Source organism: Mytilus galloprovincialis, chromosome 6 (assembly GCF_965363235.1).
Source record: "Mytilus galloprovincialis chromosome 6, xbMytGall1.hap1.1, whole genome shotgun sequence".
NCBI lineage: Eukaryota > Metazoa > Mollusca > Bivalvia > Mytilida > Mytilidae > Mytilus > Mytilus galloprovincialis.
Genome location: NC_134843.1, coordinates 81,694,091 through 81,800,276, shown reverse-complemented (window position 1 = coordinate 81,800,276; position 106,186 = coordinate 81,694,091). Strand labels below are relative to the sequence as shown.

Here is a 106,186-nt window from a genome sequence, read left to right as displayed (position 1 = left end):
CATCTAATTTCTATCGTTTGGTATTATGTTGTGCTGTAACATAACTGTCTTAAAAGGGGTTGAAAGCTCTAAAATATATTTACCCCACAAATCTGTTGAATTTTAATTTTGCTTTATTTTATATTATGTTCTGTCGGGACATTTTAAAGCTTAAACACGGTATCGCCTTTGTTCATTTCTGAAGGTTGTGTGATAATCTATAGTTGCTGTCGTTCTCAACCTTTGATGTTAGTAGGAAAGAGTTATACTGGTCTCATTGGCAATCATCACACAACACATCACAATTGTTTTATATCGCACATAAAAAAACATGAACAAGTGTCAACGTATCTATTCAACTCCTGAAACACAGAAAATATGTAACAAAATAACAAAATACGAGCTGAAAATATTAAAAAAAACATTTAAAACTAAAAAAATTGAAATAATTAATGAGATATATGTAAATGAAACAGCAATCTGTCGATATAAATCAGCAAATTGACGATTATCTATTAACATAAAGTTGACCAAACGCATTTGTTAAATTAAAAAAAAAACGTAAGAATGATAACATTTATCAACAAATCTAACAAACCGAAACGAAAAATTTGAAGGAATATTATTAAACGTGTAAGCTTAACAAGTAATATAACTGATAAAAGCTAGATGCCAAATACTGCATTTATCAAAACCCTCCAATGTAATCATACTTCCATAATAAATCTTTACATTTCTGATCAAATTTAGTTTTAACCAATTCATATCAATATGTTGAAAGGTATATTTGCTGGTAAATGCTATTTTCTATAATAAACTGAGAATCAATAGAGAGTAAAACAAATGACTCATTTTCCTCTCAGACCTAATTAAAGGTATGTAAAAATAAGGAGGTATGATTGCCAATATAATTATGTTCTACATAACGCAGACTCTTTCAAAGGCATAAAACAGAACGGTTTGCTTTAATTTGCAGTTTATTGCATAAAGCACCGGATGTTTAGAGCTTTGGGGTGAATACTTGTCCATTTTATTACATACATCTGTATATCTTGTATGCATAGAAAGGATATTCAAATTTAGTAATACTTTCTTATTCATTTTAGAAGGAATTCTAATGCTGGGAAAATGTAATACTACCGTTTTCCCTATACTGTGACATAAAGATATAAAGAGTTCTTATGACACCATTAATGCAATACTGGGCTATTGTGAAAACCTTGGCTATAATAAAGACTTGTATATTTGTCGCGACTTGAATTCTGGTGTTTCAATTTGACAAAATCATTGCGAAAGGTGAAATCAAATACAATAGAACTATAATATGGTGTATTTTATACAATATAGTTAATATTGACATCCTAGAATAAATATTTATATCATTACCAATCAATTTGACTTATCATGATGACTCAGCACTTTTCTCGACACAGTATTGTTCTCAGTGAAACATTTCTATTCTTTGTGACAAAAATCAAATGTACTAATCAAAAGCTTCAAAATAGTATAAAAGAATTGAAGTCTAATTGACTTTGATTTCACTTGCTATCTTCAGTATAGGAAAAACGGTACTATTTATTCTGCCATAGCCGACAATATTAACATTTTCTAAATTTACCACTTTTTATGATAAAAACCTGGATAAAACAGTTATATGTGGTCTTAGCACTTTATTATTCTGTTTTAAAAATTAAAGTCAAATAGTATCATGACCACCTTCCAACGGAGCTTGTTTATGTTATCCATGCCACCCGTCATTTTGCACCAAATTTATGAAATTTTGGAAGTCTTTTCGAATAATTCTCTAGAAAATATTGCAATAGGTTTCAAAATTTATATTGTAAATAAACACACTACAGCTATTCATAGATATATATAAAAAAATATATTGTACCATTACATCCAATCACAGCGCTCCTAATTTGACTTCCTTCACCTGCCTTGGTGTGTGTTTTAAACGAAATAAACAATGGAAATCCACCAATAATGTTATTTTCATTTTGGTGTTCGAACAATGAAAATTAATTACTAATAATCCTATAGATTCTAAGATGGCGAATTGCAAACGATTTTTATAATTCTGTTAATTTACTTCCTATGTTTTCATTTTCTAAATTGCTTTTTAATATTTCTCTTATACATGTAATACAAATCTGATTAAAATTATGTAATTATAAATTTGGTTTTTGCTATTCAATTCAATGTTTTATTAAAGTCTCATCTCTCAACAAGTACAATCAATCTTTATACATTGTAAAATAACACTAAATAAAATGAGAGCCATTCTATACACAATTATTAAAAGAAACTATTAAAATGCATACTAGATATAATACATAATATGAAATAAAATACTATTTACAATGTATAAAATTTCTACGCCTTTTTCAAACTAAATGACAGGTTTTGGCACACACACGTATCATATTTACATCTGAGAATAAAAACACTAACTTTTGGTTATCATCTTAAGTATTAAAATTACCATTAAAAGTTTCAGCAACATAATACAAATGGTTTCTAAAATCGTCATAAAGAGGACATCTTAATAAAACATGCGCTTCATCTTCAATAAAAACGACGCATATATGGCACACTCTGTTTTCTAAAGCAATATTTTCATATCTCCCTGTTTCAATCCTTAGGGGAGCAACACCACATCTAAATTTGGCGAAAGCACTTCTGTGACTGAAGGGTAAAGCTATTTTGTAGTATTCGTCCGGTTCAAAATTTTCTTTAAACAGTCTGTACGTTCGTAGCTTATTGCCACCTCTACTCAATATAGATTTATCAAAATGTAAAACAGCATGCAAATTATCGACATGTTTTTCGTGTAATTTTGACATAAACATTTTTAAAACATAGTTAGTGTCCCTATTTTCAGGACACGATAAATGTCTTAAATTTAGTTCACAGAAGGTTTTCTTTAATAAAAATAAATCCAGTTTTTAACACACTTACATGTATGCTTAATACTCATACTATCAGCCCACTTGCGAACTTTTGCATTTAACCGATTTGAGCTCATGTTATTTAATCTACACCACAAACGAATAATACTTTTCCACTGCTTATGAAAAATAGGTGTTATACCCAAGTCTCCAGTAACTGCAACATTTGGTGCAGATTTTCCTACTCCGAGAAAAAATCTACAAGCCCTAATATGTATGGAGTTAATACAAGAATATGTTTTTATACCCCATATACCTGCTCCATATTCTATTATAGGACAAACCAAACTTTCATATAATTTTACAAATACATCGAAACAAACACCAGCTAAAAGTTTACACTTGGCTATTACCAATCCTAAAGCTCTATTTGCTGAAGATGCAACGGCTTTTGCAGTAATATTATAGTCTAAATGCTCGTTTAAAACGAGACCAAGATAGGTATAATTACTTGAAAACTTAATAGTATGACCATTACAATTAAAAATTACATCAGATCTAGGTATAGATGGCGGTCTTAAATAAACAACGTTACTCTTGTTTGCATTATTAAAGTATCATACTATTGTCTTCACACCATGTAGATAAAGCATTTAACAGAAGTTGTAGCTCTTTTTCATCGTTTGCTATAATAACAACGTCATCAGCATATAATAAAATACACAGTTTTTCATCTGATTATCATAAGAAGCTTTTCGGGAGCCGGTGGTAGTATTGCTCTAATTGGAAGCAATTTATTGTCCTCAACATGCCAACCCCAGTCCTTTGGCTATAATGTATCACCTTTCCCAATCCAAACTTGGGTTTGATGTTTTAAAGTCTCATGTAATGTAGCTTAGCAGCGTCAGATGTTGGTGGGATAGTGTGCCCTTGTATATATATATTTCCGACGCAAACTTTGGAGGCGTATATTCTGTAGCGCAGCATATCTAATGTTTCAACATCTTGTAACCATCCATATAATGCAACAAAGATTTGTTCCCCTGCTTTATGAATGCTTTCGACATTAGACTCCTGCCAAAAGAAAGCTGTATGATCTTGTAATCTAATCTTAGTACTAATTTTCTTGAAAACCGTACCCTTGATTTGACCAAAAATTCGAGATGTTGTGTCGCATCCGCTAAAGGCGTGAATAAATGGCAAAATATTGCAAACAAGTGGTCCAATTTTTCTCCTTGTCTCAGTTATGTCCCAAATCTTTATTGTGTGAGTGTTTTGCTTGGCTTCTACTGTAGTTGCTCATTTACGACAAATTCTCAGATTTTATTGTTGTGGATAGTTGCCTTCGTCAATCAAACCATAGTATTCTTATTTTTCAAACAATAGAAAAAATTACTACAAATGATATTATCATGAACTATAATACATTCTGTACATTGCAAGAAAAAATAATGAATAAAACTATCGATCATTTCATTCATGTAATGACAAATGGAAGAAACAATCAAATAATCAATTGTTGTTGTTTATTTTGACCTACAACTGCTGAGATTATGAACAGGAATGAAAAAAAAAGAGGATAAAGTTGTTAACATGTCAAGCGTTAAATCGATGGAAAAAGAGATTACTAACATAATGACAATTTAAAACGCTCCAAAGATAATGAATGGACTGCGCAGCATGTCGTTGATTTGTTTTAAGAGCATTGTCTCTTATAAAGTTCGATACAGATTAATAACAGTCGAATGGAAGTATCCTGAAATGACTTTATAAGTCAACAATTACACATCTCATTGTTGAAGGCCGTACTGATGCCTGTAATTGATTACGTCCACTTTATTTGAACTTTGATGGATAATTGTATCATTATCAATCATACTAAAACTCCTTATTTTTATATACACACATGAAAGCAAATGCTGAAGAGTATTTTTACTTATTTTATAAATTGCTTATACCTATAATAGAGTTAAAGAATAGTCTGTACATATACGATAATTTCATTACAAAACGGGTATAGTTATAATACTTAAGTTTTGTCCTTTAGGTGTTGAACTAAATTTTGTTCGATTAATCCAGGAATTGTCTATCATAATATAGACTAGAATGGTGCTTCAAACAGTGGCGGATCCAGAGGGGGGCGTAGGCGTACGCCCCCCCCCCCCCCCCCCACCTTTTTGCTCGGACTTTTTTTTTTTTTTTTTGTAAAATGATTAATCAGACTAGACTTCGTGAACTTTGCCATTTCCCGTGTCTTTAATTTTTATGCGACAATTCTTTACTTATTAAGATATTTTTCGCTGGTATTTACTTATCATGTCAAAGTCATGTGATTCGATATGGTGGAGTTGACGAGTGCGTCGAAAAAACGTCACTCAGTCATTTTGAAATTCAAAATACAGTAACACATTGCTTACACTAAGACTGACAATCATGACACCTTCAAAGCGTCACAGGATTGAGCATGTTTAACCCCAAACACCCCATCATATTCTAAAGAACATAAGTTAATTAACTATCGTTGTATCTTACTCGGTTGACTCGAAATTTCGGATGAGTCGAAGTTTTCACGTGGTGTCTAATAACATACCGGTAGCTGAATAGTGATCCCCAGTCAGTATAAGCTCTAGATATATTTTAAGTCTAAGGTACGAACCATTTGATTTGAGGGGGAAGTCTGAGATATACGAGTGAACAAAATCTGACTCTGATTATGCCTTGAACAAAATTTCTGGCCGTATCTTGATTGAAAACAATACTCCTATCCACTTGTTTTGCTATAAGAAACGAAAACTTCCAACAGAATCATTTAGCATTAAATGAACATGATGAATAAAAAACGGGCGTATTTTTTTTTTGGGGGGGGGGGCGGAGTCTTGTAGTTCTGTTATAAATATTGTTTTTTTCCTCAAGACCAGACTGCAACCTGGCTGCTGGGTGTGGCCTTTATGTCTCCATTTATCGACTGTCGTTCATAAATTCGTTTACTATCACTTCCCTTCATTTTGTTTGGTGAAACATAACAACCAAACATTTGAATAAAATTGCGTGTTCGTCGGTTTTAACTCGTGTCGGTCGTATTGTAAATTTCTTTGAATAGCCCGGCGTATATCTTGTTTATAACAAGAAATCTAACGAGGTTATGCTCAGTTAACATACAACAAACGAGATTTTTCCCGGTCTATTTTTCACTGACAAGTCTCACATCAAATATATCAGTACATAGCTTTGAATCCATATTATCATTTTATGATAGACAGTTAAAAGGGAGAATAAAGCATCAAAAATGTCCTACCCTTACACTTTACAGCAACTATAAAAAAAAAATGCATGCCCCACGTCAGTAACCGTTTAAAAAGTGCATTTTACACTTATTTTATGTTTTTTTTTAGGCTAAAAGAAGGTCCCAAAAATTGTTCGCCTCGCTACGCTCGGCTAAAATTTAAAAACTTCGCCCCCCTTTCAAAAATCCTGGATCCGCCCCTGTCAAACCTCTAAATATTTAAGAATTGAATGCTTCTTTTTGTAACTTCATTGGGGTGTAAAAGCGTTGATCGAAGTACATTTTGTATGAAGCGCGTAAGCGCTTCATACTAAAAATGTGCGAACGGTCAACGCTTTTACACTCCTATGAAGTTACAAAAAGAAGCATTCAATACTTATTTACATTTTTAGCAATGATCATGAAAACACGAATTTTATTATTGTTTTTTAATTCACCTGTGCACTTTATTGTGGGACCACGTGTTATTATGAATGAAAAGTTTTATTGAGTAATGCAATTGCTTACGGAATAACACGTGATGTGCAGTTAGCCAATCAGAATAAAGTATCATAATGAAACATACATCTAATGTAATTTTCAGTATTTAGTGCAAAGATCTTACATAGCTGACGTGATTTCGAATATCTAAGCATTAAAACAATGGGAGACAGGGGCGGACTCCCTTATTGAGCTACATATTTTATTAATTCCTATACTGTTTAAATGTCCAACTCCTGACGTTGCGTAAGTTGCACTTCTCCCTTTTCAAAATCATTGATTCATGTATATGATTTGTAATATAATTTGGGAAGAAACAAAAGTAAGGTGACATTATTTGTGATTTTTCTTTTCATACGTATCCATTCATTCAATCATTGAACAAGAAAATATAAAAGCTTTTCTTTTTTACTTTTTATTTAGTACATTAAATATTGATGCAGTGCATTATTGACTAGTGTGTCTTACTTTTCTTTTGCAATTTTATAATTGAGTTGCCACACACGTATTCAGATCCATCAAAAATAGATTAAACAATTATTTTTTTTTAAATCCTATGACCTGTAAACTTGCACTATGAAATGAGACTTCGACGAACGTTTTACATAAATATGCCCCCAGTATTTTACCTTATGTTTAAGGGTTAATATTGTATACATATAAGTACAAAACCAATTGCTTTGTTGTGTCTCTGTACGCACATAAAGAACCAGTATTCTGTTACGCCCTGCTTGTTTTTGACGAGATAAAAATGTAATAAATTTAATATCAATTCTTATTGTTGTTGCAATTCATATGCACATGTAGATTACACAATGCAAGTATAGGATAAATAAACTGCATTGATGTCGTCTGGTGAGGTAAGGTATACATTTGTGCATCACGTAGTCCAAACGTATTTTAAAATTAATATCATCAGATTGTATAAGTTATGTTTTTAATATTTTTTTTTTCATCTTGATTCTCTCAATTGAAATCTAACATGGCACGAAACATGGAATTATACATCGAAAAATTGTCATTTGCGATCGTTCCAATGTGAAAGAGTAAACAAGTGGCCTTATAATATGATTCCATTGACAATCTTTCATGTATATATACGTTTTAATTTTAATGAATGCACTAGCAGGAGTGTTCTAAAAGTTTCCAATGGAGCAGACATTCTTGCGAATACTCGGGAGTGGTATAAGATCAACCAAAGGTTTGATATTAGCAGGCTGGCTTATATAGTAGTTTGTCACACACCAACCACCAAAAACCGATTCCCCCAATATATGGTTTAGAAGACTGCTATCGCAAAACCGCCCGGTATATCTGAACATGAATAAGACTGGTATAATTTTCCTATAAGAGTTGGCATGTTTTCTGTAAAGCTGTGATCTAAATACATGCAAGAAAATGTGACATAGCTATTTGGTCTGGTACAATCTTATTATAAATATCATTTTTTCGTTCTGAATATAATAATTAAAATGGTACCAATCAGTCTTTCAACTATTGCTTAGTAATATATTCCATGCAAATTCAATTCATTGTTAGAATCTTGCAGATTTTAATAGAAGTGGTACGATTTAAAATCTTGAATGCAATGAATCTTTTATTGGTATTAAGTATCTAAAACACAGAAATTTTATTACAAGGTTTTCGTTATTTCAAGAAATAATTTTTCGTATATATTTTTTTTAAAGTTCTATCTACAAATAGCTAAAGATTTCGACCTCAATATCATTTTAAACCTTAAACTATTAAATTATGAGTTGACATGTTGAATTGAGTAAAATAAGTTTACAAGAAAAAACAAACAGTATTTGCGCGGGACCTTGGTGGTTTAGTCGAGGGTTTAGTATAATGTACGCGTTTGTCCTTGAATCTTTCAACATGCAGTTATTTGCTAATCGGAAATTAAATACAACCATCAGAATAAAATACAGGTTCATGCAGAAGGAAAATAAATACTGAAATAAATATTCTTAGTTGCACCAAACAATCTACAATCAATATTGCTAACAGATGTGTCAGCCAGTTTATTTGATTGTTATTACATAATACAACAACGGATGAAGTATCATTCTTTTTTCTAGATTTAACTATCTTTACTTTGCCGATCATCGGTTTTAGTTGCTTAAGGTAAAATCCGCAGAACAATCAATTATAAATACATTCATTAAGGCTTAAACTGTTAAACTGCTTATACATTTAATGCATGTAACATTCGACTGTATGCAATAAGTATTTGTCACCTTTATTTTTGTTTGTTATATGTTTCATAAAACACACGTTCTTATAACATCTATATATAATCTGCAGAAAAAATCCTAGCTATGCTTCTGGTATACATTTTATAAAGCAGACAAACATAGACCTGAATCCGCTATGCCACATCTAGACAGCACCCCAACTCCCAACCCCCACCCCCACTTATAGAAATTGTTGTAGCGATATAATTAAAAGCAGTTATAATTGGAGGACTTGAAATAAGTCTATAAGAAGAATTATATTCAATAGGAAAAATGACAAGTTCCGGTTCCCTGATACATCATTCCGACCGAGTAACTATTAAATCTGATCTGAGAATTATGAATTATCAGCAGATGTTGTCCTGCAAGGTGACCAATTAATCTTGAAAAAGTGAGACAGAAGTTAACTTGAAATGCTGTATCTTTATAACAATAAAATTATAAATAGCTATTTTCATTTGCCATCATTAGGTTACCCTACCACTGCTGATGTACTGTTCAATGCAGTACCCAAGTATGATCAGCTCAGTAGTAAGAGGGGGCCTCGGTGGCCGAGTGGTCTAAGTAGTTACTACTGTAATCACTAGCCAGTCAACACTGAGGTTGTGAGTTCGAACCTCGCTCGTGCAGGTGCACTCGACTCCAATCTTAATTGACTAGGATTGTCAGTTTTTCTATCGAAGGTCGGTGGTTTTCTCCGGGCACTCCGGCTTCCTCCACAAATAAAAACTGGCCGCCATGAAATAGCCCAAAAGCGGTGCTTAAAAGTGGCGTTATAACACATAAAATCAAATCAAATCAGTGGTCAGAGCTTCGATACTGACATGATTTATAACTTACATGTACTTATTTTAAAGATTTCCATTTGAAAACTACTTCATGAGAAGTTGACCATAGATCAATTTGACTGTTCTGTTAACTAAACCTCTTGGTCATACAGCTCCAAACGTGTCAATGTATCTATACATCCCTCACCTCAAATGTATGGGTGTAAGCGTTCTTGATTGATGAATGTCAATTCAGAAAAGAGCTAACAGACGCACGAAATTTATACAGTGTTATTTCTGTCTTTTACTTTTCAGAGCGATGTAATGTCAGCCGGAATTAATAAAGACAAAGACTTTTTTTTATTTTTCAAACCTACATAAAATTATGTTTAATACTAAATAACTGTTGAAATATACCACTATGAATTATTATATTATTAAATGAAATAATTCAATATTAACTTAGGAATTCTAACTAACAGTTCATGCTATTGTATCAAAATTTAAAGTACATTAATTTAACTAACAACATTATCTACTATGACATTTCAATTTAATAGCTGTAGTAACTTCTTATTATTTAAAATATGTATCAGTTAAGCTTATCAAAGATCACCGAAAGCATAGTAGTAAAATTGCCCAGCCCTTATACAATGCATGATAGTTTAGCGAGCAAAATGTCAGAGTCCTAATAAAAACGCATGGTTGCAAACAAGAAAATAATTTATTCGTCCGGTATAACGTAAGACTAAAATATTGCATGCACAGTATTAGCTGCAGGTAAAGTTGGTCACCGTTTTATCAAAGGGTGGGATATTTATATGTTAAACGACAAAATAACCGGGAGATACAGATACTGCACGTTCCCTATATTTGACAAATGGCTTTTTTCACCAAATCTTTAAATCTGTATACGATAACCTGCCTACATTTCTGTATACAAGGACGGTTTATCACTTTGTTGAAGGAGATTTTACATGAATTTTAAATTGCTGAAGTTGGACGATACTTGCCTTGGATCTCCAGAAAGTAAGTGATCTTTACTAAATGTTATGCCATTAAATTGCATGTTTTACCATATCAAACGCAATGTTATCATAAGCCACATGTTCATTTTATTGATATGTTGTCAGGTATTTGCATGTATATATAGAAGAAAGAGAGACATGTGTACCACATTCATATAAATTTCCGCGGTGGCAAGTTTTTAAGATTTTTCATGCTATATTTTTTTAATTTGTTTATTTTAATTAATTTAAGGACTATTTTGTAAATTGGTGTATACCTTTAGAAAGGAAACATTTGCACTCGACAAAGGGTACGGTAGTAGTAAGAATCAATAAGCTCAAAACAGCAAAGGAAATAACATGTTGATTTCATGTCCGTATTCCATCTTAAGACCGAAAAGTTTTTAAAAAAAAAAATCAAACCATAAAAAAAAATGTAAAAAATCTTTAAAAAAATCTAAATTGACGGACACGCAAAAATGCTTCTTGTGGACAGTTTGATCTTACTTGTCGAATGTAGTCATCTGTGTCTCCAAACAAAAAGATGTAGATTCGGGAAAAGGGGGAATTTGTAATTTCCTATATTCTGTATTACAAGAGTCACCTTTTCAACACTTCTTTTAATTTTTCACTAGAGTATATAAATAACTGTTAATTTTACTGCACGGTAACTTGTTGCACAATAAATGTAAATCTTCTCGAAGTCATCAAAAATAAAACAGAAGCACTGGGATACATATTATTAGGTGTCCGTAAATATTCTATTGCAAGTCAAACGTTTCAAGTTAATCAAAGGCTATAACTCCTGAATTACCCATATGTCAGACAATTTATCTTGCTTAGTTACTTGATGTTTTTTTTTTTTTGTCCTATTAATTGGTAGTTACTTATAGGCCCAAGACCACTTCGATGGTTTTTGTTCTATTAATTGGTAGTTGCTTATAGGCCCAAGACCACAATTAATGATCCCGCTTTTCGAATATAGTTCCCTTTAATTATAGTGTATTTTTTTGTCGAGCCTGCAACTTTTGTTGCAGAAAGCTCGACATAGGGAAAGTGATCCGGCGGCGGCGGCGGTGGTGTTAGCTATTAAAAGCTTTATATTTTAGAAGGTGGAAGACCTGGATGCTTCATACTTTGTATATAGATGCCTCATGTTACGAAGTTTCCGTCAGTCACATGTCCAATGTCCTTGACCTCATTTTCATGGTTCAGTGACCTCTTGAAAAAAAAGTTCAAATTTTTTGTAATGTTGAATTCTCTCTTATTATAAGTAATAGGATAACTATATTTGATATGTGCGTACCTTGCAAGGTCCTCATGTCTGTCAGACAGTTTTCACTTGACCTCGACCTCATCTCATGGTTCAGTGAACAAGGTTAAGTTTTGGTGGTCAAGTCCATATCTCAGATACTATAAGCAATAGGGCTAGTGTATTCGGTGTATGGAAGGACTGTAAGGTGTACATGTCCAACTGGCAGGTGTCATCTGACCTTGACCTCATTTTCATGGTTCAGTGGTTATAGTTCAATTTTTGTGTTTTGGTCTGTTTTTTTCATACTATATGCAATAGGTCTACTATATTTGTTGTATGGAATGATTGTAAGGTGTACATGTCTAGCGGGCAGATGTCATGTGACCTTGACCTCATTTTCATGGTTCAGTGGTTATAGTTAAATTTTTGTGTTTTGGTCTGTTTTTTCATACTATATGCAATAGGTCTACTATATTTGTTGTATGGAATGATTGTAAGGTGTACATGTCTAGCGGGCAGATGTCATGTGACCTTGACCTCATTTTCATGGTTCAGTGGTCAAAGTTAAGTTTTTGAGTTTTGGTCTTTTTATCTAATACTATATGCTATAGGTCAACTATATTTGGTGTATGGAAATATTTTATGATCTTTATGTCAAAAGCGCAGGTTTCTTTTGACCCTGACCTCATTTTCACGGTTCATTGCACAGTGTTAAGTTTTTTTGTTTTGGTCTATTTTTCTTAAACTATAAGTAATAGGTCAACTATATATGTTGTATAGAAGCATTGTTAGCTGTACATGTCTGCCTGGCATGGTTCATCTGACCTTGACCTCATTTTCATGGTTCATTGGTCTTTTTTTAGTTATCTTGGTTAATGTTAAGTTTACGAGACAGTTGTAATAAAGCTTTATACTTAGGACTATCTACATAATATCAATGATTAGTATAGAAGGCGAGACATTTCAGCGTGTGCACTCTTGTCTTTATTTTTTTTCTTTCCCTTTCTCATATATTTCTTAGTTTTTCTTGGGTGAAAATGAAAGAAGAGAGCTGAAATAAACATTTGGATGTTTTATTTTAACTGATTTTGATATGGAAAGAGTGATTAGGCCAGGTGCAAAAAGGTGATATTTACAGTTTTCGGAACATCTCTTGACTTGTCCATAGGGGTATGGATGTGTATTGGCTAAATTTGTAAAATACAGAGGGGCAATCTTTCTAAATGTTGGATATATTTTTGGACTAGAACTGTACTTTACACACACACAAAATTTGACAAAAAGATTAGGTGAAATTTTTTTAATGAAACAAAACGTTAGAAAGAGCTAATAGAGAATTTAATTGTGGTCTGTGGCCTATAGACCTGGATTGATTTATATCTTGACGTATTGTATGATAACTTGCCAATTGTGGATGACTGTCCTATAGAGGTCTTTTCAGTTGTGTTCTTTTTTACGCTGACGTTTACCCGTTAGAGGTTTGTTCTTCGCATTGCACTATACCGTCCCCTAATAAAAAAAATAATTTGACCTAGTTAAATTTACTATAAAAGAGGGACGAAAGATAACAAAGGGACAGTCAAACTCATAAATCTAAAACAAACTGACAACGCCATGGCTAAAAATGAAAAGGACAAACAAACAACAGCACACACGACACAACATAGAAAACTAAAGAATAAACAACACGAACCCCACCAAAAAACTAGGGATGATCTCGGGTGCTCCGGATGGGTAAGCAGATCCTGCTCCACATGTGGCACCCGTCGTGTTGCTTATGTGATAACAAATCCGGTAAATAGTCTAATTCGGTAGGTCACATTCATGAAAGGGAAGGGGATAGTAGTTACGACGTAAGGAACATATCCGATACCATTTGTGAAACGGTTATTCCATAACGGTCAACCAACTCGTGATGGCGTCCGTAAAATTTACGAAGGGATGATTTCAACTTCACCATTTGGAACTCTTGGTTTAATAGCTTCCTTGTGAGCAGCAACCCTCTATCAAGAAAATCATGATAGGAAATGCAACCACGGGAATATCGTATCAATTGGGAGATATATACCCCGTATGAAGGTGCTGCTGGAATGTTGCTACTTAGAAATGGAAAGTTCACAATTGGAAAGCTGGAATCATCTCGTAAAGTTTTGTTTTCAACCGACCCTCATTGTCAGTTTCTAGATGTAAGTCAAGATATGAGGCCGACTTAACTGTATCTGTAGTATCCTTTATCTCTAGCTCGATTGGATAGATGCGTTCCACATAGTCACCAAATTTTGAATTATTTAGTGAAAGAACATCATCTATGTAGCGAAAAGTAGAGTTAAAGGATATTGCTAACTTCTTATCTTTCTTCCCAAGAAGTTCCTGTATGAAGTCAGCCTCATAATAATAAAGAAACTAGTCGGCAAGTAGAAGGGCACAGTTTGTTCCCATTGGAATGCCGACAGTCTGTTGAAAAACACGTCCTCCGAACGTAACAAATATGTTGTCAATCAAGATATCAAGCATCTTGATAATATTAGTCTCAGAGAATTTTTTGTTCGAATCAGAGGGATCCTTTACAATGTAGGATTTATCCCTCTCTAAGACAAGATACTTGTTATCTACGTCGGCCATTCTTTTTTAAGAAGCAAAGCAATACCAACTCTTTCAATTTGTCTTTTAGTTTGGAATGTGGAATACTAGTGTAAAGAGTAGAAAAGTCAAAAGTTTTAATACTGTTACACGATGAAAGAGAGTTAGATTGTATGTACTCTAAAAGATCTTTGGAATTTTTAAGTATCCACATCTGATTCACGCCCCCTCTAGAATAGGCAGTTTCACAATAACTTTGAAGCCCATCTTTGATAAAAATGCATTCTCCGGTGTTTCTTGCGTTTTTTTTATATATCTATTACAAAATTACATATACCGTTATATGTGAACCTTTTGTTAGTCCACTGTAGCGGTTTGTTGAACCTGTACGGTGGTCTATATTTACTTATTTCTTAGACTACGTCCTTTGGTCTCTAGTGAAGAGTAATATATCATTACAATTAAACCTAATCTTCTAATTTTTATATTGACAACAAGAACAAAACTTGCATAACACAGCCACTAGTTCTCGTGTTTGTCCCAATTCGTCAGTGGTTGTATTCTGTCTTGTATTTATGTGGTTTAATTCTTTTGTTCTGAAAGCATATCTGTTGTAATATCTGTTACTTTTTATAGACTATAAATATTTTAGAGCTTGGCGCATTGTTAAGATATATGCCAATCCAGTTGAAGACTGATCCTTGATCGAAGTCATGAATTTTGTTTGTTTTTTTTTGGAGGACGTTGGGTTACTATCTCTTTGACATTTCCATTCATTCATCTCAGTTCAGATTTTGTTTTGTTGTTCAGTCTAACAGAATAGTGATGAAACAATGTATACCTTGTTTCAAAACATGCATGTACATAGATATAAGAAGATGTGCTATGAGTGCCAATGAGACAACTCGCCATCCAAGTCACAATTTGTTTAAGATTGATTGTTGGTTGCTTTACGCCGCATGAGCACAAAAAGGCTATATCGCGGCGAGTAAAAACTAAACTTATTTGTTTAAGTAAACCATTAAAGGTCAAAGAACGGTCTTAAACACGGAGCCTTGACTCTCACCGAACAGCAAGCTATAATGGGTCATAACAATAACTTGTGTTGATTGGTAGCAGCCTTATCGAAGTAAACGCATTATCTTAAATGTTCATGTAAGAACTGGAAGATATGTGTGATGACATGTACTGCTCTGATACCGGTATTAACCGACTGTGTTTAAAAACGTTGCAACGACTTTATAAAAATATCCGCCATTAAAAGTAAATGGTGTACAAGTTATCTGGAGAATAATATTGTCGTTTGCAGTCTCATGGTCTAATTTTTACACAGAACATCAGTAGAACAAATGTTATATCCGAAAGCTTAAGGTTTAACTGGTCTGACATTCAGCATTGCAATCTTGACGTATCCTTGGTTATAGCGTAATTCTCAGAACAGACCAGACTAGTAATTTATCTGAAGTGACATTCGACAGTACAGTAGACATTACATTCAATATGTTACTTGCTGTTTTGATGCATGTCTGTCACAATCCTCATCACTTGGAGACAAAAACTTACTTATCGTTGTAATTACCTTCTTAGAATCGGCAATCTTTTCAATTATTTCTTGGAATTCTACTGATTGATCACGGCCGAGATTTTCTTATACTTTGTAATACATTTCTTATTATATATGAAACAAAACCATTTTTGATTTTAAACAAAACGTTGATATGTAGATAAAACTATGTCTTGATGTTTCAATTTCGAAACAAGACACAATTTATATAACCTCATAAAGGTCGTTTCCTTCCCCTGACAAGGACTAGTAGATAGAACCATAGTTCTTCCACTGACAAGGACTAGTAGATAGAACCATAATTCTCCGATTCGTTTCCTTCCACTGACAAGGACTAGTAGAAAGACCCATAATTCTCCGATTCGTTTCCTTCAACTGACAAGGACTAGTAGATAGAACCATAATTCTCCGATTCGTTTCCTTCAACTGACAAGGACTAGTAGATAGAACCATAGTTCTTCAACTGACAAGGACTAGTAGATAGAACCATAATTCTTCAACTGACAAGGACTAGTAGATAGAACCATAATTCTTCAACTGACAAGGACTAGTAGATAGAACCATAATTCTTCAACTGACAAGGACTAGTAGATAGAACCATAGTTCTTCGATTCGTTTCCTTCAACTGACAAGGACTAGTAGATAGAACCATAGTTCTCCGATTCGTTTCCTTCCACTGACAAGGACTAGTAGATAGAACCATAGTTCTCCGATTCGTTTCCTTCCACTGACAAGGACTAGTAGATAGAACCATAATTCTTCAACTGACAAGGACTAGTAGATAGAACCATAATTCTTCAACTGACAAGGACTAGTAGATAGAACCATAGTTCTTCGATTCGTTTCCTTCAACTGACAAGGACTAGTAGATAGAACCATAATTCTCCGATTCGTTTCCTTCAACTGACAAGGACTAGTAGATAGAACCATAATTCTCCGATTCGTTTCCTTCAACTGACAAGGACTAGTAGATAGAATCATAGTTCTTCAACTGACAAGGACTAGTAGATAGAACCATAATTCTTCAACTGACAAGGACTAGTAGATAGAACCATAATTCTTCAACTGACAAGGACTAGTAGATAGAACCATAGTTCTTCGATTCGTTTCCTTCAACTGACAAGGACTAGTAGATAGAACCATAGTTCTCCGATTCGTTTCCTTCCACTGACAAGGACTAGTAGATAGAACCATAGTTCTCCGATTCGTTTCCTTCCACTGACAAGGACTAGTAGATAGAACCATAGTTCTCCGATTCGTTTCCTTCCACTGACAAGGACTAGTAGATAGAACCATAGTTCTCCGATTCGTTTCCTTCCACTGACAAGGACTAGTAGATAGAACCATAGTTCTCCGATTCGTTTCCTTCAACTGACAAGGACTAGTAGATAGAACCATAATTCTTCAACTGACAAGGACTAGTAGATAGAACCATAGTTCTCCGATTCGTTTCCTTCCACTGACAAGGACTAGTAGATAGAACCATAGTTCTCCGATTCGTTTCCTTCAACTGACAAGGACTAGTAGATAGAACCATAATTCGTCAACTGACAAGGACTAGTAGATAGAACCATAATTCTTCAACTGACAAGGACTAGTAGATAGAACCATAGTTCTTCGATTCGTTTCCTTCAACTGACAAGGACTAGTAGATAGAACCATAATTCTCCGATTCGTTTCCTTCAACTGACAAGGACTAGTAGATAGAACCATAATTCTCCGATTCGTTTCCTTCAACTGACAAGGACTAGTAGATAGAACCATAATTCTCCGATTCGTTTCCTTCAACTGACAAGGACTAGTAGATAGAACCATAGTTCTTCAACTGACAAGGACTAGTAGATAGAACCATAATTCTTCAACTGACAAGGACTAGTAGATAGAACCATAATTCTTCAACTGACAAGGACTAGTAGATAGAACCATAGTTCTTCGATTCGTTTCCTTCAACTGACAAGGACTAGTAGATAGAACCATAGTTCTCCGATTCGTTTCCTTCCACTGACAAGGACTAGTAGATAGAACCATAGTTCTCCGATTCGTTTCCTTCCACTGACAAGGACTAGTAGATAGAACCATAGTTCTCCGATTCGTTTCCTTCCACTGACAAGGACTAGTAGATAGAACCATAGTTCTCCGATTCGTTTCCTTCCACTGACAAGGACTAGTAGATAGAACCATAGTTCTCCGATTCGTTTCCTTCCACTGACAAGGACTAGTAGATAGAACCATAGTTCTCCGATTCGTTTCCTTCAACTGACAAGGACTAGTAGATAGAACCATAATTCTTCAACTGACAAGGACTAGTAGATAGAACCATAATTCTTCAACTGACAAGGACTAGTAGATAGAACCATAGTTCTTCGATTCGTTTCCTTCAACTGACAAGGACTAGTAGATAGAACCATAATTCTCCGATTCGTTTCCTTCAACTGACAAGGACTAGTAGATAGAACCATAATTCTCCGATTCGTTTCCTTCAACTGACAAGGACTAGTAGATAGAACCATAGTTCTTCAACTGACAAGGACTAGTAGATAGAACCATAATTCTTCAACTGACAAGGACTAGTAGATAGAACCATAATTCTTCAACTGACAAGGACTAGTAGATAGAACCATAGTTCTTCGATTCGTTTCCTTCAACTGACAAGGACTAGTAGATAGAACCATAGTTCTCCGATTCGTTTCCTTCCACTGACAAGGACTAGTAGATAGAACCATAGTTCTCCGATTCGTTTCCTTCCACTGACAAGGACTAGTAGATAGAACCATAGTTCTCCGATTCGTTTCCTTCAACTGACAAGGACTAGTAGATAGAACCATAGTTCTCCGATTCGTTTCCTTCCACTGACAAGGACTAGTAGATAGAACCATAGTTCTCCGATTCGTTTCCTTCCACTGACAAGGACTAGTAGATAGAACCATAGTTCTCCGATTCGTTTCCTTCCACTGACAAGGACTAGTAGATAGAACCATAGTTCTTCCACTGACAAGGACTAGTAGATAGAACCATAGTTCTCCGATTCGTTTCCTTCCACTGACAAGGACTAGTAGATAGAACCATAGTTCTCCGATTCGTTTCCTTTCACTGACAAGGACTAGTAGATAGAACCATAGTTCTCCGATTCGTTTCCTTCCACTGACAAGGACTAGTAGATAGAACCATAGTTCTCCGATTCGTTTCCTTCCACTGACAAGGACTAGTAGATAGAACCATAGTTCTCCGATTCGTTTCCTTCCACTGACAAGGACTAGTAGATAGAACCATAGTTCTCCGATTTGTTTCCTTCCACTGACAAGGACTAGTAGATAGAACCATAGTTCTTCCACTGACAAGGACTAGTAGACAGAACCATAGTTCTCCGATTCGTTTCCTTCCACTGACAAGGACTAGTAGATAGAACCATAGTTCTCCGATTCGTTTCCTTCCACTGACAAGGACTAGTAGATAGAACCATAGTTCTCCGATTCGTTTCCTTCCACTGACAAGGACTAGTAGATAGAACCATAGTTCTTCCACTGACAAGGACTAGTAGACAGAACCATAGTTCTCCGATTCGTTTCCTTCCACTGACAAGGACTAGTAGATAGAACCATAGTTCTCCGATTCGTTTCCTTCCACTGACAAGGACTAGTAGATAGAACCATAGTTCTCCGATTCGTTTCCTTCCACTGACAAGGACTAGTAGATAGAACCATAGTTCTCCGATTCGTTTCCTTCCACTGACAAGGACTAGTAGATAGAACCATAGTTCTCCGATTCGTTTCCTTCCACTGACAAGGACTAGTAGATAGAACCATAGTTCTCCGATTCGTTTCCTTCCACTGACAAGGACTAGTAGATAGAACCATAGTTCTCCGATTCGTTTCCTTCCACTGACAAGGACTAGTAGATAGAACCATAGTTCTCCGATTCGTTTCCTTCCACTGACAAGGACTAGTAGATAGAACCATAGTTCTCCGATTCGTTTCCTTCCACTGACAAGGACTAGTAGATAGAACCATAGTTCTCCGATTCGTTTCCTTCCACTGACAAGGACTAGTAGATAGAACCATAGTTCTTCCACTGACAAGGACTAGTAGACAGAACCATAGTTCTCTGATTCGTTTCCTTCCACTGACAAGGACTAGTAGATAGAACCATAGTTCTCCGATTCGTTTCCTTCCACTGACAAGGACTAGTAGATAGAACCATAGTTCTCTGATTCGTTTCCTTCCACTGACAAGGACTAGTAGATAGAACCATAGTTCTCCGATTCGTTTCCTTCAACTGACAAGGACTAGTAGATAGAACCATAGTTCTTCCACTGACAAGGACTAGTAGATAGAACCATAGTTCTTCCACTGACAAGGACTAGTAGATAGAACCATAGTTCTTCCACTGACAAGGACTAGTAGATAGAACCATAGTTCTTCGATTCATCGTTCTTTAGTATGATTATCAAAATTATTAAACATATAGATCACCTCGAGAGTTGTTTTCAGAAAGACTTTAAAAGTCTTAATAAGAAAATATTTAAAAAAAATCTAAAAATGCTGAATCAGAAAAGTTGCACATAACGAAAATACAGCATACACATATGTGTGTGGGAGAAAAGCACCGACCTTAAACAGTAGAGCTGACAATCTTGGTTATCTTTGATTGGATTCTAATCCACATACTACTTAAGGGTTGAACAGGTTAATGATACAGTAGTTGGACTACTTGGATCACCGAACCCTATAAACCTTTTTATGCAATCAAATTCATGGTTCTTACTATATTTAACCAATGAAAAATGCTGCAGTATAGGGAATAATGAAAATGTTCTCATTATAAGGGTAAATTATCTTTACAAAGGGTTGGTTATGATTAGTTTGTTAAGTACAGAGGTTTAATATCGACTGTAGAGTCCTGATGAGAACAAACTTTTGTAAAACTTGTATGTTATCTTCTAGTATACAATCACCAGCTATATCACTAATCATTTTAAGAATCTTATTTTTATAAAGGAGTAGGTCCGGTAAGGGCCGATTTTGGCCTCAAATTTCAGGTTCATCTGACGAAAGATTTTGAACACTTTTTAAACACTTAAATGTCTATTTTATTTGAATCAATTACTTTATGTGAAAGATTTTAAATGATTTAGTCATAAAAACGCACCGATTCAAGCTGAAATATGAAAAATCTACCAAATATGCCGAAAAATGTCCCTTTTCAGCTGTTTTTGTCTGAAATGAAAGTGGCCGCATCCGTGTTCATCCTCAACCTTTATATATGTTATGTATTATCGTAAAATACAACTTACATTTCAATATTGAGGATGAACACGAATGCGGCCACTTTCGTTTTACACGAAAACCGTCTAAAATTTAACTAAAATGCTAGAATTGTGAAGTTTTCAGTAATTTAGCATGACTTAATGGTGCTAGTACCCGATATATGTGCATTGTATTGTCAAAAACAGCCCATATTTATGTAGCAGAAGTATTTTACTGTGCAATAAATAACTAAGAGTTTACATTTTAACAATTTTGTAAAACTGCTATATTTTGGGGCCAAAAAGGGGTCTTACTGGACCTACTCCTTTGAGTCAGAGAATGTTTTCGCTGACAGAGATGTGTTATATCGCCAATCATTTACAAGGAAATAACTTTAACTAGAGTCAAACCACGGGGGGTCAACTTCCTATTATTGGGTATACGGGGATGTGCCAAAAATATGGGTCATAATTTTGCGAGATTTTATATAAAAATGACCCTCCTTTTTAATGACATCTTATATTAAAATGCATTTACGTTTGATAACTATATATTGATTCGGGGTATGATCTACATATCATATATAAATATGCTATTGAGAATCATACATTATTAATGGTCAATTATTATATTAAATTAAATCAATTCATTTGAAAGTTCACCTTTCAAACAAAGTGCTTTTAAATAAGTTCCCAAATGAACCCCGGTGAGTTAGTGCTTATATAAGCATGGGTCATATTTTAAATATTGTATATAAGTATAGGTCATTCTTTCTTAAATATTTATATAACTATAGGTACTAAATTTCAGTGAATATTATATTAAAATGGGTACGTTTTTTGAGGCAAAAATGGCACACCCCTACCAAGAAAATATCGAAGTTACCCCCCCGTGAGTCAAACTATCGCCATATTTTTTTCGCAAACGGATATTAAGCGGATACATTGTACGTTACTATATAAAGATGAGATATGATTGTCAATGAGCCAACTATCAATCAGAGTTCAAATGAAGTGTATGTTAGCAGTAATAGGTTTTCGACAATAAGAAAAACTTTTACCGTATGTATACATTTATAGTTGTCAATAAAAGGCTCCGACATTAAAAATGTGAAACAATTCAAAAGTAAAAACAATGTACGCTATCAACTTTTTTTACTTTATATACACTGTGAGTAATCACAAATATACTTCCGAAAAAAATGTCGGAGGGAAAAGATTAATACAGTAGTTTAAAAAAAAATGTTTTATAAAATGAATTAAAATGAGAACCTATTTTCTCGTTCTAGATGTCTCGGTATCATCGTTTTCCTACAGACTCCATCCTAGATCGAGCCATAGACATACACACCAGATCAGTCTCTAATGGCATAAGTGAGTCAGGCTGGAATAACCCCACACGAACTGTTACTTTCTCCGGTAATTGTTATCGCTTATGTTAAGAGTCAATATATAGCATCTAAGGCAAAAAAAAAAACATTCCCCTGTTTCTAACCAGACTATTTAAGAGAAAAATTCTGAACTTGAACGGTGCTTAACCATAAACACATCTCAACTTTAAAACAGTGCTTAACCAAAAATGTCCATAAATATGTTATATTAGTCATGGAAATGTGGGGTAGGTGGAGAGGCAGTCAACAGAGCTAGTATTTTGTCTGCCTATACGGAGGTACATGTGTAAAAGTATAAACAAATTCTTTCAGACTTATTTTAAGTCTTTCCAAATATAGCTTATATGGTGATATTTCCATATTTATAAAAAAAAAAGGTATAGCATGTTACTATGCTAAGTGTAAAAATGCAGTGATAGAACAAAAATTTCAAAACAATTTTATTTTTTAATCAGAGAACTCTTTAATACTTAAAAAAGAGATGTGAAAAATGGCCAGCCGTTCGAATAAAATACTGAATGATCACTTGAATAATCTGAATAAAGCCAAGTTTATTTGACTCCAGAGGTTTTGATCATGCATGTTAAAACTTCCGTACATGTAGCATAACAAAACAAAGGACACGTTTGTGTTAATGAAAATTACATTCTTGCCGTCCTTGCCTAGTACATCACATCCCTCAAAACCGAACAGTTCTCTATTGACATCACTACTTCAAACGAAATAAAATTGGGGAATAAACACATTCAAAAACGATATTTTTACATGTAGATAATTGTGCCGATTGCAAGGAATTATATATAAATGAATTCAAGAATTCAATAGTTTATAAAAGTCTCACCACATACATACAAGTATAAACACAATATGATATCAAGTACACAATATAAAATTTAGAATGCATGTGCCATTCTTAAAAGAACTATGAGAGACTGTTATATACAATTATAAAACAACAGAATTCAAACATATTTTTATTTATACAAAACATAAAAGTGCAATATCACCATGCACATCCAAGGATAAAACCTGATACATGTACATATAAAAATAACTGATTTTAACAGTATAAAATACTTATTCGTCGTAATAAAATAGTATGGCAGGTTTTGGCAAAAGAACTACAAACATTTTCATTTTTGAACTAAAATATAAATTTTTCATCATCTGACAAAGTTAAAAACATATCATTTTGTTGAATTATATTAACAAATAAATACTGCCTTAAATCTTCTTATAATGGACATGTTAAAAATACATGTTTTTCATCTTCTATATCATCACAATTGAAAACTAGTGTGGATCTAGCCGGCGTTAATATTCATGAGGCTAGCCGTCAATAATATTCATGAGATCAAAACCGCGTTCGATGAAATGTTTTGGGTAGTTATTAGATTGTGACAATAAAATAAATTTTGCTGTCAATATCCATTATGGTTATGCTATTTATAGCAATATACAGTAATTAAGAAATATTAAGCCAATAGGTGTCTTCTGTAAGGTCCGCGTCATTTAAAATGAAAGTAAATGAAAAGTTTAATTGCATTGCCTCACACAACACAAAACAATTATGATCATTAAAATGTTGTTATTATTGAATCAATGTAAACTTTAGTAATTAAAACAAGATGAATAAATAGAGGGTAATTAAATGGAATTAATTGTCATATGGGCATTCCATAATCTGTTCGTTGTCTACAAATATAGTCCAATTCTAAAACTAAAATATACAATACATATGATAGTATCACACAATTAAAAAGATCAGAAAAACAAGAAACATAGTTAATTGAAGACATATAATAAACAGAAAAAGTGAAACTGTCAATTACTATTTCAATGACATAATTCTTCAAAATTACGGAGATCAATAAGAGTCTTTAATCTTCAATTCAGTCCATATTATTGCCTCTAAAATGGCCCATATCACTTATGCCCTAGACCCGTACGAGTTAGTCAGAAAAGAATAAAGGGGGGGGGGGGGGTACCCTGGTATATCACAAATTCGAAAATGAACTATTGCCGGCTGGCCAAACGAAGAGATTCTCCACGTGGGCAATGATACCAGAGGAAGAGGTACTTATTGCCTTTAAAATGGCCCGTAGCACTTATACCCTAGACCCGTACGAGTTTGTCAGTAGAGGGTTCAAAGGGGGGATATGGAATCCAAGATACAACGAATTCGAACTGCACTATTGCCGGCTGGCCAAACTAAGAGATTCTCCATACCGACCATTATACCAGAGGTAGAGGTTGGTATTGCCTCTAAAATGGCCCATAGCACTTATGCCCTAGACCCGTACGAGTTAGTCAGAAAAGGATGAGGGGGGTACCCTGGTATATCACAAATTCGAAAATGAACTATTGCCGGCTGGCCAAACGAAGAGATTCTCCACGTGGGCAATGATACCAGAGGAAGAGGTACTTATTGCCTTTAAAATGGCCCGTAGCACTTATACCCTAGACCCGTACGAGTTTGTCAGTAGAGGGTTCAAAGGGGGGATATGGAATCCAAGATACAACGAATTCGAACTGCACTATTGCCGGCTGGCCAAACTAAGAGATTCTCCATACCGACCATTATACCAGAGGTAGAGGTTGGTATTGCCTCTAAAATGGCCCATAGCACTTATGCCCTAGACCCGTACGAGTTAGTCAGAAAAGGATGAGGGGGGTACCCTGGTATATCACAAATTCGAAAATGAACTATTGCCGGCTGGCCAAACGAAGAGATTCTCCACGTGGGCAATGATACCAGAGGAAGAGGTACTTATTGCCTTTAAAATGGCCCGTAGCACTTATACCCTAGACCCGTACGAGTTTGTCAGTAGAGGGTTCAAAGGGGGGATATGGAATCCAAGATACAACGAATTCGAACTGCACTATTGCCGGCTGGCCAAACTAAGAGATTCTCCATACCGACCATTATACCAGAGGTAGAGGTTGGTATTGCCTCTAAAATGGCCCATAGCACTTATGCCCTAGACCCGTACGAGTTAGTCAGAAAAGGATGAGGGGGGTACCCTGGTATATCACAAATTCGAAAATGAACTATTGCCGGCTGGCCAAACGAAGAGATTCTCCACGTGGGCAATGATACCAGAGGAAGAGGTACTTATTGCCTTTAAAATGGCCCGTAGCACTTATACCCTAGACCCGTACGAGTTTGTCAGTAGAGGGTTCAAAGGGGGGATATGGAATCCAAGATACAACGAATTCGAACTGCACTATTGCCGGCTGGCCAAACTAAGAGATTCTCCATACCGACCATTATACCAGAGGTAGAGGTTGGTATTGCCTCTAAAATGGCCCATAGCACTTATGCCCTAGACCCGTACGAGTTAGTCAGAAAAGGATGAGGGGGGTACCCTGGTATATCACAAATTCGAAAATGAACTATTGCCGGCTGGCCAAACGAAGAGATTCTCCACGTGGGCAATGATACCAGAGGAAGAGGTACTTATTGCCTTTAAAATGGCCCGTAGCACTTATACCCTAGACCCGTACGAGTTTGTCAGTAGAGGGTTCAAAGGGGGGATATGGAATCCAAGATACAACGAATTCGAACTGCACTATTGCCGGCTGGCCAAACTAAGAGATTCTCCATACCGACCATTATACCAGAGGTAGAGGTTGGTATTGCCTCTAAAATGGCCCATAGCACTTATGCCCTAGACCCGTACGAGTTAGTCAGAAAAGGATGAGGGGGGTACCCTGGTATATCACAAATTCGAAAATGAACTATTGCCGGCTGGCCAAACGAAGAGATTCTCCACGTGGGCAATGATACCAGAGGAAGAGGTACTTATTGCCTTTAAAATGGCCCGTAGCACTTATACCCTAGACCCGTACGAGTTTGTCAGTAGAGGGTTCAAAGGGGGGATATGGAATCCAAGATACAACGAATTCGAACTGCACTATTGCCGGCTGGCCAAACTAAGAGATTTTCCATACCGACCATTATACCAGAGGTAGAGGTTGGTATTGCCTCTAAAATGGCCCATAGCACTTATGCCCTAGACCCGTACGAGTTAGTCAGAAAAGGATGAGGGGGGTACCCTGGTATATCACAAATTCGAAAATGAACTATTGCCGGCTGGCCAAACGAAGAGATTCTCCACGTGGGCAATGATACCAGAGGAAGAGGTACTTATTGCCTTTAAAATGGCCCGTAGCACTTATACCCTAGACCCGTACGAGTTTGTCAGTAGAGGGTTCAAAGGGGGGATATGGAATCCAAGATACAACGAATTCGAACTGCACTATTGCCGGCTGGCCAAACTAAGAGATTCTCCATACCGACCATTATACCAGAGGTAGAGGTTGGTATTGCCTCTAAAATGGCCCATAGCACTTATGCCCTAGACCCGTACGAGTTAGTCAGAAAAGGATGAGGGGGGTACCCTGGTATATCACAAATTCGAAAATGAACTATTGCCGGCTGGCCAAACGAAGAGATTCTCCACGTGGGCAATGATACCAGAGGAAGAGGTACTTATTGCCTTTAAAATGGCCCGTAGCACTTATACCCTAGACCCGTACGAGTTTGTCAGTAGAGGGTTCAAAGGGGGGATATGGAATCCAAGATACAACGAATTCGAACTGCACTATTGCCGGCTGGCCAAACTAAGAGATTCTCCATACCGACCATTATACCAGAGGTAGAGGTTGGTATTGCCTCTAAAATGGCCCATAGCACTTATGCCCTAGACCCGTACGAGTTAGTCAGAAAAGGATGAGGGGGGTACCCTGGTATATCACAAATTCGAAAATGAACTATTGCCGGCTGGCCAAACGAAGAGATTCTCCACGTGGGCAATGATACCAGAGGAAGAGGTACTTATTGCCTTTAAAATGGCCCGTAGCACTTATACCCTAGACCCGTACGAGTTTGTCAGTAGAGGGTTCAAAGGGGGGATATGGAATCCAAGATACAACGAATTCGAACTGCACTATTGCCGGCTGGCCAAACTAAGAGATTCTCCATACCGACCATTATACCAGAGGTAGAGGTTGGTATTGCCTCTAAAATGGCCCATAGCACTTATGCCCTAGACCCGTACGAGTTAGTCAGAAAAGGATGAGGGGGGTACCCTGGTATATCACAAATTCGAAAATGAACTATTGCCGGCTGGCCAAACGAAGAGATTCTCCACGTGGGCAATGATACCAGAGGAAGAGGTACTTATTGCCTTTAAAATGGCCCGTAGCACTTATACCCTAGACCCGTACGAGTTTGTCAGTAGAGGGTTCAAAGGGGGGATATGGAATCCAAGATACAACGAATTCGAACTGCACTATTGCCGGCTGGCCAAACTAAGAGATTCTCCATACCGACCATTATACCAGAGGTAGAGGTTGGTATTGCCTCTAAAATGGCCCATAGCACTTATGCCCTAGACCCGTACGAGTTAGTCAGAAAAGGATGAGGGGGGTACCCTGGTATATCACAAATTCGAAAATGAACTATTGCCGGCTGGCCAAACGAAGAGATTCTCCACGTGGGCAATGATACCAGAGGAAGAGGTACTTATTGCCTTTAAAATGGCCCGTAGCACTTATACCCTAGACCCGTACGAGTTTGTCAGTAGAGGGTTCAAAGGGGGGATATGGAATCCAAGATACAACGAATTCGAACTGCACTATTGCCGGCTGGCCAAACTAAGAGATTCTCCATACCGACCATTATACCAGAGGTAGAGGTTGGTATTGCCTCTAAAATGGCCCATAGCACTTATGCCCTAGACCCGTACGAGTTAGTCAGAAAAGGATGAGGGGGGTACCCTGGTATATCACAAATTCGAAAATGAACTATTGCCGGCTGGCCAAACGAAGAGATTCTCCACGTGGGCAATGATACCAGAGGAAGAGGTACTTATTGCCTTTAAAATGGCCCGTAGCACTTATACCCTAGACCCGTACGAGTTTGTCAGTAGAGGGTTCAAAGGGGGGATATGGAATCCAAGATACAACGAATTCGAACTGCACTATTGCCGGCTGGCCAAACTAAGAGATTCTCCATACCGACCATTATACCAGAGGTAGAGGTTGGTATTGCCTCTAAAATGGCCCATAGCACTTATGCCCTAGACCCGTACGAGTTAGTCAGAAAAGGATGAGGGGGGTACCCTGGTATATCACAAATTCGAAAATGAACTATTGCCGGCTGGCCAAACGAAGAGATTCTCCACGTGGGCAATGATACCAGAGGAAGAGGTACTTATTGCCTTTAATAATTGGAATATGGAATCCAAGATACAACGAATTCGAACTGCACTATTGCCGGCTGGCCAAACTAAGAGATTCTCCATACCGACCATTATACCAGAGGTAGAGGTTGGTATTGCCTCTAAAATGGCCCATAGCACTTATGCCCTAGACCCGTACGAGTTAGTCAGAAAAGGATGAGGGGGGTACCCTGGTATATCACAAATTCGAAAATGAACTATTGCCGGCTGGCCAAACGAAGAGATTCTCCACGTGGGCAATGATACCAGAGGAAGAGGTACTTATTGCCTTTAAAATGGCCCGTAGCACTTATACCCTAGACCCGTACGAGTTTGTCAGTAGAGGGTTCAAAGGGGGGATATGGAATCCAAGATACAACGAATTCGAACTGCACTATTGCCGGCTGGCCAAACTAAGAGATTCTCCATACCGACCATTATACCAGAGGTAGAGGTTGGTATTGCCTCTAAAATGGCCCATAGCACTTATGCCCTAGACCCGTACGAGTTAGTCAGAAAAGGATGAGGGGGGTACCCTGGTATATCACAAATTCGAAAATGAACTATTGCCGGCTGGCCAAACGAAGAGATTCTCCACGTGGGCAATGATACCAGAGGAAGAGGTACTTATTGCCTTTAAAATGGCCCGTAGCACTTATACCCTAGACCCGTACGAGTTTGTCAGTAGAGGGTTCAAAGGGGGGATATGGAATCCAAGATACAACGAATTCGAACTGCACTATTGCCGGCTGGCCAAACTAAGAGATTCTCCATACCGACCATTATACCAGAGGTAGAGGTTGGTATTGCCTCTAAAATGGCCCATAGCACTTATGCCCTAGACCCGTACGAGTTAGTCAGAAAAGGATGAGGGGGGTACCCTGGTATATCACAAATTCGAAAATGAACTATTGCCGGCTGGCCAAACGAAGAGATTCTCCACGTGGGCAATGATACCAGAGGAAGAGGTACTTATTGCCTTTAAAATGGCCCGTAGCACTTATACCCTAGACCCGTACGAGTTTGTCAGTAGAGGGTTCAAAGGGGGGATATGGAATCCAAGATACAACGAATTCGAACTGCACTATTGCCGGCTGGCCAAACTAAGAGATTCTCCATACCGACCATTATACCAGAGGTAGAGGTTGGTATTGCCTCTAAAATGGCCCATAGCACTTATGCCCTAGACCCGTACGAGTTAGTCAGAAAAGGATGAGGGGGGTACCCTGGTATATCACAAATTCGAAAATGAACTATTGCCGGCTGGCCAAACGAAGAGATTCTCCACGTGGGCAATGATACCAGAGGAAGAGGTACTTATTGCCTTTAAAATGGCCCGTAGCACTTATACCCTAGACCCGTACGAGTTTGTCAGTAGAGGGTTCAAAGGGGGGATATGGAATCCAAGATACAACGAATTCGAACTGCACTATTGCCGGCTGGCCAAACTAAGAGATTCTCCATACCGACCATTATACCAGAGGTAGAGGTTGGTATTGCCTCTAAAATGGCCCATAGCACTTATGCCCTAGACCCGTACGAGTTAGTCAGAAAAGGATGAGGGGGGTACCCTGGTATATCACAAATTCGAAAATGAACTATTGCCGGCTGGCCAAACGAAGAGATTCTCCACGTGGGCAATGATACCAGAGGAAGAGGTACTTATTGCCTTTAAAATGGCCCGTAGCACTTATACCCTAGACCCGTACGAGTTTGTCAGTAGAGGGTTCAAAGGGGGGATATGGAATCCAAGATACAACGAATTCGAACTGCACTATTGCCGGCTGGCCAAACTAAGAGATTCTCCATACCGACCATTATACCAGAGGTAGAGGTTGGTATTGCCTCTAAAATGGCCCATAGCACTTATGCCCTAGACCCGTACGAGTTAGTCAGAAAAGGATGAGGGGGGTACCCTGGTATATCACAAATTCGAAAATGAACTATTGCCGGCTGGCCAAACGAAGAGATTCTCCACGTGGGCAATGATACCAGAGGAAGAGGTACTTATTGCCTTTAAAATGGCCCGTAGCACTTATACCCTAGACCCGTACGAGTTTGTCAGTAGAGGGTTCAAAGGGGGGATATGGAATCCAAGATACAACGAATTCGAACTGCACTATTGCCGGCTGGCCAAACTAAGAGATTCTCCATACCGACCATTATACCAGAGGTAGAGGTTGGTATTGCCTCTAAAATGGCCCATAGCACTTATGCCCTAGACCCGTACGAGTTAGTCAGAAAAGGATGAGGGGGGTACCCTGGTATATCACAAATTCGAAAATGAACTATTGCCGGCTGGCCAAACGAAGAGATTCTCCACGTGGGCAATGATACCAGAGGAAGAGGTACTTATTGCCTTTAAAATGGCCCGTAGCACTTATACCCTAGACCCGTACGAGTTTGTCAGTAGAGGGTTCAAAGGGGGGATATGGAATCCAAGATACAACGAATTCGAACTGCACTATTGCCGGCTGGCCAAACTAAGAGATTCTCCATACCGACCATTATACCAGAGGTAGAGGTTGGTATTGCCTCTAAAATGGCCCATAGCACTTATGCCCTAGACCCGTACGAGTTAGTCAGAAAAGGATGAGGGGGGTACCCTGGTATATCACAAATTCGAAAATGAACTATTGCCGGCTGGCCAAACGAAGAGATTCTCCACGTGGGCAATGATACCAGAGGAAGAGGTACTTATTGCCTTTAAAATGGCCCGTAGCACTTATACCCTAGACCCGTACGAGTTTGTCAGTAGAGGGTTCAAAGGGGGGATATGGAATCCAAGATACAACGAATTCGAACTGCACTATTGCCGGCTGGCCAAACTAAGAGATTCTCCATACCGACCATTATACCAGAGGTAGAGGTTGGTATTGCCTCTAAAATGGCCCATAGCACTTATGCCCTAGACCCGTACGAGTTAGTCAGAAAAGGATGAGGGGGGTACCCTGGTATATCACAAATTCGAAAATGAACTATTGCCGGCTGGCCAAACGAAGAGATTCTCCACGTGGGCAATGATACCAGAGGAAGAGGTACTTATTGCCTTTAAAATGGCCCGTAGCACTTATACCCTAGACCCGTACGAGTTTGTCAGTAGAGGGTTCAAAGGGGGGATATGGAATCCAAGATACAACGAATTCGAACTGCACTATTGCCGGCTGGCCAAACTAAGAGATTCTCCATACCGACCATTATACCAGAGGTAGAGGTTGGTATTGCCTCTAAAATGGCCCATAGCACTTATGCCCTAGACCCGTACGAGTTAGTCAGAAAAGGATGAGGGGGGTACCCTGGTATATCACAAATTCGAAAATGAACTATTGCCGGCTGGCCAAACGAAGAGATTCTCCACGTGGGCAATGATACCAGAGGAAGAGGTACTTATTGCCTTTAAAATGGCCCGTAGCACTTATACCCTAGACCCGTACGAGTTTGTCAGTAGAGGGTTCAAAGGGGGGATATGGAATCCAAGATACAACGAATTCGAACTGCACTATTGCCGGCTGGCCAAACTAAGAGATTCTCCATACCGACCATTATACCAGAGGTAGAGGTTGGTATTGCCTCTAAAATGGCCCATAGCACTTATGCCCTAGACCCGTACGAGTTAGTCAGAAAAGGATGAGGGGGGTACCCTGGTATATCACAAATTCGAAAATGAACTATTGCCGGCTGGCCAAACGAAGAGATTCTCCACGTGGGCAATGATACCAGAGGAAGAGGTACTTATTGCCTTTAAAATGGCCCGTAGCACTTATACCCTAGACCCGTACGAGTTTGTCAGTAGAGGGTTCAAAGGGGGGATATGGAATCCAAGATACAACGAATTCGAACTGCACTATTGCCGGCTGGCCAAACTAAGAGATTCTCCATACCGACCATTATACCAGAGGTAGAGGTTGGTATTGCCTCTAAAATGGCCCATAGCACTTATGCCCTAGACCCGTACGAGTTAGTCAGAAAAGGATGAGGGGGGTACCCTGGTATATCACAAATTCGAAAATGAACTATTGCCGGCTGGCCAAACGAAGAGATTCTCCACGTGGGCAATGATACCAGAGGAAGAGGTACTTATTGCCTTTAAAATGGCCCGTAGCACTTATACCCTAGACCCGTACGAGTTTGTCAGTAGAGGGTTCAAAGGGGGGATATGGAATCCAAGATACAACGAATTCGAACTGCACTATTGCCGGCTGGCCAAACTAAGAGATTCTCCATACCGACCATTATACCAGAGGTAGAGGTTGGTATTGCCTCTAAAATGGCCCATAGCACTTATGCCCTAGACCCGTACGAGTTAGTCAGAAAAGGATGAGGGGGGTACCCTGGTATATCACAAATTCGAAAATGAACTATTGCCGGCTGGCCAAACGAAGAGATTCTCCACGTGGGCAATGATACCAGAGGAAGAGGTACTTATTGCCTTTAAAATGGCCCGTAGCACTTATACCCTAGACCCGTACGAGTTTGTCAGTAGAGGGTTCAAAGGGGGGATATGGAATCCAAGATACAACGAATTCGAACTGCACTATTGCCGGCTGGCCAAACTAAGAGATTCTCCATACCGACCATTATACCAGAGGTAGAGGTTGGTATTGCCTCTAAAATGGCCCATAGCACTTATGCCCTAGACCCGTACGAGTTAGTCAGAAAAGGATGAGGGGGGTACCCTGGTATATCACAAATTCGAAAATGAACTATTGCCGGCTGGCCAAACGAAGAGATTCTCCACGTGGGCAATGATACCAGAGGAAGAGGTACTTATTGCCTTTAAAATGGCCCGTAGCACTTATACCCTAGACCCGTACGAGTTTGTCAGTAGAGGGTTCAAAGGGGGGATATGGAATCCAAGATACAACGAATTCGAACTGCACTATTGCCGGCTGGCCAAACTAAGAGATTCTCCATACCGACCATTATACCAGAGGTAGAGGTTGGTATTGCCTCTAAAATGGCCCATAGCACTTATGCCCTAGACCCGTACGAGTTAGTCAGAAAAGGATGAGGGGGGTACCCTGGTATATCACAAATTCGAAAATGAACTATTGCCGGCTGGCCAAACGAAGAGATTCTCCACGTGGGCAATGATACCAGAGGAAGAGGTACTTATTGCCTTTAAAATGGCCCGTAGCACTTATACCCTAGACCCGTACGAGTTTGTCAGTAGAGGGTTCAAAGGGGGGATATGGAATCCAAGATACAACGAATTCGAACTGCACTATTGCCGGCTGGCCAAACTAAGAGATTCTCCATACCGACCATTATACCAGAGGTAGAGGTTGGTATTGCCTCTAAAATGGCCCATAGCACTTATGCCCTAGACCCGTACGAGTTAGTCAGAAAAGGATGAGGGGGGTACCCTGGTATATCACAAATTCGAAAATGAACTATTGCCGGCTGGCCAAACGAAGAGATTCTCCACGTGGGCAATGATACCAGAGGAAGAGGTACTTATTGCCTTTAAAATGGCCCGTAGCACTTATACCCTAGACCCGTACGAGTTTGTCAGTAGAGGGTTCAAAGGGGGGATATGGAATCCAAGATACAACGAATTCGAACTGCACTATTGCCGGCTGGCCAAACTAAGAGATTCTCCATACCGACCATTATACCAGAGGTAGAGGTTGGTATTGCCTCTAAAATGGCCCATAGCACTTATGCCCTAGACCCGTACGAGTTAGTCAGAAAAGGATGAGGGGGGTACCCTGGTATATCACAAATTCGAAAATGAACTATTGCCGGCTGGCCAAACGAAGAGATTCTCCACGTGGGCAATGATACCAGAGGAAGAGGTACTTATTGCCTTTAAAATGGCCCGTAGCACTTATACCCTAGACCCGTACGAGTTTGTCAGTAGAGGGTTCAAAGGGGGGATATGGAATCCAAGATACAACGAATTCGAACTGCACTATTGCCGGCTGGCCAAACTAAGAGATTCTCCATACCGACCATTATACCAGAGGTAGAGGTTGGTATTGCCTCTAAAATGGCCCATAGCACTTATGCCCTAGACCCGTACGAGTTAGTCAGAAAAGGATGAGGGGGGTACCCTGGTATATCACAAATTCGAAAATGAACTATTGCCGGCTGGCCAAACGAAGAGATTCTCCACGTGGGCAATGATACCAGAGGAAGAGGTACTTATTGCCTTTAAAATGGCCCGTAGCACTTATACCCTAGACCCGTACGAGTTTGTCAGTAGAGGGTTCAAAGGGGGGATATGGAATCCAAGATACAACGAATTCGAACTGCACTATTGCCGGCTGGCCAAACTAAGAGATTCTCCATACCGACCATTATACCAGAGGTAGAGGTTGGTATTGCCTCTAAAATGGCCCATAGCACTTATGCCCTAGACCCGTACGAGTTAGTCAGAAAAGGATGAGGGGGGTACCCTGGTATATCACAAATTCGAAAATGAACTATTGCCGGCTGGCCAAACGAAGAGATTCTCCACGTGGGCAATGATACCAGAGGAAGAGGTACTTATTGCCTTTAAAATGGCCCGTAGCACTTATACCCTAGACCCGTACGAGTTTGTCAGTAGAGGGTTCAAAGGGGGGATATGGAATCCAAGATACAACGAATTCGAACTGCACTATTGCCGGCTGGCCAAACTAAGAGATTCTCCATACCGACCATTATACCAGAGGTAGAGGTTGGTATTGCCTCTAAAATGGCCCATAGCACTTATGCCCTAGACCCGTACGAGTTAGTCAGAAAAGGATGAGGGGGGTACCCTGGTATATCACAAATTCGAAAATGAACTATTGCCGGCTGGCCAAACGAAGAGATTCTCCACGTGGGCAATGATACCAGAGGAAGAGGTACTTATTGCCTTTAAAATGGCCCGTAGCACTTATACCCTAGACCCGTACGAGTTTGTCAGTAGAGGGTTCAAAGGGGGGATATGGAATCCAAGATACAACGAATTCGAACTGCACTATTGCCGGCTGGCCAAACTAAGAGATTCTCCATACCGACCATTATACCAGAGGTAGAGGTTGGTATTGCCTCTAAAATGGCCCATAGCACTTATGCCCTAGACCCGTACGAGTTAGTCAGAAAAGGATGAGGGGGGTACCCTGGTATATCACAAATTCGAAAATGAACTATTGCCGGCTGGCCAAACGAAGAGATTCTCCACGTGGGCAATGATACCAGAGGAAGAGGTACTTATTGCCTTTAAAATGGCCCGTAGCACTTATACCCTAGACCCGTACGAGTTTGTCAGTAGAGGGTTCAAAGGGGGGATATGGAATCCAAGATACAACGAATTCGAACTGCACTATTGCCGGCTGGCCAAACTAAGAGATTCTCCATACCGACCATTATACCAGAGGTAGAGGTTGGTATTGCCTCTAAAATGGCCCATAGCACTTATGCCCTAGACCCGTACGAGTTAGTCAGAAAAGGATGAGGGGGGTACCCTGGTATATCACAAATTCGAAAATGAACTATTGCCGGCTGGCCAAACGAAGAGATTCTCCACGTGGGCAATGATACCAGAGGAAGAGGTACTTATTGCCTTTAAAATGGCCCGTAGCACTTATACCCTAGACCCGTACGAGTTTGTCAGTAGAGGGTTCAAAGGGGGGATATGGAATCCAAGATACAACGAATTCGAACTGCACTATTGCCGGCTGGCCAAACTAAGAGATTCTCCATACCGACCATTATACCAGAGGTAGAGGTTGGTATTGCCTCTAAAATGGCCCATAGCACTTATGCCCTAGACCCGTACGAGTTAGTCAGAAAAGGATGAGGGGGGTACCCTGGTATATCACAAATTCGAAAATGAACTATTGCCGGCTGGCCAAACGAAGAGATTCTCCACGTGGGCAATGATACCAGAGGAAGAGGTACTTATTGCCTTTAAAATGGCCCGTAGCACTTATACCCTAGACCCGTACGAGTTTGTCAGTAGAGGGTTCAAAGGGGGGATATGGAATCCAAGATACAACGAATTCGAACTGCACTATTGCCGGCTGGCCAAACTAAGAGATTCTCCATACCGACCATTATACCAGAGGTAGAGGTTGGTATTGCCTCTAAAATGGCCCATAGCACTTATGCCCTAGACCCGTACGAGTTAGTCAGAAAAGGATGAGGGGGGTACCCTGGTATATCACAAATTCGAAAATGAACTATTGCCGGCTGGCCAAACGAAGAGATTCTCCACGTGGGCAATGATACCAGAGGAAGAGGTACTTATTGCCTTTAAAATGGCCCGTAGCACTTATACCCTAGACCCGTACGAGTTTGTCAGTAGAGGGTTCAAAGGGGGGATATGGAATCCAAGATACAACGAATTCGAACTGCACTATTGCCGGCTGGCCAAACTAAGAGATTCTCCATACCGACCATTATACCAGAGGTAGAGGTTGGTATTGCCTCTAAAATGGCCCATAGCACTTATGCCCTAGACCCGTACGAGTTAGTCAGAAAAGGATGAGGGGGGTACCCTGGTATATCACAAATTCGAAAATGAACTATTGCCGGCTGGCCAAACGAAGAGATTCTCCACGTGGGCAATGATACCAGAGGAAGAGGTACTTATTGCCTTTAAAATGGCCCGTAGCACTTATACCCTAGACCCGTACGAGTTTGTCAGTAGAGGGTTCAAAGGGGGGATATGGAATCCAAGATACAACGAATTCGAACTGCACTATTGCCGGCTGGCCAAACTAAGAGATTCTCCATACCGACCATTATACCAGAGGTAGAGGTTGGTATTGCCTCTAAAATGGCCCATAGCACTTATGCCCTAGACCCGTACGAGTTAGTCAGAAAAGGATGAGGGGGGTACCCTGGTATATCACAAATTCGAAAATGAACTATTGCCGGCTGGCCAAACGAAGAGATTCTCCACGTGGGCAATGATACCAGAGGAAGAGGTACTTATTGCCTTTAAAATGGCCCGTAGCACTTATACCCTAGACCCGTACGAGTTTGTCAGTAGAGGGTTCAAAGGGGGGATATGGAATCCAAGATACAACGAATTCGAACTGCACTATTGCCGGCTGGCCAAACTAAGAGATTCTCCATACCGACCATTATACCAGAGGTAGAGGTTGGTATTGCCTCTAAAATGGCCCATAGCACTTATGCCCTAGACCCGTACGAGTTAGTCAGAAAAGGATGAGGGGGGTACCCTGGTATATCACAAATTCGAAAATGAACTATTGCCGGCTGGCCAAACGAAGAGATTCTCCACGTGGGCAATGATACCAGAGGAAGAGGTACTTATTGCCTTTAAAATGGCCCGTAGCACTTATACCCTAGACCCGTACGAGTTTGTCAGTAGAGGGTTCAAAGGGGGGATATGGAATCCAAGATACAACGAATTCGAACTGCACTATTGCCGGCTGGCCAAACTAAGAGATTCTCCATACCGACCATTATACCAGAGGTAGAGGTTGGTATTGCCTCTAAAATGGCCCATAGCACTTATGCCCTAGACCCGTACGAGTTAGTCAGAAAAGGATGAGGGGGGTACCCTGGTATATCACAAATTCGAAAATGAACTATTGCCGGCTGGCCAAACGAAGAGATTCTCCACGTGGGCAATGATACCAGAGGAAGAGGTACTTATTGCCTTTAAAATGGCCCGTAGCACTTATACCCTAGACCCGTACGAGTTTGTCAGTAGAGGGTTCAAAGGGGGGATATGGAATCCAAGATACAACGAATTCGAACTGCACTATTGCCGGCTGGCCAAACTAAGAGATTCTCCATACCGACCATTATACCAGAGGTAGAGGTTGGTATTGCCTCTAAAATGGCCCATAGCACTTATGCCCTAGACCCGTACGAGTTAGTCAGAAAAGGATGAGGGGGGTACCCTGGTATATCACAAATTCGAAAATGAACTATTGCCGGCTGGCCAAACGAAGAGATTCTCCACGTGGGCAATGATACCAGAGGAAGAGGTACTTATTGCCTTTAAAATGGCCCGTAGCACTTATACCCTAGACCCGTACGAGTTTGTCAGTAGAGGGTTCAAAGGGGGGATATGGAATCCAAGATACAACGAATTCGAACTGCACTATTGCCGGCTGGCCAAACTAAGAGATTCTCCATACCGACCATTATACCAGAGGTAGAGGTTGGTATTGCCTCTAAAATGGCCCATAGCACTTATGCCCTAGACCCGTACGAGTTAGTCAGAAAAGGATGAGGGGGGTACCCTGGTATATCACAAATTCGAAAATGAACTATTGCCGGCTGGCCAAACGAAGAGATTCTCCACGTGGGCAATGATACCAGAGGAAGAGGTACTTATTGCCTTTAAAATGGCCCGTAGCACTTATACCCTAGACCCGTACGAGTTTGTCAGTAGAGGGTTCAAAGGGGGGATATGGAATCCAAGATACAACGAATTCGAACTGCACTATTGCCGGCTGGCCAAACTAAGAGATTCTCCATACCGACCATTATACCAGAGGTAGAGGTTGGTATTGCCTCTAAAATGGCCCATAGCACTTATGCCCTAGACCCGTACGAGTTAGTCAGAAAAGGATGAGGGGGGTACCCTGGTATATCACAAATTCGAAAATGAACTATTGCCGGCTGGCCAAACGAAGAGATTCTCCACGTGGGCAATGATACCAGAGGAAGAGGTACTTATTGCCTTTAAAATGGCCCGTAGCACTTATACCCTAGACCCGTACGAGTTTGTCAGTAGAGGGTTCAAAGGGGGGATATGGAATCCAAGATACAACGAATTCGAACTGCACTATTGCCGGCTGGCCAAACTAAGAGATTCTCCATACCGACCATTATACCAGAGGTAGAGGTTGGTATTGCCTCTAAAATGGCCCATAGCACTTATGCCCTAGACCCGTACGAGTTAGTCAGAAAAGGATGAGGGGGGTACCCTGGTATATCACAAATTCGAAAATGAACTATTGCCGGCTGGCCAAACGAAGAGATTCTCCACGTGGGCAATGATACCAGAGGAAGAGGTACTTATTGCCTTTAAAATGGCCCGTAGCACTTATACCCTAGACCCGTACGAGTTTGTCAGTAGAGGGTTCAAAGGGGGGATATGGAATCCAAGATACAACGAATTCGAACTGAACTATTGCCGGCTGGCCAAACTAAGAGATTATCTACACCGACCATTATACCAGAGGTAGAGGTTGGTATTGCCTCGAAAATGGCCCATAGCACTTATGCCCTAGACCCGTACGAGTTAGTCAGAAAAGGATAAGGGTGGGGGTACCCTGGTATATCACAAATTCGAAAATGAACTATTGCCGGCTGGTCAAACGAAGAGATTCTCCACGTGGGCAATGATACCAGAGGAAGAGGTACTTATTGCCTTTAAAATGGCCCGTAGCACTTATACCCTAGACCCGTACGGGTTTGTCAGTAGAGGGTTCAAAGGGGGGATATGGAATCCAAGATACAACGAATTCGAACTGAACTATTGCCGGCTGGCCAAACTAAGAGATTCTCCACACCGACCATTATACCAGAGGTAGAGGTTGGTATTGCCTCGAAAATGGACCATAGCACTTATGCCTAGACCCGTACGAGTTAGTCAGAGAAGGATAAGGGGGGGGGGGGGGGTACCCTGGTATATCACAAATTCGAAAATGAACTATTGCCGGCTGGCCAAACAAAGAGATTCTCCACGTGGGCAATGATACCAGAGGAAGAGGTACTTATTGCCTTTAAAATGGCCAATAACACTTATTCCCTAGACCCGTACGAGTTTGTCAGTAGAGGGTTCAAAGGGGGGATATGGAATCCAAGATACAACGAATTCGAACTGAACTATTGCCGGCTGGCCAAACTAAGAGATTCTCCACACCGACCATTATACCAGAGGTAGAGGTTGGTATTGCCTCTAAAATGGCTCATAGCACTTATGCCCTAGACCCGTACGAGTTAGTCAGAAAATGATAAGGGTGGGGGTACCCTGGTATATCACAAATTAGAAAATGAACTATTGCCGGCTGGTCAAACGAAGAGATTCTCCACGTGGGCAATGATACCAGAGGAAGAGGTACTTATTGCCTTTAAAATGGCCAATAGCACTTATTCCCTAGACCCGTACGAGTTTGTCAGTAGAGGGTTCAAAGGGGGGATATGGAATCCAAGATACAACGAATTCGAACTGAACTATTGCCGGCTGGCCAAACTAAGAGATTCTCCACACCGACCATTATACCAGAGGTAGAAGTTGGTATTGCCTCTAAAATGGCCCATAGCACTTATGCCCTAGACCCGTACGAGTTAGTCAGAAAAGGATAAGGGGGGGGGGGTATCCTGGTATATCACAAATTCGAAAATGAACTATTGCCGGCTGGCCAAACGAAGAGATTCTCCACGTGGGCAATGATACCAGAGGAAGAGGTACTTATTGCCTTTAAAATGGCCCAGAGCACTTATACCCTAGACTTGTACGAGTTTGTCAGTAGAGGGTTAAAAGGGGGATATGGTATCCCGGAATACAACGAATTCGAACTGAACTATTGCCGGCTGGCCAAACTAAGAGTCTCTCCACATCGACCATTTTACCAGAGGTAGAGGTTGGTATTGCCTCTAAAATGGCCTAGAACACTTATGCCCTAGACCCGTACGAGTTAGTCAGGAAAGGATAAAGTGTGGTACCCTGGTATATCACAAATTCGAAAATGATCTATTGCCGGCTGGCCAAACGAAGAGATTCTCAACGTGGGCAATGATACCAGAGGAAGAAGTACTTATTGCCTTTAAAATGGCCCATAATACTTATACCCTACACCCGTACGAGTTTGTCAGTAGAGGGTTAAAAGGGAGAAAATGGTATCCCGGTATACAACAAATTCGAACTGAACTATTGCCGGCTGGCCAAACTAAGAGATGTTCAACATCGACCATTATACCAGAGGTACAGGTTGGTATTGCCTCTAAAATGGATTATAGCACTTATGCCTTAGACCCGTACGAGTTTGTCAGTAGAGGGTAAAAAGGGGAGATCTGGTATCCCGGTATACAACGAATTTGAAGTGAACTATTGCCGGCTGGTCAAATTAAGAGATTCTGCACATCGACCATTATACCAGAGCTAGAGGTTGGTATTGCCTCTAAAATGGTCTATAGGACAGATCTTTAGACCCGTACGAGTTAGTCAGGAAAGGGTAAGGTGGGTACCCTGGTATATCACAAATTCGAAATGAACTATTGCCGGCTGGACAAACTAAGAGATTCTCCACGTGGGCAATCATACCAGAGGTAGAGGTCTTTTTGCCTTTAAAATGGCCCATAGCACTTATACACTTGACCTGTACAATTTTGTCAGCAGAGGGTTTAAAGGGGGATATGGTATCCTTGTTTACAACGAAGTCGAACTGATCTATAGCCGGCTGGCCAAACTAAGACATTCTTCACATCGGCCATTATATCAGAGGTAGAGGTGGGTATTCCCTCTAAAATGGACCAGAGCTATTATCCTGTAGACCCGTACGAGTTAGTCAGGAAAGGATAAAGGGGGGGTACCCTGGTATATAACAAATTCGAAAATGAAGTATTGCCGGCTGGCCAAACGAAGAGATTCTTCACGTGAGCAATGATACCAGAGAAAGAGGTACTTATTGCCTTTAAAATGGCCCAGAGGACTTATACCCTAGACCCGTACGATTTTGTCAGCAGAGTGTTTAAAGGGGGATATGGTATCCTGGTTTAAAACGAAATCGAACTGAACTATTGCCGCCTGGCTTAACTAAGAGATTCTCAACATCGGCCATTAAACCAGAGGTAGAGGGGGGTATTGCCTCTAAAATGGCCTATAGCACATATCCCCTAGACCCGTACGAGTTAGTCAGGAAAGGGTAAGGTGGGTAACCTGGTATATCACCAATTCGAAATGAACTATTGCCGGCTGGACAAACTAAGAGATTCTCCAAGTGGGCAATTAATCATACCAGAGGTAGAGGTACTTATTGCCTTTAAAATGACTCACAGCACTTATACCTTAGACCCGTACGAGTTTGTCAGCAGAGGGTTAAAAGGGGGATATGGTATCCTGGTTTACAACGAAGTCGAACTGAACTATTGCCGGCTGGCCAAACTAAGAGATTCTCCACATTGGCCATTATACCAAAGGTAGAGGTACTTATTGCCTTTCAAATGGTCTATAGCACTTATACCCTTGACCCGTACGATTTTGTAAGCAGAAGGTTGAAAGGGGGATATGGTATCCTGGTATACAACACAGTCGAACTGAACTATTGCCGGCTGGCCAAACTAAGAGATTCTCTACATTGGCCATTTTACCAGAGGTAGAGGTGGGTATTGCCTCTAAAATGGCTCATAGCACTTATACTTAGACCCGTACGAGTTAGTCAGGAAAGGGTAAGGTGGGTACCTTGGTATATCACAAATTCGAAATGAACTATTGACGGCTTGACAAACTAAGAGATTCTCCACGTGGGCAATCATACAAGAGGTAGAGGTACTTATTGCCTTTAAAATGACCCATAGAACGTATACCCTAGACCCGTACGAGCTAGTCAGAAAAGGGTAAGTTGGGTACCCTGGTATTTCACAAATTCGAAATGAACTAATGCCGGCTGGACAAACTAAGAGATTCTCCACGTTGGCAATCATACAAGAGGTAGAGGTACTTATTGCCTTTAAAATGGCCCGTAGCAGTTATACCCTAGACCCGTACGAGTTAGTCAGGAAATGGTAAGTTGGGTACCCTGGTATTTCACAAATTCGAAATGAACTATTGCCGGCTGGTCAAACTAAGAGATTCTCCACGTGGGCAATCACACTATAGGTAGAAGTACTTATTGCCTTTAAAATGACCCATAGCACTTATATCCTAGACCCGAACGATTTTTTCAGCAGAGGGTTAAAAGGGGGATATGGTATCCTGGTTTACAACGAAGTCGAACTGAACTATTGCCGGCTGGCCAAACTAAGAGATTGTCCACATCGGCCATTATACCAGAGGTAGAGGTAGGTATTGCATCTAAAATTGGCCATAACACTTATCCCCTAGACCCGTACGAGTTAGTCAGGAAAGGACAAGGTGGGTACCCTGGTATATCACAAATTCGAAATGAACTATTGCCGGCTGGACAAACTAAGAGATTCTCCACATTGGCCATTATACCATAGGTAGAGGTGGGTATTTCCTCTAAAATGGTCCATATCACTTATCCCCTAGACCCGTACGAGTTAGTCAGGGATACCCTGGTATATCACAAATTCGAAATGAACTATTGCCGGCTGGACAAACTAAGAGATTCTCCACGTGGGCAATGATACTGGAGGTAGAGGTACTCATTGCCTTTAAAATGATCTATAGCACTTATACCCTAGACCCGTGCGAGTTTGTCAGCATAGTGTTAAAAGGGGGATATGGTTTCCTGGTTTACAACGATATCGAACTGAACTATTGCCGGTTTGCCAAACTAAGAGATTCTCCGCATCAACCATTATACCAGAGGTAGAGGTGGGTATTGCCTCTAAAATGGCCTATATCACTTATGCCCTAGACCCGCTAGAGTTTGTCTGCAAAGGGTTAAAAGGGGAGGTGGTAGCTCTGTTTACAACGAAGTCGACATAAACTATTGCCATCTGACTAAACTAAGAGATTCTCCATGTAGGCCATTATACCAGAAGTAGAGGTGGGAATTGACTCTAAAATGGCCTATAGCACTTATGATCCAGACCCGTACGAATTGTCTGCAAAGGGTAAAAAGGGGGAGGTGGTAGCTCTGTTTACAACGAAGTCGTCATAAACTTTTGCCGGCTGACTAAACTAAGAGATTCTCCACGTAGGTCATTATACCAGAGGTAGAGGTGGGCATTGACTCTAAAATGGCATATTGCACTTATGCCCTAGACCCGTACGAGTCAGTCATCAAAGAGAAAGGGGTGTACCCTGGTATATCACTAAGTCGAATTGAACTATTGCCGACTGGCAAAACTAAAAGATACAAACCTTTTTTATGTACTACTTTTGGATATATTATATAGATTAGATGTCTTTAAAAACCCTACTTCCGGTAGAATCCAATATGGCGGACATTGACTAAAATAAGCTTATTTTTTAGGGAGGGTGATTGAAATGTGTTTTAACGTATTGTTACTATCATTAAATTGTGCAGGAACCTTTCTTTGATGCTTCTGAGGGATACAATGTAGAAGACATATGTCTCAAAAACCTTTCTTCCGGTAATATTCAAAATGGCGGACATAAATATATAATTTTTTTTATTTTGATATTTAACTTCTTTTTAAAATGTGAAGAAAGTAGGGTTTTTTTTTTGTCATTAACTTTATGCTTTAATTCATCCTCTAAATTACTAATCATATTCTGTAGTTGATATTTGAATACAAAGTTAACACTTCCGGTAAAAAAAACAATATGGCGTAAGGTCAAAGATGAGTCCTCAATCTATATCTTCGATGTAGAGTTTTGGATAGATTGATTTAAACAAAATAAAATCACTTAAGTAATAAAACATTTTAAAAACTACCATTTGGCCAACAAAATATGTTTATTCCCAGTTACCACCACATGCACACGACGCAGGGCACGGGAGACTTGATTTTCCACATTAACAACAACCGCGACAACTTTTCTTACATCCACAATGTGCAAGCTTCTGACAACATGATGAGCCCTCGGAAGGAGTTTTTTTTTTAAAAGTGATCCTCTTTGTCCCGTCGTCATCCATTAGCGCCTGGACTTGGTAGCATAAGAGCCAATTTCAGGCTCGTCCCCTTAACACGTGTCTTAGTATATTGTACGTTTTGCATGCTGGAAAAGACTAGACTACGTTGATAGCCTCAATTAACCTACCCTTTTGCGTAAATAGATATTTCTTGCTTTGTTAACCATGCTAACCCCATATGATAAGTTTGTGCTATCTTACAGTAAACACCGGTGATTTAGGCGTATCAATTATCATTCTTTATGTTAAAGTCACATCTTCAAATGCAATGTCTCCCAAGCAGTCTTTTTTTTCCCCTTTTCAAGAAAACAGAGAACCGTATCACAACCGGAAAATATATGGATCACAATATTTGTGTGTGATTACTCATCGCTAGTGCATTTGGAAGGTCATTGATATATATGTATCCAAAGCTTTTCCTCCTCCTAAACACAATCCATAGTTTGTCTACCCCTATGTCACGGAATAGCGAAACAGTAATGACAGCATCATCAGAAACGACTGTTCGAATAATTGCCGCTTAAGTTTAAGTTCGTGTTTCACTGCATCAGACACATGCACCATGATTATAGTGTCAGCCTTTTAATATGAATATGGTGTTTAACTTGAAATGCATCACGTGGTGGTAAAGATCGAATATCCTGAACATGTGTTGCTACAACTGTCATATGCATTTAAGACTTCATCATAATAGTTTCATGTTTTTTTAAGGTAAGGGCATAATACCCTATCAGCATACTCGTTATGAAACAACTTGAAACTGTAAACAACAGTGGATGAATGCGTACATAGACAATACCGGTAGTTTGAAGGCTGCCACAAGAAAAAAGAGCTACATTTAGGGGTAAGGGAATACATAGACGAATCCAGAGTCAAAACAAATCTCAAAATTGGTAAAGTTTTCTGAGAGAAGACGACATTAAGAAAGAACGTTTTAGTCTTTATTTTTTATAAGGAGCTTGCTCAATAGATTTTGAGGGAGAGTAAGTTGTAGCAACAAATGCTCAGGATGTTCTGTGTTATTCACCACATGATGGTGTTTCAAGTTTAGCCCCATGTTAAAATGAAGAGGCTTATACTATAGAATCAATATACATGTGTCTGATGCAGTGATGCACAGACTTAACTGAGTCATGACTTGAACAGTCGATACTGATGCTGCTGTCATTGCTGTTTCGTTATTCCGTGACAAAGGGGCAGACGAACTTTGGCTTGCATTTGGAAGTGGGAAAAGCATTAGATATAATCTATCCATGACCTTTCCAATGCACGTTTACTTGAAAGGGAACTTCGTTGTTGACATGGATGGCGTTTGAAGATGTGACTTTATGATTTAGAATGATGATTGATCAGCCAACATCACCAGATATGGATTTGATAATGTCATTGATAAAACGATAAGTGGTTTTGTAGTAAGATCGAACAAACTTATCAGATGGGGTTTATGAAGCAAGAAAACATGTTTTTGGACGTGGAAAGACTTATTGATGCTATTTGAACGACTCGGTCTAGTGTTTTTCAGCATGTAAAACGTGCAATATACCATGGCGGGTTTGGATGAGTAACAAGCTTGTTTTTATTCCTATGCTAACTAGTCCAGACGCTTATGAGGCTATTTGAACGACTCGGTCCAGTTTTTTTCAGCATGTAAAACGTGCAATATACCATAGTGGGTGTGGATGAGTAACAAGCTTGGGATTGGTTTCTATGCTTACTATTCCAGACGCTTATGTATGGCGAAAGGAAAAATATGAACCATTGGAACCCTTTTGGACAACTCTTTGTGAGGCCTCTTCACCTTATCAGAAGCTTGTACATTATTGATGTAAGAAACAATACCGCTGTCTTTGTAAATGAGGAAAATCAGCTCTCCGATTGTGAGTATTTGCGGCCATTAATCCGTAATTTTAAAGATGTTTTAGTACTAAAGTGATTTTATTTTATTTTCATCAATCTATCCAAAACTCTACATGGAAGATATGGACTGAGGACTCATCTTTGAAATTTACGCAAAATTGGTTTTATTTACCGGAAGTGTTAACTTTGTATTTAATCATTATCTATAGAATAGAATAAGTGGTTTAGAGGATAACTTAAAGCCAAATCCATAACCGGAAGTAATGATTTTAAAGACATATCTCTTATTTATTGTATCCATTATCAGCATCAAATAAAGGTTCATGAACAATTTAATGATAGTAGCAATACATCAAAACACGTTTCAATCACCCTCCCTAAAAAATAAGCTTATTTTAGTACAATGTCCGCCATGTTGGATTTTACCGAAAGTAGGGTTTTTAAAGACATCTAATCTATATAATATATCCAAAAGTAGTACATAACATAGGTTTGTACCAAATATTATTATAGCCGCATGATAAAAACCGCTTTTCACACACTAGCCTCTGATATTTGAATGATTTAAGTATGATGTCGGCCATTTTGGGTTTTTACCGGAAGTGAGACATTTTTTTCAAATGCCTCCTTATCTGAAATAAAAGAGTAATAGCTGAGGAAGGTCTATGCCAAATTTTATTCTTGTAGCAAGATTTGCACAGTTTTTCACAAAGCGGCCGTATTAATTTCTGGTACATCAGATCATCGAATCAGCTATTCCATAACATACCAAGTACTTTTGTGTTTTGTCCGCATATAGTACTTTTTCTGTCTTAGCTAGCTTACGTATATCCACACTGTTTGACGTCCAGGATCGTAGATAGAATCCAGTTTCCTCCATCATTGTTCTCCCTTCCTTATAGTCAGCACACCCTCGTTCTGTAAACTTAACAGTTGTCCACATAAAAATCTCTTTCCATCAATGTAGCTGTTATAGTGTTATTACGTTGTAAATGTTAAGTATTGTGGCGTTTGGTATAAACGGCGAACAAGTCGCTCCAAACAGAACGGATTTGAACTTCTAAGTCTGTAAATAACTTGTTGGGTCGGATGGGTTACTTAGCCACCAGAAACGTGTAGCGTCTTGATCACCCTTTTTTTAATCCTACATGTAAAAAGGCTTTTTAAATATCCGTTGTTATGGCGACAGGATTGACTGTAAATCTCATCAGAATTTTTTTCAGGTCGTTTAGCTTCGGCGGTGTATCCAAAAGGCAGTCATTTAAACTTGGCGAATTATGCGACTGTCGACAACTGCAGTCGTAAACAATTCTGATAGGCATAGTGCTTGATTCCTTCTGTACAGGATGATTAGGAATGTAGTGATATTTTTCTTAAGTTCAGCTGTTTCATCTACCTTCTCTTTGAATCCTCTTCGTTCCTGTTCTTGTATAATGTTTACGTACTTCTTTAACATATCTGAGTTTTGAGTAAGTCTTTGAAGGACGTTTTCTGTCCTTCTGTTCGTGACTGCTTAATTTATAGGCAATTCATCATGTTTCCAAGGTAACCTAGCGAAATATTTAGTTTCTCAGAACTCAATTGATCTGTCCTGATAGACTTTAATATATGCATTGTCGTCTTCGTCTACCTCCCTGCTTTTTATTCCTTTTGAATCTAAATTCCAAAATCTCTCTAGATTGTATTCTTCAACTTTGTGTGATATTAGAACATTAAACATACTAGTCTTCGACGTGTTTGTTTTCGTACCGTATGTAAGTACCGAAAGCATATATCCGATCTTGGATTTCACGGCGGTCGGATCGTTTCCACGTACTATATAATCTTTAACAATGTCCCCGTAGTGATATGCGCCTACCAGCAACGATATCTCGAATGAATCGTGCTTTGTCACCGTGTGCGCTAACTTTAAACCACGCAAATAACCGTTCTGTGTATCAATGTTACGTATGTGATTCTGTAGAGGCATGCCGATCATCTGTACTTTGATTGACAAGACGTGTCCTGCAACGGTTTTCAGATAGATTGTTGACTTTTCTATGTGTCTCGCGTTTTTCTCTGCACCTCCAAATGCCGATAAATATATTATTTCTGTTCCCGCTATCTGTAAATTAAGTTAAGTTCTGCGTTAAAAAAGATGTTTGCGCTCCTTCGTCAAAATGAATATTCGTATCGATAAAGTACTGATTTGAGCCTACTTGAGCTACGGCAGTTTACAAAATTACATTTGATTGCAATTCTGTCGATTGAGAATACAAAATAGTAGCATCATGTTCCGTATTATGAATGTCATTCACGAGTTGAACGTTGGTCGAATTCGAAAATTGTGGGTTTAACGGGTTGCTGCTCTGATTTCCTTTTGCGCGAAAATTCGTATGCGCTGAGTTTCTACCCTTGTTTCTATGCTAACCTCATTCCCTTGTTTTATGTTGTTTCTTGGAAGTGCATTACATTAGCATGATTAGTTTGTATGGTGTTTCTCATTACAATGTGTACATGTGTGTTTAGATTTACATACGTTTAGTCTGTGTATAACAAGGCAGTTAAAGAATAACTAAGCTGTTCATACGGGATTTTGTGTCGGCTATTTTACTGCAATGAGTTGGTGCGTGTATTTCGTGACAGAAAAGGCTAGGTCTAGTCTCAATATTCTTGTAAGATTTAGATTTCATCAATTTCGGGTGTCGACTCTATTGTCCTGTGTCCAGTATAACGATCTCATCTTATATGCTTTTACGGAGATCCCGTAATACAAAGGTTTTTGTTCTATGTTCTCGCGCGAGATATTTTCTGACTTCCACTGGTAATTTGTTCACAATAATGGGAACAAGTAGTATGCCGTATGTTTCATGTGTCTGACCCAAAGTTTCTAGACCCTGACTACCTTCAATTTGATCGTAAAATCTTCGTAAGCTTGTTAACTGATTTATAGAAGGAATTTCTAAACTTAGTGCTTCGTGTTCTAGCTCATGAGCTTTCAAGCAGCTACACTTTTGTATATTTGTAAGTGACAGGTTCAGATGTACGGCCGACTCATATGAGTCCCAGAAGGTTTGCCATTTTAAAATGGTGCCTTAGAAAGTTGGAAGCGTAAGTTTTGGTAGGCCGTGACTCTGATTAATAGCTGCAGAAAATGTACTTTGTTGCGTGTTGATAGTGAGACTAGCTTGGGCAAACTGGTTTTCAAACGACTGTGCGTTGTGTGGGTTGGCTATGTTGTGCGTTGAAACAAACGGTATAGTTTCTGGATTTAAAGTGTGCGTTCTAGTACTTAAGTATTTGATTCAATATGACGGGACAGCAGGGTTTTGGACATTTTGTATGAACTTACGTACGTGTCGAATCTTCCTTACCATATTAATCGAAAATTCATCTGAATCAAATAATCTTATTTACCACATCTTCCGGATCCGTTAACTTTAGAATTTGTTCATTCAAGTCCTAAAACAATGTTTGTTTTTGCACAAGTTTTCCTAGTGTTGCAATGACTTCTACTTCATCGAAATTTGTATTCTCCTTTGCTTCATCTAATCTTCGGAATACCTTGAACTACACGTATTTTGCGACTGCATATCTGAACAACGGAACCGAAACTACGTTAGTGATTGCGAAAAGCAAATTAGCGCAAGTGAAAAACCTAACATAACCGCAACTAGAACATATGGCCGCAGTTATTGGAACTAGACTAGCTTTTCATGTAAAATCGACCTTTGAATGTAAAAACGTGGTTTTCTGGTCAGATAGCTATATAGTATTGCACTGGTTATTATCATCGAAACCGTTTAAACGATTTATTGTGAATCGAGTGCGAGAAATAATAAAATCTACAAAATCAACATTAATGGAGATATTGCCCAAAAGAATGCAACCCAACCGATCTCTTAACACGAGGACTTGACGTCGATCAATACATCGATAGTGTCATTAAAAAACGACCGAATTAGTTAAAGGTATTGACAATTACAGAAGAAAACGAAGACGAGGAATTTCTAAACAATGAAGTTCATACTGATCACTATGGTATCAGTAACGTTATAGACAATTCGAAATATGGAACTTTCAGGAAAGTGATTCGAGTAACTGCTTACGTTCAGTGGTTCATATCCAACTACCAATATACCGATATACCAAACATCTGAGATAAAAACACAAGGAAATATCCTAGCATTAAACAATTAGGACTCTTCATAGATGACGGTGGCTTTGTGCGATGCAATGGAAGGATTCACACCGCAACGATTTCAGAGAATACCAAATTTTCGTATTTATTACCTGCGAATCATTTACTTACCAAACTGATAGTGACAGACGCACACGAGCGTTCACTTCATTTTGGACTCAGTGCTACGCTTACTTACGTACTACAATCGTATTGGGTACCGATACTTTAACAATTTGTTAAGGAGTAATTGATCAAGTTTTCGCTGCTGTTAATCATTGTTATGTTACCTAAGTGTGACGTGTTGACATTAGAGTCCGAATAGATATACATACATTCTATTCGCTTTTGTTATTGTTAGCTATATAGTTGCCCGATGTATCCACTTAACGATATTGGTGTCAAGTGACCAGGATGAATTTGAAGCTGAAATCGATACTAGCAGGACATAGCGCCGTTTTCAGAATATTCCAGAAATTCGACGAAAATGGGGAGAGCGGAACAGAACTTGTTGATTCCGATGAACTTTCGAAACAGAAATCGTTGACTCTGATGAGTACTTATTTAATTTTAGAAACAAAAATACGTTTAATAGCAAAATTTATCTAAGTACAAACATCAACGCTAAACACAAATGCCACAAGTTCACAACATCACACAAAAGTACATGAATGCATTATTTTACATACCTTCATATAAGAGCTGACGTTATTTTTTACGAGAAAATTGAAACATATGTACGTGGTTTAGAATCCCTTGGTCAGACAGAGAATACATATGGCCCATTATTGGTCCCTATCATATTAAAAAAAGTTACCGGGGGACGTACGCATAAATCTAACAAGACACCATGAATCAAATAGTTGGCTATTAAATGAACTACTACAAATACTATCTCACGAACTCAACATTATGGAGGAAGGCAATTCCTCTGCATGATCATACGGAAACGTATACCGCTACAGCAGCATTTCACATCAATGCAAAGGTACGTACAAAATAAATCAACAGACAAATAAACGTAAAATCATGTGTACTTTTGTAACGAATCACATGTCCCCGTTAACTGCACTAAGATAATTGATCACACAGCAAATATTTCTATTGTTAAACGCGATCGTTTATGTTTTAACTGTCTTTGACCTCCCAATATAGATGATTGCAAATCACACCAAAGTTGCAGGAAATGTAAAATATGACACCATACTAGTTTATGCAAAGACGAGGTTGAAAAAGATGAAAAACAGAGTAACACTAATGTAAATATTAACACAATTCAGGAAACACAACACAACGCGAAGAAAACGGGCTCAGTTCTTCACTCACAGACACAGACTAAAAACTGCCGTAGCGCAAGTAAGTTCGGGCATTCAATGTACTAACACAAACACATTATTTTACAAGGGCGCACAGATGTCTTTCATCACAGAAAAATAAGCTACAGAGCTTGATTTGACAATTACCAGACAGGAGACCATAAACTTGTCAGGATTTGGTGACACAAGTGAGGGCAAAACAGTTCGACATCTAAATAATGGTACCATTTACTTACTTACAGACAACAGAAAATTACCTATCAACGTTTTGATTGTACCAGAAATAGCTGTACCAATGAAAACTTATGTACATAATATTACAAATTTAAAGTATTTGTTTGGCTTGAAATTAGCACAACCGGTCTCACATGACCCAATGGTTGAAGTTTCTCTATTGAATTCTATCTAATTCGATTATTACTGGTCAATTGTCGATGATAGAATAGTATGAGGAGCAGGACCTACTACCGTAAAGTCGGAAATCCGTAACCTTCTGTCCGGCACAATCAATTGAACACCTGCAAATCCAGATCACACACTTACGTCAATGATGAACATATTAGTAGGTCACAAAGTTGAAGAGCATATATTGGAGAAATTTTGGGAAGTTGAAGCTGCTAGTATAAATAATACTGACAACAAATCTGAAAACAGACAATTCCAGGATGTATATGAATTAAATAGTAGAGGTTACCATATGGAAACAGAAAGATATGTTGCTAAGTTACCTTATAAGGAGGAACACCACACCTTACTAGACAACAGAAGTATTGCACAACGGAGAACAGAAAATGTCATTAAGCGTCTTAGTCGTGAACTTACACTTTTATAGAAAAACGGAAAAATTATAAATGAACAAGAAAAACGTGGATTTATCGAGAGAGTTGATGAACGATCAACCAAAACAAATGTTCATTCCATACCGCATCATCATGCTGTAAAAAGTCGTCAACCACGCCCATCAGAATTGCAGCTGCAAACCTTCACCTGTTAGTCTAAGCTTAAATGATTGTTTGATGGATCTTTCGCCAAACTTTAATGATTTAACCGGAATTTTTCTCTGATTTAGAATGCACAAATACGCCGTGTAGTCAGATATAGAAAAAAAACCTTTCTTAATATGGGTTGGATGAAGAGGATCGTGATGTTACCAGATTCGTTTAACTTAGTAACCTGGATGACCCAAATAGTCAACTAACCGCAAACACATTCAAGTCAGTATAATTTGGAGCAACTTTCTCTCCGTTTATCCTAAATGCTGTTATACGTAAACATTTGACTGCAATTCCACAGACTGGACAACAATGTTAAAGAAAGACTTTTATGTCGACAATATTATTTCGAGCTTTGATCAACAAAGAGCTTTATTAGACTTCTTTCATGCATCACGTTGAGTATTTGTAAATGATTTGTATGAAGCGGGAGCATAAGAAATTGAACATTTATCAAAATCATCATATGGAACCGAGAAGCTTAATTCTTATGGAACAATTTTGTTCGGCGGATGGTGGGAGAGATTGAGATGAATAACGAAAAACTGCATTAAAAAAGTATAAGGACGAGCACTTATGGACAATAAAACACGATAATTACTGAAGTAGAAAGTTTACTCAGTGATCGCAAACTAACATACGTTTCATCGGATCAAACGGACGACGAACCCCTTAGTCCGTCACATTTATTATATTGAAAACGGACCAGGACGCTACCGTATAACGGACTTGAAGACTGTAGTTTACAACCAGGAACCAAAGACACTACGCATGAATCAGTAACTGGCTAGACAATCGAAGTTTCTTTCATTAAAACTCTTAAAAACTACATAAAAAGATGGAAGCAGGAATACATAAATTCGCTTAGGGAATATTACCGATACACAGATCGAAACACATAGAACATTAAAGTCGGAGATGTAGTTCAGATTCAGGACTATGTATCAAGAGTAAATTGGACTTCGGCAATAATTGACAAATTATTTTACGGCAAAGATGGACTTACACGATCAGCCATAATCGAACAAAAACTGGTTTGATATCTAGACCAATTATCAAATTTTATCCGTTAGAACTGAATTCTTTGGAACTTGAAAATAGAGCAGCTCAGAGTGAGGCAAAGACGAAAACAAAAACTTGGACTTACATGTGTTAAATGCAAATTGTGAAAAGTAAAATGATAATGTGTTATTAGCATATGGACATTAAAATGAATATAAAAAGTGGGCTGCTGAATATTTTACATATAAACTTTCAAGTTTTAATTTATTTTATTAGAACTTTAATAATTAAAGTTGTGATTACTTTCATTTATTGTAAAGTAATTCATGTGCGGCCCAAGCATGTTGGGAGCAAAATCACAAACGTAACGTTCTCGCTGCCGCTATTCTTTGTAACGTCACCTAAGTGTGACATGTTGACATTAGGGCTTGAATAGAGAGATTTGTTATTGTTAGCCATATAGTTGCCCGATTTATCCTCTAAACGATAGCCTAGACCCGTACGAGTTTGTCAGCAGTCGGTTAAAAAGGTAGTTACCCGTTTTACCACCAAGTCGAAATAAACTATTTCTGGTTGGCCAAACGAAGATAATTTTTACGCAAGCCATTATATCAGAGGGAGAGGTATTCATTGCCTCTAAAATGACCCAAATCTTTAATGCCCTAGACTCGTTCGACTTATCCAGGAAAGGATAAGGTTGGTACCTTTATGTATCTCAAAGTCGACATGAACTATTGCCAGCTGGCCAAACCAAGACATTTTCCACATGGGTCATGACACCAGAGGTAGATGTAGTAGTTGTGTAATGGCCCATATAGTACTTATGCCCTAGACCTGTACGAGTTTGTCAGTAGAGGGTAAAAAGGGGTATGTGGTACTCCGATTCATCACGAAGTCGAAACAAACTATTGCCGGATGGCCAAACTAAGAAATTCTCCACGTGGGTCATTATATCAGAGGAAGAAGTAGACATTGCCTCTAAAATGACCCATATTACTTATTCCCTAGACCCGTACGACTTAGTCAGCAAAGAGAAAGGTAGGTACCTTTATATATCTCAAAGTCGAATTGGACTATTGACGACTTGTCAAACTAAAAGATTCTCCTCATGGACCATGATACAGATGTTAAGGTAATAATTGCCTTTAAAATGGCCAGCAAGTAAAAATATGTTTGAATATTTTGATATACAAGAGTACTTCCCTTACCTTTTTCCTACCAATACGTACGGATCTATGATATACGATATATGGGCCTTTTTAGAGAAAACACCTACGTTAATGTTTTTAATAGCCAACAAGTAAGTATCTTATTTTGGTCTTTGTGATATACAAGAGTCCTACTTTCCCTTATCATTTCCTGACTAACTCGTACGGGTCTAGGGCATAAGTGTTATGGGTCATTTAGAGGCAATACCAACTTCTACCTCTGGTATTATGGTCGATGTAGAGAATCTCTTAGTTTGGCCAGCCGGCAATAGTTCAGTTCGAATTCGTTGTTTACCGGGATACCATATCTCCTTTTGGACCCTCTACTGACAAACTCGTACGGGTCTAGGGTATAAGTGCTATGAGCCATTTTAGAGGCAATACCAACCTGTACATCTGGTATAATGGTCGATGTGGAGAATCTCTTAGTTTGGCCAGCCGGCAATAGTTCATTTTCGAATTTGTGATATACCAAGGTACCCCCCCCCCCCTTATCCTTTCCTGACTAACTCGTACGGGTCTAGGGCATAAGTCCTATGGGCCATTTTAGAGGCAATACCAACCTATACCTCTGGTATAAATCTCTTAGTTTGGCCAGCGGCAATAGTTCAGTTCGAATTCGTTGTAAACCGGGATACCATATCCCCTTTTTGACCCTCTACTGACAAACTCGTACGGGTCTAGGGTATAAGTGCTATGAGCCATTTTAGAGGCAATACCAACCTCTACATCTGGTATAATAGTCGATATGGATAATCTCTTAGTTTGGCCAGCCAGCAATAGTTCAGTTTGAATTCGTTGTATACCGGGATACCATATCCCCCTTTTTAACCCTCTAATGACAAACTCGTACGGGTCTAGGGTATAAGTGCTCTGGGCAATTTCAAAGGCAATAAGAATCTCTTCCTCTGGTATCATTGCCCACGTTGAGAATCTCTTTGTTTGGCCAGCCGGCAATAGTTCATTTTCGAATTTGTGATATACCAGGGTACCCCCTTATCCTTTCCTGACAAACTCGTACGCGTCTAGGGCATAAGTGTTCTGTACCATTTTAGAGGCAATACCAACCTCTACCTCTGGTATAATGGTCGATGTGGAGAATCTCTTAGTTTGGCCGGCCGGCAATAGTTCAGTAAGAATTCGTTGTATACCGGGATACCATACCCCCCTTTTAACACTCTACTGACAAACACATACGGGTCAAGGGCATAAGTGCTAATAGCCATTTAAGAGGCAATACCAACCTCTACCTCTGATATAATGGTCGATGCGGAGAATCTCTTCGTTTGGCCAGCCGGCAATAGTTAAGTTCGAATTCGTTGTATACCGGGATACCATATACCCCTTTTCAACCTTCTACTGACAAACTCGTACGGGTCTAGGGTATAAGTGCCCTGGACCATTTTAAAGGCAATAAGTAGTTCTTCTTCTGGTATCATTGCCCAAGTGGAGAATCTCTTCGTTTGGCCAGCCGGCAATAGTTCATTTTCGAATTTGTGATATACCAGGGTACATCCCCCCCTTATCCTTTCCTGACTAACTCGTACGGGTCTAGGGCATAAGTGCTATGGGCCATTTTAGAGGCAATACCAACCTCCACCTCTGGTATAATGGTCGATGTGGAGAATCTCTTAGTTTGGCCACCCGGCAATAGTTCAGTTCGATTTCGTATGAAATCGGGATACCTTATCCCCCTTTGAACCCTCTACTCACAAACTCGTACGTGTCTAGGGTATAAGTGCTGTATGCCATTTCAAAGGCAATAAGTACCTCTTCGTCTGGTACCATTGCCCACGTGGAGAATCTCTTCGTTTGGCAAGCCGGAAATAGTTCATTTTCGAATTTGTGATATACCAGGGAAACCCCCCCCCCCCTATTCCTTTCCTGACAAACTCGTTCGGGTCTAGGGAATAAGTGCTATGGACTATTTTAGAGGCAATACCAACCTCTACCTCTGGTTTAATGGTAGATGTGGAGAATCTCTTAGTTTGGCCAGCCGGCAATAGTTCAGTTCGATTTCGTATGAAATCGGGATACCTTATCCCCCTTTGAACCCTCTACTGACAAAATCGTACGTGTCTAGGGTATAAGTGCTGTATGCCATTTCAAAGGCAATAAGTACCTCTTCATCTGGTATCATTGCCCACGTGGAGAATCTCTTCGTTTGGCCAGCCGGCAATAGTTCATTTTAGAATTTGTGATATACCAGGGTACCCCCCTAATCCTTTTCTGACTAACTTATACGGGTCTAGGGCATAAGTGCTATGGGCCATTTTAGAGGCATTACCATCCTCTACCTCTGGTATAATGGTCGATGTGGAGAATCTCTTAGTTTGGCCAGCCGGCAATAGTTCAGTTCGAATTCGTTGTATCCGGGATACCATATCCCCCCTTTGAACCCTCTACTGACAAACTCGTACGGGTCTAGGGTATAAGTGCTCTAGGCCATTTTAAAGGCAATAAGTACCTCTTCCTCTGGTATCATTGCCCACGTTGAGAATCTCTTCGTTTGGCCAGCCGGCAATAGTTCATTTTCGGATTTGTGATATACCAGGGTACCCACTTATCCTCTCCTGACTAACTCGTACGGGTCTAGGGCATAAGTGCTATGGGCCATTTTAGAGGCAATACCAACCTCTACCTCTGGTATGATGGTCGATGTGGAGAATCTCTTAGTTTGGCCAGCCGGCAATAGTTCATTTTCGGATTTGTGATATACCAGGGTACCCACTTATCCTCTCCTGACTAACTCGTACGGGTCTAGGTCATAAGTGCTATGGGCCATTTTAGAGGCAATACCAACCTCTACCTCTGGTATGATGGTCGATGTGGAGAATCTCTTAGTTTTGCCAGCCGGCAATAGTTCAGTAAGAATTCGTTGTAAACCGGATACCATATCCCCCCTTTGGACCCTCTACTGACAAACTCGTGCGGGTCTAGGGTACAAGTGCTATAGGCCATATTAAAGGTAATAAGTACCTCTTCCTCTGGTATCATTGTCCACGTGGAGAATCTCTTCGTTTGGCCAGCCGGCAATAGTTCATTTTAGAATTTGTGATATACCAGGGTACCCTCCTTATGCTTTTATTACTAACTCGTACGGGTCTAGGGCATAAGTGCTATGGGCCATTTTAGAGGCAATACCAACCTCTTCCTCTGGTATAATGGTCGATGTGGAGAATCTCTTAGTTTGGCCAGCCGGCAATAGTTCATTTTAGAATTTGTGATATACCAGGGTACCCCCCTAATCCTTTTCTGACTAACTCGTACGGGTCTAGGGCATAAGTGCTATGGGCCATTTTAGAGGCATTACCATCCTCTACCTCTGGTATAATGGTCGATGTGGAGAATCTCTTAGTTTGGCCAGCCGGCAATAGTTCAGTTCGAATTCGTTGTATCCGGGATACCATATCCCCCCTTTGAACCCTCTACTGACAAACTCGTACGGGTCTAGGGTATAAGTGCTATGGGCCATTTTAAAGGCAATAAGTACCTCTTCCTCTGGTATCATTGCCCACGTTGAGAATCTCTTCGTTTGGCCAGCCGGCAATAGTTCATTTTCGGATTTGTGATATACCAGGGTACCCACTTATCCTCTCCTGACTAACTCGTACGGGTCTAGGGCATAAGTGCTATGGGCCATTTTAGAGGCAATACCAACCTCTACCTCTGGTATGATGGTCGATGTGGAGAATCTCTTAGTTTGGCCAGCCGGCAATAGTTCAGTAAGAATTCGTTGTAAACCGGATACCATATCCCCCCTTTGGACCCTCTACTGACAAACTCGTGCGGGTCTAGGGTACAAGTGCTATAGGCCATATTAAAGGTAATAAGTACCTCTTCCTCTGGTATCATTGTCCACGTGGAGAATCTCTTCGTTTGGCCAGCCGGCAATAGTTCATTTTAGAATTTGTGATATACCAGGGTACCCTCCTTATGCTTTTATTACTAACTCGTACGGGTCTAGGGCATAAGTGCTATGGGCCATTTTAGAGGCAATACCAACCTCTTCCTCTGGTATAATGGTCGATGTGGAGAATCTCTTAGTTTGGCCAGCCGGCAATAGTTCATTTTAGAATTTGTGATATACCAGGGTACCCCCCTAATCCTTTTCTGACTAACTCGTACGGGTCTAGGGCATAAGTGTTATGGGCCACTTTAGAGGCAATACCATCCTCTACCTCTGATATAATGGTCGATGTGGAGAATCTCTTAATTTGGCCAGCCGGCAATAGTTCAGTTCGAATTCGTTGTATACGGGATACCATATCCCCCCTTTGAACCCTCTACTGACAAACTCGTACGGGTCTAGGGTATAAGTGCTATGGGCCATTTTAAAGGTAATAAGTACTTCTTCCTCTCTTCGTTTGGCCAGCCGGCAATAGTTCATTTTAGAATTTGTGATATACCAGGGTACCCCCTAATCCTTTTCTGACTAACTCTTGTGGGTCTAGGGCATAAGTGCTATTGGCCATTTTAGAGTCAATACCATCGTCTACCTCTGGTATAATGGTCGATGTGGAGAATCTCTTAGTTTGGCCAGCCGGCAATAGTTCAGTTCGAATTCGTTGTATCCGGGATACCATATACCCCCTTTCAACCCTCTACTGACAAACTCGTACGGGTCTAGGGTATAAGTGCTATGGGCCATTTTAAAGGCAATAAGTACCTCTTCCTCTGGTATCATTGCCCATGTGGAGAAGCTCTTCGTTTGGCCAGCCGGCAATAGTTCATTTCCGAATTTGTGATATACAAGGGTACCCCCTTATCCTCTTCTGACTAACTCGTACGGGACTAGGGCACAAGTGATCTGGGCCATTTTAGATGCAATACCAACCTCTACCTCTGGTATAATGGTCGATGTGGAGAATCTCTTAGTTTGGCCAGCCGGCAATAGTTCAGTTCGAATTCGTTGTATCCGGGATACCATATCCCCCCTTTGAACCCTCTACTGACAAATTCGTACGGGTCTAGGGTACAAGTGCTCTGGGCCATTTTAAAGGCAATAAGTACCTCTTCGTCTGGTACCATTGCCCATGTGGAGAATCTCTTCGTTTGGCCAGCCGGCAATAGTTCAATTTCGAATTTGTGATATACCAGGGTACCCCCTTATCCTCTCCTAACTAACTCGTACGGGACTAAGGCACAGGTGCTGTGGGCCATTTTAGAGGCAATACCAACTTCTACCTCTGGTATGATGGTCGATGTGGAGAATCTCTTAGTTTGGCCGGCCGGCAATAGTTCAGTAAGAATTCGTTGTAAACCGGATACAATATCCCCCTTTTTAACCCTCTACTGACAAACTCGTACGGGTCTAGGGTACAGGTGCTCTGGGGCATTTTAAAGGCAAAAAGTACCTCTTCGTCTGGTACCATTGCCCAAGTGGAGAATCTCTTCGTTTGGCCAGCCGGCAATAGTTCATTTTCGAATTTGTGATATACCAGGGTACCCCCTTATCCTTTTCTTACTTACTCGTACGGGTCTAGGGCATAAGTGCTATGGGCCATTTTAGAGGCAATACCAACCTCTACCTCTGGTGTAATGGTCGATGTGGAGAATCTCTTAGTTTGGCCAGCCGGCAATAGTTCAGTTCGAATTCGTTGTATCCGGGATACCATATACCCCCTTTCAACCCTCTACTGACAAACTCGTACGGGTCTAGGGTATAAGTGCTATGAGCCATTTTAAAGGCAATAAGTACCTCTTCCTCTGGTATCATTGCCCATGTGGAGAAGCTCTTCATTTGGCCAGCCGGCAATAGTTCATTTTCGAATTTGTGATATACCAGGGTACCCCCTTATCCTCTCCTGACTAACTCGTACGGGACTAGGGCACAGGTGCTATTTTCCATTTTAGAGGCAATATTAACCTCTACCTGTGGTATAATGGTCGATGTGGAGAATCTCTTAGTTTGGCCAGCCGGCAATAGTTCAGTTCGAATTCGTTGTATCTGGGATACCATATCCCCCCTTTGAACACTCTTCTGACAAATTCGTACGGGTCTAGGGTATAAGTGCTATGGGCCATTTTAAAGGCAATAAGTACCTCTTCGTCTCGTACCATTGCCCATGTGGATAATCTCTTCGTTTGGCCAGCCGGCAATAGTTCATTTTCGGATTTGTGATATACCAGGGTACCCACTTATCCTTTTCTGACTATTTCGTACGGGTCTAGGGCATAAGTGCTATGTGCCATTTTAGAGGCAATACCAACTTCTACCTCTGGTATGATGGTCGATGTGGAGAATCTCTTAGTTTGGCCAGCCGGCAATAGTTCAGTAAGAATTCGTGTAAACCGGATACAATATCCCCCCTTTTAACCCTCTACTGACAAACTCGTACGGGTCTAGGGTACAGGTGCTATGGGCCATTTTAAAGGCAAAAAGTACCTCTTCGTCTGGTAGCATTACCCACGTGGAGAATCTCTTCGTTTGGCCAGCCGGCAATAGTTCATTTTCGAATTTGTGATATACCAGGGTACCCCCTTATCCTTTTCATACTATCTCGTACGGGTCTAGGGCATAAGTGCTATGGGCCATTTTAGAGGCAATACCACCCTCTACCTCTGGTATGATGGTCGATGTGGAGAATCTCTTAGTTTGGCCAGCCGGCAATAGTTCAGTAAGAATTCGTTGTAAACCGGATACCATATCCCCCCTTTTAACCCTCTACTGACAAACTCGTACGGGTCTAGGGTACAAGTGCTATAGGCCATTTTAAAGGCAATAAGTACCTTTTCGTCTGGTACCATTGCCCACGTGGAGAATCTCTTCGTTTGGCCAGCCGGCAATAGTTCATTTTAGAATTTGTGATATACCAGGGTACCCCTTATCCTCTCCTGACTAACTCGTACGGGTCTAGGGCATAAGTGCTATGGGCCATGTTAGAGGCAATACTAACCTCTACCTCTGGTATGATGGTCAATGTGGAGAATCTCTTAGTTTTGCCAGCCGGCAATAGTTCAGTAAGAATTCGTTGTAAACCGGATACGATATCCCCCCTTTGAACCCTCTACTGACAAACTCGTACGGGTCTAGGGTACAAGTGCTATAGGCCATTTTAAAGGCAATAAGTACCTCTTCGTCTGGTATCATTGCCCGTGTGGAGAATCTCTTCGTTTGGCCAGCCGGCAATAGTTCATTTTCGAATTTGTGATATACCAGGGTACCCCCCTTATCCTTTCCTGACAAACTCGTACGAGTCTAGGGCATAAGTGTTCTGTACCATTTTAGAGGCAATACCAACCTCTACCTCTGGTATAATGGTCGATGTGGAGAATCTCTTAGTTTGGCCGGCCGGCAATAGTTCAGTAAGAATTCGTTGTATACCGGGATACCATACCCCCCTTTTAACACTCTACTGACAAACACATACGGGTCTAGGGCATAAGTGCTAATGGCCATTTAAGAGGCAATACCAACCTCTACCTCTGGTATAATGGTCGATGCGGAGAATCTCTTCGTTTGGCCAGCCGGCAATAGTTAAGTTCGAATTCGTTGTATACCGGGATACCATATACCCCCTTTGAACCCTCTACTGACAAACTCGTACGGGTCTAGGGTATAAGTGCTATGGGCCATTTTAAAGGCAATAAGTACCTCTTCGTCTGATACCATTGCCCACGTGGAGAATCTCTTCGTTTGGCCAGCCGGCAATAGTTCATTTTCGAATTTGTGATATACCAGGGTACCCCCTTATTCTCTCCTGACTAACTCGTACGGGTCTAGGGCATAAGTGCTATGGGCCATTTTAGAGGCAATAATATGAATTGTTAATAATTACTCAGATTGGTCTCCATAATTTTGAAGAATCATATGTCATTGAAATAGTAATTGACAGTTGTTATTTTTCTGTTATTTTTATTTCTGCAATTAACTATGTTTCTATTTTTCTGATATGTTTAAATAGAAAATATTGTCGTAATATTGTATGTTTTAGTTTCATGATTGGACTATATTTGTAGACAACGAACAAATGACCATCAATTCTCTGTCATTCCTAAATTTCTATATTTAATCAATTTTTTAAATTTATTGTAGCTTACATTGATTTAATTATCACAAAATTTTAATAAGAACTGTTCTTTACTTTATTTGTTTGTTGTGATGTCCCGTTTAATTTCTATATTTAATTATATTTTTTTAAAACTTGTTATTGCTTTAGTTTACATTATTTCTCTAATCACAGAATGTTAAAAGACCATTTCTTTGTTGTATATTTATGGAGGCATTTACATTGTTTTTATTACATTTACAATGTTGTTTAAAGACGCAGACCTTGAAGAAGACCCAAAGTTGATTCAATAAACGCCGACCTCGAAGAAGACACCCATTGACATGCCTATTTGAAGTAATATCAAATATAAATAGGAACGTTATTTAATTATAATGATCGTTCATAGTTTCTAACAACACTTCTTCGAACGCAAGTAATCTCATGAATATTATTGACGGCTCATGAATATTATTGAAGGCTGGCCTCATGAATATTAACGCCGGCTGCTATCGACGGCTAGATCCACACTAGTCAATTGAAACCTAATCTTTTATTTAAATTTAATCTTTCGTAACGACCAGTTTCAATTTTTAAAGGTACTACTCCACATCTAAATTTCGCATATGCACTGAGATATCGAATAGGTATATTTTGCAACAAATATTGTTCAGTAGAATATAAAAATTTAAACAGTTTATAAGTTCTTAACTTATTTCCTTGACCATAAGAATCAAGCCTTGTATTCCATTCAGTTTTATAATTATCAAAAATATTAACTTCTAACTGATGAATTATATTTTTATCCAGTATATGATCATCTACCGTGATTACAAAATCTGTCCATATTGTAAAATTTCAACATTTCTATCATTTTATAACTCCAATTTTTAATTTTATAACTACTTTTTTCTAATTGACCATATGAATACTTTATAATTTATACTGTCTTTATCCATTTTTGTACATCTTGCCCAGTGTCTAAAAATGTTAGACCACTGTATATAACATATGGAGGCTTCCAACCCATGTCACCTGAAACAGCATCATTGGGGGTATACTTAAATGAAACTGAAGAAAAAACTCAAACAAACGATATACTCAGAATAACAAAATTGTTAATCAGCTCTAACATTTAAAATGGCGTATTCATTACGTAACTACAAAAACGCAGCGAACAGAGAAGCACTTCCAACAAAAACAAAAGTAAAATCAACTTTTTATAACGTATTATAAACACTCCACAATAAACAAAAATATTAGGACTACATAAAAGATTGACATCAAAACGAATAAAATTTCGCAATGACAGGTCAGGTCAATATAAAACACAAACCGTGAATACATAAAAAAAAATCGCTCGTCCAGTGTATCAGTTTGCTGAATATATATCATCTGTCTGCATTTGACAAATGAAATCAACAAAACATCATCCCTCTAGTCAATTGTAAATGAAATAAACAAAAAGTAATAATCTTCACACAAGTCCATTGTCCCCGGGGACGTGTCTGTATTATGTTATCTTTGTTCATTTGGACCATTTTTTTAAAAATATACTGAGGGATAGGAAATATCCATGTTATATCTTCGCTCCAATGGGGGTCTGATTTATCTATATTTTAAATACAGTAAGTGTAATATCGGTAATACAGTATTTTTTGTGGCGGAAAAAAACCCTTAAACCTCGAGAAACATCTGCACTATCTCCCAACATATTAAAAAAAAACAATAATTGAAATGAAATTCATTTATTTATTCAATATCTGATTAGTATTTTGAATTAATATTTTTTTAATCAAACAATGCCATTGTATGAAAACATGAAACGTTTTTAATTTCACAAGGAATTATTTGTCTGTTATTTGTATTAACGTGCCAATCAATGATTTTATTGTAACTAATGTACAATATTGAATGACCGTATTCTAATTAAAATGTACGTACTAAAAGAACTTTGAGAAAGGGTCCGTGTGCACCAGCATTCATTCGATTTTCATTTTGGAAAACCGAAAAACGAAAACTGCAAGTTCTATAATGACATCAAGATTAAGAGTAGTAGCATTAATAAATACTTTGTATGCACCTGTCCTAAGTCAGGATCCTGTTGTTCAGGAGTTGTCGTTCGATGGTATGGTTAATAAGTGTTTCTTCCTGTTGTTATAGATAAAACCGTAGGTTTTCATGTCATTTAGGGGTCTTTAATAACTCGCTGTTCGATGTAAGCCAATGTTCCGTGGTGAAGGCATATAATTGTTTACTTTTTTTTACTGTGACTTTTAGATTCAATTTCTATTTCCGAATCAAAATAATGAGACCAATGTTGTCATTTCTGCTTTTATCAACTAAGATGAAGGGGAATATTTTAAGGGAATGTTTTGTCGCATATTTTTCCAAGTACCATCGTGACTATCACATGAAATGTATAAGTAAAACAACAAATACGTAACTTTTGTAGAATAGAACCCGTTTAAACGTATGAAACACAAAAAAGGCATTCATAATTGGCAACAAAAAGTGAAAGTGACATCTCAATCCGCCATTCTGCATTATCAATGAGAAAATGCGGAACAACGAAACAAGTTTTTCACCATAAAGAATTTGATATTGAGCAGAGATGTAAATTTTTAGTAGGATGTTTACGAAAATTACCAGTCAATTGCAATAGACGCATACTTTCCCGACCTTATCATATCATTTAAATCCTATAGTTAATAAGAACAGAACTTATCGTTTGTCTGATGATCTTTGATTCTCTTCCCTTAATAGCCAAAGTTAAAGTTTAACACATTTATGTAAATCAATAAAGAAATTTTTTTTTACACGCCAGTGGCTAGTATTATAGTCATATTCACATTTGTGATTTACTCGTATGATCTCAAGCATTCGATCAATGTAAATAAACTTGATTATTCTAGATGAGGAAAAAGATGAGGAAAGGGCCAGATCTAATAGCCATGGACATAAGAGGGATATTGAAGATACACCAACAAGACCAGACAGACGTGGACATTACCGGAGTAACAAACATGTCACGGTTGACTTTGTGGACACTCTGAGTAAACAAAATTCAAAAGAGCACAACACCCACAAGTTTGACCGAGTGTACACAGGTGGACTGGTTATTAGAAGAGGACAACATTTTGATGTCATACTCCGATTCAATAAAAAGTTTGATCCAGCTGCTACCACTGTACGATTTGTTTTTACAACAAGTAAGTTTATTTTAACACAATCTTGACTGTTTTACCCCTTTTTTTTAACATTTTTACCTGTTACACGTATGTTTGTTTTTTGTTTTTTTTTGTTAACACATCGTTGTCAATATAATGAAATTTTTATTCGACTGTCATACAACTGAGAGGTTAAGCTAGCTATAAAACCAGGTTTAATCCAACATTTTCTACATCAGAACGTCTGTACCAAGTCAGGAACATGGCAGTTGTTATCAATTCATCTGGGGTGGTGTTCTCGAAGCTATCTTAGGATTAGGACGTGTCCTAAGTCTATCTTATGACAATTCTTTGTCCTAAGTCGTGTTCTCCAAGCTCTCTTAAATTATGATATATCTCATTTTTCGTCCTAACTTTAGGACACCCAATAAGGTGTCTTAAGATCATCATATCTTCGTCCTAGCATAATAAAGTTTAAATTTCGCTTTTTGCTCATTATTTTACGTAAAAAAATGAACATGAAATGAAACGCACCATCGGTTATTAACTAATATATAAAGAAATTGTGCATGATTTTAAACTTTGAACTTCGTGTTTCACGATACGATTACACTACAAATTTAATTCTCATTTTAAAACAAATTGTTTTCCAGTTTAAATTACAATCCTTTTTGATATAATTACATTGGTAATTATGCATTTAATTCTATACATGTTATAATAAAATTCGTAAACAATGTTATTAAATAATTTCGGCATAAAAAAAAATTTTATCAAAAAATTACTTTATGATTTAATATTTCGACTTAGGATATGTTTAGGACGTCCTAACATACATGCAAGATTCGTCTGAGATAGCTTCGAGACACAACTTAAGAGTGTCCTAAACTGATCCTAAGTCCATCCTAAAATTGGTCTAAGATGTGTCTTAGGACGAATCTTAGGATACTTTCGAGAACACTACCCCTGATGTGTTCAGCTTTCGATTTTGTCATTAGCTTAGGAACTTTCCGTTTAGAATTTTACTCGGAATTCGGTATTGTTGATATTTTACATTTTATATGTGATAAAATCCGGTTTCATTCAGAGCTATACAGTTTATATAGCATTGAAATTCATGTTAAGTTCATACGTATACTACATAAAGAAATATTACATGTATCATATGCATAAATCATGTCATACGAAACTGATTTAGGAAAACTGGTGAAAAAATACAGAAATTGTTCTTTCCAATTTTGTGTCTTTAAACAAAGTTTTATGCTGTATTAAGATCACTATTATTAATGTTTGGCAGGTGAAAACCCAAGGCCAGGAAATGGTACACACGTCGATTTTATATTGGGTAAAGAGCTGAAGCGAAACGATTGGTCTGCAGTGATAGCAGAGAAGCAATCAAAAACAGAATATATGATAACCATATCAACCCCAGCAAACTGTATTGTGTCAAACTGGCAACTTGTTGTAGAAACTATATCAGCAACTGAAGGTCAACCAGTGACCTCTGTTTACGTTCACCCGACCTTGACATTTATACTGTTTAACCCTTGGTGTAAAGGTAAGTGCAGTGTACAAGTTTTAAATTTATGACAAGATATAACAATCATTATATGTACTGTTTTAGCTTTGGGTCACGGGAATGTGATCACCGTCCAATGGATGTTACACCCTAATTCTATTGGAGGTATTATCTCAATTATATTTTAAGAGAGAAATTAAAGGAAACGGTTTTTTTTTTCTAATTCTAAATGGAGAGTTTCTCAGGTCAGTGTGATTCTTCTTTCCCTCTCGGATTATAATGATAGCATCGTTTCTTCCATCATAAGAAATAATTTCCTGAAAAAAATATATAAATTTTCGGTTACATTCAATTGTATGTTGGTTTTTAAACGTTCAGTGGCAAATATTTCATAAGTTAAGATTCAATACATGGGGCTAAAGGGATGGAGCAATGTTCAGGGTTCTCAACGCAATATAAATATATTCTATTTCGTTTGAAATTGGTGTTTTCCCGTTTGCTATTAGTGGTAATTATTTATAGATGGGAACTAGTATAACTAGTTCTGCAACAGTATGTACTATTTATAGAGTTTGATTTCGGGTGTATAATGCACGAGGAAAGTTTTGGCGGTTTCTACGGGTGGGATTTAATGGTACTATATAAAGTTTGGCATTTAAATCTAATATTATCGAAGGTGCTCGCAGTTGCGTCGAATTGAAGTTGGTCACATTGGTATATTGACAGTTGCTGCTATGTTTATTACATACGTACAGGCGTTGGAGGTATTAACCCAGGAAAAAGAAAAGATGCGAATGAGAAACAATGTTATATGTCATGGATTTATATGTCAGTGGTTTGAATCGAAGAAATATGTACAAGAAAGTAAAATAAAATATTGTATCGCAAGAGAAAATGATATGTTACTGCGAGCAACTAATCCTATATCTGTGTTTGTTTTGTTTATAGCCTATTGAATTTAGATATTAAATACTTTAAATTCGGACGAGCAGGGCGAGGGAGAATTTAAAAAGTTATATGTATCAACCCTATCGTTATTTCTTTCAAGTATGACAACTGATATATTTAATATTAACACCAAATTATCAGTACTATGGTACACATGAAGACATTCGTGATTTGATACAGATATATACATATTAGTTTAATTGATGATAAAATTGGGAGTGCATTAATTTAATTTTCATATTATTTACTTGTATTTATCAGATGACGATGTGTACTTTGACAACACCTCTCTCCTAAAAGAATATGTCCTCAATGACAGTGGTGCAATATTTCATGGAAACTATAAACAAATTGGCGCTAAACCTTGGTTTTTTGGACAGGTTGGAATTTATTTTATTTACTTAGGAACAGTTGCATAAAAAAAACAGAAAAACAAATAATACAGAACATTAAGATTGCTTTTATATTGACATTCACCAATACATTGTGAAAGAAAGAAATCATAATTATGAGTTTTTACTGCCATTTACTTGATTTATTGCTAATAATTCTTTCAATTTTCTTCTCATTGGAAAAAAGCGACAATCTTGTAGTGAATGACGTTATTTCTAATATTTGTGCATGTTATTTCAATTCTCATTTCTATTTGACTTGGTGACTGTTTATCAATCACGGGTTTCATTGTGAAGATGGCATTCTAAAAGTATGCCCTTGGTGTGTCCAAAACGGTTTTAACAAAAATTATATTTAAGCACATATTTTTTAGTTTGAGGATGGCATTTTAGAAATATGCCTGTGGTGTGTCCAGAAAGGTTTTAACAATAACATATCGAAGTCTATGGCAGATCCTGTAAGAGTGTCCAGAGCTATCTCTCAAATAGTATGTACATATATTTAATGGATTTAAATGTTTACTATGGTGAAAAGTATGCTCTTGAACTAATTCATTTTTTTATTTAAATATAAGGCCGTTAGTTTTCTTGTTTGAATTGTTTTACATTGTCATATCGGGGCCTTATATAGCCGACTATACGGTATGGGCTTTGCTCATTGTTGATGGCCGTACGGTGACCTATAGTTGTTGATGTCTGTGTCATTTTGGTCTCTTGTGGACAGTTGTCTCATTGGCAATCATACCACATCTTCTTTTTTATAAGAAATATCATTGGATAAATATCAACATGACCATTGAAGCAACATACCAAAACAACATGATAGATTTAAAAATCCAACGTATAGTATTCAACTGTAAACGAGTGTTAATACCTTTTCATATATACCAAGATCTTAATCTCCAAGTGTCTAGACAAATTGTGATTGATAAAGCTCTGACATTATCATCAAATACTTTAAAGGACACAAACACTAGGGAATGGTTAAAAGACTATCACTGATGAGTTTCCTGACGTTGAATACAGTATTATAAGGCGCCTTATCTGCATTTCGTTAATTTATTTTGCATCAATAATGCTAGAAACTAATTATGAAACATGCTATAGGATAAATGATTTAATATGAAACATGCTATAGGATAAATGATTCAATATGAAACATGCTATAGGATAAATGATTCAATATGAAACAATAAAGAATAAAGTATAGAAGAACTTTAATTAAAACCAATTTACAGTTAGCATATAACTTACTAAGCGTCCGAAAATACACATATATATACATGAGACAATAATACATTGATATTACAGTTCACATTATATATTCAGTTATTTAAAACAAAAGCGGCAACGTAGTTTTCACCTTCAAAAATAATTAAAATCATACTTTCTTAATATCCCACATATGTTTTATTCAGAAACGTCATGATAAATGCTGAAAAAAATGTTATGATATGTCAAAAGCTAATTTTGTACAGAATTTCAATACATATATTAAAAAAAAAAATGATCGTCTTTTTTTTAAAAACTGTCATTCAGTGAAACCCAAAATTTACAAGTCAAAAGTATTTAACAAGAATAGTTAAAAAAAGAACTTAAGCCAAATGTCTACTCTGCCAAAATATTTGATACACAATTCAATAAATACAATCTTTTATTTAGGTAAACTCGAATGATGACAACGGAATTTTAACTGGTAAATGGGACTCCGATTATGTAGACGGGATAGCACCACTCAAGTGGAACGGCAGTGTCCGGATTCTTAAACAGCATGTCAATACCAAAAAGGCAGTCAAATACGGACAATGTTTCACATTTTCTGGAGTAGTCACTACAAGTATATATATCACTTGTTCTTTAATTCCATAGTAATATGATGTTTTCACTACTTTCATGATTCTTGCATTTACTTAGATATAGGAAGATGTGGTGTGAGTACCAATGAGACAACTCTCCATGATATCCAAATAATAACAATTTAAAAACAAAGTAAACCATTATAGGTCAATGTACGGCCTTCAACACGGAGCCTTGGCTCACATTGAACAAAAAGCTTTAAAGGACCCCAAAATTACAAGTGTAAAACCATTTAAACGGTAAAAACCAACGGTCTAATCTATATAAAATTTTTAAAAAAAACGAGAAACGAGAAACACGTATAAATTACATAAACAAACGACAACTGCTGTACATCAGATTCCTGATTTAGGACAGGTGCAAACATTTGCAGCGGGATTAAACGTTTTAATGGATCCAAACCTTCTCTTTTTTCTGAAACAATAGCATAACATCACAACATAGAAAAACACACGATAAAATATCAATTGGCAGGCTTAACTCAATCAAAAAACGTACATTAATACACTATAAACGAATAAATTTGATCTGCGATATCTGAATGCAAATGCACAGTCAATAAAATATTAGGGACAAACATTCAAGGCCAGAAAGCAAATAAACAAGTCCAAACAAAGCCATGGCAAGTCACCACTGCGAAATATTTAACCCTTCGAAAATATTCACTTGTTTACTAACGATAAGAAGATTCTAACGAGAGAAAATGGTGATTCGAAAAAGGTTGACTAGTAGAGTTGAAAATATTCGCATCTTTTAATAAATGTTCTAATTTAAATTGTTTTATTGTAAAGGTTGAAATTTCCAACTCCATCAGTTATAACTCTTTCCTATTTGAATTGAAAATTTGCCGGGCCTTTTTCTAATCGAATTCCTGTGCCATTTAAAAAAGAAATTCCTTTAAATTCTTTTGATTTCCCAGATATGTGAAATCGTTTTCCACATGCAACACCTTCAGAATATTTCTTAAATATTATGTCAGTTCTACTTAAAGTATCAATACGGGCTCCTTGTATCATACCATTAATGTAGGAAAAATCTGTGCTTTTTTCTAGAACTTTATGTACAGTAAATAATTTTTAATCAAATAATTTATTCAAATCAAAATCTACTAAAAAACCCAGTGTGTATGCCTTTATCCAATAGGAATTCGTGTCGCTACTAACATTTTGCTTCAGTTTGATTAATTTAGGATAGCGTATATGTTGAATGTTCGTGTCAATTTTGAAATATTTTAATTCCAAAAGCAAATAACAAAACTGATTTTCCATAACCAATTAATGCAATTGTTCGCGAGAGGTAAACATCACTGTGTTATCTTATAACAAATATACCACATCAATTTGTACATTGTACATCGAAAAAAATGCTTAATTAGCTTTTTATAATTTGTAAATATTGAGCTATTATTTTTATATTTTTTTAGAAAATTGAAATTGCCTCAAACCACAAAAATAGTTACTACAGATATTTTCCCCAATTAGATAGATTAAATTAGCTGGAAGTATATGTGCATGTCAATTGTGATAGATTCCGATTCTAAAAATCAACTTTTTTCTGAAAACCAATTTAAGCAATGGTCCGAGAGAAAGTCAATATTTGTTTTGTTTAAAAGTCCATATTTGCCACAGTAAGGTATATCTGTACTCATCATATGTTAAATGGAAGTAAGACTCAGATGATAATTATAATCTTAAAGCAACTATGCAATTAATGTGTGATATAGGTCTATATTTTTTCTTAGTTTGAGACATGAGATCTTTTTCATACTATTATTATATTTCAAAAGCGATTCTTAAAGTTTTTCATCTTCAAGTGAGTTTTCGCTTTCAAACCATTATTAAACTGCACTCAACACATTATAGTTATTTTTATAGTGAAAGTAGATCGGGTAGGTGTATATATAGTAATTGTTTTTACTTCTTCATATTTATTTCACGACCTATTGCCTGGGATTGTTTTCTTGATCAAGCCCTTAGTGCATAGTTGGCTGTACACTTTTGTAAATTTTATGTTTCGCAAGTGCATTCAGAATTTTGAAATTTTGATAATTAAAAATTTTTAAACCAACAAAAGATTATTGAATAATGTTTGAAATCATATCCTATCAGTTTGTAGAGCCCTTGGAATTCCATGTAGGAACGTGACCAAATGTTTAAACCAACAAAAGATTATTGAATAATGTTTGAAATCATATCCTATCAGTTTGTAGAGCCCTTGGAATTCCATGTAGGAACGTGACCAACTTTGCTTCGGCTCACGACTCGGATGGAACTGTAACAATCGATGTATACTGGGATTTAGAAAGAAAGGAAAATGTTGAAGGGATAGGTAAAAGTGATTCTGTATGGTAAGTGCAAAATGTTTTATACTATATATAGTCTAATGAGGTAATGAGATTCGGATTGGACCGTCAGAAACTATAGCGTACAAGACCAAATAAACAGTGTGGAAACTTTTGACTCAAACGCAGGACACCATAGATTTAATTTGCATTGAAAGAATGATTTTTTATGGAATATTGTTGTGGTTAGCAAAACACTACGAGAAATATGTTACAAATCTGTGACACATACGCTTGTTGCTTGTTGTTAAGAAAGTTTATAATTTATTTTGATTAAAGGAATTTCCATTGTTGGAATGATGTATGGATGAGACGAAATGACCTTCCATTCGGAAACAATGGCTGGCAGGTGATAGATGCTACTCCCCAGGAACGCAGTACTGGTATGTTTACATGAAACTACTGATGATAAATAAAAAATAATCCTTGTTATTGCAACAAAAGGGTGTATTACAAGTCTTTAGTGCTACTTGTTGGTTTTCTTATCCACTGTAGGTGGTTAAGATCTCAAGTCTTAAAAAAAGTAGTTGTCTTATGTCAAATATTTGCTATGTAGAGAACTTGTGTTGACACTCGGGAGTATTTGAGGCCTATGTTATATAGTTTCTGATTAAATAATTCAGAAAACCTTGGGACGATTTGGTAAAGGCATCGTTCTTATGGTAAAGGATGCATGTTACTTTTCAGATGAATAATTAAATATACCTATTAACATCATTCATAAAGCTGAATACTTAACATATACGTGGCGGTTGATACTTTATCAAAATGTTATCGATAACTTATTATCTCGTTCGTACCAGTAAAGTTCACAGTGGCTTCTTATGTCACAGATTGCAACAATGGTACGTCTATGTCACATGTTGCAACAATGGTATGTCTTAGTACCAACGGCTAACAAGTGATATATGATAACTATCAAGAAAGCAGATGTTGTGTTCACAATTACAAGTAAACTTATTTATACTTATGTCTGGGTCAATGTTTTTATGAGATAAAATAGTCCAAACAAAGAAGCATTATTATATCCCATTGATATCTTCACCAAAGATTACTGATTCACATGATGAATGTATTTTGTCATTATTCTTTTGTTTGATAAAAATCTTTCTCTGTTGATGATTATCTTATATCAATCACTTTAATACCTTCTAATGTACTTTAACATAGTATTTATAGTATCAACTGTTTACCTTGCAGTTGTTGACTATCAAATCTATTTATTATATCTTTCAGGCATGTTTTTGAATGTTACCCTAACCATGTTGTTGTTTCTTGATAGTACCAATGTTATTTATATATTCTATAGACATTAACAGAATATTCCCTATTAGCTTCATTTCCAAATGTGTTTCTATATAGAAGATTTTCGTATATGTTATGCATATTTCAGGGTGAGCATATGTCTCTTGAGCTGTGAAAACCGATCGTTGTGAGAATTTATACGACGCTAATTAATTTAAATTTCAGGCATGTATCAGTGTGGACCTATGTCTGTTGCTGCTATCAAATCTGGTAATTGTGAGTTATTATATGATGGCCCATTCGTTTTTGCTGAAGTTAATGCCGACAAAGTTAACTGGGGACGTGATGGAGGACAGTGGTTTATTTTATCATTGGACAAAAGCGCGTAAGTGCTATTGCTATAGATCTATAATACTAAAATTACGAGGTCCAATTTGTCAGCCGTCATCACGTAAAAACGACGAATCAAAGAATTCAACTTTATATACAACTAATATAGTACAAGGTGTAGATTAAAAACTACACCACTCCAGGCCCTTTTGTTTTCCACGTAATCAATATCGCCAATAATTAGGAAGTTCCGGGTCGAGTCCGATACCGATACCAATAGTATAATCACCTGTTACCTATTACCTTATCTGTACGTTCCGCATCTGACAGGCGCACCACCAAACGGTGTATTCAGGATTAATATGCTATATAAACGGGTCATAATCACAGGGTTGACACTACTAAATTGTCAAATTGTTACCTATTGTAGTATTTTAATCCGTAAGACTTTCTAAGATAACAATACGAATACTAAAAATCTGGACTAAAAATAAGTTTCAATTTGTTAGCGGGCATGACGTAAAACAGCGAATCAAAGAATTCAACTTTATTTATAACTAATATAGGACAATGCTGTTGATTAAAAAATACTCCATTCCAGGACCTTTTGTTTTCCAAATATTTAATATTACCAATAATTGATAAGTTCCAGTTCGACGGGTTCAAACAGAAAGATTTGAAAGCAGAGAAAATTGTGTATCTTATAATCGGCATGACTTTATCAGATGACAGTACTAATACTGAGATAAGGCTTGCGCATAGTTGTATACTTTAATTCAGTCACGGACCCGCGATATCACGGGTGTGTTCTAGTATAACATATATTTATGTATTGTCTAATAAACTAGTTTTTATGTTGAACGGTTAAGTTTCATAACAACATGTACAGTATGTTCGAACTGTATCAAATACAAATTACAGTCATAATGGATTTTTATGCCCCACCTACGATAGTAGAGGGGCATTATGTTTTCTGGTCTATGCTCCGTTCGTTCATTTGTTCGTCCGTTCGTCTGTGCGTCCGTTCAGGTTAAAGTTTTTGGTCAAGGTAGTTTTTGTTGAAGCTGAAGTCCAATCAACTTCAAACTTAGTACACTTGTTGCTTATGATATGATCTTTCTAATTTTAAAGCCAAATTAGACTTTTGACCCCAATTTCACGATCCACTGAACATAGAAAATGAAAGTGGGAGTTTCAGGTTTAAGTTTTTGGTCAAGGTAGTTTTTGATGAAGCTGAAGTCCAATCAACTTGAAACTTAGTACACTTGTTGCTTATGATATGATCTTTCTAATTTTGAAGCCAAATTAGACTTTTGATCCAAATTTCACGGTCTACTGAACATAGAAAATGAAAGTGGGAGTTTCAGTTAAAGTTTTTGGTCAAGGTAGTTTTTGATGAAATTGAAGTCCAATCAACTTGAAACTTAGTACATATGTTCTCTATAGTATAATCTTTCTAATTTTAATGCCAAATCGATTATTACCCAATTTCACGGTCTATGGAAAATGGAAAAGGATAGTGCGAGTAAGGCATCCGTGTACTTTGGACACATTCTTGTTTTGCGACTGTCATACAAGTGAGAGGTTTAGCTAGCTACAAAACCAAGATCCAATCTTTTATACATGAAAAAATGTCTATACCAAGTCAGGAATATTACAGTTTTAATCCATTCGTTTTGTGTGTTTGAGATGATGACTTTGCCATTTGGCTATGGACTTTCAGTTGTGAATTCTCTTCGGTATTCTTGTTATTTTACTTTTTATTACTTATTTCCGAATAAGTTTTACGGAAAATATTAATTAACTGTAAATGAATTCAAAATTAATATGATTTCATATATAAAGATGTAGTTATCCGAACAGATGTACGCCTTAACACATTTAACTTCACATTGTAACAAGTGATGCCTTTTGTTTATTAAAAGCATTGGTCAAAATATTAGTACAAAAGTACCTGATGGAAAACCCGTCAGACCACACTTGACAGACACGTCAGTAATTCGGCAGGACATCACAGACGAATATAAGTACAAAGATGGTAAGTGATTCATTACGTCTTGGAAGTCTATCATAGATGATTATAAGTAAAGGGATGATGACCTTAATTACATGTCTGAAACAGAACTTGTAAGAACTAAAGTAGATAGTTTGACGTCCCGTCTGATGCAGAGTTAATAAGATGAAAATCAGAAATGTAAAAATGATGAGTTTCAATATTAATAGACAAATTATACATCAGAGAGAACACCACCTTTTTGCTCCAAAAAAGGCATATTTTACACCAAAGGGAACACCACGTTGATCCTCAAAAATAGATATGTTATACACCAGTGAAAGCACCTCGTTTACCTGTTCACCAAAGATAGTCATATCATACACCAAAGAATGCACCACGTTTGTCTGTTCACCAATTTAAACTTTCCATTGATGAAAGATAAGAAACAACAGAGATAGCACCACGTATGACTGTTCTCTAATTACTGACAAATTACATATCATAGAGACGAATACCATTTACACCACTGGGTCGATGCCACTGCTGGTGAATGTTTCGTCAGCGAGGGTATCACCAGCCCAGTAGTCAGCACTTCGGTGTTGACATGAATATCAATTATGTGGTAATTTTTTTATAAATTTCACGTTTACAAAACTTTGAATTTTTCGAAAAACTAAGGATAGATTACCTTAGCCGTATTTTGCACAATATTTTTTGGAATTTTGGATCCTCAATGCTCTTAACTTTGTACTTACTTGGCTTTATAACTGTTTTGATATGAGCGTCACTGATGAGTCTTATGTAGACGAAACGCGCGTCTGGCGTCTGGCGTACTTAGTACTTTTGATAACTATTTACGACGATGTAACAAACACCAAAGAGAACACAACATATGACTGGTTACCAATTTTCATCTCAGAGAAAACCATAAAGGCTGTTCATCAATATAAGACATATTATAAGTCAGAGATAACACAATTTTGATTTTTCGCTATAATAAGAGTACACATTTGATAAATCAAAAGAATATCGAAAACGTGATAAGCAACTCGATATTGATATTTACCTTTCCTATCTATATTTTTATAATGTATCGTATTAAACATATATTATATTTGTGTTATTTTTTATTGCACAGAATCTGAAAGGGAACGATTAGCTGTGATATCTGCCAGTAGATCTGCCGTTGTTAAACGACCGGTTTACAACATCGGTTACCAGGTAGGTTTACTTATGGTATTATTGCTTTCAATTGTTTCTTGTCCGAACAGTTTTGATAGTGTTCTAAATATCAGTAACTGTAAATATCATTTTGACCCGTTCACTCCAAATTTATCCGTTTAAATTATTATTTCACAACCACAAATCACTAGAATCATACCTCAAACCAACAGCGTAAACTCTAAGACTGCAATAATATCAAATCTTATTTGCGCATAACATGCGACATTCATTAGGATTGCAAGAGTTTGAAAACCAAGGAAATAAAAAGTCTAAACAGGATATCCACGACTGAAGGTGACTTTTTTAATTACCTCATGATGAGTTAAAACAATACACGTGTGATACGGTGCTTTTTGTCCGCGATTTGCTTTTTGTCCGCTTTTGCTTTTTGTCCGATTATTTTGCTTTTTGTCCGATACTTTTGCTTTTTGTTCGTTGCTTTTTGTCCGTTTTGCTTTTTGTCCGATAATTTTGCTTTTTGTCCGATACTTTTGCTTTTTGTCCGTTGCTTTTTGTCCGTTTTGCTTTTTGTCCGATAATTTTGCTTTTTGTCCGACACTTTTGCTTTTTGTCCGTTGCTTTTTGTCCGTTTTGCTTTTTAGCTCACCTGGACCATAGGACTAAGTGAGCTTTTCTCATTTTCTCATTATTCGTCGTCGTCATTAATTTTTTTCAAAAATCTTCTCTTCTGAAACTACTTGCAAAATTAAAGCAAACATGGCCAAAATCATCCTTAGGGTATTTAGTTTCAAAAAAGTATCCGATGACCCCGCCCAATAATTAAGATGGCCGCAATGTCTAAAAGAAGAGCATCGCATAAAATGTAGATTTTGGCTTATATATCTGAAACAAAACCATAGAGACAATCTAACAAGGGATTAGAACATTTCGCCTCATAAAATAATGTGGACCAGTCAGAACTTTTCATGTGGGACAATATGAGCTCTTAATTTAAAAAAAAAGTGGGACAATCGGGAATAAGCCCTACAGACTTGAGCAATTCTAAAATAAACACTGTTGATGTATCTCTTTTAAATTTTCTATTAAAAAGTGTTTTACATTTACGAATGCACTATATTGTATCTGTATCTAAAATATTAAACGCATTTATTTCGTGATAGAAATTAAGTAAATGCTTAAGTAACCATTTTATTACTTTTCCCCCTCTTTTCGAGTTTGTCAAACAAAAATAAACTACTTTGTCGAAAATGCTGTTGTGTTAACCAAAGTTTCCTTAATCTTATTACTTGAATAACCTCGAACTTCCTCGTCATTTGGATATAGTTGCTAAATAATTCCGAAATGTATGGATTAATACAGTTTATCTAAATAAATAGCTACACATGTATTACGTAAACTTTGTGATAGTGTTCCAAAAATGAAGTTTGTTTGTTTGTTATATTTGTAATATTTGTAATGTTTAAGAAAAATAAAGTTGTTGGAAATATGACGAAAATATTACCAGACTTAAAAAAGTTTTTTTTTAACTGAAATGTTGCAAAATATTTTGGAGCGACTGTCAATCGGCCATTCGCATATAAGTGCAAATGGTGACTATATATTATTAGCGGGAAGAAGAAACTGTGCGTTTAAGCAATTATAACATGTCGTAAATGTGTGCACTTCCACATGTAGCAAACGCCGACACCATTTAACATAATGATAAAACTATTCAAACGAGAAAACCATTGATTTACAAAACACTATACGACAAACAAATACAGAAACAAACAACAACTATTGAATTACAGATTGAAACTCCGTTCCTGACTTATTCGTATGATTATCATATATAATATTTAAAGCGGTTAAACATCAATTTAGAATTTCAATAACGAAACCATCACTCAAGGATTATTTGATTTGATAAATTTCTAAACTATTCTAAAGTTTCGAGCATATAAAAAAGAAGATGTGGTATGATTGCCAATGAGACAACTATCCACAAAAGACCAAAATGACACAAACATTAACAACTATAGGTCACCGTACGACCTTCAACAATGAGCAAAGCCCATACCGCATAGTCAGCTATAAAGGCCCCGATAAGACAATGTAAAACAATTCAAACGAGAAAACTAACGGCCTTATTTAAGTAAAAAAATGAACGAAAAACAAATATGTAACACATAAACAAACGACAACCACTGAATTACAGGCTCCTGACTTGGGACAGGCACAGATTTAAATAATGTGCCGGAGTTAAACATATTAGCGGGATCCCAACCCTCCCCTTAACCTGGGACAGCGGTATAACAGTACAACATAAGAACGAACTATAAAAATCAGTTGAAAAGGGCTTAACTCATCAGATAGACACAAATACAAGTGGACGTGGCCGGGTACTTATACATCCCGACACAAAAAGTCACAGTGAACAGATCTGAGAGTACTCGCAGTTATCTGACAGCTATTTCAAAGCCACTAACAACTAATAAAAAGTCATGCGTTCGTTTAAGTCTTTGAATATCCCATGTATTCTACAAATTGGTGTACGTACACCATTGCTCACACGTTTGAGGATGACAGACTTACTTACGACCAGAATGAATAAGAATTAGTCTATATAACAAGATCTAAAATATTTCTAGTGTAAAAGACTTTAACCTCGCCACATTTTTTATGTATGTGCCTGTACCAAGTCAGGAGCCTGTATATTCAGTGGTTGTCGTTTGTTTATGTGTTACATATTTGTTTTTTTTTCATTTATTTTTTTGACATAAATAAGGCCGTTAGTTTTCTCGTTTGAATTGTTTTACATTGTCTTATCGGGGCCTTTTATAGCGGACTATGCTGTATGGGCTTTCCTCATTGTTGAAGGCCGTACGGTGACCTAATGCTGTTAATGTCTGTGTCATTTTGGTCTTTTGTGGATAGTTGTCTCATTTGCAATAATACCACATCTTCCTTTTTTATAAGAATGCCAACTCCTCACACGTACAATTATTACTTCATTTTCTTTTTTTCACTCATCTAATTATTATATCTATTTTAATTCAATATTGTATCCATATAAATGTATATGAACGCTTACATATATATAATTATTGCGATATCATATATAAGAGAGAGGCAAAGTGTACCAAAGGATAATCACACTAAAAAGGGTTGAAACAAACCAACAAAGCCGCAGCTGAATGAAAAACAACAAGATACACAACAGTCCACAAAACAAATGGTCCGAGAACACAATTAATTCGTAGTGCATTTCTTTTAGAACATAAATGAAAATTTAAAAAATCCCACCTGCGCTTTCTCAATGAAACTTTTACAGTGTGTTGTACTAATTTTGGGACAAATTATATCAAAATTATAGAAAACTTCATCGCGTCTAACTCAAAATATGGACAATTTTGTGTTTAGGGTGTCTTGAAATCTTTTGACAGCTTCCGAAGTGCTAATTTTTAACCTTTTTCAGCTGGACCAAATCACTACTTTCCTGTAAAATTCTGGACCCAAATTTTTTTACAGTGTAATTTCACCCCCCCCCCCCCCCCACTTACAATGTGAGGCATTAAACAAGGAGAAATAAATTTGGAAGGGGTATAAAAATTATTGGCAAGTAACCCACTGTTATCACTAGGGACTAATAACGAAAATCAAGGGACGACAATTGTGGTCTCGGACGAAATCATTGACATTTAAAATCTGAGCAACAAGAACCAATGCAACTGTGATGATGTATGGTTAACTGGAAGAGTAAGATAATCCTGCTCCGTCCATTAAGTTTTAAAAAGTCATGTATTAAACTCAAACTCTCGAACACGTTGTCTTGGAAGATCTTTATTCCAAAGGGGTCCTTAATAGTTGCTTTTTGATAATCCTATAAGGAGTTTATAATTTAACTCCTTGCGAACACTTTCATAAGGAACGAAAATTCCCATCTGCATCTTTTTGAAAAGATTGCAAATATTGTTTAAATTAAATAGGGTATCCCATTTCAAACCCAGCGTCTCGAAAAATCTCATTTTAGGGCACTAGACAATGATTAAATGTAGTAATTCGATAATAATACATGGATTTCTCGCGAAAACATCGTTAAGGCGAAATTTAAAGTTTGTCTTGGCTGATTGAAGAAATTTCACAATAAAAACTGAAACGCAAAAACGCAAAAACGCATAAAGATGTTTATTCAGGACAATAACTTATATAAAACAACAGCAGAAATACATATAATGTATCACCAATGGAGGTTGTAAAATACTGTAGGTGATAACTTAAACGTAATGTTCTATTTATTTTTTTTGTCGTTAAGGGGACTGGAGGGTATTAATCCATTATTTTTTAAATATACATGTAGGATTTTGCTTGTTTTTCTATAGATGAACTTTTATCATATACTAAATAGAAAAATCAAATAAAAACATGGGGTTATCGTTCACTTAAGCTCACAATCTGCCCTCGAAAGAAGCAACCATTTTTGTTAAGGTACTTTTTTTAAGTAGAACTAATAGGAGAAATAGAGAGATATATATATCGAAATAAAAAAAGAACTAAATTACAGAAATCGATTTAATTTTACAACTGTTTAGTTTACGGAAAGCATATTTGAAAAATATCTATAGGTCACCGATGAGTTGAAAAAGACATTTTAATTCTAATGCCAAAACAAAATGTCATTATTGCACTAAAGGGAGACAATTTGGAGCTTTTACAGTGATATAAACATTTGAAAATAAATCTGAGGCCAAAATCATTCGATTTTTTGGGTTGATTTTTGAGCCAATTCATAAAGTTATAACTAATAGTGTAATAAATAAAATTTGTAATGAAAACAAAAATGATAAAATTTTTGCTGAAATTACCCTCGAGCCTCCGAAAGAGCAAGTATTGCACAAAAAAAAAGGAATCATCCTTTAACGGAAACAACTCTTGAAATCATCGGCTATTCGTCGATGACTAAAGGCTATTTATTTCTGAAATCTAAATTTTGTTTTGCTGTTCTGAGTGTTCAAGATGTTACATGCAGCTCAAATATTGGTAAAACATTTGAAAAAATACTGATCTGTATAAAATTTACACAAAAGTAAACGAATGAAAGCCACTGGAATGCAGTCCAGGACTCGGATAAATAAGCACATTTAAACAAGAGTGCACACACTGAAATGTCTCGCCTACTTTACTCATCATTAATATTATGTTGATAGCCCTAAGTATAAAGATTTATTACAACTGCCACATAAACTTAACATTAACCAAGATAGCTAAACAAAGACCAAATGAATTATGAAAATGAGGTAAAGGTCAGACGAACCATACCAGGCAGACATGAACAGCTAACAATTCTTCGATACAACAAATATACTTGACCTATTACTTATAGTTTAAGAAAAACAGACCAAAACACAAAAACTTAACACTGTGCAATGAACCGTGAAATTGAGGTCATGGTCAAATAAAACCTGGGAGACTTATATATAGATCATAAGATATTTTCATGCACCAAATATAGTGACCTTTGGCATATAATATTAGATAAAAAGACCAAAACTCAAAATCTGAACTTTGACCACTGAACCATGAAAATGAGGTCAAGGTCAGATGATATCTTCCCGCTAGACATGTACACCTTACAATCATTCGATACAACAAATATTGTAGACTCATTGCATAAAGTATGAGAAAAACAGACCAAGACAGAAAAATTTAACTATAACCACTGAACCGTGAAAATGAGGTCAAGGTCAGATGACACCTGCCAGTTGGACATGTACACCTTACAGTCCTTCCATACACCGAATATACTAGCCCTGTTGCTTATAGTATCTGAGATGTGGACTTGACCACCAAAACTTATTCTAACCTTTGTTCACTGATCCACGAAATGAAGTCGAGGTCAAGTGAAAACTGTCTGACGGGCATGAGTACCTTGCAAGGTACGCACATACCAAATACAGTTATCCTATTACTTATAATAAGAGAGAATTCAACATTACAAAAATTCTGAACTTTTTTTCAAGTGATCACTGAACCATGAAAATGAGGTCAAGGACATTGGACATGTGACTGACAGAAACTTCGTAACATGAGGCATCTATATACAGAGTATGAAGCATCCAATTCTTCCACCTTCTAAAATATTAAGCTTTTCAGAAGTTAACTTACGCCGCCGCCGCCGCCGCCGCCGCCGGATCACTATTCATATGTCGAGCTTTCTGCAACAAAAGTTACAGGCTCGACTAAAATGACAGGTTATATGAACTGAGTGGCAATAAAAGCACAAGTCTAACACTTGCTTTTTAAAAAATTAAAATCTTTATTTAAAATGGTCATCTTTAAACAAACAAAAATTGAATATGAAAATTTACAATTCCAACAATAGATCGATATTAAACAGAAATGTTTCATTATCATTTTTCGGCTACAATTGGTATATGAACCATCCAAATGTCAAAATATCAGTATAGAGTATTTACAAAGAATGTTTCTGTTATGTTGTGCAACTAAATCTCTACAGCAAATGGTAGTGACAACACTAGATGTTAATTAGGATCCAGCGAAAAGCCAGGCTTTTGTCCACGAAGGTAGCAAATTGTCGGTGTGACTATCGCTGACGGCTTTTGGTAACACACGATATGGTTGTTGGCCATGTTGTTATCACCAAGGGAAGGTCATCGTGCTCTTAATTTCCACACAAACTGATATAGCTCCAAAGGTTTAACAATGAACACCAATGGACACTCATGTCAATTGGAAGGCCACGCGGAATCAATATCGGAGATGTTAAAGACAAATGCATCGGTCATGCTGGGCTTTTGTTGCTTAATGTCTAAATGGACATGGCCTATAATTAAAAGATCCTTTTGCGGAATTTGTGGATTATTTGGTCAACTGTATACAGTCTACGAGCAATTGCATCCTGGGAAAAGCCTCATTAGATAAACCCCAATTTGTTTGTAATTGGTTGTCAGAAAGACCTGGCATATAGTCTTATATTTATTGAACTTACTTACTTACAATAAGGGATAAGCCAGCGAGTAAGTCAGCAAAGGGTTAGGGAAGTACCTTGGTATATAAAAAAGTCGAAATAAACAATTGCCGGCTGGCCAAGAGATTCTCCACGTGGGGTATGATGCCAGAGGTAGAAGTAGGCATTGCCTTAAAAAAGGCACAGATCACTTAGGCCCAAGACCCGTACGAGTTTGACAACAATGAATTAAAAGGGTAAGGTGGTACCTCTGTTTGCAACGAAGTCGAAATACACTTTAATAATTGCCGGCTGGCCAAACTAAAAGATTCTCCACGTAGGCCATTTTACCAGAGATAGAGGAGGGCATTGCCATACAAATTTCTTATAGCAATTATGCCCTTGACCCGTACGAGTTTGACAATAATGAATCAAAAGGGGGAGATGGTACCTCTGTTTACAACAAAGTCGAAATAAAGTATTGCCGGCTGGCCAAACTAAGAGGTTCTCCACGTAGGCCATTTTACAAGAGATAGATATGGTAATTGCCTTTAAAATGGCATATAACACTAATTCCAAAGACCTGTACGATTTTGCCTGCAAGGGGTTAAAAATAAAAGGTGTTACCTTTGTTTACAACGAAGTCGAAATAAACCTCTACCTCTGGTATAATGATCCACGTAGAGAATCCCGGATTTTGGCCTACCGGCTACAGTTATTTTGACTTTAATGTGAACAGAGGTACCACCTCCTCATTTTAGCTCTTTACTGACAAACTCGTACGGGTATATGCCATATAAGTGCTATAGGCTATTTTAAAGGCAATGACCACCTATACCTCTGGTAGCATGGCCCATGTGGTGAATCTCGTAGTTTGAACAGCCGGCAATATTTCATAACGACTTTGCGATATACTAGAATACCCTCCTTTCCTTTTGCTGGCATAAGTGCTATAAACCATTTTAAAGGCAAGGCCCACCTCTACCTCTGGTATCATGATAAACGTGGATCATCTTTTATTTTTGGCCATCCGGCAATAGTTTATTTCGACTTTGTTATATACCAGGGTACCCTCCTTACCCTTTGCTGACAAACTCGTACAGATCAATGGAATAAGAAGTATGGACCATTTTAGATGCAATGTCCACCACTACCTTTGTTATAATGGCCTATGTTGAGAATTTCTTTGTTTGACCAGCCGGCAATAATTCATTTCGACTTCGTTGTAAACATAGATACCACCTCCCCCTTTTAACACTTTGCCGAAGCACTGGTACGGGTCTACGGCATAAGTGGCCATTTTTGAGGCTATGGCCACTTCTACCTCTGGTATCATGGCCCATGTGGAGAATCTCTTCGTTTAGCCAGCCAGCAATAGTTTATTTCGACTTTGTGATATACTTAGGTACCCCCTTACCCTTTGCTGATTAACTTACACGGGTCTGGGACATACGTGTTATGGCTATGTTAGAGGTAATGCCTACCTCATCCTCTGATATAATACCCCGCGTATAGAATCTCTTAGTTAGGCCAGTCGGCTTAATTTATATTTTCGTTGTAAAAAGAGGCATCGCATCCCCCCTTTAACCTTTTGCTGACAAACTCGTACAGGTCTAGGGCGTTAGTTTTATCAGCCATTTAAAAGGCAATGTACACATTTAACCTAGGATTAATAGCCAACTTGGAGAATCTCGTACTTAAGCAAGCCGGCAATAATTTATTTCGACTTCTTTGTAAACAGAGGTTCCAACTCCCTTTTAAACCCTTTGATGATACCGCGTACTTCTCTAGGGAATAAGTGATTTAGGCCATTTTAGAGGCAATGACAACCTCTACCTCTGGTATCATGGCCACGCGGAGAATCTCTTAGCCATCCAGCAATAGTTTAGTTCGACTTTATTATATACTAGGGTACCAACCTTACACTTTGCTGACTAACTCGTACGGGTCTAGGTCATACGTGCTCATGGTCATTTTATAGAGGCAATCCCTTCCTCTACCTCTCATATTATGGCCCGCGTGGATAATTTCTTAGTTTAGCCAGCGGGAAACAGTTTATTTCAACTTCGTTATATACCGGGCTAATTCATCCCCCTTTTAACTCATTGTTGACAAACTCGTTCGGGTCTATAGCATAAGTGCTATGAGCCATTTTTAAGAGAATGACTACTCCAACATCTAGTATAAGGGCGCACCTAAAAATGTCTTAGTTTGGGCAGCCGTCACTATTTTTGGTGGACTGTGTGATATACTAGAGTATTCCCCTTACCCTCTTCTGACCAACTCGTACAGGTCGAGGACATAAGTGCCATGGCCCATAGACCATTTAAGAGGCACTGCCTACCTATATCTCTGGTATAATGGCCAACGTGGAGAATCTCTTAGTTTGAAGAGCTGGCAATAATGAGGTTTATTTTTACTTCGTGATATACCGGCGAAACTCATGCCCCTTTTAATTCGTTGCTGATAAACTCGTGTAGATCCAGGACATAAGTGCTATAAGCCATTTATAAGGGTTTGACTACCTCTTCTTCTGGTATAATGGCCTACCTGGAGTATGTCTTAGTTTAGCCAGCTTTCAATAGTTGTTTTTTAGACTTAGGGATATACAAGAGTATTCCCCTTGCCCTCTGTTGACCAACACCTACGGGTCTAGGATATTAGTGCTTCGAGCCATTTTAGAGGTAATGCGATATATTGTAAAAGACATGAAATTTCATGTACAAATCATTTATAATGTGAGTATGGTCTGTATTTAACTCCTAAAAGGACATGGTATTTTGAAGTTCAAAATGAAACCTGCCAAAAATATACACATTTTATATCGGACATAAAGCAAAATTATCGGACAAAAAGCAAAACGGACAAAAAGCAACGGACAAAAAGCAAAAGTTTCGGACAAAAAGCAAAATAATCGGACAAAAGGCAAAACGGATAAAAAGCAACGGACAAAAAGCAAAAGTTTCGGACAAAAAGCAAAATAATCGGACAAACAGCAACGGACAACGCAAAAGTTTCGGACAAAAAGCAAAATTATCGGACAAAAAGCAAAAGCGGACAAAAAGCGAATTGCGGACAAAAAGCACCGTATCACACGTGGTTAGTGGCCCAGTTATGACACACGCAAGTAATATATATTAATAAAGATAAAATCTCGCTATATTCATACAATATAATAAGGTTTTGAATAAAAGGTTGACGGTTGAATATTGTGCATTCGCAGTGTACGTTTCCATTTTATTTCAAATGTTTGATTTTTAATGTATGTATGTATTAGAAAAAGGAAATACGACCGTGTATTGGTGCAAAAAAAAGCTATCAAAGCAAGGGCTCTACTAGTAGAAGTTTAACTCCATGCAAAACACTTTACGGACACCATCACGAGTTTATGGACTATGCTTTAATGTTTTTCTCAGATAACAACGAACATTTTGCAATCCCGTCCTCTATCCCTCAAATGTTAGATCACCGAATGTGTATTGACGTTTGCAACACGATGGATGTCACATACGGAGTCGGATCTGCCAAACCTTCGATCGTCGGTTTTTAATGTTGGGTTTTGTGGACTTTTTGTGTGTCTTTTTGGTCGTTATAAGTTTGCATGGTTTTGACACGGCGTTGTCAGTTTGTCTTCAATTAAAAGTTTTAATATCCCTTGTAATATTTCGTCTCTCATTTTGCTTTTCTTTGATTCGAGCGTCACTGATGAGGTTTTTTGTGGACTAAACGTTCATCTGGTGCAAATACAAAATTTCAATTAATTATGTCTCTATTTATCTCATACATGTTTATGCTATAACAGTGGCAATACGAGTAAATCAAGACTTATTTTTATTTATAATGGTTAGGGCAGTCAAATATGTTGCATTGTATTTGGATAAGGTAATTGTTGATATTGAAAGCATCACAATTGCTCTCTGCAAATAAAAATAATGGGATCTTATCAAACATTCATGTAATGTGATTATTCATAGATAAACGGCTAGTCAATATATATCCTCTTTTTTTGCCGTCACGAAACGATTTTTTTAAATGACTTTGGATTTTCTGATGGACTCTTTTCCTTCTCTGATTGTCCTAATGTTTGATCTAAACGTTTTAATATAGGTTGATGTTAATCCTGTAGCTCATGAAATATAATAATATTAAACAGAACATATTTAGTAATACCATGAAAAATTACCTCACATTGAATTTCTTTAAGTCTCAGACACTTGCATATTAACATAGAAATTTTTAAAGTAATTACTTTGATGTGATGTCAAGAAACTAATATTAATCCTGTTTTTTTCTGTTGTGTTTATAGTCCGTTTGACTTCTATAAATCTTCAAAAAATAATTCTTAAAAATTCATTTTTAAAGATAAATATTTTTTTTCTTCATGTATGTTAATGTATGATATATACGAACTCTGACTATGAATATCATAATTTTAAACCTATAATCAAGAAAGTTACTCATTAGGTCTCTATGTTACTTCAATTTATTTTAATATAAAATACTCAATGGAGTACGTATGAGTAGTGTAACAGCCTTCCATTCAAAACAAAAACATTAGACATGTGCTCTTAACCTGTTTCATTGTACCATGTGACTTTACTCATTTAAATAACTCTGGTCATGTGTGCATGCTTTTGTATTTCTCATTGAATACAGAAAGCTCAGTAATCACATGACCAGAGTTATTTAAATGAGTAAAGTCACATGGTACAATAAAACAGGTTTAGAGCACATGTCTAATGTTTTTGTTTTGAATGGAAGGCTGTTACACTACTCATACATACTCCATTGAGTATTTTATATTAAAATAAATTGAAGTAACATAGAGACCTAATGAGTAACTTTCTTGATTATAGGTTTGTAATTATGATATGCATAGTCAGAGTTCGTATATATCATACATTAACATACATGAAGAAAAAAAATATTTATCTTTAAAAATGAATTTTTAAGAATTATTTTTTGAAGATTTATAGAAGTCAAACGGACTATAATGGTTTAAACACTGCGTATTTGTATCAAATATAGTTGAAATGAACTCCGCAATTCGGTAAATGGAAGTGCATTTATGTTATGTTTTATAATCAATGTATCAAACTAAATTGATGTCAATGAACGAAAAATGGCCAATACAACCACAGGAATTATCGATCATGTAACTTTTTATTAAAAAATAAAAATGATGTACACGATCTTCATTTTCACATCTTACAAAAACAAGGTTATTTTATAATGTACAACAATATCAAATACTGATACTTGACTAAGTGCAAGTTTTGATCAATTATTCATAAATTTCCCGTTTTCTAAGTTAATCTATATTCAGAAGATCTTTGGATATTACATTATCTAATTGTTTATTTTGTTTCTTCTCTCCATAGGATGTTATATTTGGTGGCTTTGAACACAGAGATTACATTTTAATTGGGAAAGATTTTAAAGTTTCATTAACTTTCCGCAATATCGGTGACCAAATGAGGACTCTTAAAGGGAAAATTGTATGCGAGACTGTTTCATATATTGGTGTCAAACAGGATGTTGTGAAGGAATATTCCTTTTCAACGCAGCTTGCCCCTAGAACAGGTGAGATTACACAAAAACAATATTTGAAGGTAAACAACAACATTCAACATTAATAGATTATTTATAAAATATATTAATTTGAAAATCACAGAAAAAAATTAAAACGTTTTCCTCTGTGTTCTGTGCCGTTAGCAATATGTTATTAGATGAATTTTTCATCATTTTAGAGGGAGAATCGTCGTTGGAGGTTAAGTTTTTGGATTATCTACCTAAAATTAGTGAGCAAATGGCCATGAAAGTGTCAGCAGTTGTTCAGGTAGAAGAAACAGGTCATATACAGGCATTCCAAGACGATTTTAGACTTCGAAAACCTGATATTCAAGTAGAGGTGATTATAAGATAAATTTAAGATTACTTGTAAAGTGTAGTACTGTAATTGCCTGGATATAGATCACCTAATTTTACAGAGCAGCACTGTGATTTCCTGGAAATTCTGTTTTCAAATCAAGTCATACAAAAAAGTGCCTTCTGGTAAAGAAGGATAAAATGTAATGGTGTAATTAGTACACGTATAATGTTGTCTTTTTATAGTCTTTTCAGTCAAGCGCATAGAGCACATAGAGCTTTTTACATATTTGATTATTTTGTCGCAGTGTTTTAATAATGAATATGCAACCATCAATACCTACAATTATCAGTTATGTAGAGCTAATGCTCAATTCAGGAAACTCGACAGAAGTTCTCATATCTTAATGTTTGTCATTATGTGAGATACTGGATGTTAATAGCAGATCTTTGATTGTTTCTGTTCAATTTATCACAGCTTTTATAGATTTGGCACACATGTACTTTAAAGGTCGGAATATTGTATTGAAATCTGTCTATTGATGACGACTTCTAATGCATAGGTCTATTGGGTTTTATTTTCTTAAACTATCAAATTATCTTTCTTTTGTTTTAATTATTCTTTTGAAAAAAACATAAGAGTTCTGAATCAAGTGAACAACTGTTTATCATGTTTGAATATTGGTCTTACAAACATTGCATTTGAAAAAAATAAAGTAACAGGTAATTCCCTAATCAAATGGCAGTATCAAAAGCTCAAAGACATCAGACGAATGGTAATTTTCTGACTTATTCCTTATGAGAAAATGATGGATTGAATCTGGTGTTATAGATCTAGTAGTATTAAAATTCATTGTTATATAGATAAAACGTATTACTTTAGACGTCTAAGAGGTCATTGTGCAATATGTATCATTGGCAATCATACCACATTTTCTTATAAGTATTATTATGTTAATTCAGGTACTTGATAACAACATGCGTGTAGGACATCCATTTAAATGTCGATTGTCTTTTGTCAATCCATTGCCAGCTCGTTTAGCTAACTGTGTTTTAACTGTGGAAGGACCTGGATTAGATGCTGAAGAACAATTCAACTTAAGGTAAAAATACATACTTCATTTTTTCACAAGTACACATACTTTTTGGATCGCAATGAAGGCTGCTAAACACAATACGTTAATATGTATAGATTATTTGGAGATGCTCAATTCGATGCTTAAAACAAATGGTTGCTAATTAAGAATTTCAAACTACTATAGTTGTGGCAGTGAATTAAATGTTCTCTATATATTTCAGCAATATTGGTTCACATCAAGAATGGGCAGCTATTTTAGAGCTGACGCCGAAAAAGCCTGGCAGACGACAAATATCTGTGTCACTGGACACACATCAGATTCATGATATATCTGGTGTTGAAGAAATCAAAGTCTACCCATGACGTAGAAATGTTGACCATATTTCATATAAACTACTCAACATATTATGCTTGAAATATCCAATGTGATAGTGATGAACGCTTAAAACTTTGTTATATTATAATGGACAAAGAATTAAAATTAACACTGGAATAAAGGATGTCAAGTTGGGTTTCGGTATGGCAAAACAAAACTGGTTAGATTTTAGTTTGAGTTATGGTTTTATTTCGCAAACATAGGACGAAATTTTCCAAACAGTTTGTCTGGCACTAATACGCTTCTTTAATTATAAATAATGATTTGTTTTGTATCTCGTATTTATTTTTTATGTTTCATAAAATGCTGGTATTCAATAAAGATAAAACGACTAGATGACCGTCGTTATTATCTAAATCAATAAATATCGACTCATTACTGTCATTCTTGACACTAAATGGTCTTTGTTTGATGGTAAGTTTTCTATATTTGGTTTTAAAATACCTGCAAATTAATGAATTATGAACATCTATTTAAATAAATTATTAAGATATTAAGTGAAAAATGAGTTAATGGCTTTGTTTAGAATTGAATGCTTCTTTTTGTGTTTTCATTGGGACCTAAAAGCATTTAATAAATTTAACAAACAGATGAATATATTTTGAATTATTGAGTGGTTTAGTTTTACTATAAATTAACGGTATTTGGACAAACTTTCGACCACTGGTTCGCAATGCTCATTTTCTTTATTTGAGCGTCACTGAAAAGATATTTTTGACGGAATACACGTCTTGCGTATAATATTTTGACCCTGCTACCTATGATGAATTTATAAACGTGTATAAACAACGCATTGTTCATGAACTTCAATTGGATAAAATTTGACAGCATATTTCTGTAAACGGATATTTTTGGTAATGCCCTTTATGAATTGGATGCTTTATATTATGGTCAATTAAACGGCATAATAATAACCAGTTAAAATTGAAAATGTGATGCCTGAAATCAAAACAATTAACAGACAATGTTTCGTTTGGTATTTTTGATGAGTTTGTACCGTTTAAATGTCATCAGATTTGTTGCAATATACGTATTATTTTGTTATGATTATATCATGGTTTTCTTATGTTCAACTATTGGATAAAGTAATATCAAATACTTTGATATTGAAGAAAACAATACAACAAATGTATTTATTTTCTATTTCTTGCACCTTTTAATCAATTCAGTAATTCAGTCACTGCACATTCAATGATTACACTGTGATGTATCGGTATTGACAATGTATTTTCTTTTAATGCTTATTAAATGCCAAGAAATGAGAATCAATTGCTCTCTTGGCCATTCAATCTTCCATACAAACATTTAAAAGGACCATTTCGAAACTAAATTAAGTTCTATTTTGGATGACTTTAAAATGGAAAAGAGAAAACAGATTTTCCCTAATCTTTTTTTTTTTCACAAAAAGCATCTACAATGAAAGAAAACATTTATCAAGATGATGTACATTTCAAAAGAGTAAACAAGTAAAACTTTCGAGTAACACAACTGTACTAAGATATTTCATTAACAAAGCTGTTAAGTCAAGGCTAAAGGTATTATTTGTGAATATGAATATGTAAACAATGAATAAATAAAGGCGACAGTAGTATACCGCTGTTCAATATTCATAAATCGGTTGAGAAAAAAACCAAATCCGGGTTACAAACTAAAACTGAGGGAAACACATCAAAAATAAGAGAACTACGACACAACAGAAACACAACAGAAACACAACATTAAATTTAACACACACAGAAACGAACTATTATATAACAATGGTAATTTTCCTGACTTGGTACAGGACATTTTAATAACAAAACAATGGTGAGTTATTGAGACAAGAGGTGCATAGCAATGACAATGAATAACACACTAAATAATATGGTACGTCTGAGGTGTTTTTCTGTATTTAGACATGCGTAAAACCAAACATCTGACGTGATGTTTAAATATTTGAGCGGCTAAATGGCCATACTTTAGCGAACTAAACATTAATTTGTAAAAAAAGGGGCGAAATATACCAAAGGAACAGTCAGACTCATAAATCAAAAATATACTAACAACGCCATGGCTAAAAAAAACAAAAACAAACAAATAATAGTACACATAAAACAACAAAGAAAACTTAAGACTAAGCAACACGAACCACGCCATAGACAGTTCCTAAACGAAGTCAAAAATCCTCCGAATTTTACCATATGTATGTGTTTTGTCTAAATGATTCAGAATTCTAAAAAAGGTTTGAGGGTCCGTTCTTATACACATACCTCTAAAAGTCAATGTGTCAAACGTTTCAAAAATCTTCGTAAAACTGCGTCTTTGGCAGGAGTGTGCATTTTCAAAATGCTTCGAAATACGTAGTGCTCTATTTTTCCCAAACTTTTTTCCGTGCCAAACCATGCTTACCAAATATTAAAAGATATGTACAGACATGTATGTTCCATCCTAGCTTGCATTGGAAATGTTAAGTGTTTGGAGGATCTTTATAGTAGAACATTGTCCTTTGAAATTGTTGCTTAACTAAATGAATGAGACGAACAAATCTTTTTTAAAATATATCTTGATTAGGGAGCCTTTAGTCGAACTCCAAAAATCTGACATAAAAGCATTGAAAAGACTGTGCTATGTACACTTGGTAACATCTGCAGTCCAATATAATAGGAGACTTTGAACAACAGACAGAAGTAAGACATTTTATCTATCATCATCATATACTACATCTTCAATTCATTTGTAAATTCCTGCAAATATTTGAGTAATAAATGAGTTGTTTTCGGCATTCCTATTGTTCTGCATTGGTCAATAGATTTACTTTTAAATAAGGATGTGTGGAATGAGATCTAATTAGACAAAGAATAACTACGGACTTAATGACGAGAAGGTTTAAAACACCCATTCTCTAATTAGAGGAATTAATGAAATGAATAAATAAATTGGTGCACAATCAGTAGCCCTTTTCACAAAAAATATTAAGTGTAAAATTAATCTTACGATAAAAATATTTTGTTGAATTGTTAAGAAATATTTTAGACTTACGATAAATTTTACACTTAACATTTTTTTGAAAAGGGCTACAGGTTATTAAATGTAAGAGGTTCCATCTTGGGTTTTTTTTATTTCATGACTTTCTTTATTTGCTTTATAAGCCATAAAGATATCTTTTTGGCTTGATGACTGCCTTCAAATGGTTAATTCATTTTCGGCACTAGCGGCAATAACCTATATAGATGGTCAAGTGTAGGAATGCTTCTGTAAGTTTTTCTATTTGGTTAAACTCAAACAGATAAGATTATCTTAGGCGTATTTGGCACAACTTTTTGGAATTTTGGGTCCTCAGTGCTCTTCAACTTTGTACTTGTTTGGGTTTTTTTTTGTCTGAGCGTCACTGATGAGTCTTATGTAGACGAAACGCTCGTCTGGCCTATTAAACTATAATCCTGGTACCTAACTATTGATGACATTTTTAGCCACATATTTTTTTTATAAATTGAAGCATTGATATTCCGTTCATTCTTGTTCTTGAATTTAAAGGAAAAGAAATAACTGTTAAAAGACAGACAACTCTAATTGTCCACGATACTATTCATTATTGTAAGATTGAAAATGACTGCTTAAACAAGTTGGTATTTAACATTATTTTACTACTAATGTTTTAGAGATAATAAGCAAAAACAATTAAAGTCGTCCTTTAAAGGCTATAATTTTGAAAGTTTGATGTGCTAATATATATGGACACTGTATTCATTATTATTAAAACACTACACAAATGATGTAAGGCCCAAAAGCTGTAAGTTCGAATCAAGAATGATGAAAATGTGGAGAAGAAAAAATACCGAACTGCAAGAAAAATTTTAAAAACGAAAAGTTCTTTTACAATGGCAAAAATAAAATCCAAAACACATCAAAAGAATGGAAGACAACTATTTATATATCTGACTTTGTACAAGCATTCCCAGCTGGTGTCAACAAAGAAAAACCAAGCAAAGCAAAAACGCAAAAATTAAAGACAAGAATCAAAAAAAGAAATTATATCAAAATAACACAATGTGGTATATATTCCGAGCCACGTCAAAAGGATATTAGATATTACCAAAATGGACTAACCAATGAATGTTTAAATATGTACAAACAAATTAAGAAATACTATATACCTTAACTCAGATTTTACACAACGTCTGTACCTAGAATGCATACTTCAAGACAATCATGCATTATTTATGTAGTTGATACGGAATATTTCTCAATTTAAAAAAACGAAAAAGGACAAGACGTTTTTTGACATAGCCTTTGTTAATCAACTTTCTGCTCATACCCTGGTGGTTGGTGACGTTTTTAAAAGTTTCAGTGACAGCTGCAATCTCTTGAATACCGAATGAGGTGTAAATATATATACCATATGCAGATGCAGTTGGTATTTGCTACTACGGAGGTGGAGGCTGATAGTTTCAAAATTAAAATAGTCTCTTTTGTCATAGATTATGAATTTGAATTTTAGTTGACTACAAGTAATTCGTATTCAAGGTAAAAGTCTTAAAATGAGCCGGCGCAAGCCGTTTCTGATTTTTCTTTAATTTCGAGTTTTCTACATATTAATAGATCCCAACAGGAAAAGTTACAACAACAATGTATCTGAATGCAAATTTAATTTATCTGACTTCTTTGATCATCTTGTTTTTGACAAGTGTCTGAAATTAAGAAGAGGGTGACAAGCAGATGCACACATTTCATTCCTATATAAGTGCCAACAAATTGTGGAAAGAATTCCACTCCATATTCAACCAATATGTTTTCAATAAGAAATGTGTACGTTTATGTTCCATGAACGTTATAATGACCCAGCAATGAATTCAGTCATTTTGTCATTTTTGAAGATAGCAAAAAACAAATATGAAAAACAATTCTACCAAGAAAACCACTAGTCTGAATCATTGTAAAAACAATAACGATAAGCAAATATGATAGATCACCAACAACGGGTTTTGACTTGTTGCTGCAACACGAATAATGTGACGGAGTAAAACTTGATTTGAATTTTGATTTTTTACATTTATTTAAGGCAACATAAGTATACCGCTGTTCAATTGTCATATATCGATTAAACGAATACAAATCCGGGTAAAAAACTAAAACAAAGGGAAGAGCATCAATTAAAAGAGGAAAACAACGGAGCGAAAGAAACATTTACATGCAACATAAAGAAACGCCAACTTACATAGAAACGGATTGTTGATAACAACAGCCATATTCTTGAACTTGATATAGACACTTAAAGAAAAATTGTAGGTTGAACCTTGTGTTATGGCTACCCTTACCTCCCGCTTTTATTGCAATGTAAAAACTTCCACAAAAAAAGCACTTCGTTACAGGAATATTAAACAAATAAACACACACATGATCATTCTGAACAGAGAAACAAAGAAATGTGTTAGATGTTCGGACTCCTTGGCTTTACTCGTACGATACAGGGTAAAATATTGAAGCCCATAACACCCATTATTTTTTTCATATAAGATTTCAATAGCGCATGAAAGGTCATCTACCAAGATTTTATCAAATTCTATACCTATTTTGTTCGATTCAAGACCTAGTTAATAAGGTTAAAATCCGAATCAGCATTTCCCTGCCACTTAAAAAAAAAATTAAAAAAAGACCTCCTTTACCTATCAAATATTTTAATTTATATTTCACATTGACGAATGCTCTTCAAACCTATAGTATCGATCTTTCATTTGAGACTTTTTAAATTTTCGTGATCAGTACACCAGTTGGTTTAACTTTAAATGTATATGTTACAGTAAATAGGTGAAATTAGGAATTACACGTAATTACTAAACATTTCAGTAAATACCTGTAATTACTAGCCAATTTAGTAATTACATGTATTTACTAGTTGTTTCAGTGATTACTGGTATTTACTGATTTTTTTGGGTCATTTTTACAGCTATTTACTAACTTGATATTTTTGTTATAAAATTAAAGATATAATTCAAGATATAAATAAAATAATAAAAGGGTATGTATTTTAGGGCTTAAGTAAGGATTACGGAATATAAGGCACATCAAAAGTGTATACTATTAAGTGTTTGTAACTAAAACTGGAAAATGGTTGTTTTAACAGTTTTGGAACTCCATAAAATCATTTTCAGCATGCAAGACAATGATATCAATCCACTGTTGAGAAATGCATTAAATTGTGAAAAGTTTATGGGCAACTTCGTCACCTCTTTTTGCTTCTTTCCAATCAAAGGTTGAATACAATATCAACTCCTAAGATATTTTTTCATAACAATGCTATATATCCGGGTATACATATCTTTAAATAATTTATTTACTTCTAGAAAAAAAAAACATTTGTTTCCGATAGTCAATACATCAATAGTAGTTGAATGCAATTGTCATTAAAGTAGTTGCCTGCATCGTGAAGGCGCGGAAAGTAGGAAAATGTCCATGTACAATCAGAAGCAAAATCTGGCCATTGTCTTGTTACTTGTAAAACGAAATGTTGCATTCAGCCTTTATGTAATCTTAAGTTTTTGGGGGTTTCTGCGAAGTACAAATAACTAGTATTTTATATAAAAAAAAAAACCATATACTCATTTATAATAATGATTATGTTGTGTTAAGCATTTACTATGACACAAGGTGTAAAAATTAGCATCCGTTAATGACATAGTGTGGGTTTTTAATATTGTTTGTGTTCTTTTTGTTATTTTTGTTGTTTCAAATTTTACACTTTTATATCATTGATAATTTTTAAGCCACAACTCTTTTGAAATAGAAAAACTGAAAGTATGATACGTGCATGTTATAAACAATCATCGGAATGGCCGAAGCACTTTCGGAAAAATAATATGCTGCTTTCCATTCTGGATATGATATTACTGAAACTAAAATGAAATATGAATTTGATTTTAATTTATCAAACCCGTTTTATGGTAAGAAAATGTAAATTACCAATGCATAATGTTATAAAAAGATTAAACGCGTGTTACTCGATTCAAGTCTAAGTTTGGTAAACTAGTTTTAAAATATTTAAGATGAACAAAAACTTCTATGTATAATATCTAGTTATTTATGAAAATGTACAAACTAAAGCGATATTGGTTAAACAAAAGTCATTTTATTTTTCATAATTGAGTTATTTCTCTTTTCATACTACAGGTTCGAAGCTACAGTTAAGTTTTCCGATCTTTAAATCTCATGAATTCATTAAAATTAAACAGATGACGGAATTGCATCAGCAATAAACTTAGTGATACCGGATGTTGCCCTTGAAGTAGTTAATATCCACAAAACCTAGAAACAACAGTTATTTCTGATTGTGAAATTTTCAAAACAAAGGAGGAAAGCATATCACATATCATGCACAGCTCTGATTCCTTTCACGGATTTGGCTATCTTTTTGGACCTTTTGGATTATAGCTCTTCATCTTTGTATAAGCTTTGGATTTCAAATATTTTGGCCACGAGCATCACTGAAGAGACATGTATTGTCGAAATGCGCATCTGGTGCAATAAAATTGGTACCGTTAATTTTACTACTACCACTGGGTCGATGCTTCTGCTGGTAGACTGTTAGTCCCCGAGGGTATCACCAGCCCAGTAACCAGTACTTCGGTATTGGCATGAAAATACGGATTTTTGAGTTATTAAAATTTGCTGTTACAAAATGATAGAAATTATTATAAATCAAGGAATGTATCTCCCTCATGCAAGCTCCGATTCCTTTCACGGATTTGGCTATACTTTTTGGACCTTTTGGATTATAGCTCTTCATCTTTTATATAAGCTTTGGATTTCAAATATTTTGGCCACGAGCATCACTGAAGAGACATGTATTGTTGAAATGCGCATCTGGTACAAGAAAATTGGTACCGTTAATTTTAATAATTCATACATGTAAAATGTATAAATACAAAAAATAAAAATAATCACCTATTATAGATACAACTATTATGCAAACGACTTGTTTACGAAATGCACATATCATCCTTTGTAGATAATAAACAAAAGAGGGGCGAAAGATACCAAAGGGACAGTCAAACTCATAAATCTAAAACAAACTGACAACGTCATGGCTAAAAATGAAAAAAACAAAAAACAACAGCACACACGACACAACATAGAAAACTAAAGAATAAACAACACGAACCCCACCAAAAAACTAGGGGTGATCTCAGGTGCTCCGGAAGGGTAAGCAGATCCTGCTCCACATGTGGCACCCGTCGTGTTGCTTATGTGATAACAAATCCGGTAAATAGTCTAATTCGGTAGGTCACATTCATGAAAGGGAAGGGGATTGTACTTACGACGTAAGGAACATATCCGATATCATTTGTGAAACGGTTATTCCATAACGGTCAACCAACTCGTGATGGCGTCCGTAAAATTTACGAAGGGATGATTTCAACTTCACCATTTCGAACTCTTGGTTTAATAGCTTCCTTGTGAGCAGCAACCCTCTATCAAGAACATCATGATAGGAAATGCAAGCACGGGAATATCGTATCAATTGGGAGATATATACCCCGTACGCAGGTGCCGCTGGAATGTTGCTACTTAGAAATGGAAAGTTCACAATTGGAGAGCTGAAATCAAATGTGCAAAAACAAATCTGAACCTTTTAGCAAGGTGCACAGTTTTTTTTGACAACATATGTGTTTTGTTAGGAGGAAATTTTTTCAACAAACAATAGGCGTTCCAAATGGTACAAAATGTGCTTTTCTGTTTGATAATTGTTCTTGTCTTTATATTGACGGACTTTATACCTGTAGAAAGAATGAAAAAATAACTGTTTAATCTTTCAACTTAATTTACGTTCTGCTACATGGATGATGTCCTGTAATCTATAATTCAAAGTTAGCTGACTATGTATTAACGTATCTATCCCATCGATCAACAAATAAAGGATACCACAGATGTAAAATGACTATTTCGTATCTTGCACATACAAATTGACTATGGGGTCAGTTGAGAACAAACATTTACACCAATGGGATGATTGTTGAAGACATAAAACTGAAATTCCGAAAACTTATGCCAAATACGACTAAGGCAGTGTATGTCTGGATAGCAAAACTTAAGCATTATATCCAATGATTATTAAGTGAATATTTTAACATTTCATAAACAGTAATTTTGCGAAAATGACACTGCTGGTGACACTTCCTTGGTTTTTGGAAGGAATTAAAAGACTCCTGTAGGAATCACTATAAGAATTAGACTCGTTTGCAAAATAATTAACTTCTAAAAACTCAAGATATTTGGTTTCGGAGCAAACAATATAATACAGAAATATTATATCTCGTACTTTTAAATTATTACGTATCCTTTTAAATGTAGATCTAGAAAAATCGTGAACATGTTATTTTTTTCTGAACGAACGGTATAGATTAGAAATACTTTACACCAATGGTCTAAAAAGAATTTCACAAAAATACATAACTCCGAGCAAAAATAACGGAAAGTCCCTAATAAAATGGCAAACTCAAAAGCTTTAACACATCAAACGAAAGGATAACAACTGTCATAAATAATATACCGGACTTGGTACAGGCATTTTCTTACATAGAAAATGGTGTATTGAACCTTGTTTTATAGCTAGCTTTACCTCTCACTGGTATGATTGTCGCATCAAATTCCATTATATTGACGACGATACGTGAACAAAAAGACATCAAACTGTATAGACTAAATGCCGTCTTGCCTATTGTTAACTATTTTAATGTCTAAGAGAATAAATGAATATATTTATTAATACATATGGAAATAACTATACATATTTCACTAAAAAAAATCATTAGAAGGGAGGTTAAAATATACTTTATCAAAATATGTTTATTACAGCACTAAAATCAACATTAAAATCAAGAAGACATTTAGTAAACGGCATAGTATATTCATGTCAAAGAAAACGTTGTGGTTTTGGTTATATAAGACAACTTTAAATGACAGTTAAAAATGTAAAAGATTGACTAAATTCCTGAGAAAAGATTATTTAATCAAAGAGAAACGTCACTTATGATTCATTTTTATCAAATCCACTGTGGCTGAGAAATAACATTACAAATGGCAATATCTCAGTATTTTATCACGAATGGTTCAAAAATAGTATGAATTTTGTAATAATCTAATAAACTCGAATGGATCTTTGTTTCATTTGACTAATTTACACAAGACTATAACATTAACACAGATTTTCTGAATTTTTTAATTGTCATTTCAGCAGTAAACGAGGAATCAAGATATTTTACCTAAGGATCATACGAATTATTTTTAGTTTGATACCATAAATCTTCCTAATTTTTCAAACTGCCTTTTGCTGTTACAAAATAAAGTAGATTACAGTTGCTGCAATACGGGATTAACAAGTGAATCTGTGAGCAACTGCTCACTTATGATACACCCGACTGTTAAAACTTTATAGTAAAAAGGAAGATGTAAATTATTGAATCTGAAAACACATCACACGATATAGCTAACTTATATAAACCCTGAAACCGAATTTCAGAAATCCTTGTATTGTAGTTCCTTAGAAAAATGTTACGAAAATTTGTAAAATGATGCAAGTGTTCGGTAAACGCATCACACGATATAGCTGACTTATATAAACCCTGACAGCAAATTTTAGAAATCCTTTTATTGAAGTTTCTGAGAATAATGTGACGCAAATTTTCAACTCGGCTATCATGTGGAAATGGAACAGGAAGTTGTTGAGTGATGAATCGGAAAACGCAATACACGGTACAGCTGACCTATATAAACTCTGAAACCAAATTTTAGAAATCCTTATAGGCTAGTTAATGAGAAAGATGCGACGAAAAATATTCATGGGACGGCCTGATAGATGGTCGAACAGACAGATGGACGGATGGTCGAACAGACAGATGGACGGATGGTCGAACTGACGGAAGGACGAATGGACGGACTGACGGACAACGGACAGAGGTTAAACAGTAAACCCCCATTTTTTTTTAAAGCGAGGGTATTACTATTGCATTATTTCAGCAAACCAGTATTTGGCAAAAAAAAAATACATTTTTTACCGTTGATCCATTACGTACATTTGATAAAACTGAAAACGAGTCTTTTAAAAAATCTCTATTTTGAAACGTATTACTGTACAAAATTTTACGACAGGAGTCCCTTCTGTTGGAATAGGTCGCCCAATGAATTAACTAAACTTTCTGTTGAAAACTTATCCCAGATATTCCCCAAAAACCGATGCATACAACATGAATAAACACAATATGTATAGTTCTATATGCGTTAAAAGAATCTCTCATTGCAGGTTATTAAAATAAAGCTCGAGGTATGTGTAAATTTTATATAATGATAGCTGTAAAAGAAACTAGATAACTGAATTTGACAGTGTATGGAAAGTTTTCAATAACCTGTTATTTAATACACGCTAATGACTGTCTTATTTATTTAACTTATGACTATAAACCAATAATACATTTTTAAAAATATATTATTGTTTTGTTATAAACCGTTTCTGTGTTGCTTGTTTTACGAAAGAAAAATGTTTTTTATTGCATCATAATAATGTGAAACATCATGAATATGTTACATAAATAGTTTAAAACTGTATAGACAGGGATGTAACTGGATAATTCCTTCTAACTTCGTTTTCACTTCTTCATTTTACTTCAGGGTCGAAACGTCTATCATCAGTTGTATTGACCCAATGGTTGTGAAAACTCATTAAAAAAAACGGCAATTAAAACAGTTGACAGGCTTAAATAAATAAAAAGTTGAAAAGCATTAAATACCGTGCCTTTCGAAATCTTATGTTGTTCAACATGAAACGATTTCATGTTTAACCAATCAACATAGCATTGTTCGACTAATCACCAAACATTAAATAACAAAAACACCGAACAGTAAGGACAATTCAAAACGGAAAGTCCCTAATCAAATACAAAATCAATAGCTGAGACACAGCAAACGAATGCATGGATATAAAAAAAAAAGAAGATGTGGTATGATTGCCAATGAGACAACTGTCCACAAGAGACCAAAATGACACAGACATTAACAACTATAGATCATCGTACGGCCTTCAACAATGAGCAAAGCCCATACCGCATAGTCAGCTATAAAAGGCCCCGATATCACGGTCGACACTCGGCTAACCGAGAGATTGGTCGGTTAATCTATATTGAGTATGCGGCTATATCGGCGGATGGTCTGTTAATCGGGTTGGCTAAAGTCTGTTAATCATGTGTTATTGAGAAAATCAATGAAAGTTCAGCATGTTTCATTGTATAACTTTCTAAATATATTTTCATCATAACAAGTATTCATGTCTAACAAAACAATTCAATGTACTGAATTCAGAGGTGTAATTATTATTTTTCTAGCTTCGATGTACGATCTATGAAATGAAAAGGCGGGTTACTCATCAGTAAATTTATACACATTTTACACACATAAAATGTACACAAAATGACACATTGGTTAAATTTACTTGCATTCAATATTTTGAACATCGAAAAAAGAAAGGCATTATGCTTGTTAACCATATTGATATCATTGTGTGAAAAATCTATACGAAAATCTGTATTTTGGTGACATAAATCAATCTTTATTTAAAACCTGGTCTGTTAATGGGTCGGATGTATAAAACCCGGTCTGTTAATTGGTCTGTTAAGAGTTATGAATGGCAATAAAAGTATAATGTTATTGCTATATGGGGTGTTATCGGATCAAATGAGTAGGCTCAAGACAAGCGGCTTACATATACGAAAACAACACATGAGCAATGAAACATAACAAATACGGAAACAACACATGAAATTGAAAATTGATAAGAATGGTTTCAAAAAGTGT

General features: G+C 36.8%; 1 protein-coding gene across 4 annotated transcripts; it reads left to right on the top strand.

Moving 5' to 3' along the window:
- The first annotated feature begins 10,520 nt into the window (after nucleotides 1-10,520).
- LOC143080490 (protein-glutamine gamma-glutamyltransferase K-like) lies at nucleotides 10,521-94,635 on the top strand. 4 transcript variants are annotated; one of them, XM_076256348.1, is made up of 16 exons: nucleotides 10,521-10,666; nucleotides 22,575-22,659; nucleotides 67,035-67,331; nucleotides 68,587-68,847; nucleotides 70,018-70,136; nucleotides 70,523-70,636; nucleotides 71,811-71,985; nucleotides 74,208-74,352; nucleotides 74,626-74,729; nucleotides 75,817-75,976; nucleotides 77,847-77,959; nucleotides 79,056-79,138; nucleotides 91,430-91,631; nucleotides 91,799-91,959; nucleotides 92,880-93,019; nucleotides 93,216-94,635. In XM_076256348.1, exons 2-16 carry the CDS (start codon nucleotides 22,575-22,577, stop codon nucleotides 93,355-93,357), a joined length of 2,301 nt encoding a protein of 766 aa, XP_076112463.1. In that variant the 5' UTR covers nucleotides 10,521-10,666; the 3' UTR covers nucleotides 93,358-94,635. The 4 variants fall into 4 exon arrangements, with proteins under 4 accessions (XP_076112463.1, XP_076112462.1, XP_076112464.1 ...); XM_076256347.1 differs by having other exon boundaries at nucleotides 22,575-22,704; XM_076256349.1 differs by lacking the exon at nucleotides 22,575-22,659 and having other exon boundaries at nucleotides 10,524-10,666.
- The last annotated feature ends 11,551 nt before the right edge of the window (nucleotides 94,636-106,186 follow it).

Bases quoted from the DNA above. Each gene is read 5' to 3' on its own strand.
- LOC143080490 (XM_076256347.1), top strand. From the start codon at position 22,575: ATGTCTCGGTATCATCGTTTTCCTACAGACTCCATCCTAGATCGAGCC. The intron at 70,637-71,810 runs GTATGTACATAT...TCTTTTATTTAG, and splicing joins CCAGAGCTATCTCTCAAATA to GTAAACTCGAATGATGACAA. The intron at 91,632-91,798 runs GTGAGATTACAC...TCATCATTTTAG, and splicing joins GCAGCTTGCCCCTAGAACAG to AGGGAGAATCGTCGTTGGAG.